Below are 127429 nucleotides of genomic sequence, written 5' to 3'. Positions count from 1 at the left end.
TTTTGGGGGGACAAAACCATGCAGGGGGTGATCCTGGGTGAAGCAGAGCAGTTTTCCAGGTTATAATTTGGGGTCTCCCCACTTCTGGAGGGGGTGCCAGGGCAGAGGCGCTGCTTGCTGCTTGCTGCAGCCCCCCAGGACAGGCACTGTGCCCCGAGCTGAGCGCAAGGCTGTGCTCGCAGCCGCCGCCAGCGCTTGAAGAATATAGGTGGTTAATGCCTTCAGCATGTATGAAATATCCCATATGCTGGGAAACAAAAGGGGCTCTGTGCTATTAAAGTTTCATTTCCCCCCTCCCCTCCTCCCTCCCCTCTCCCCCCGTTCTCCCTGCCCTGCGCGCGCTGCTGGAGCAGAGCAGCCGAGGAGAGCCGGGCGCTGCCGGCCCCAGCTCCGGCCGGGACCCTGCTCCGGGCACGGCGGGGCAGCCGGGACGTGACCTCCTCCGGGCTCAGCCGGAGCACATGGACGGCAGCCAGCTTTACTTCCCCAGGGGAGAAAAGGGGAAGCGAAAGAGGTGAGCGTGGCGAGTGAGAGCATCCCTGGGCTCACCAGAGGTGCCCTGGGCTCCCTGGCCATCCCAGCGGGATGCTGGCTGGGCATGGCTCTCGGTGACCTTGGGGACAGAGCGGTGTCACAGGAGAGGAACACACGAACCTCCAGGATGGAGAGGGCTCCCGGCAGAGTGGAGGGTGGAAGTGGGCTTCCCTGGAGTGCTTTCCTCACGATGGGTGCCTCCTGGCTCCTCTGTCCTGCCTAGAGTGATGTGCCCCACTGCCAGCACCCAGCCCGTGCTTGGCCGGGTGAACTGGGCACTGGAAGGGGGAGCAGCCCTTTCCCCAGGACTCTCTGGAGCTGTTGGGGAAAGGATGAGCTGTGGAGGGGAGAAAGGAGGTGGGGGAGGAAGAAGAGGGAGGGGAACAACAGCCAGGGGACTTGAGGGCAGCAAAACCATCCCTGTGCCCTGGGGGGACCTTGGAACCTCACTGCTGTCCCAGCCCTTCCTTGTGGTCAGACTCCCAGGGTTTCATGGGGTTTGGCTTCAGCAGCTCCAAGGGCAGCTGGGCACAGGTCCCCCGGGCTCCTGAAGGGGTTAAGAGAGGAGAGGAAAAGCAGAGAAAGAAAAACAGAGTGTTGGGAGAGAGCAGCTCGGTCAGGGGCTGTTTGCACTGGCTTGGATGTGTCCTCGACATGTTTATTCCTACTGCACAAGCGGTTCTGCCAGAAGGGAGCCAGACTGCTGAGCACACACACACACACAGCCCCAGCCCAAAATGCTTGGAGACCCCTCTGAGTAGCGAGGTGGTGGTGCTGCCCTGGCCTCAGGGACCCCCAGAGCCCCCATAAGCAGCAGGGCTGCTCTCCTTCCTTGCCTGGACTGCCCGGGCTCTCAGCCTTGGGGGAGCTAGATGGGAAAGGACCTCATGTCCCAAGGACACCAGCCCTGCTGTGCTGCTGGGGCCAGGCCTGGGAATGGGCATGTGCTGGGGTTTGGCTGCTTTCCTGGTCTGGAAAGAAAACACTCCCTTCCCCGGGGTGCTCTTTGTTTCCCATGGACAGGCCGAGCACTGCCCGTGGGGCTCAGAGGGGCCCTGTACTTGTGTGCACTCTGTCACTGTGCTGTTAAAATGTCCTTTATCCTGGTCCTGGCAGTTCCCAGGCTGAGTGCACCCATCTCTGCTCTCAGTTCCCATCTTACCTCCCCGGGATCACAGCTGGGGGCTGAGACACTGGCCAGGGCTGCAGGTTTGAGAGGTAGCAGGGAGCTGCTCCCTGTTTCTTAGCAGCACAGTTCTGTTCTTCAGGGAGCCTTAGGGCTTCAGGGGTGCCTGGAGCTGATGGTGGGGGGGCTCACAGTGGGGAGGACAGAGCTGCTGGGCTCAGCAAACCTTGGCTGAGCTGTCAGGTCTGCTATTGACCTTGGATCTCTGCACTGGCAGGTCACATCCCCTGATCCTGACAGCCTCAGGTCACAGCCCCTCGTTTGTCTGTTCAGGAGGACCTGAGCAGGGTTGTGACAATGTCAAACACGGCTGTGAAACCCAGCAGTGGCTGTGCCAGCCCCCAGGATTCCCTGGGAAGTTCTGCAGCCTGGTTTGGAGCCTGGGGAGATGAGATGCTCTAACTCAGTTGTCCCAGCTCAGGCAGCCCTGAATGCTCAGAGGTTGTTTAAACTGGATTTTCAAGCCCCGGTGGGGTTTTCTGCTTAGCTGCTGTCTTGTGCTTTATGTCTGCTGAGGCTGAGCTCCCTGGGGCCACTGAGGCTGCAGGATGAGCCGTAACTCCACTGCCAGAAAGTTCATCCCACTTATCTCAGGGCTGTGGGATGAGTTCCAACCCCATTGCAGGGTGAACCCCCACCCCACTGCAGAGGCTGCCCTGTCCTCCCCACCCAACACGGGTTTTGGCACAACCCTCAACAGGCATTTGATAACCAGGGGTGACCCCATCCCCATAGTGCTCACCTCCAGGAGCAGGGTTTTGTTCAGTGAAGTTCCTTCATTCCTCTCCCAGGAAATGTGAATTGATATTGCCTGGGAAATGCGTGAAGGCGCCGCTGTGCCAGCCCGCCCTCCCCTCCCTCCCTCTGGCAGCTGCTGCTGGAGCTCTGAGGGGAAATTTGGGTGTGGGACCTGCTGTGCCAGAGAGCTGGTGGCTGCAGAGCCGGGATGTTCCTGCAGGATGGGTGAGGAAGGTGAGCTGCCCCGGGCAGACAGGGAGGTGTGGAGCCAAAAGCTGCCGGAACCTGGCTTGCCAATCCAGTTCACCTTGCAGCCATGGTGGTGCCAGTCCTGGGGACAGCTGTGCCACACTGACCAGAGCTCGATTCTTCAGTTCATCTTCTCTCTTGGACCTCTCTGGTTTTTACATTTCATTTGAGCTTTGAAAAGGCTGAGCTGCAGTTTCATCCCTGGCTTCCTGTAGTGATCTGCTGAGGCTCCAGCTGATCACCCTCTGTCCCACAGCAGTTCCTGAGGATGGCCACCCCCCTGGTGACACCTTGAGCTAGCATCACCTTGGGCTGAGCTGGCAAACCTGGTACTTTGCTCCCCAGAACTACACTGAGAAGAAGGGCTTGAGGCAGCTGTGAGAGCCAGGCTGGGGTTGTCCTCATTCCCTGGAATGCAGCAGCTGGAGCTGGGGTCAGGGTTCAAGCTGAGCAACAGGCAGGACAGGCTGGGACCTGCCCTGCGTGGGGCTGTCATGCAGTCAGGACATGGGCAGCTCCCAGGATTGTCTGGTTGGGACCCCCAGGTCAGATGGGCCCCTTAGGGGTGGCAGGAAGGGGAAGATTCACTGCTGAACCCAGCCAGGAGGGCAGAGCAGGATCGGTGCTGTTTGGCTGGAGTGCACAGACTGATGTTCAATGGATGCAAACCCTGTGGAGCAGCAGGGTTTCTTGGAGACTGGGCTGAGCAGTGGGAGGAGGGGAGTGGGTGTGCTGAGCACCAAAACATGACCAAAACCCCTATGGAATGGGGCTGGCAGAGTGGGGCAAACGCCCTCTGAGGCTGGGCTGGGATGGTTGTGCTGGGGTACAAATATATTTCATCCTGAGTGCAGCCCAGCCTGCACCGTGCTGCCCTCCAAGGGGCCAGCATCCCCTTTCTGCTCCCCATCCTGCTCCCCTGCCCTCCCCAGGGCCCGGCAGCCTCTTCTCCAGGGAGCTGCCCAGGAAGAGCTCCACTCCTCCCTGACCCGGAGGTACGAGCCCAGGGCCGGAGGAGCCGTGCAGCAGCTCAGAGGGATGCGATCTGCCCACATCCAGCCTTTCCTTCCAGCGTGGGGTGGAGAGGGAGGGGACATGGTCCAGCTGGCCGGGATGCCACTGTCATCCTCCTCCTCCATTGCCTCGCTCAGCGCTGACTCACGCCCGCTCCCCCGGTGCCCGCAGCCCCCGTGCCCATCCCCAGCATTCCTCTGCTGCCTCTCCCCAGCAGCTGCGGGCACGGGATGCGGGCACAGGGCACCCACTGCGGGACCGGCACACCATGTCCCCTCCGGCGGGCTGGGGTGCTGTGGATCGCAGGGGTTGTACGGGGACAGGAATTCAGGAATGTTGTTTTTTCCATCCCGGTTTCCGTCAGGTAGTAAATCAGCGCTGGAAGAGGCTTTTGTTTTCCCCAGCACGCTGCCGGCTGCTGTGCCTTCCTGCCCTGGGCCGGGACGAAGCCATCCCTGCCCACACTCCCAGGTCTTGCTCCTCAGGGGGCAGGCATCCCTCGTCCTGCCGAGGGAGGCAATCCCATCCAGGCACTTTCCCTGTGCCCCTTCCCTGAGCACTGGACTCTGCCAGGGAAGGCTTCCCTCCCTCCCTCCCTCCCTCCACCGTGCACAGCCCAGCTGTGTCCCTCCTGCTGCCATCCCCTTCTGGCTGTAAGCAGGCTGGCTCTGCCATGGAAGGATATTGGGGTGGCCCCGGTGACACCTGCAGGGTTCAGCAGTGGTGTCCTTGTGCAAGGGAGATCACCCCACAGGCAGCTCGGCTGTGCCTTCCCCCAGCACACAACTCAGCCGTCCTGGCCAGGTATCCAGAGAGCCGGGAGGGATATTGGATTGCAGCAGACGGGAGCGTCGCTGTGCACAGGGCAGCCAAACGCTGCTGGTGACACCCGAGGTGTCTCCGGTGTCAGCTGTGAGGGCAGAGCTCCCTTACAGAGCCACAGCGATGGGGGCTGCCCTGGGGGGATGCAGCCACCCCTCTCCTGAGGGAAAGGGCCACGGGAGGAAGGTGCCACGTGGAGAAGGAAGGTGCCCAGCTCCCCTGAGGGGACATTCAGCTGCTGGCACAGGGGAGGTGTAAAGCTCCCCAGATGTATACATTGCAGCTGGGCTATTTTGGAAAGGGACTGCGTCGATCTTGTGACTGGAGCTGGGGTCTGCAAGTCTGCGCAGCAGGGTCCTGCCTGAGTGACAGCGACCCGCTGCCTGACCCGGGGAAACCCGAGAGCCCCGCGGTGCTGGGGACGGCTTTCACACCCCTTCCCGGCTCGTTTCATGGTGATGAAAACCCAGCATGGGGCAGAGATGTGGCTGAGAACAACACGGGAAAGCGGGGACAGAGCCAAAGTCTGGGTGTGAATCTGCCCCCCCACTTCATGGCACTCCCTTGGCTGGGTCACTCACGGTCCCCAGGGCTGTCCTGGAGGTTCTCCCCGTTTTTTACAGCTGTGCCACCTCCTGCCCCTGCGCTGTGTCTGGGACAGAGCAGCCCAGGCACTGCAGACCCCCAGCCGAGTGCGGGAGCAGATGGAGACAAAGACTTTCAGCAGACCCCGTCTCCCCCGGGCTCAGCAGCCTGAATGCCAGCAACGCCTGCCAAAAATATTTGTGTGGGACGTGGAAAGTTAACTTTAGTTTTCCTTTTTTCAATAGCTGGGGGGGGAGGGTGACAGGGTGTGAGAAAGGCAGGTGGGGGGGCTGTGCATCACTCGCCAGCGAGTGGGCAGGAAGAGAAGTCGAGCAAAAGATCTCCTTGCTGCCAGATTTCAACACTTTGTGAATTGAAGGATTTTTTGTTGTTGTTGTTGTTGTTATTATTCCCTCCCCAGCACCATTTTGCAGCTTCTCATAAGGACTTGTTGCCATCAGGAAGCTTGTGGAGCCTCTCAGATGGACACAGTGAGCAGCTGCTTCTTGGGACTCTGAGCTGGGCACTGAGGCCCAGTTTGGGTGGCCTCTGGAGCATCACCCCTGAAATGCTGTCTGAAATGACCCCCATCCCTATTTACAGCCTTTGTTTGCAGGTGGGGGCTATCTCAGCCTGGCTTTGTGGCTATGGCTGCTGTTGCTGCTTGCTATTGCCAGCACAGTGCTGCACCCGACGCATTTATACACATCCTACCTGGCTGGTATTCCAACAGACAGGATCAGCCCACAGCTTCTGCTAGAGATCCATGGTACTCATAAATATTCCCCTCCTGTGCTGATGTAGAGCCCAGGAGCTGTGTCCTGGGGGAAGGAGGCTGCTCTCCATAGCTCTGCCACCTTTCCCCCACCTCTGTGCCAGGCCCAGACTGGCCCCCATCAGGGCAGCAGAGGCCTGACCCAGTATTTCAGTGCTGTGGGCAGCCCTGTCCCAGCAGAGTGTCCTCCGGGAACACCAGTGCCCAGGTCTCAGCAGGAAGGGTTTGCCTGGGGAGAACCAGGGCTGTGGGTGTCACTCCCAGGAGATGCCTGTGCTTTGAGAGCACTCCTGCACGGAAGGGGGTGGCTCTGGAAGATGCTTTCAGGGACTACCAGCTCCCCCAGCAAATCATCAAGGCAGCTCTGGTGTTGGATGGACATGATTGTGCTGCCCCAGAAACCTGCTCCCTTGTGATAGGGTGAGGAAATGGGAGTGGGGAGGTGCAGATCCACCCTGAGAGGTTCTCTGCCCACCCACGCTGGGCTGGGGCTATTTTGGGCCTCAAAAATTTTCTCTTTGTCCTCATTTGAGATAAACTGGCTCTCTCCAGCTCCAGCAACTTGTCATGTTTCTAAGGAAAGATGTGGGTGGCTTCCTGCAACTATTGATCCCCCAAATTACATAAAGAGGAGGGTGAAATTTCTTTTTCAGAAAGAAACATTGACATTTTCTCCTCAGGTTCTCTTTGCAAATCTGTGCTGAATAATTGCAGCAGAGAGAGGCAGGAGGAAGGATTTCAAGAAGGGCAGAAGATTTCCTTTGGGCGTTCTCCAAAAAATGCAGCCTTGTGTTTGGGAAATGCCCGAGCACCTGCTTTCTAATCTGCCTTCTTTTCCAAAATAACCTTGCTAAGGACAGGAAAAGTTTTGCAGAGATGTTGTGTGAGCCTTGAGGAAGCTGCAGGGTGTATTCCTGCCAGAGCTTAACCTGCAATATTGACCTGGTACTTTTCCTTATTTCGCTGAGAAACCTCGCAATAACTCAGGGAGGGGTTTGGGATGAGCAGGAACCCCTTTTCCTCCCCAGCTGGCTGTTAGCTGGGGAAATCCATCCTGGCCCACGTGCCCTGGGTGCTGTGGATCTCCCAGGAGGTGCTTCCCCAGGACCAGCCTTGCTGTGAGCAGGGCTGGCTGATGCTGTGTGAGAGGACTCACAGGAATTTCCATACTCTGTAACCCATATCCTGTTCTGGGAGAGACGACATCCCCCTCTCCCAGCTGATAACTTGTCTGTGTTGGTGTGTGGCTTCGTCATCCAGCAGGATTTGTGCCTGGCAGGAGGGAATTGGGTCTGTCTGCGCCTGTCCTGACACTGCATGAGTCACTCAATGGTTAAACACAGTTTAGCTGCATGCTGGAAATTTTCCTTTTTTGTTCCTGATAACCCTGAGCAACATCCTCAGGGGTTTGGTTCTTGGCTGAACACTCCCAGCTCCAGAGCAGTGGTGCCCCAGTGCTGAGCACTGACAGGGGTGACACAGCCTCATCCGGGCTGACAAAGCGAGGGGAGCCAGGCACAGGCTGCTGTCCCCAGGGTGAGGATGGATGGATGAATTTCCAAAATCCCAAATTGCATCTCAGGGAGTCCTTCCTCATGGGAAGTGGTCCTGGAGCTGGAGTTGGGTTGGGGTTGCTGGGAGGTGATCTGTAACCACAGGAAATCACTGAAAGCACAAGAATCCTCAGCATTCCTCCTTCCCTTTACACAGGTCTTTGGATGCTGGTCCTCTGCCTGGAGAAGAGAAATTCCTGCAAAATCCTCCTTGCTGGCCTGCCTCCCCTGGACACATCCCTCCATCCAGGTCTCCAAAACCTGCCTGCTCCAGTGGCATCGTGCCAGATCTTCCTGCAGGAGTAGTAAAGCTGAGCTCCTGCCTGGCATGTGGCTGCCCTTCCTCATGCTGCCCATGCTCTGAGGGAGGATCCATCCAGCCCCTGGCCATGCAGAGCTGTTTGGCAAGCCTGTGGAGTGCCAGTGAAGGAAATCAGTGAAGAAAGATGCTGAGGACAAGGCTCCAACAGTTCTGCCTCCACCCCCAGCCCAGCTGCCCCATGCCTGGCAAGGCTGAGCAGCCCCCCTGTGTCTGTGGGACAGCCAAGGGGGACACTGAGGGGGACAGTGGCTGTTGGCAGGAGAGGGGTAGCAGAGTGGGGCAGAGCTGCCACCAGCTCTGGGATGCTCCAGCCTCCCAGCCAGGTGAGCAGGAGGCACGGACAGGACTGCTGGGAGGGAAATCAAGTGGGAGCTGCCAGAGGGACCTCAGGGGGCTCAATGGGGATGCACCACAACCCCCACTGAATGACAGCAGCCTGGCCTTGGCACAGGAGCCTGCAGCCCCCTCCAAGTGCCCTGGCTCTGCCCCAGAGCTGCCCCCCACAGCAGACAATCCCAGCCAGGAGTGGAAAGTGGTGAAGATCCAACGGGTCCTCATCAACCCTGACTTTGAGCCAAGGAAAACAGGTAAGAGAAACGCCCTTTGGCCACTGTCCCCTCTGGAAAGGCACTACTGTGCTCCTGGTGAGAACACCCAGCTCTTCCCAGGGCAGGACTTTCCCTGGGTTAGAGGTCCCAGGCTTCCAGCAGAGCTTCTGGGACTAATTTAGGTTGAGATGATCTCTCTGGCCTTAAAAATAAGGAGGAATCTGTGGCTTTTCTCGGGAGGGGGGTGGGAAGGCAGTAGGCGGGTTCCCACTTGTCTCCAGGAACTCAACCCATCCCTCAGTGGGGCATGACCAGGATAGAGTTCCCAGCCCTCACCCTGGCTATGGGGCTTGGTGTGATCCTGCCCAAGAGTGATCAGGACCAGCTCCTGTGGCACTGTCTGGGACAGGGACACCTCTCCTCCATCGATTTGGGATGGCCAAGTGGTCCTCAAATGACTTTGGGACATTTTTGTCAGCCCTGGTTTAAAAACTAAGCGCTTTATATCGGGCTGGTTGGTTCCTACAATGCTCTCTGCCATCGCCTCACTTCACTGCCCCTTGCCACAGCTATTCCTCCCCCCATGACTGTCCCTTCAGCCACAGTGGCACACCTACAGGCTCATACCTAGGGTTCCTGGGGCTCCTGCCATGCCTGGAATGCCCCACCTCCCTGTGGGAGATGCTCCTCTTACAGACATTGGACCCATTTAAAAACTCCTCTTCTTCCCTCCTTTCTATTTTGCTCCTGCCCAGCTGTTATCTCAGCTGCCACACAGTGTCAGGGCAGGTGTGTCCCTGTCCCATGGGATGCTGCTGCTCAGCTCAGAGCCTGGCTCTCCCAAGGCAGCCCCCAGGACTGGGTGGGGTGAGGTGGGACCAACTGGGGATGCTTGACACAAACCCAGTGTCCAGAACCCACTCCCTGCCTTTTTGCAGTGTCAGGCATCCTCCAAACCAGCGGCTCCTGGATGGGACACAGGCTGGGAAGCTCAGCCAAGCCCTTTGGCCCACAGCTGCCCCAGAAGCATCGTGTTTCAGGGCTCAGCACACAAACCAGATGGACCCAAATAGTCTTCCCATTTCTCACTGCTCCGGGATGGCAGATCTGTGGTGGGGAAAGGTCAGGCCTGACTCTGTCCAGGCTCAGCATTTTCCTAATCCGTGCCGCCATCCAGCGCTTTTGCTGCCATCCTGGAATTTTAAAGTAACTCAACAGGTTTGTTGGAAAGAGTTTGTCTGTCCTGTTTCCTCCCCCTCCAAGTGAGATCACCACCAGCCAGTGCCTGCAGGACCCGTCAGACTTTCCAGAGCCTGTGGGCAGGATGTCACAGAGGGTCCTGGGAGCAGGGACCTTGCCTAAAGCCTGCAGGTTTGGGGGAGAGAGCTTTGGATCAGTGCAGGTGAGAGGAAAGGGCAGGTGCCCTCACAAGTGTTACTAGGGCTGTTCCTGCAGCAGGCTGTTTGCAGGAGCATCCCTGGGAGATGTCAGGCTTGCTCCTCTTCTTTTTAGCTGCCATGGGGTACAGGACCTCTCAGGTCTTCCAGCTCCTTCAGGAGAAGAGGGCACATCCATCCACAGCCAGAGTGGTGCAGGGCTGGCCCTGGGAGCCCGGAGCCAAACGGGTGCCCCACCTTGAGCTGTGTGGACCCACCCAGGCGGGTCCCAGGTGCCCCTTTGGTCCCCATCCAGCAGCCCAGGGCCAGGCTGGCTGCTCTCAAATATCCAGCAGGGCAGCCCGGGCTGGCTGGCACCTCTCAGGGCAGGCTGAGGAGTGCAGGAGCCCCGGGAAGAGGCAGAGGCTGGGAGATGCAGGAGGCAGGACTGGTTTCTCTGTCTGGTGTGCAAATAAACGGAAGGTTTCACTCCCTGGGGGCTGCAGAGCCAGCGCCAGGCTCCCTCAAAAACCAGGAAAACACAAAAAAGCACAGAGGGGCAGGAAGAAAGGAAATTAGAAAGGCAAAAAATCGAGCCAAGAGCTCATCCTGAGGTGTGGACAGGCATGAGAAGGGGGTGAGGCCGGTCTCACCCGTAGTTAGGGAGCTCTGCAGCCCTAGAGGGGTGGTGGAGGCGGGAGGTGATGCTGGCTCCCCAGGGATCGTCTGTGGTTCCCTTGTGACTGAGAGAGACCAGCCCTGGCAGAGGGGGTTGAGGGCTGTTCCCAGGAGGTCCCCAGGGCAGTGACACCGGTGCTGGATTTTTGTCTCTGGATTTTTGCCTCCCTCGAAGTGCTTCAAAACTTTACCACTGAGGAAACCTGCAGGAAGGGGAAGCTCTACACCCCCAGCAGCGTCTGAAACGTAAGGCGCTGCGGGGGGCAGGAGGAAAAAGGGTGAGGGTCTGGGTAAGGAGGTGTCCCGGGATGGGTAAGAGGATGCTCAGGACTGTTAAGGGGAATGCGCAGGGCTGGGAGAGAGGGATGCCCCAGGACGGGATAAGGGGATGCCCCGGAGTGGGAAGGGGATGCGGGTAGCTGGGTAAGGGGATGCCCCGGGCTGGGAAAGGGGATGCCCCGGGCTAGGTAAGGGGATGCCCCGGGGGCTGGGTAAGGGGATGCCCAGGCTTCTCCGCTCCCTCAGCGGGTTCAGGGCAGACCCAGCCGGGAAGAGAAGCAGCACATCAGGAACATCGGGGGCGATGGGGCGGCTGCCAGAGTGGCCGGGCGGGGGGACCCGTCCCGTCCGGTCGGTCGGTCTGTCGGGGCGGGCAGGGGCAGGGGCAGCGCCGGCGGGACCCGCCACCCCCCCGGACCGGCCCCCGCCCGCCGCCCCCCCGGGCCCTCTCCGAGGGCGGAGCTGCCGCAACTTTCCTGCCCGCCGCCTCCTCCCCGGTGCAGTCGGGCTGCGCGGGGAGGCGGCACCGGCACCCGGCACCGCGGGTACGGTCGGGCTGGAGGGGTAGGGGGGCAGGGACCGGGGGGCTCCGGGCGGGGGCCGGGGGCGCCACTGCAGAAGGGACGGGCAAGGACGCTGTGTGGACAGAGGGAGTGCAGCGGGTCTGTCGGGGTCTGGGGGTGTCCGGGTTGCCGGGGGGTGGCAGTGCGCAGGGGGTGCTTCGGGGTCCGGGCTGCACGGGGGGGGGACGGGAGTGCATGCCCAGATGTCCTGTGGGTGCGATGGTGGGCGAAGGGTGGGCGATGGGGCGGGCGCACGTAGCCGGGGCTCAGCGGGGTTTGTCCCCAGGAATGAGCGGGGCAGGTGTCTCTTCCCTCCGCCGGCCCCCGGGTGTCCGATGTGGGTGTGGGAGGCACGGCGAGGACACACGGTGGGGACGTGGAGGGACCTGGGGGTCCTCCTCGGGGCTCGCAGGGTCGCACCTCACAGATTCGCAGAACTTCTTCCCAGGCGATGTCCCCTGTCCCCTGCGTCAGGGACGTGACCTCCCCTGGCCATGCCACCCATGCTGGAGACACGAGGTCTGGCCCTCGGCTTGGCAGCCAGCAGGATGGATCCTTTACGGATTGTGCAAGGGACAGGCAAAGGCCCCGTTTCGTTCCGCCGCCCTCCCCGCTCTGCCCACCCCGCAGGGACACTCCGAGCCATTTGACCTTCTCTGGCCGGGCCGGCGCCGCTGGCTCGGGGCACCGGCCCGGCAGGGCTGACCCCGGGACCTTGCAGCCCGGGATGGGTCGCAGCGAGTTCCAGCAGCTTTGGGCACAATGAGGCTGGGACGCACTTCCCAGGCAGGATGGATGGAGTCCCCATGGTACCCGGCCGCAGGACGGGCTGGTTCTGCTGCCCTTGGGGTGGATGGATGGCAGGGCTGTCTGGGGGAGGTCTGCCCAGATCCAGCTGCTTTTTCAAAGATAAAGGCTTAATTTTAGCCAGCTGGGGAAGGTGCTGCCTCCACCTGTGTGGTGACAACAGCTTCTTCTTGTCTAATGTGGACACATGTAGGGCTAGGGCTGCTCACTGCATCCCTCAGGAACTGGGCATGGGCAGGGCAGACAGCCCCCAGTCAAACTTAACCCTCACCACCCCCTTCTCCTACCCCTGCGTGGGAATTGGGTGCCCCAGGACTTGCTGCTTGGAGGCTATGGGGCCATTTCAGCAGGATTTGGGTGCTGAGTGCCAGCCACGGCTGGGGAGGCAAACAGCTCCAAATCCAGCAAAGCCCCTGCAAACAGAGCACAGGCAAAACTTGCAAGCACAACGAATTTTCTCGCTGTGCCACTTTTTGTCACTGGCAAAGGTGCCTGTGTGGAGAGGCCCAGCAAAGAGCGTCAGCCAGGCAGGAGAGGTTGATCCAACCACAGCACCCACCACTTGAGCTGAATCTTTTGGGGCTGCAGGGCCAGCATGGATAAGAACTTCATGGAGGTTTTGTATCTGGGGCATAGGAGGGCTGGAAGCTGGGAATGAGGCAGAAAATTGTCATCTTTCTATCCATATGTTTGAATCATATCCATTTCTAGCTAGCTCAGCTGCCTGTCTGTGCTACCCTCTGTGTTTTGCTAGCTGCAGATTATTTGGGATATCTGGGAGCTGGAGGGGAATGGGTGCACAGACTTAAATGTGTGTGAGCTGGTACGCATTGCAAAAAATCCTGCACAGCTGTAGCTGGGGCAAGGGGCCAGCTTGCTGCTCTGCCAAAAAACCTGCTTACATTTCCTCAGTGGCCAAAGTCCTCAATGTTTGGGAGAAAACACTGAATCTCCTCTCCCCAGCGTTGCCTGGCTGTGGATGGGCACTGGGGTTCATGTCAGGTGGCACAGAGCGTGTCCCTCTGGAAATGGGGTTTGTCTTGGTCTTACTCTTGGTTTTGCCAGTGGGATTTTACCAGCAAGAGGCACCGTTTGGGTTGACCACAGAAGTCCAAGAAATGTTTGGAAACGGGGAAAAGTGCCTGCTGGTTATGGATGGTGGGTGCTGTGTCAGGGGTGGTCTGGTAGGACACCCTGAGCATGGCCAAGCTGGGCTGCAGCACCAGGATGGCTGAGCATCCAGACTTGGAGCAGGCCAGGGACAGAGCCCAAACTGAAGACTTTGGAGTCACCTGCCAGCTCTGACTCTGAGATTTCACATGGCCTGTGGCACCCTGCAGGTCCTATTAAGGCTTGGGTACCTCTTGTCTTCTGCATACAAGGACTTCTCACCTGGCACAGCTTCCAAGTCACTTTTTCCTTCCTGTGACATCCCAGCCATGTCAGGACCATCCACTTTCACTGAATTTGTCAGCTGAGTGAAACTGCAATATAAGGCCAAATCTTCATCCTATTTCAGCTCTTGGAGTCCATCTTAGGGCAGGAGGGGTCACAAGCCATGTCTGAAACATCCTTCACCTCCACTTGGGGTCAGATGGTGATTCCAGCCTTTCCTGGCTGGACTTCAGACATTCTGCTTTAGCACCCTTCAGGGGAATCCATCCTTTGCATGGAAAGCTGAGATGGAAGGAATTTTTTCCCCCATCTGTCCAGGAAGTGAGAGTAACAGAAATGCCTTTCATCACCTTCGTCATCCTCTCTCTCTGGAGGAGAGAGCACTGCACATGCTGTGGGAAGGATGACTGACAGCTCAGAGAGAAGCTGTTAAGCCCTGCACTTGGGGGATGTTCAGGAAGTCACCCCTGGAGCAACGGAAAACCTACAGAGCAAGTGCCTATATAAATATATAGATAGAGATCTGTAGGCTTCTGTGGCCAGAGCTGGAGTGTGTTAAACCAGAATAGCACCTGGAACTGCCTATGTGTGCCAGGACTCCGGCAGTTCCATCGGGCACAGGATTCACAGGGAGCACCTCCTGCAGCATCCCTGGGTCACAGAGAGAACCAGGGTTGGCCCAGCAAGGGCACATGGCAGTGGAGAGGGCTGGTGGGGCTTGTTGGCTTGGAAAAAGATGTGACATTTGGAAAGGGGAGATGTTTCCTTCCCGAGGGACAGTGGGACAGTGTCATGGCAAGCCAGTGTATGGGAGGGAGGGAGGAAGGGAGGGAGGGAGGGAGGAAGGGAAGGAGGGAGGGAGGGAGGGAGGGAAGGAGGGAGGGAGGGAGGGAGGGAGGGAGGAAGGAAGGAAGGAAGGAAGGAAGGAAGGAAGGAAGGAAGGAAGGAAGGAAGGAAGGAAGGAAGGAAGGAAGGAAGGAAGGAAGGAAGGAAGGAAGGAAGGAAGGAAGGAAGGAAGGAAGGAAGGAAGGAAGGAAGGAAGGAAGGAAGGAAGGAAGGAAGGAAGGAAGGAAGGAGCTAGCTGTCACCTGTTGGAATTTGTTCTGGGCTCAGGGTAAGGAGTGGAAACCAGTTTCCACTGCCCTTGGACACATGTAATCTTTTTACTTTCACCTCCTTCCTGCACAGCTTTGGCTGCCTTCAGCCCCACACCCTTTTTCCTTCTCCTCCCCAGCACCTGGACATTCTCAGTGCATTCAGCTCCCTCCTGTCTGCCTGGGGCTGGGGAAAAGGATCAACCAGAGCCCCCCTGGGGCTGCAAGCTGGCAGGAGATGGCAGGGAAGGATGAAAGAATGTTACCTGTGGCTGGGAGGGGAGTGTGTGGTGTAGAAACTGCCCCAGGTGACAGAATCCCTCCAGACACCATGGCACATGGGTAAAGGCTCTAGCACTGGGTGAATAACCTCATCCCATGGCTCAGGCTGCAGCAATTTCCTCTGGACTGCCAGAGGCTTCTTTGTCTGTGTCATAAAAATCGGATGTGGAGAGCAATTCTTACCCTCAGCATCCCAAGCAGTATCCTGAGGGATCAATTTCCAGTGGGCCCAGGTGGAACAGCCCAGGAATGGCAGGTGCTGGGTGGGCAGGGGCAGAGGGGCTGCTGAAAGACTGGAGGGGATGGGTATGGAGGGAAATGGATTGCAGGTCGGGGATTTTAGGTGGAGGAGTCCACCCTGCAGCACACCCTGGCCCAGAGCAATGCCGTGGCTGTGGCAGCAGCAAGGGATGGAGACACCCGGGGCAAAATTCCAGCGGGCAAATCCCGGTATTGGTCCCAGCTACGTGGGAGCGTATCTGGAGGCTAGTCCAAGCGGGAACGGGCTGGCCAAGAGCTGAGTCATCCCTCCAGCACTGAGGAGATCCCCCAGGGCCCCTCGTTTGCCGTTAAAAGGCAGTAGCAAGAGCAAGAGGCTGCGAAATGGCTCCGCCGAGAGCTCGGTTTCTTAGGCAGCCCCGGCCTCCGAGGAAGAGGGGATGCTCCGCTCGGAGCATGAAACCCGCAGACATCTGGAGCCTGTGGCTTCTTTCTCAACGGCTCCTTGGCCGTGTTTCTCCTCCGTTTCGGAGATAAAGGCGCCGAAGGTGACCCCGCGGAGCGGGAGCCGCGGTGCTGGCCGCCCTCCAGCCAGCCCGGCCGGAGGAAGCAGCGGCCCCGCTCTGTGCCGCCGCCAAAGCAAATAGAAATGGGGCGGAAAACAATGCTGGGCGCGAACGGGGGGACTCGGGCCGCCGGCGTCGCCGCTGCTGACGGGCTCCTCGTCTGCAGGAGAGTTTTCACTGGCATCTCTGCCCCCTGCCCAGACAAAACCCTCCTGTTGGGCAGCCTGAAGACATCATGCAGGGAGTCCTGCACACTTGAGCTGTGTGCAAGGACTTGCTGGGTGCTGAGGGAGGCAGGAGGGATGAAGGGTGAGGAACAAGAGTTGCCCAGCTTCCAGCAGCCCTCCTGCTAACCGTGGGCTTGCTGGAAGGATTTGGTTTAGTCATCCATCCCTTTCCCTTGCTGGTAGGCTGAGCCACTGCTGAAAATATCCTGGAAGACTCCCAAGCAGCACAGAAGGCAAGAAAATGAGGAACACATGAAGGAAGGGAAGACAGGAAGGGATGGGATGGGAAGGAAAGAAGAGCAAGGCTGGGAGCAGGCTGCCTTAGTCACCCACCTCCCTGCTGGGGCCAGAGCCAGAGCAGAGACACCATCAGAGCCATGCTGGCAGTGCCCTTGGAGAGGGGCTGCACCCTTGCTGGGTGCGGGGCTGATGCCGATGGTCGGCGCTGGTGTCTGGGCCTAACAGTGGCCTCGACAGGGTGGGGGACACTGCACTTCCCACGGGTGCTTTCGAGGGGGCAAGCTCATAGGAAATGGCTCACCCTGAGAAAATGCATTCCCGGCAGCTCCACATCCTTTCGGTCTTAGGGAAGGGCTGGTGCCCTGACCTTTGTCCGGCACAGGAGAAGCCCAGCGGCACTGGGCTGCGAGCTGCGGGGCTCGGGCCAGGCTTTTAGCACATTACTTTTAGCGCTTAGTGTTGAGTCCCGAGGCGCGAGGGTGGCTCCTCGCTGTGTCCGTGTCTGTGTCCAGATGGGCAGGATCTGCACAGCTTCTGTCGGCTGCTGCCATCTCGTGTTGCTCCACAAGAGTCCCCCACCAGAGCTGCCCACCGGGGTCGGGGTGGGCTGGCATCTCCCTAGGGTTTATGTCCTGCCTGCTCGGGGCTGAGCATGCCGGGATTCGGGGCGAGGCGCTGGGGGACACCTGCTGCCACTTCCCCGCCACTGCCTCTTTGAGCCGGGGCCGAAGCCATGTGAGCTGCAACCGGAGACCCGCTCCGAGAAATTCCTTTCCCATGTGGTCAGCGTGGTGGGTGCGCAGAACCCAGCTGAAATACAGGGTGGGGTGGTGGAAAGGTCCTGAGTGTCACTAGGTGTCCCCTGGGCTTTCCCATCTGTCCCAGCATCTTTGTGATGGTCCCCGTTGTCCCCAGACCGTGTATCCCAGCCCCGGTGCATTTCTCCTGCCTTCTCCCACCTGCCAGGGAAGCAGTCGGGATGCCGGGGGATACCTGGAGGAAGGGCTGCCGGTCCTGAGGGGGAGAACTGCCACCCCACATTCCCTCTGAGGGTTCTAATGCCCCTCTCCTCTCTGCCCAGGTCTCTCCCGCAGCGCCAGCCTCTCAGAGAAGGAGCTGAAGGAGGCGAAGGCGCGGAGCCAGAGGATCGCGGCTCAGCTCACCACGGCGCCCGGCCCCAGCTCCAAGGGCGTCCTTCTGTTCCACCGGCGCAGGCAGCGCGTTGACGGGCTCACGGGGGCCGGGCATGGCGGGGGGCTGCCGCTGAGCCCCGCGCAGCCCCAGCCTCGCCAAGGTGCCATGGAGCATACCCAGGGGCAGGGGATGAAGCCGGAGCCTGGCCAGCCTGGCAACCCAAGAGAAGGGGTGCTGGCAAACGCCTCTCCGTGCCAGGAGCTTCCTGCTGAAGCCCAGCAGGTCCCACTCAGCGTTTACCTGAAGGAGAACATGGCATCGGCCGCCACCAACTGCGTGCAGGAGCAGGCGGCCAGCGGGACGGAGAGAAGCGTGGAGGCGCTCGGAAATGCAGCAGCCCCTGCGGGGCCCAACACAGCGGCTTTTGTCCTGCCACAGAGCTCCGAGGAGGGGAAGAACGTCAAAGTGCCCGGTGAGGTGCCCGGTGAGGTGCCTAGCGAGGTGCCCAGTGCGCCAGAGGGGACAGCCACAGGGATGGCACCCCCAGGCGGGCAGCAGCAGAATGGGACACAGGGCCGGCAGTACTACGAGGTCCATCTCACCCTGGCCAAGCCCAAGCCAGTGAAGAACCGGACAGCCAGACCCTTCGGCACCCAGGCATCCCCCGCCAGTGCCCAGCCGGCCAAGGAACCCCCTGCCCCCGAGCTGCCCCCACCACCAACCTATGCAGAGACCCTCAGCAGCCCCCCACCCCTCACCCGTGTCCGCTCCCCCCCTGCCTACTCGGCCCTGTACCCCAGCCAGGAGCAGAAGGTGCTGCCAGATCCCCTCCTGGGCTGCGGGGTGAGCGGACCAAACCCCTTGCCCAAAACAGGGATCCTGGAGGAGTCGGCTGCGCGCAGAGCCAGCAGAAAGTCCATGTTCACCTTCTTGGAGAAGCCGAAGCTGAGCCCCAACCCCGACCTGCTGGACCTGGTTCAGAGTGCAGACAGCAGGAAGAAGCAGAAGGAGCAGGGGGAGCCCAGCACCGAGGATGAGCCCTTCGCCCTCGGGGCTGAAGCTGCGAACTTTGTCCCCAACAGCACAGCCAGGGCTATGCAGCACCTCCCACCAGCTGAGGATGCTCCAGCGTGGTCTTCCTGCCTCAAGTCTCCCACCATCCAGCCCAAGAAGAAGCCACAGCCCAGCCACATCCTCACTGAAGCAAGAGGGAAGGGGGCTGAGCTCTTTGCCCGCCGACAATCCAGGATGGAGAAGTTCATCATTGAGGCCCCCTCCCAGCCCGAGCTGCTGCGGTCCCCATCACCCACCATGTCCCTGCCTCCCTCCTGGAAGTATGACAACAATGCTTACCTGTCACCCATGGTCTCCAGACGCCCCTCCAAGAGTCCCTGCAGGCCCTCCAAAACCCCTCCTGCATCGCTGTATGGCAGCAACCTCATGGAGAACGAAGTGTCCCAGAAGGAGCTGGAGATCTCCAGGCACCAGCCTTACCAGCTCCAGTCTTCTCTCTTCATCCTCTCCCCATCCAAGGGGCCAGCAAGGTCCATGCCCCAGGAGGTGCCTCCACCCAGACCCTCTCTTCCCGACTCCTACCCCTATCCCCAGCAAGCCGCCTGCCCGACATCTCCGTTGCCTCCTTCCCCGGTTTGGCATCCCCCCGTGGTGCCCAGCGCCGGCCAGACCAGTGCCAGCCCCTTCCCCAGTGCTGCCGGGGCTCTGCCCCTGACTCACGAGAGCCGAGCCAGCCCTGCAGCCCCGGCCGAGGCGCTGCTGGCCTCACCCTGCCGCCTGCTGCCGCCCCGGGCAAAGGCAGGATTCCAGGCACCCCGGCCCTCCTACTCCACCAGGAATGCCGGCATCGAGCCGCAGGTGTGGAAACCTTCCTTTTACTACAAGTAGTGGTGGCAGAGAGAAAAATACAGCGGTGCTAGGCTGAGTCCTCCCTAACTAACTGCTCATGGGAGAGCCAAAAGCCGAACCAGCCACAAAAAAAGTTGGGGGGAAGAAAAGAAAATAGAAAAAAACAAGTGGTTGTGAGGCTGCAGTGCTGGGACAGTGGGTGATAGGCGCTGCTGAGCCCTCGGTGCAAGAGGAGCTGAGGAGTCAGGGGGAGGCAGCAGGAACTGGGCACAGAGGTACAGGATTCCCAAAGAGTCAGCAGGAGCCTGCCTGTCCCACAGAGCTGCTCTTGTTCTTTTCACCTGGAAACTGTTATGGAGCATCACACCTCTGGCTCCCTCCTTTCCTCATCTCTGGCTTTTCCAGCTCTCAGAGGTCTGCCTGCTCCTCCACATCCCTTTTGTCCTGGGCTCTTCTCAGCTTCCTACCAAAGCAAACCTGGAGGGGACACCCTGCCTTTCTGCCTCACTGTGCCTGCTGCTGGGTCTTCTGTTGCTCCTTCAGGATGTGTCCTCATTTGCTTCCTCACTGTGGAGGAAGAACTGCATCCCTCGGGGAATGGCAGAGCCCTGTCCCCACCTGGGCTCTGTGTGGCGGGGCTGCAAGCAAGGGATGTGCTGGGATGAGGAGGGTGCTGAGGGCAGGGCTGCTGGGTGATGCTCAGCCCAAGGCTTGTCATCCAGCTGTGCCTCTGCCCATGCCCTCTCGCCACTTTCCCCCTGGTGCCAAGTTGCCTTTTGACTGTGCTTTACTTCTCCTGCATTTTTCTTTTTCCCCTCTTTCCGAATACACTCTCTGCGCTGTCACACCTGGCTCTTCTCTTTCCTGCCGCCTGGGGAGCAGTGCTGGGTGATGGATCCTGGGGCAGTGCAAGGGGGGCTCCGAGCATCCCCCAGAGGGAGACTTGAGGAAGCCACAGGTAATGAGAGGTCCTGGGACATATTCTGGGCAAGGATGATTAACGGCAGGCTCAGCCTGCCCCCCCTCCTAGGTGGGCGAGGGGGTGCAGGGTCAAATGTGTTTTGGGGACCCCCTGGAGGGGTGAAATGCACGAAGAGACATCCTCAGCTCCTGTGGGGCTGTGCCAGCATGAATCTTCCCTCGGCACCCTCCTGCCGCTGTACCCCTGCTCTGTGCCTGCGTCCCCCCGAGTGGGGGTCACTAACCCGCTCTCTGTCCCTCTCCAGGACAGGCGCTCGTCCCTCCCTGCATCGCCCACCTGGACGCCCCGGCTGGCGCGGCTCCCGGGCAGCCTGGACGGCTGGGCCAGCCCGGCCTCGGTGCCCGAGCTGGATGAGGGACCCCCCACGTCCCCTCCGTGGAGCGAGAGGTCCCTGTCCCCGCTGCGGCAGGACGCGGACCCCCGCGCCAGCCGGCAGATGCAAGCGCGGCTCGCCAGGAACATCATCAACGCTGCCCGCAGGAAGAGCTCCTCTCCCAAAGCCGTGGGGCTGGAGAGCTCCCGGCCCTTCACCCCCATCCCCGCCGGCCCCCCCAGCCTGCCCCAGTCGCCCCGGCTGGGGCCAAGAGCGCCGACACTGCAGGCTGCCGGCAGCGCGCTGGGGAGCCTGGGCAGCCCCTCGCCCACCCACAAAAGCCCCCTGCGATCGCCCCGGGCGGGCAGCCCCCAGTCCTGCGCCTCCCCCGGGATGCCCCGAGCCTCCTGGGCAGAGGGTCGCCGGCTCCTGCTGCCATCCAGCGCGTCTCCCTGCCCCGTGCCCAGGCTGTCCCCCGTCCCCAAGAGCCCCCTGCCATCCCCCGTGGTGGGTGGGCGGTTCCCAGCCAAGCGCTGCACCTCCCGGTCCCCGACGGACTCGGACGTCTCCCTCGACTCCGAAGACTCGGGGACCAAGAGCCCGGGAATCCACAGCTTCAACCTCTGTCCCCGAGGCTGGACCAGCAGCCTGCGGCTGAAGACGGGGGCTCTGCCCTCAGGCGCTCCCTGCACCTCCTAGACAAGCCAGCCCCCGCCAAAAACCCCTCTCCCTGCACCCGTCAGCCCGGGTGATGCCACCGGGAACACATCAACCCCCAGGGCTGAGGTCCCCAAAAACCAGTATCCCTTCGGAGCTGTTACGACCCCTCTGTGTGCCAGAGGGGTCAGGTGCCTCCCGCCCGCCCGCCGTCCCATGGCCCCGCTCTATTTTTACCACGCTAACATTTCGGGGCAGGACTGCGTGATCAGCAGGGAGAGTGGAGGAGCCGCCCCCCCGGCCCGTCCCTCGGCACTCCCTGCCTGCCAGCCAGCCCCGTCCCGCACAGCCAGCATGGGATGGGCTTGGTGGTGCCCCGTGAGGCCTTGTCCCCAGCTCCCAGGTGTTATCCCGGGGCGTCACTGCAGCTCTGCTTCCCTGGGGGGACACATCTGCTGCGGGTGGGCTGCATCGATTGGATGCCATGACCAGGCTCTCCCAGCCTCTAGATTTGGGTGGTGTCAATTAAAACCAGATTTTGGAGAGGAAAATTTAATTTTTAGTTCCAGCCCCCCAGTTCTTCACTGCCTTTTTTTTTTTTTTAACTTTTGACCCTTTCTCAAAGAAATTCTCCCAAATCCTTCCTTCCCTAGAGACCAAAAAGAGCCAAAGTTATTTATTGCCATGTTAAGGGGGCTGTTTACAGGTGACCTCCTGCCGTGCCCAGACCAAGAGGGACAGCCCCACCTTGTACTCGTCACTGTCCCCATACCAAAGTTCACCACATCCCCCTCCCCACTCCTTTGGATGGAGGCACACACAGGAACCAACAAGTGCTGTGACAGCCAGGGCAGGCGGGGAACTGTAGGAGCTGAAGGAAATGGTAGAAGTTGCAGAGGGTTTGAAGGAGGTGTTGGCACAGAAGGTGATTCTGAGAATGTGTCTCCACACCTTGGGGCCAGCCCTGGACAGGAGGTTGTGTTTGGGCTGCCAGGGCTCTAGCAAATTCCTGTTCACAGAGACCATCACCCTTCCCTTTCCCCAGGACACACTGCTGAAGCCAGCCCATCCCTGATCCCTGGAGCACCTCCACACTGCAGGCTGCCCCTCCTGGAGCACAGCCCCCCATTCCCAGGACACATCTCCCACCCTGGCTCCAGCAGCCACCACAGCCTGCCTTCACCACACCGCTGTATACCCAGTTCTGAAATAAACCACCGTTATTCCACCCAGGCTGGCTCTGATCTGTCCCCCAGGTGGCCTGGGCACACATGGCACATGGCCACCTCCTGCTGCTGCTACATGTCCCCAGAGGTCAGCCCTGCTCCATGCCAGGTGACAGCGTCTGCATCCGTGTGGGTCAGCCCTGCTTCACGCTGGGTTGTGGCGTCCCGGTCCCCAAGGGTCAGAGCCCTGCTCCGTGCCAGGATTATGGCATCCTCATCCCTGTGAGTCAGACCTGTTCCACACTGGGGTGATGGCATCCCAGTCCCCAAGGGTCACAGCCCTGCTCCGCCCCCTTTCTCAGCCAGAAATAACTTCTGTCCCGTGGTTGGACCTTGGCATCTGGGCTGGAGCCCAGCACGGGTTGGGGCGAGAAGCAGGAGCCCAAGGGTGCCGTGAAGGGCCAGCAGAGGCCACCGAGTGCTGGTGGCTGCAGCTTGGCTTCAGCCTCATCCCCAGCACAGCAGGAGAAGCATCTTCAGTGCCCCAGTAGCATCTGGGGTATCCCCTGGCCAGGTAGGGAAGGTGAGGTCCCACATGGGGGTCAGCAGGTGGGTGGGTGCTCGGGGTTTGGGGATGTCCTTGGAAAAGGGGACAGCACCACTGTGGGGGCCTGGGCAGTCTCCCTGGAGTGGGGCAGAGGGAAGGATGGGGTGCAGATCCCTGGGTCATTGTGTGGATGGTCAGAGCTGAGCTCAGAGCTGACAGGGAGCTATGTGCCAGGCACCCTGGCCCCATGGGAACCCCAGCATTGCAGGGCCCTCAGGGGAAGCTGCCCTGCCTCAGCCTGAGCTGAGGGGTGCCAGGTGCACCAAACAGGGTGGAACAGCTCTTAGGGAGCCGAGTGTCCCAGCAGCACAGGTGGGCTCTGCTGCAGGTGGGCAGCTCAGGGGGCTCAGACTGGAGCTGGTTTCCAGCCACCTCTCCACATTGGAGCAACCCAGCCGAGTGGTGCCATGACCCTTCTTGCTGCTGGCTGGGCTCACCAGCTCCCTGCAGGTTCAGGGCTGCAGCTCCTGCACCTTGGGAGCCAGCAGCTGAAAATAGCTCTGCTAAGGCGGAGGTGCTGGGGGGGCAGTAGCTCGGGGCCCCTGCTTGGCCAGCACCTGCTGCTCCCAAGGCACTTAGGGCACAAGGACAACAGCTCACTGTGGGCAAAGACAGGGGCAAGGACAGTTTCTGCCCTAAAGAAAGGCAAGGAGGAAGCAGGACAGGCAGGGGCTGAAGGGCAGCATGATTTAAACATTCCTTATATCTGTTGAAGGGGACAGAGAGTGGTGCAAGGAGATGCTTGGGGATGATGCTGATCAGGAGAGATGCTCAGCTGAATCCTAGCAACTCTCTGGGCCATGCCTGGGGCTGACATCTTCCCATGTTTGGTGTCACTCCTGGAGTGCTTTTCTCTTCCAGCCAGAGAGGATCCATCCCCCTCTCACAGAGCTGCCCCAGGAGCACAGCAGCAAGTGATGGCCATCATGAGACCGGGCCCTGAAGATGGTAAGGGGGTGCAGGTGTGCCACTAGCCCCAGGACCGTGCTGCTTTCCCTGCCTAGGGGCCAGATCCAGCTCTGGTTGAGGCCACTTGCCCTGTTTTTGCTGGAACAGGGCAAAATCCCATGCACAGGGTGGGAGAGTTTGCTTGAACCTCTGGAGCTCCCTGGCATTCCTCACACTGAGGAAACGCCAGTCCCTGGCATGGGCAAATGTCCCAGCCACAGAACAGAGACCCCAACGAGGGGATGCATGGTCTGTGCTGCCTTGGGGGTCCCTAACCCTGCAGCAGCCTCAGCTATAGCTGTGCTCTCCCAGCCTCCTCAGAGCCCCAGCTGGACCTGGGGAAGAAGATGAGCACAACACACGACCTGATGATCGAGGAGCTCTCCCTGCCGAACAACCGTGGCTCCCGGCTCTTCCAGCAGCGCCAGAAACGGGTGCAGCGCTTTGTCTTTGAGCATCCCAGTGGCTCCAGGCAGGTGGGTCTGAGGACAGCCCTTCCCTGGCTCTTACAGCCTTTCCAGGGAAGGAATTCCTGATTCCTGGCAGGGTCAGTGGTCTCTCTGCAGAGCAGCCATGGTTGGCTGACTGCTATGCAGAGGTGGAGGGGGAGGAGAGATGTCCTGGTGGGCTGGGCAGGGAGATGGGCAAACATGGGGTTCAATATCCACCAAAGAGGAGGGGGATGGTGCTGGTCTCCCTCTGCACCCACTCACTGTCTCCTGCAGCTCTCAGGGCAAGGGGCAGGCAGCTCCCACACTGGGAGAGGTGGTCCAGAAGGAACAGTGAATGAACAGATGGTGAGTAGATGGAGAAAGCTCTGAGGCGCTTTCAACCACCCTGAGTCCCAAATGGGGCATGGGGAGCTCCCCCTGTGCCTGTTAACTCTCCCCTGTACAGACAGGTGAGAATGTTGGGGGTCAGGAGAATTATCACTCCGAGCTCCACGTAGCAGCATCACCCCAAGGTGGCCCCCCAGAAGTACCCAAAAAGTCAGAGAAGGTCTTGCACATGAGCAAAGTCCTGAACCCCAGTGCCCTGGCCCCAGGTAAGTCAATGCTTCGTGCACCTGAACCCAACTCTGCTGTGATCTCAGCAATATGGGCTGGAGGCAGTGAGCTGCTGCTTGCTCAGGGGTCTGCCCAACCCTCCCCCAGAGATTTTATAAGTACAAATATGTATGTATAATACATACACATTTGTTATAGATACTCATTCCTGCCCCAGTAACAGGCTGTGGCCATGCAGAGGCCGGGCTGTTCCCAGACCCCTGCCTCAGCCTGGCTGTGGCCCCGGCAGCCCACACTGTCTCTCCCCTGCACAGGGTACTCCAGCCCCCTCAAAGAAATCCCTCATGAGAAGTTCAATGCCACTGCCATCCCCAAGGGCTACCGGTCCCCGTGGCAGGAGCTCTTTGGTGACAGGGACAACGCTGTGTCTAGCAAGAACCCGCCACCCATGAGACCCCCTGCGTGGGACTTCAGGAGCTTCAACAGGTAACAGGGGCAGGCACCACCAGACACACCAGCCCTTGGCCAAGCCCTTCAGTCTCGAGGAGCACCCACCATCCTGCCAGGGAAATGCAACCATTCATGCCCTCTTTATACCTCAGAGGGGCACAGCAAGGGCTCAGGATGCTCTTTTCATACTCAGGAGCTTCTTTGTGGGTCCCTGCAAAGGTTCCTGCCTCCAGCAGCTCTCCTCCAGATCTCCTCTCAGCTCCACTACTGGGCTTGCACAGCCTTATGCAGCTTGATCTCACTGGGTAATCTCAGGGATTTCATCCCTGAGAGGGATGAGGAGGACCAATTCTTACAAACATGGCCCTGGAGTAGGAATCACTCCTGTTCCCAGCTGGGCTCAGCTCTGGGCTGGGTGGAGGAATGACACAGTGCCAAGCCTCTTTCCTAATTTCCTTAAGGTATTCAAGCAGCTGCTGGAAGCAGTGGGGGTATAAGGGTAATCTTTCCACAGAGTGCTAAGAGGTCACCAGATTCCTTCCAAACACCTGCTTGAGCCCAAAGCCTCCAGGCCAGAGGGTTTCTGGTGGCTCAGCCTGGCAAGCTCCCTCCCCTGTGGCTGCTTCTGATGGGGCACAGCTGGTGCCCCCTCACACCTCCAAATTACACTGGGGATCCTGGAGCAAAGGCTGCCAAGACAGATCTCCTTTCTGGACAGGTGTTTAGTGGGGATCCAGGAGATGGAGATCTGCTGGTAGCAAAGCACCAGCAGCCCATGACAGAATGAGGAGAACTGAAGTTTTAAGCTCAACATCATCCTAAGGAATCAGCACAAAGAGTCCTGTCTGTCCTCCTTCCTGAAAGCCTCTGTCATGAGGATGGAATTACATTGGCTTTGGTGGCCTGGCCAAAGTCACCTTCCAGTAGGCAAGTTCCCACTGGAGTTTCCCCCTGGGACCCAGCACTGCTCCCCAGCAGCTCCCCTGCACCCGCCCTAGGGCTGGATTTGAGGCATGCTGCGGTTTCAGAACTTGGCAGAACTTGGCTGTGGGGGATCACAGCTCCTCCTTGTGGGAAAAGCCATCCTAAAGGGCAGAGATGAGTCTGGCCACCACGGTCCCTTTGCTGCTCTCCTCCCCCTCAGCCCTGGGGCTTTGCCATGTGGCTCTCCTTGAGGAGTTAGAGCCAAGGAGGTGCTGCAGGGGGAGAACAAGGAGCTGCTGCAGACACTCGGCTCTTTTCTTTCAACATTTAGCCATGTTTCTGCCAGAGGATTTATTTATGGACAGGGACTGAAGCAAGGGCATGTTTCTGAATAATACTCTACCCTGTACCATTTCTCCCCTCTCACACACTGCCTTTCTATTTTAAGTCTTCAACTGTAATTTAATACAGATGGATGCTAATTTAACTCCAAGCCTCTTGCCACCTCCTCTAATTCTTCAGTGAGGCAGAAAGATTCAGAAAGCCAATCTGCTTTTAACTGGGCTTTTCACAATCTTCCAAGCTTTTAAATCACTTCTCAGCTCAAATACCAAGCCACAGAAAAAACAAACTTTTTGGAACAAGCTGGCTATCGAAAAGCCAGTGGTCTTGCCTAAGGCTAGCTGAATCCCAGCACAGCTCTCATGGGTCACAGAGTGAGGGCAAGCCCATCATCTCCACAACAACTGTGTTAAAGCAGGCTTATTTATCCTCAATTTTGAATATTCAGACTGTGATGCAAAATACCTGGGCCACCTTGCTAAGGTGTGCTGCCTTAAGAGAGAATGAAAACCAAGCTTTGACAAAGACTCTCTTCTCCCAAAAGAAAGTTCCTAGAACAAACTTGTCTCATTTGCCTTTCCCCTCTTATTGCAAAACAGTGCCACGTTATTCATGTTCTAGCTGTGCTTCCCAAAGCAAACATTCCCGGTTTTGCCTGATAGCTCAGCCCCCATGTGCTGCTCCAAAACCAACATTCTTGGCTTTTTGGGGGCTGGCACACTCTTCCCCAGTCCCTTTCCACATTTCTCCAGAAAGAGATGACAGCTCTTACCCCCACACTGCTCCTCCTGTTAGTCATTGTTCAGGAGGAGCCGTCCCAAAAGGCGGGATGGAGCCAGGGCCAAGAGAGCTGCATGTGCTGGTGTGATCCTGAGCAGTGCTGTCAGCCCCAGCCCTCTGCAGGACACAGGAGCTGCAGATGAGGCACTCTCAAGACCAGGGTTTTGTTACTGTCACTGGTCTCTGAGTCTAAGCCCTTCTATGTGCAGAACACTTGCACCAACACCCAAGCATCAAACCCCACTCTTCAGGCTTCCCAAAGCTTGAGTTGAGGTGGGCTCTGTACCAGAGAACCACCCCGATGGGCTGGCAGGGCTCTAACAGTGTCCTGGGGAGGAAGAGGAGAGTTGTCATTTCTAACAGGCATTGCTACATTGTGCTGGCATCACATGGTTTTTTCTAACACCTTCACAACATGGCCAACCTTTCCTTGTGACTAAACACGCTTCTCCTTGTGCTGCAGGACTCCAGCCCCGTTTGACAGGGCGCTGGTTGGTGAGCTGTTCTCTTTGCCCACCGTAGAGCTGGATAACCTGAGTGTGCTGGAGGTGATTTCCCACAGGCCCAACTTCAACAGGGTGGCCCAAGGCTGGGTGCGGATCCTGCCGGAGAGCGAAGAGCTGTAGGACGTGCACTCCTTTCCCCACGGCCACAGATGGTTCTCTCACTGGGCTTGGACACGCTCGCACGGGATGGGAGGGGAGGGAGGGCAGGAATCCTTCATGGAAGCTCAGCTGGTGGGTTTGGGTCATCATCTTTGAGTGGGGTTTGAATGAGCTCAAGTGTGGGACTATTCTGAGTTCCCCTTGCAGTTAGTGCCAAGCCAACCAGCCAAATCCTCGCTGTTAATCCAGCAGATCCCTGCAAGCTCCCGTACAAAACATCCTGTACAGCCTGTCCTCTTTCCTGCCTCATGGAAAACAGCAGCACCACCAGCTGCAACACACCAAAGCTGCCTCACTGCATCCTCACTGGCACATGAGACCTGCTCGGACAGCTGGTGCTTTTGCAGAGAAATTCCATCTTCAGGACAACTCTGCATCTGTCATTCCAGTCAGGACGCAGACAGGAGGCAATAATGGAAGAGCAGTATCAAAACAAGTTACTTGAGGCATTGGCATGTTTAAAGCAGCTACCCTGAGCTTGGCTGGACAACAAAAACAAATGGAGTTGGAATCTACCTGCTTACCAACACAGCACAGTCACGGCAGATGGGAGAGGAATGCTGGGAGTTGGAAACTTGTGCTGTTTTCCAGAAGCTACTGGCTAGCACTTGGCAACTATTTCCCCCCTCATACTGCTCTTTGCATGTCTTGCTTGAACATCTAATCTAGCTCTTGGAGTGACTTATGACAGATTTGCTTCATGTAGTTGGTCAATGATCAGGCCCGACCTGGACCTGCTGCCCTGCAGAACCACACCAGCGTGAGGACGCTGCCAGGGTGTTCTGGTAACTTCAACACCAGTGGGAAGGAAAAGCAGCACGGCTGTGCCTCCAGAGCAAGCACAGGCTTCCCTGGGAACGTGAAAATCAGCAACGAGGATCCAACTGCACCAACATTTCCAGCAGTGACACACAGTGGAACGTGCAGCTAACAACAGCCTACAATCACCAGAATACCTGGGGAACCCCATTCACAAAAACCTCTGACTCAACACAGGCTTCCTTCAATTGCTTTTGTCAGGTTCTTAATGTTACCCTTTCTTATACTCTCAAAAGCACCAGGATAAAAGTTCTTTTTTCCACCACTGTGGTTAAATGGGGCAAGTAAACGTTGTGGTAAAAATGCAGTTAGTAGCTGCCTCATTTGTGAAGTTCGTAATGCTGTGCAGAGCAAACCCCACACAGGGATTCTGCTGCCACAACATATCATTCAGGTGGGAAGCTTTCATTACTCTGTTTCCCACAGAAGCAGGAGGGGGCAAGCAAACGGAAAGAAAAATGGTTTGTTCCTTAGAAACAATAAATCTATGATGCTTAACTGCTGCCCTGCTCCAATTCCATTTCTCTCCTCTTTGTCCAGCATCTGCAGAACCTAGGCACCCTGGGTAACTGGCTGGAAATAATAAATAAATTGGGATGATGTGAAGCCTCCTGCATGCCAAATCTGTTACAGCACTCACAGGTCCTGGCCACAGACACTCTGGACCAGAGCAGTGACAAATGCCACAGCCCTCTCCCATCCACCAGCATGTCCAACACCACCCTAGGTGAGCTCTCCCCTGACAAAAACAGAATTACCCACACCCAAAGCCCAGCTCTTTCCCCAGAGAAAGCCAGCCTATGGTGCCACAAGTGCTACACCTCCTCTGCTTTGCTTTCTTGTCTTTTTTTAATCAAGAAGTCAGGAAAAAGGAGGAAGGAAAATTCTGTAGAGTGGTAAGGCCAAGCCATGGGTTTGGCAGGTCTGATGAACTCGTTTTTCAACTCATATTCAGTCCTGGTTTAATACCTCATTAGAATAATACATCATTAGTTACCTGACAGAAAAAAGTCTCTGGTTACATTTTAACAGTCCATAACATTCTAACTGAGGATATCAAAAGGGCTTGAAAAGGGTTTGGTTTTGTTTTTTCAGAAGTTTATTTCAAAAGTGTGCCAACGGGATACACAGATAGCACTGTAATTCTGGTACCCCAGACCCACAGACCCCTGACAGCCCTTCTGTCTGTCCCCCACCCACCCCCCACACTAATAGAAAGACCTGGGACATATCAAGAACCCGATTATAAGTGGAGACACGGAGCTGAGCTTGCCCTGTGGCTGCAAGCAGGGAAATAAGGCATCTCTAGCTCACCCACAGCTCAACATATGGTGCTACCATGGTAACTAGAAAATAACATTTACTTCAAGGATGAGGGTGGCAGGACGTACTAGGGGCTGCTGTGCTTTCCTGCGTGGGCACCCATCCTCTGGGGATCCTGGGAAGGGTAGTGGATGGGGCCTGGGGCTCTCATGAAGGGAGGTGGGGGCCCCATGGCGTGGAACATGTGTGGTCCAAAACCTGCAGAAACAAAAGTTGGCAACTTCAGGCAAAGCAACAGAAAACCTGATGTGTGTGTACTGCTGCTTCAAAGTACTGATATCACAGCTGGCTGACAGCCGTGACCCACAAATGTGCACATCTCCCATCTCCCTAAACTCCTGCCCCTCTTTTCAGTACAACTAGGGCCAGTCCCTACCCAACACGCATCCTTACAAATAAAAGCTGGTGGGGGGACTGGGCAGGTGTCTGTAATACCCATCTAAACGTTTTCTTCTTAATCACAGAGCAGAGCAAATACATCTGTGAGAGTCCAAAATTCCATTTTGGGACAAAATGGGACAAAAAAAAAAAAAAAAAAAGGAACTCTGGATAGACATATAGAGAGCCAAGGACATGTCAGCATTCAACCATCTGCAAAATTACCCTTTGAAGTTCAGGTTAATGTGGCATTTACACAGCCAGCAAAAGCACTGAGTAGGTCTCAGTACCAGTAACAGTGATCTCCAACGTGCCTGGGAATTTGCAAGCAAATACCAACCACAACAGGCAGCTCAGTTTAATTAAACTGTGCTGACAGCTCAGTTTAGCTCATCCGTTTACACTGTGTGATCAGGGATGAGGAAAATCAGCTCAGGGCATGCATCAGTACTGCAGCATGGCCTGGCAAGGAGAAAGAGACTGTCTAACACTCAATTTCACAGCCCCACTTGAGGGGGAAACACAGGTACCTGGAGGCGGCGGTGGAGCGATGCCAGGAGGAGGTGGCAAGGCAATGTTCACCACGGCTGAAGGGCCACTTGGAGGTAGATTGAAGTAATTTGCAGAAGCCTCCTCTTCTGCAGCTGGAGGAGGGGGCAGGGCTGCAGAAAAAGCACGTATGGTTATGGAAAATCTCTCAGGCAAGACAAGCAGACGTGTCTGCCTTCAGAGATGAAGCACAACCCACGCTTTCACAAGGGCAAACAGTTGCTACTACTGCATGTATGAACTGGAGTGAAAAGCTGAACTGCCCTGAAACCCTAGTCACCAACTTCCTTCATCTGAAACCAGCTTTGCTTTGTCCATCATACAACACTCACTGGACTAAGAAAACATCAAAAGTGGGTTGTGAGTATCTGTGAGCTAAGTAAGTTGAATTCAGCTTTAACTTTTCACTCATCACATAAAGAGCTCTCTTTTCATCAAGGATCTGTTCCTAGACAAAGCTCACCTCCCATCCAGCTGGATCTGCTGCAAACCTACTGTAACTGCTCTGGGCTCACCACAGCCTCTACCATCACCTGTAAATGCTTCTGGAAGTTTAACAGCAGTCTCGCTCATGAAAGTGGGTCAACATTAAGTGTTTCAGAGATGATTAAAACTCCATTACCTCCAGGAAGTCCTGGAACTGGCTCCAGCTTTATCCCCGATTCTGTAGTGCCTTCCTTGTCCTTTTCTTTTCCTCTTGCTGCCTGGGACCTGAAAAACAAACAAAAGTTTGAGAACAAAGATGAGAAAAGCAGGATAAGGAGATATTTACACCACAGTGGCTTCACATTATCTATTCCAGATCCGTTTCTTCAGGCCAAAGATGAAAAACTCACAGAACATCAGACAGATGGTACCAAGTTTGCAAACAGAGTTTACAGGAGATGGACTAGGAGCAAAGCCACCAAAGCTCATCCATAATCCTCAACCAAGAAATCCCCTATGCTACTTGTGTCATAACCAACCCAGATCCCATTGTAAAAAATAAACCAAAATGCAAGAGGACCCCAACTATTTACCAAACAAGTATCAACTTCTGCATAACACCCAATCCTGCTGATCAAGACTGTAAACTGAGAGAAGAACTTGCAAATCCTCTGGGCTTTGTGCCCCCACAATTACCTTCCCCATTTGACATTGAGCCTGCGGCCGTTGACGATGAGTTTGTTGAAGGATTTCTCAGCAGCCACCTCTGCAGCCTGTCTGGTGGCAAACTGGATGAAAGCACATTGCTGCCTCTGTACCACTGTGATCGTCCGGATCTCCCCAAACTGGTAAAAGTGATTTCTGTATGGGACAAAAAAAATTATCATGATACCCCACTCCTCCCAGTCACAGGGAATAGGGCAGGCGAAATAGGCATGCTCAGAAATTTTCTCTTCTCCATTTCCAGTTCAAACTAATCATTAGAAATCAATAATCAATCAGTTAATCCTAATTAGCCTCCGTGCTATTATGGAGCAATTAAAGCCCTGCAGCAGCTTCTCTCAGTAACTAGCTAGAGGATACAGAACCTCCTTGTAAAAAGGGTTACACAGTATCCCCAATGGCACAAAGGGATGACTCATCTTTAAAGACATAAACTTTAATCAAAGCATTTGAAATGTGCCTGCTTGTTCTCCAACAAGCTGGCACTCCTCTGCATTTGCCCACCAACCAGTTTCCCATTAAAAAACCCCAAATTCCAGATTTATTTTTGTTCCTCACTTGAAGAGCCATTATCAAAGTGTCAAACAAAAAGGCAAGGGTAATGCAAATTCACCAACACACCTGAGATCTGATTCAGTGATGGTATCTCCAAGCCCTCCAACATACAGTGTAGTAATAGTCTTGTCTTCAGGAGGATCTAGACGAGGCATGGTTGATGCTCGTTTCAGAAGTTTGTCAGCCACAGGATCATTAATTCCATAGTAACGATCTTTGATGTTCTGGTCAGCCAGAGGATCATCTGGATCTGTAGGTTTCTCATGCCTAAGGTTCAGCAAACAAAGCATTTTATAACATCAGGGATGACTGAATGGATTAAAATTACTGTAGCTGTCAGTTTCCCTTCTCAAAATCTCAGGTCAATTATATCCTTAACCCTGTCCACATAAACATGCCAAAATGGAACAAAGCCCTGAAGACTTCAACTGCAGCCAGGACTGCGTCAAGTTCTGAATGAATGGTGCTTCTGACAGCTCAACACTCAGCACTACCAAACACAAGAGCTGGGTTTGAAACAGCCTCTTGTTCAAATACAAAGATCTCTGCTTGAGGGGACTGACGCCACAAAGGGGAAAAATTGACTACACAAGAGAAGAGCTGCAGTCACTGCTTTGGCAAAGGACACAGCCAACTTCTCACAAACCAACTTGCCACCACAAGAGATTCATTTGCTGGCACTGAATGCAAGTGTTGCCCTAACCCAAATCACTGTAGTGTCTCCTGCCAACCACAACATCTCCAAGGGAAGCTGCATCTGACCGTGCTATCCAAGCTGTGTCTGTACCTGTAGGGACACTCCTCTCCTCTCTTGCACTCTCCTTTTACCCAGAAGGAACAGATGTGAGGACGGTTGCGTTTGTAGTATGGAGTGGTTCGGGCCAGCTTCAGCAGCATGTCACTGGTAGAAGTAGCTTTTCCTAGTGCACCAACTGGTCTGGTGCCATCAGAATTGGCTATCTAAAAGCAGGCAGAACACAAATAGTTATGTGTATATCAGCACTGAACACTAATGCACAGAATCAGAGTAAGCAAGTGGTTTTAAGAGAAGCTAGGTCATTGTTGCCCTTTCCTCCCCACACGCAGGCACCCAAAAAGCATGATCATGGCTGGCTACACTTACCTCTCGCTCCATGTTCTGGGTATAGTATTCTTTGTTGACATCAGATTTAGGCATTTCATCCTTAAGAGAGAGTCCTGCATCCCGGACTTGGATAGGCAAACCTAAAATGAAACAAAAAAACCCCAACCAATACATCTGAAGAATAAGCTGAAAGAGCAGAAACAGTGATTTCTGTAACTTGCAGTGATCAGAGGTAAATCTGCTGCTCAGGGAAACCACTCTGCCCTTGAATCTCTGAATAGACAACACCTGCTGTTCTCAAAGACTGTCCAGTGACAATAACATGCACACATTTAAAGTGATTTCACCAGCTCCCATTTCAGAGGGCAGCTCCCTGTCCTGGATGAGGTTTTTGGGTACACACCATATTCCAGGTCGAGCAGGCAGGTCTGACAGACGTTCTTCAGCTTGCTGCAGGTCTGGCACACTTCTGTCTTCTTGAAGCGCATCCGCACCCCAGGGCACCAGCGGAACACCGTGAAGGGCCTGGCACAAATCTGGGACACAAAGGTGGCACTTGGTTCACCCTGCACAGAGCTATTGTTCTGCTTCTGGCATGTAAACAAACTCCAAACTCATCTAGCCTCTCCAAACCATAAATACAACTTCTTTGTCCTAAACCTAAGACTCAGAGCACAGGAATATTTGTTTCCATTTGGAGTTTTACTTTGACGGGAAGAAATTTTAGGGAAGTTGGGTTTTTTCTGTTGTTGTTGTTTTTCTTTTTATTTATTGCGATCACCCAAGTGCCGATCTACTCAAAGATATGTAAATTCTCTTTGATTCCAGGTGATGTCAGTGTGGAGCTTCTAGAGATGAATTACAACGATGGGTACACCAGGCACCTGCACAGCAGCAGCCTGGAAGAGATTATGAGAGCTTTGGTGCAGAAGAGTAATGCTCCCTCTTATCTCATGGAATGATGCATTTGCCTCCTCTCCAGGTACACCTTGAACACACAATACAATCTCAGTATGTGCAGACTCCAAATTATACCTTTTTTCTACCTCAGATGAAAACTGATAAAAGGGCAAAAACCTCCTTTAATTTCCCTCAGTCCAGACAACACTGAGTATTTCTTGCTCTTGGAAATAATTGTGGCTTATTTCTTGGACAGCCAACACAAATCACCAAATAGCACGAATAACATTCACAGTAAAACCCAAACTCCAGGTATTTTGCACTTCTCTGTAAAAACAACAAACTCACCCAAGAAAACATGGATAATTTAAAATGCTGCAATAACTTCACATATAGTACAACAGTATTTACAAAACCTCATTCTGATAAACATGAAGTCTTGTTTAGATAAACTCAGGATTTACTCAATAATTTTACTATTTTAGAACCAACTGACTGTCTAACAAGCACAGTAGACTGACCTAAAAATTTATGTAGTTGCATAAACATTTTAAGTTAACCCAAATAAGTACTCTTCTGAAGCTGACAGGTTTTTAATCATTAAAATGGATTGCTCCTAGATCTGCACCAATTTTGACAATCTTTCTTCAAAACACACAAACATACCTTGCATTCTTTCCCATATTTTTCTTTGGTCTGAAATATTAAAAAAAAAAAAAAGAAAAGAAACATATCATTGATATAATAACACAGTAGGTTTTTTCATTTAGACTCACTCATCCCTATATATTTGCTTTACACCTTGGAAAGTCAACAGGACAAAAAATATAAATCCAAATACTTTTAATACACTTTTGGTTTAGAAACTTTCATTAAAAACAGAGTACTTTAAATCCCACCTCCTGTACTGATGAAAGGTGAGAATGAAAAGAAACATTATCAGCTCTTTTTAAGGAAAGATGATGTTACATTAAATAACCCATGGCAACAAACAGGTTTTGAAATATCCCCTATAGTAGCATAAGGGTTATGTTTTATAAGAACAACCCAATCTCTCTCAGAAAATTTGTGGAACATGAATGTGAAGGAGATAAAGTCAATGTAGGTCATGGGCAACCAGGCCAGGCAGAGAAAAGTAACACAAATGGACTGAGTCACCCTGCACAGAGCAAAAACAAACAGGAATTTAAACTACTTTCATAAGTCACCTTTAACTTAATTTTAGAGGTGCATGTTTGTCACATTATAGAAATTGCACTAATTAGAATTTGAGCAGCTCACAGCTCTCCATGGTGGAGCTTGCCAATACTTAAATTTCATTTTCTATAATTTCCTGCACTCCAGCCACTGGACTGGATCATCTTCCCTCCTTTGTAATTGATTTGTTCTTCATTCACACCCCTAACGGTGATATTACACACCAACAACAGCTGGAACCAAATCCTGTTGTGCAGAACCAGCTGTTCAGGAATGTGTGCTCATTTCAGCACCTCCTCCTGTACTCACCCTATTTCAGTCCCCAAACCCACAATTCTAGGGCCACCACAGAGAGAGGGAAGGACTGCAGGGCCCAACAGGCACGTACCATCCGAATGTAGGGATTTTCTCCAAGACATGTCTGGCACAGGATAGGGAAGTCCTGAATCGAGCAAGAAAATCAGGAATTTCTAACAAGCTCTACCATCACAACAGCATTCAAGTCACACTCTGAAAAATGATCTAGTTTAACTCAACAGATGATTAAATTATGCAAATGGACCAGGAGAGCTGCAAGCCACGACCCAGGCCCAAATTACTATAGAATCATATATGATTCCATTACTATAGAATGATCCATTACTATAGAATCATAATCTGGTCGCTATTGTAGCTTGGAGTAAAACATAGAATAACCAAGTAGATATCGTATTCTTGAGATCTGAACCTGTCAGTGCCCGGACTGCAGCAGGCGACACCGCCCCCGTCATCCTTCAGCAGCGATTGTCTGCACTGGGCCCACTCGGGAGAGACTTCAGCTGGAAGGGAGGCGGCCAGGGGCACACGGGGGGCCCAGCTCAGCCCCGCAGCTGCTCCAGCCCCTGCACGGCGGCGCGGGGGAAGGAGCGGCGGGGTAGCTCGCTCCCTTTGCGCCGCAAGGAGAGCCGGAGAACCGCGGCACGGCCCTCCCGGGCGGCTCAGCCGCAGGTGGCGGGTCTCCAGGGAAAGCGGCGGGTCCCCAGGGAAAGCGGCGGGTCCCCAGGGCAGGTCCCAGCCCCGGAGCCGCCTCTCCGCACTCCGCTCGCCTCGCGGCCTGGCCGCCCCACGCGCTCCCGCGGCGGAGCAGGGCCCCGCCGGCCCAGACCCGCTCCTCCCGGCTGCCCGGCCCCTCGCGACCGTCCCGCTCACCGCATCCTCCCAGTTCTGCCGATTGTACGTGTTGGAGCCCAGCGATGTGGACATGGCGGCCCCGCTCCGCTGCCGGCAGGCGGCGGCCGGAAATGACGCCACTTCCACCAGCGCCGTGACGGAAAAGGCGGGCTGCGGAAGCGGTGACGTCACAGCCGCAGGGGGCGCTCCAGGCACAGCTCGACGGGCGAGACCACGGGCAAGGAGAGAGGGGGAGCACGGGGACAAGACCATTGGGAAAAGACGGGGGAGCTCCGCCTTTTGTGCTGTTTAAATAACGATTGTTTTGGAATAAGAGCCAGCGCAAAGAATCCGAGAGCCACGTGTGGTTTATTGAAGGTCACTACACGACGTCAAGCATAAGGCAACAGGCGCCTGTCGGGGAGCAGGGAGAGAGGCAGGGACACGGCAATACCTTTCCTACGGCCTACGGCACCTGCAGGGAGGGGAGAGCAGCCCGCCGAGCTCAGAGCGCCACAGCCCAATGCACCTTTTGTTTGTAGTGACAAGGGCGAAGGTCACGTTGCCTGCAGCAAACCCAGCCCCAGGCACAGCTCCAGGCTTGGGTCCTGGGAGGTCTTTCCGTGGTGGTGTGGAAGTGCAGCAGCTGGTTTGGCTACTGAACAGGAGAAGTTGTGGCCAGAGGTGAAGTGCTTTGTTATCCAAACAGGGAAAGCCACAGCAGGCACTAGCACTACACATTAATTACTAACTACAAGTCTCAAACTCATGCTGTACATCTGTGTGTCACCTACACAGAGCTGTAAACGTGATGCCTTGCTGCTTTGAGACTTGCTGCGGGACCAGGGCTGTGAGCCGTGAGCCCCGCAGCACACCACAGCAGGTTCCTTGAGCTAAGGGAGATGTTTTGGGGTGCTGCACCACCCCCCAGGGAGCAGGCAGCCTCATCCTGCCCCTCCATGCAGAGGACTGGCAGAGCCATGGCACAAGCATCATGACACAGCCATGGCTGGCTGGTGTTCAAGCCTTTCCCAGCATAGCAGCATGTCAAAGCCCCTCAGAAATGTTTAACAAAGGTCAACGTCTGAAGTGGAAATGCTCTGCAGGAAGAGCCATCTCACCTGCCTGCACCAGCCATGCACTTCTCAGTAATTCAGTCTCCTGGATACATAGCTCTTAATAACCCATTTTAGCTTGGACTGCAGCCAAATTTACCCTGGGTAAATGACCTTCTGGTACAGTGTGTGTCATTTACATATGAGTTTCCGCCTTTACACCTCCCTCCCACCCGCCCTAACTGGAAAAACAAAGATTACGAACCCAAATCACCACTTCAGCTTTATAATTACCAGAACTAATCTTAACTCTCCAGGTTTCATACCCTCATTGCTACAATCCCTAGCAACACAACATTTACTGAGCTGAGGTCTGCCAGGGAGCCTCTCTGGAGCATTCCGGCCTCTGCAGAGCATTCTTGCCTCAATCAAGAGCTGCAACAGAACCTGAATTCCCAGCTTGCAGCACATCCTGCTGCCACATCCAGCTGAGATACAGCAGGCTTGGTTGCCAGTCAGATCCATGAACACTACAGTACACTATGTTTAAAGGCAAACTGATCAACTCCTTTGTGAAAAAACACCTGCCACCTCGGCTAAGCAAGCTACATATGCCAGAGGGGTAGGGCTCTATGGCCCAACCCACACAGTTGAGGTATCCTACGAGGGAGCAGAAAACCAAATGAAAAGATCATGCTGCTGGCAGTAACTTGCCAGAATGCAGAAGGCAGGGACACTCCTTAAAATGTTTGTTTGGGAAGGACATTGCTCCGTGTGAAAGAGAAGTTGTTCATTATTGGGTATGTAACATCAGGTTTGTGGGCTGACATGGAGAAAAAAACAGTATGGGTTCTTTTCTGCTGATAAATCCAAATTCAACCCCCATCTGTTGATAAAGCCCAATTCAGTGCAAACCTGGAGGGAGATCTTTCTCTGTGCTCTAAGACGTGCTGCAAGTTACTCTAGCCTGTGGCAGTGAGGGGAAGTGGAGTGGTGGTTAGTGGGCACTACGACAAGGGGAGAGAGAACAAACCAGCCCAAACCACGGCAGCTCAGCCCCCTCCTGGCGGCTGGCCGGGCCCGTGGCACACCCACACATCACAGAGGAGCTCTGGCAGAACCTTTCAGCAGGTGCTTTCTCAGGGTGCCAGTCCATCCAGCCGTCGGGAGCAAGCGCTGGGAGCCGCTAGGGGAGCATGGGGCCGAGGCTGAGCTCCACGTGATGGGTGAGCCAGATCACCTCCGAGGGGTGGTCACCTTCCTCGTTGGGCCTGATGGGAGCAGTGAGGTTTTTGAACTCATGCTTCATCTTGAAACTCACTGTCACCTCGCCCTCTTCTTTCTGTGGGGTGACCTTGATGAAAACTCCCACCTTATTGGCTTTTCTAAAGGCAATAATGCTGCAAGGCAGAACACACAGGAACACACAGGAACATTGGGTCAGCCATTGTTCCACTTGGAACAATGCTCTCAGAGGAACACAAACCACACTGAAGACAGACAGGAGGAGAGGGAGTTACTCAAAGAGCCAAGTTTTTAAGGGAGAGGATCCCCATAGGACACTCACTCAGGGTCATCCTGGAAGTCTTGAGGCTCTGCCAGTTCATCATATTCTGCTGCAGCATCTTTGCCAGCCAGAATAAGCTCCTTGGGAGGAACTGCCACCTGAAACAGAGCAGGGAGTGAAAGAAGCCATTCAGCACTGATCACCAGCTACACTGCAAGCAGGAGAGGGCTCTCCTATTCTGAAGTCTGCTTTGCTGTGGTTTAACAAAAAAGTGACTCATCCTCAGCTTTTCTCTGCTCCAGGACCACCTGATTACCACCCTGCCAGTGAAATAATAAATTCCTCCCTTGGGTTTTCAATATCAAGAACAGCCAAAATTTCAAAATACTTAAAGAGCGGCTGTTTATACTGCTGACAGTCATTTATGCTCCAAGGAGGGAAACGCAGCACAGTTAGCAGGGGTTGAAGTACATACGGAAAGTGTGCCCTGTGAAAGGACAAATGGGAGTGGTAAACCCTGGAAGAGGCTTGGGCTTACCCAGCAGGAGGGTACAATCAATACCTTGGCAGTGCTGTTGATGTTATCAGGGTCTCCCTCCTCACACTCCAGCAATGTGACATGTGTGACGTTCTCCACAGGATTAGTCAGAGTCAGAAGGACTTGGCTCTCCTGGGGAGATTCAGGAATCACAGTTCAAGAAGCAATTGTGCTAAAATTCATTGTTACTGTAAGCACCTCCATCTTCTCTGACTCATCAACACTTCCAAAAATTGCATCACATCCTCTCAATGGATGGGCAGCGACCATCCCCCATCCATAAGAAAGGCACCAATGCCATGCAAAACTCTTAATGTAAGAAATATGTATTTTGGGAGTCTAGCTGAGATATCAATTCCACACCTTTTATTCTTCAGACATTGGCAAGTGATGATGTCACACTGCACAGCAATCTACTGCTGCAGTGACAAGTACATGCAGTGTTACTCTGGCCACTCCCTTAAACCCTGCACCCTGTAAACGGAATGAGAGGAGCTCTCAGGGAACAATCATCACAGCATGTCATCTTCCAAAAAGATCCCACATCCACAGCTCCTGGCTATGTCTCAGCCTAAGACACTTCTGGAAAAGCTACTGACCTTCATGTAGCGCAGGTTGGGAATAGACATGATTCTCACTTCAGGGATGTAGTTACTACAAAATAACAGAGCAAATGACTGTGAGGGACAGTGTTACTGTCTGTAAAGCTATTAGAGCTTTCCTAAAAGGAAAAATGAAGTGTCCTTTTACTGTATAACCCTACCCCTACAAAACCCTGCTACAGTCTGGAGCTGGCGCAGCATGCAGTGTTTTTGTGAAACTGCTGAAATCTTTAGTAGATCAGCAAGCAAACCTATTACAGATAAGCTAAATATATTTTAAAAGGTGATTACACCATCCTAAGGGATGACACAATCCCACAAAGGTCAAAGGAAATTAAAATAGAAGGCATTAACTAAGCATGAACAGGGAGTTCTTGTCCCCAGTCCCCATTTCTTACTTACACAGCAACCAGCTGGATCTTGAATTTGATAGAGGTTGGATTGAATTCTGGTTTGCTCAGGTTATGTTCACATTTCTAGACAGAAAGGTATTTAAGTCAGCACCGAAGACTGTGCAGTCACACACTGACGAATCAGAGCCACAAGTGCTGTGTTATCAGCCATGACATTACAGCCTCCAGCACAGCACATAAAAACTATCTGGGGTGCATGTAACCATCAATGTGTTCAGCTATTGATACCCCAAAATGTCATATCCAGCACAACCTCGGAAACACAAGACTTGGAACTAGTCTTGAAAACACCTGGACACTGACTGCAGCACAAACAACTGCCCTCTGATCCATGCTCCAGAATCCATTAAAAAAAATGAAGCAGCTAGAAGTCCTGATCTCCTCATAGGCTACTCTTCAAATACAGGATCAGGCTAACATTACTAATTTCTGAGAAAATACTCTGCATTTGTTCAACATCCTGCATCTTAAATACTTACAATAATATTGCTCTATTACTTGAGGAACTAGATAAATAAATATCCTCATATGACTGTAGTGTAGTAAGGGCCATGCAGAAAGCCAACAGCAGAACTTGTTTTTAACCCTTGCATGTCTTTACTTCACAGATCTCTGCTCTGCTTCTGTGAAATACCCTCTCCATGCTTTCACTCTAGTGACTTCAGTATTCTGCACTGCCTCTCCCTAATATTTTGTTTGTTGACTTTTGTCCTTAGTAAGAGCATTTTTTTTTTTATTTCAACTGCACTGGCAATATTCTTTGATTCCTTGGCTAGGCAGGGCACTAGCACAAACCACCTTTGTATCTTTATGCATCTCTGACAGTGTTGTCTCCCTTTCACAACTGTCACCAAACCAGAGACATGACAGCCTCCCTCATCCCCTTAGTGCTGCTACCACTAACTTGGCTGAGAACTTTCAACAACCAGAAGCATTTGAGCCATTTCTTTTCAAAGAGAAACACACAGCCCATTTCCCAGCACCCAAGTGCTGAGAGCCTGGAAAGGGCATGTAGGAGTGTGCTCTTTGTTGAAGGAGTGACAAAACTATCCTTTGTCTCCTTAGAAAGGAGAGAAGCTCAGAAGTTTCTCTCTTCAATTAGTTGAAAAAGCCACCTCATCGGCCTAGGAGACTTCACCTCAAACTTAAGGATAGCTAATTAGACAGAAGCCAAAAAGTCCCGCCTGGGCAACTGACTAGAAAAAGAAGTAAACAAAAAAAACTAATCGCCTTTGTAAAGTGTTTCACCAAGAGCAAAGACCTCCTGCACCTAGCTCACTTTTTCTGTTTGTTATTTTGCCTTTTACTAAACCTTTTTGTTTCCAACACTGCAACAGAAGCCATCCTGCTGATTTTTATGCCTCCAAGGGTAGCAGAGCTACCTTGGGTGTGTTATAGGCCTTTGAGAGCTTATGAGACCTGGCTTGAGGAGGCTAATAGAATAGTGCTCTGGATTGAATTGCCTACCCGGCAGCGCAGCGAGCGTTTGATCAGCAGGTGCTTGTGACGTGGGTAGAGCTGGGAGGCGCAGATGGGCTGGAAGTCAGGCTGCAGCAGGCGCTGGCGCAGAGTCGTCACTGGGACCACAACAGAAAGCAAGACAAAGAAATGTCTCAGGAACTGAAACTTGAGCTGGATTCAACATATGTACCTTGCACTGTGTGGAGACCTGTCACCATCCCTAAGACACTTAATTTCATCTGCACCCCATAATTCAGAAGGCACTGGCAACTATCACATTTCTAGAAATAAATAGAAAGGCAAAAGCTGAATAGAGGGCTGCCCTGACTGGGCACAGTAACATCAGAGCAACATCACTGCTAGCCCAGGAGAAACAAGAGACCCACATCTTCTTTCACAGCTGAGCTGGGATGGAAACAAGAGCTTTCTAACTATCTAGAACACAGTTCTTTCCCTCACCACAGAAATGAGTTTCACATCTTTGTTACCCTCACAGCAGGGTGCTGCATGAGTACAATACACAGCTTCTCAGCAAGGAGTTTGCATAACTCAGACTCACACGCAGAATTAGAGAAAACAGCTCCCAAAGCAAGAAACACCCAGCAGCCAAAACCTCCCATGAGTATCTCTCAAAATGCAGGCTCCTCACTGCACCAGTGCCTAAGAGGCAAGTGAGCCACCTGGCAGCCTTTCCCTCACTGTGAGGAACCAGGAAAGCTGTCAATTTCACCAGCATCAAACTCTCAATGCCAACAGCGTGATGAGAAAAGGAGACCAAGACCAAGAAGATCCACCCCTTTCCACAAACCTTTCATGAATTAATTGATACTGGCAGACTTTGTAGGCCTGCAGAACTACCAACATCATCCATTCCACTTGGAGCTACCTCAGTGAAAGCTCACACCACTCCTGTACCTGCTGGTTTATCCTGCTCACACCTAGTCTTACTGATCAATTTACAGTATTTATGGATTAAATTTATGAGTCAGCTAAAGAACTGGCAAGCGTACACAGGCTGTTCCAAGCTGATGTCAAAGCAATGAACAATTGTTACTCAACAGCCCACTTCTGGTTCCAGATCCCCAGCAGCTGCTATTTCCTTATTTCCTGCTATTATTTGAAAAAGGACATCAGCTTTTTTCTCCATCCAAAAGTTGATGCCTCACACACACAGAAATTAAGGCCAGCAAGAAAATGAAATACCCCTTCAGGCCTTCTGGCTCTGAGCTTTCCACGTACAACATGAAGCTGAGGCTGCATTCAAAGTCACCATGTAAAAAGTCAAGTATATCCCAGTATTTCAATCCCAGCATAAAAATGACCAGGAACTTGGGTCATGAGGAACACCACAAGCTTGTAGGCAACGCCCATGTTACAAAATACAAGGCCAAAAATTGACAGAATACTAAGGTTTTACCTTCTGTCAGATTGATTGGCCTTGTGTAGTAATCTTCAGGAAGAGGCTCCACTTCTTCCACTGCATCAGCTGGCTCGATCTTGATCTCCTTCTGATCTTCTCCTTCTTTCAGGCTAAAGCAAAATAAGGGGCAACTCAGTCATGAAATAGGGAATGTGTGCTCTGACAGCAACTGCATTATAGCACAGAAGGCAGTGAGAGCTGAGACTGCACAACAATAATTGCAACAAGGGTGTGAGCAGTCCCTTGTTCCTCTTGGGAGAAAGCAGACCATCTGGAGCTGCTGCAGAGATGTCTGAGGATCTGACACCTCTCCAGTGCTCAAAAGGAGAAATCTCCTCTCACTGCTATCTGCTAATTGTCTATCATTTTTCTAGAGCTGCTTTACTCCTCTCTTGCCTACACCTCCAATACTTCCCCCAAAGGTAACCCCAACCCTGAGACTCACGAGAGTCCAGCGAGGGCACTGATGGGAGCTCCGGGCCTCTGGCGCTGGAGCCTCGTTCCAAGGCCATATTTGTCCTACAAGGAAAAAAGGAACTGTCACCCTCAGGTCTGCCTCTGATGGGACACAAAAACCTGCTGCAAACTCATCCTTTGAGCTGCATGACAAGCATGGGGGTATAAGCAAAGGAAAGCAAAAAGGAAAAGGTATTAAACGCTTCCTAAGATACATTTTTCTGCTTAAACTGTTAGCAAGGAGAAAAGGATTCCCACTGCACTGCAGATGGGGAAAGACAGATGTGTGTGGCTACTGCTAATAAAGCTTTTAGCTCCTTCCACAAATCACCAGCCTGCCCTACTGACACATCTTCCCTGGATATTCTCTTCAGAGCAACTCCATGTCAAGTAGTGTAGAATGAGAGCTCAGCTGCCAAAAAAAGTGGGTTGATGTGGTTATGCATCCATCTGAAAGGCTCTGGAGCACTACGTGAAGCAGCTGAAAGCTCCTACAAGCCTCATTACCTACAAGTCTCTCTCACCAGCAATAGCTGAGCTACTACTCAGCTTTCTACAGCTGAGCTGTACCCAGGGTGCTTGAGGGCAGACATCTTCCTTCTGGGCAGGGCTGAAAACTAGAATTCTCACCAAATGAGAAATGTCAGCATCAGCCTACTCTGCAGATTTTCCAAGGATGAGATGATTAATGTTAGAGCCACTTGCCTTGGCCAAACAGACAGCTGTGTTTCAGCCAAGTTTGGTGAAAGACTGCTTTTCAAGTGTACATTACTTACTCAAAGACAGTATCCTGTTTCTAAACTAAGAGAAAATATTTTTTGTAAGAAATGTTACCCTCTGAAGAGTTAGGCTTCACCTGTGTTTGTTCTAGGCACACTGAAGCCAGAGGCCCTGAGGCATGGTGTATGATCTGTTACTCCCCTTCAGTTGGTACCATGAGAGCTTTAACACCAGCAGAAACTGTGAAAAGACTTACCACTACGTGTATAGTGTGTTGCTGTGGAGAGCCCCCAAAATAGCAGCAGGTAGCAACGGAGACAAAAAATGCAGCCATAAGACACAAGCAAGAGCACAGAGCAAGCAAAATTCATTGAAGTAGCAAGCATATGCAGTCACCCAGCAGAACAAAGTGAGCATTTCCCTGCCAGGTACAATAAACAAGTCATTCAAGCCACAACCAAGTCTTAAGGTTAACTTCAGTAGAGATTTCATGCAGAGTAGTGTCAGACAATGCTCATCTATCTGTCACTAAGCTGTGGGATGAATTGTCCTGAGAAATGGCTGCCACTGGCAAGGTGGCTGCAGCTGCACTGCACTTAAATGCTGGAGAACATACTCCTAGGCATGCAAGTATAAACCTCCTGGCATTGCCTGGGAGGACTATCAGAGAGAGCAGCAATGTAATACACAGTAATGAGTGTAAAGGTATTCATCCCTAAAGAAAGCCTCATTTTCTTCATGTTGTCCTCAATTAGCCAAAGCTGGGCAGCCCTATTGTGCTACCAACTGTCTAATTTTCCAGGCTGAGGCAGTTGTGGATCCCTTTTCCTGCTCTGAGAGGACGGCAGCAGCAGCTCACCGAGAAGGCCAGTGGAACGTAGTTGCGGCGTCGCACCAGCTTCTTCCTGTCCCGCTCAATCTTCTCCTTCTGAGCCAGCTGCTGGTAGTACTCAACCAGTTTGTTAATCTGGAGGGAGGAACAGGGAGCACTGTCACCTCAGCTGCAGCATTTCCTTGTGAATTAGCTGGGGTTCCTGCTGCTTGTTTCACTCTGTTCCTAGTACCAGCTGTATTGTGCAAGCCTGTGTACCTTAATGTGTCTTAACCCACACTGTAGGTGACAAAATGACCCTTCCTTGGGAATGATGTGTGTTGGAGGGCAGTGTCCAATTCTCACTTTGCAATTCAGCAACTGAGACTTTGTTCATGAATTTGTTATGACTGCATAGAGTAATGCCATGAGGCCAACTCTGAGCAATTTGGACTGGCAGAGCAAACAGCATCTTTAGTATCTTTTCCCCCCTCCCCGAGGCTGGTCACATTTAGACTGGAGCCCTAATGGACAAAAGGGAAGGGTGTTAAAGGTGCAGTTGTGTTTTCCAGATCCTAGACACACTTTTGATTGGAAAACAGCTTTTTTTCCACATACATACGCAGCACATTCACCTTAACAGCACCACTAGATAGGTTGGTTTCAACTGAGCTTCTTCTCAAAAGGAGATTTTATACTGTGATATCCTCAGGGGAGCCTCTAAGAGGCCTTCCCTCCATTCAAGGTGCAGATTAGGAACTGGAACTGGTATCTGAAGGATTACATAGATGCAGAGAAAGTGATTGAGGGCCTGACACTCTAACAGTTCTTTGTGGCTGATGCATTTCAGCCCAAGCACAGCTTTCCCACTCACTCACCCTCTGTGTGTGAGGATTCTCCGGCTCCTGCCAGCCACCACTCGCTGCACAAGAGAAGAGAAAAAGCAAAGTCCACAGGAAGTTTCCAGACGCCACACAGAAATCACACCCAACACTCAACTATCTTGGTGTTATTTATAAAATATGACATTCCCTATTTTTGCTACACCTACCATTGCAATTGTTTAAGTTCATGTCTACAAATACACCTCTCAAAGAGTTGCACAGGCAGGTTTGGAATGAAGGAGCTCTGACAGCTTTTTTATTGTGTTTTTAAACAAATGTTGCTTGAGAGATACTCAGGACAGCACCCAGGAGTCACTTCAGCAGCAGGTACATGTGTTTATATGAGTGTCTCTTATAACTGGCTACTGCTGTCTCTGCATCCTCAGCTCCATTTTCAGTCACATCAACACTGAAAGTCAGAAGATCTGCCTGGCCTACTCAACCCCACCTGATAGATATTTTCTGTACATCTCACGTAGTAAAAAAATAGACGAAAGCTTTGTTCTAGTGCTCTTGGAGAAGAGCCAAGTTCAAACACTGACTAGCAACTCTGGAATAAGTCTAAGTGAACAAAAGTGATGGAAAATAAATTAGGTGTTTATGCTGTCAGACTGAGCAGCTTCAAAGCCTGTGAAAGCACACAAACAAGATCTCAGCAGTGGGGAGGGTGCACTGACTAAAACAGTTTGACAGTTTTCTCACTAGTCAGGTAACACAGGCATGAAAGTGGGTCACACATTCCACTAACTCAGCCCAGCTCCTCAGAGGAGTCTTCAGCAACAAAGAGTTTTCCTGTGAATTTCCAACCACAACTCCAATCCCCACCAGATATCAAGTCTATAGCATAGTCTGGAACTAACTGGATTATCTGTTACCTTCAAAACACAGACTGGGCTCATGTTGTAACTCAGTTTTGTGTCTTTGTTCCAGATTGCAAGGCAAGATGTATTTTATTACCATCTGTATGGCAGTTGTCTTTTATCAAGTGGGCAGTTTTCCTTATCTCTCTCTGAGATCTCTCCTCCCTTGGGAAGGGACATCTGCTGATAATAGGCTATTGGAAGTCACAGCACGGCTGATAAGAACTACAGCATCCCATTGGGAGATGTGAGCCCAGAGGGAGGAGCCAAGCATTGCTACCCAGATATAATCTGGAGATTCTGGAATACCAGCACAGCTTCTCCACTGGATTTCCCAGAGGAACAGCAGCTGCCTCTTCTTCCACTGGACCTTCAGAAGGAATACACCCTTTTCTACAGGACCCTCTACTTCAACAGAACCACACTTGACACTCCAGGAGGACTGCAGCCACATTTCCAATTGGACTGCTACCAACACCCTGACCTACAGGGTGTCAGGTTGAGTTCTGACTCTGTCAGTGTTGTTCTAGTTTACTGCATTGTTTATTTTATCCTTTTATTTTCTTCCCTATTAAAAACCTGTTATTTCCTCTTCCCATATTTTTTTGTCTGAGAGTCCCTTAATTTAAAATTTATGCAATTCGGAGCGATGGGGAGGGTTTGCATACTCCACTTCAGGGGAGACTCCTGCCTTCCTATCTTTCCAAACCAAGACAGCCTTTGAACTGCCCCTTACCAACAGACTTGTCAGCCATGCCAACATCCCGGGAAGTCCAGCGGCAGAAGCCGCAGGCCAGGTAATAGGCTTTCTTCATGGTGGTCTTGGCCGGGTCGTCGGGCAGCGGCGCAGGGATGCTCGTGGCCCGTGTGGAAAGGGTGTGCATGCAGCATGGGCAGTCAAAGCAGTTGGCACACCTGCAAACAACAAGGCAGGGCTCTGAGAAGGGTGCCAGGCTGAGAGAAATGCTCCCAACAACCACATCAGCACTAAAGCAACAGATCATTAACTCCTAGGCAACAGCGCTAGGGACAACAGGCTGTCACAGGAACTTGGGGGATTCAGAGTCAGCATGAGAGCAGCAGCAGTGAGAAACACATTGTGATACTAAAAATCCTCTGTATTATGAGCCCAGGTCATAAAAATACCCCCAAAAGTCATGAACAGCCCATGATACATCATGGAAAGACACTTATTCCCCAAAACAGACTCAAACACAACAAACAGCCATGTAATTTTTGAAGAGTTTCAGACAAACATGGGAAGGGATTGTTTTAGATAGAGAGCCTTGATTTAAAAAAAAAAAAAAAAAAAAAAAAAGGCGACTTTACCTGTTCTTTTTCAGCTTGGCTTCAGCTGAAGGCATGTTTTCCAGGCAGCTGGGGCAGTAGTGAGAGTCAACCTGAAGAAGACACAGCCACATCACGCACATTATCTGGCACACCTTTGTCCAAAAAGCCCCAAAGTGCCACATGATCCAACAAGGATTTGTGTCTTGCAACAGCAGGGTGAAGCCAGGGAAGGCTTGAGATGTTCTTTGGTATGCAAAACCTTAGCCCATCTCAGCCAGATTTTGATCTTTAATAACATAAATAATAAGGTTTCTTAAATCAGAATGGATTAAACTATTCCGCCTTGTAAATGAGAAAAGATCAGCTGGGTGTTGACTTTTAGCAATAACCAGCATCTCATTTTTCAGCTTGAACAAAAGGTGTAACATTTCATTTTCCATTTCGACCTAAATTTATTGTGTCCTCGCAGTTACACTGGTCAGATACATGCATACTTCAGAAGATGCTTTGTATCTCTCTGCTGTCACAGTGAATTTTGTCAATTAAAACAACAGCAGCAAGACTGGGGCCCCCTTCCTGAAGAGGAATTCAAACTGATTATTAAGCATGGCCACGCACAATGACTGCACTTCTCACACCACAGTGAATTCATGACGGATACAGCCAGGTCACAAATCCGCTCTTCAGAGGCCTTAACATTTCATTAAAGCTGCCTTTTCTGAGATCTGGGCTGCACAGTCATTCCTTCAAGGCTTCCCAAATCTATCACAATTTCTTAATTCAACGAGGCTTACACAAAACAAGTCTCGGCGATTTTAATACGAGAATTTACGAAGCCAAACCCCCCCTCCACAGCAAAAATCGACATGGGGTGTGGGTCTGGGGGTCCCGGCCGCTCCTCAGCCGGGCCCGATGGGCATGGGTGTGGCGGGAGGCAGGGTCTTGACCCAAGAGTTGGGTTCCGGAGAGGGTGAGGGGTCCCCGCGGCCCCGGTCGGGCCCCACTGAGGTGTGGGGGGTCCCCGCTCCCCCGGCCGGGGCAGTTTAGGGGGGCTCGTCCCCCATGAGGGGAACCGCCCCTGTGCGCTCGCCCCAGCCAATCACAGCCCGAGCTCCGCGGACGGACAGGCGCGCAAAGCGAATCAGCGCGCAACCGCGCCCCTTCCTTCACTCGCGGCCAATCCGTGCGCCTCGTGCAGCGCTGCGCCCACCTGCCAGCCGCGCCAACAACCAATAGCAAAGCAGAGAGCGAGTGAGTGGCAGGAATGTGACCCAATCGCTCCGCGCAGAGAGAGCACCGTCCCACCCAGTCCCGCCCGGTGCGCGGGTGAGGCGCGGCCGGTCCGCCGTTACCTCGTGCGAGACGCACTCCAGCGAGCGGAGCTCGCTGCAGTAGCGGCAGAAGTACAGCTGAGGCAGCGGCGCCCGCAGCTCCTTCTCGCCGCGCACCAGGTACAGCACCCGCTCCGATTGCAGCAGCGACGCCATCTTGGGAGAGGGCGGGCTCCGCCGCGCCGCCGCCTGACGTCACCACGCCGGTCTGGCCACGTGATCCCCCGCGGGCTATCAATGGGGCGTGGTCAGCAAGGGGGCGTGGCCGGCCCCTCAGTGCCACCGAGTTCCCCCGGGGCCACCCGTGCCTTGGGCTGGGACACCTTCCTGGGTCCCGGGGCTGCCGGGCCCCTCCAACCCGGCCTTGGACACTGCCGGGGGTGGTGCAGCCGCAGCTGGTCTGTGCCAGTTCTCCCCACCCTCACAGAGAAGGATTTCCCCCCAATATCCCATCTGTCCCTGCCCCTTTCAGTGGGAAGCAGTTCCATCTTATTCTGTCACTCCGAGCCCTTGTCCCCAGTCCCTCTCCAGCTCTCCTGAAGCTCGTTAGGCACTGGAAGGGGCTCTGAGATCTCCCGGAGCCTAGCCTTCTCCAGTTTTCCCAGCCTGGCTCTCGAGCAGAGCGGCTCAGCCCTCAGAACATCTCCAGGGCCTCCTCTGGAGTCACCCTGGCAGCTCCGTGTCCTTCTCACCCTGGGGCCTAGAGCTGGACACAGCTCAGGTGGCTCTCACCAGAGCAGAGCAGAGAGGGTGATCTTTTCACACCCCAAAGGTGGTTTCTCTTCATTCTCACATCCACTAAGACAGGATCCTGACAAGAATGAACATTCCCATGCCGCTGGATCAGCAGGAAAACACGAGGCCTGTGGATGCTCTGCTGTGTGCTCAATGGGCAGAGCTGGCATCAACCCTATCCAGTGTGCTGCTGGATAGCCCAAAGAAGCCAGAGCCAGCCTGGCCTGTGGCATGAACCCCCCACCCTCAGCCCGGGATCCATCCCCACACAGTGCCCACAGTCAGTCCCTGCCCTCTGCCCCAAGCAGCTCCACAGGAAGTTGTCCATGAGAATCTGCCGCTGCTCAGATAAAAACCCCACGGTTTTTATCCTCCTGCAGCAGCTGGAGGGGCAGGGAGGAGGCTGCCTGTGCACTGCTCCCCGCAGAGCTGCATGTCCAGGAGTGCTGGGAGCACAGAGGTGTCTTTGGAGTGTGAAAAGTGCACATTATATCGCTCTATGCAGATATTTACTATATGTATTTTGTTGTATTGATTAGTTGTGCTGTATTAACATTTTAATAGCATGATAAATGTAGTTTTGTAGTTAAAAGGTCACTTTTGTACTTAAAATAGAAACTGTGTAAGTGGGATACTTTTTTAAGAAAGGAATGAGGTACTCGCACCAGATAGCAGCCACAGGACACTGAAATCTTTCAGAGAAAAAGAATTTATTGTTCTCTTATAAGAAGAAACTGACTTCTTCCTGCCTCGCTCAGGATCAAAGACGTCATTAGGATTAGGAGGAAGAAGATGACCATGACCAGACTGAATCCTTTGTTTGAATGGAATTTATGCATCATGTATGGGATGTATGAATATTCAGCGGGCCATTGCTTTTAAGGATTAATCCTTTGTTAACGGGTGTCCTTTTTCAGGCCTGTGCTGCCCAGAAAAAAGTACCCGGACGTCGGTAACTTTGTTTCTGTTGTCTCATATTGTCCTAATTCAAATTGTCAAAATTATTATTATTCTTAATTGTATTACTATTTTTATAACCATTTTATTACTATTAAACTTTTAAAATTTTAAAAGCAAGTGATTGGCGTTTTTCACAGGAGCTCGTTGTAGGTCTTCCCACCACCAGAAACCCAACAGGTTTCCCTGGGAAAAGGCAGAAGTGAAAGGTGCAGTGTGTGGCTCCCAGAGTGACAGACACTGAGCTCGTGTCCCAGAAGGAAAGTCGGGCCATCCCATCTTGCTTTTACCATTCAGCATCACCAGTGGAGTGGAATATTCCACTGGGCAGCAGAAACAGCCTTCCCAGCCGGCGGGCTGAGCTCTGTCCCCTCTCTGCCCGTGTCTCTATAAATCACCCTGCCCGAGCCCCTGGGGACTGCGCCGCGGGCGGCTATGGAGGCTCTGGGCGCTCTCGCCCTGGGCCTCGGGGGCAAGCGGGTGCCTGTGAGCCCTGCTGAGGCAGGAGGGGGACGGGGTAGGGAGGACCCTTTGTTAAGGACTATAAAGTGAAATGTCCCCGTGGTCCCTCCCTGAGACCTTCGGGTTCGGCTCCAGAGGTACTCCCCCAGTGGAACCCCATTGTGGGTGGGATGAGGTGGAGCGTGTTCTTATTTTATCCTGGTGTAGAAAAAACGTCCTGCCTTGCTTTGCCTTTCCTTCCTCTCTTCCTTCCTTCCTTCCTTCCCCTTCCTCCTATCCCCTTCCCCATCTCCTCCTCCTCTGCCGTCCCCCGCGGGCCGGGCCGGGCCGGGCGGGGCCAGGCGGAGTCTCTCTCGCCCGGCGGGAGTCTTTCTCTCCCGGCGGGATCTGCCGCTGCCACCGCTGCTCGCAGGAGCTGCAGCCGAAGCCGCCTTCGGAGTGGAAGCCGGAGCCTGGCAGCGCCGCAGGTACCGGAATGCGGGCAGGTAGGACGGGAAGGGCACGGGCAGGGCACGGGCAGGGTACGGGCAGCTGCCGCCTCTCCCGCACGGGATCGTGTCCCCACCCCCGAGGTGCCGGGGCAGGACGGGGGCACAGCCGCGGTCCCCGGGGAGGGGGGGGTGGGGATCACCACTCCCCAGCCCTTCGGTCCCCTTCAGCTAGTGGATAACTCCGTGACTCAGCACTAGGTGCGGGTGGGGGGGACACACACGAGGCTCCCCAGAAACAAGGGGGCTCCCGGCTGACCCGACCCCACCGTGTCCCCACGTGATTATAGACCGGTGAGCGACCAGCGGGACACCCGGTTGGGGCTTCCCTTCATCGGTTCTTGTAACAAACAGTAGCAATTAATAGCAAAGTTTTTCCCTGGGCTTTTATCCAGTGCCTTTAAAGCGTGCTGTAAATCCTGCGGGTAATTGAAGGAGCTTTTACCAAAGGCTCGCGAAGGATCCCAAGGTGAAAGCTGGACCTGGCCACAGGGGTGTCCCTGGAGAGAGCAGCAGGGGACTGGGGGGTACTTTGGCTAGGGAAGGGACGGACGGGGCTTCCCCAGCACCCCTCTGCCTTTTCGTTGCAGGATGGACCTCCCTCACGTCACAAGTCCCACCGACCTCCCCAAGCACATCCTGGATATCTGGGTCATCGTGTTGATCATCCTGGCCACCATCCTCATCATGACAGCGCTGCTGCTGTGCCCAGCCACGGCCATCATCATCTACCGAGTCCGGACACACCCCACACGCAACGGCATCGTGTGAGCCACGGGCACAGGGGCATGGCCAGCTTGCTGGGCTGGGGGCTACAGCTGTGGGACCCTGTGCCAGGCACCTTCATGGGGCACCCTGAGAGCTGGAGCCTGGCCAGGATCTGGGGTGGGCCAGCACCCAGACCTGCTCCTGTATCTGGCTCTTGCTGGGTACCCACTGCTCATCTTGCCCACTGAGCTCATGGGGACTGTGGGGAAAATGCCAGTGTGGGCAGCAGTGGGGAGAGGTGTGACTTTGAGGACACACCCAGCTGGAAATATCTCACTCCATGAGAGAGGCAGGCTCATCTCGCCTTCACTGGTGACACTGTCTCCTCCCAGGCAAGCAGCAAGGAGTGGAAATGCCTGACAAAGTTATTTCTTCTTTGGAGTTCCAGTTGTCAAGGTGGCTGGGAAAAAAAAGAGTCAAAGCAAGATGGATGTGGCTTCTGGTTGTGCATTTAGTGCTTGGCTAAAAACATCAGTGACAGAGCAGACGTGCAGCTGCCACCAGCTTCTCCTCTACCCGTTATCTGCAGAAATGGTAGGAAAATCCTGCAGGACTCTTAGTTTCTCTGGGTCTTGTGGGGCAGAGGAGTGTGTGCAGTTCCTGCCAGACCTCCTGTCTGCACGCTGGCTGCACTCCCCACTCCTTATAGTGAGAACTCCCACTGTTTGCCCAGCACACCAGCCCTGCTGGGGAGTCTATGCATGCCTCACCTGTGCAGGCAAAGTGGGAGGAGCAGGTTTGTGCCCAGCCAGTGGCAAGGGATCATGTAAGCTCTTGTATTGCCCTTTGTTATGAAATAAATGGACTTTATCCTTCATGTGAGTGTGTTGTGCAGCTCTGTCCACACTGCAGGTGGTGTCTGGCTCTGCAGGATCTGGGATACTTTGCAGCCTCTCCAGAAACCCTCCCTGCTCTGACCTCGTGCCCTGCCGTGCCTCAAGGTCCCTGGGGTTCTCCCCAGCCTTGGAGCCCAGCAGGAAGCTCACTGCCAGCCCAGCCCCATGCTCCAGGAGGGCAAACCTCAGTCTGGACCCCGTGGGTGGGAAGGATCCCTCAGGACTTTCTGACAGTGGTTGTGACTGTTTTTATCCTACTCGGGTGACCGGCACCACTTCCCTCACAGCAGCCTCGTGCCGGGTCAGTGTGGCAGGAACCCTGGGGCTGAAACAGCATCTTGGTGACTCACAGCAAGGAAGGTCACAAAATGAACAGCATGAATCAGGAACGATGTGGGGAAACACTGCAGTGATGCTGGTGGGAATTGTTTATATCCGATTTTCTGTGCTGAAGAGAGCAACCAGCCCTGCAGTGTTGGAAGCCCTGTGTGGCTTGATCCACAACATCCTGATTTGGGTTTGTATTGGGTGGTGGGGCCAGAGGGGCAGGAGGTTCCCAGGGAAACAGGACCTTGGGCAAACACCTCCCACCTTGAGGAGGGAGCCTAGCACAGGGATACAGACCCTGGGGAGCAGAAGAGCCTGCACTGCAGCCACTGGCTGTGTTTGTGGTGGGAGGGAGCAGACACTTATTCCTTGCCCAGCCAAAAACATATTTCTGTTTTGAGCTGTCAACCGTCTCTTCCCCTCTCGAGTTGCAGAGTTTGAGGCAAATAACCAGAGTTATTTTCCTGTTTTTCTTCCTCTCTCCCTCTCTTGCTGGCACGGTGCAGCAGCAGCTGGAGGACATTACAGATGTGCAGGGTGGGAACAGCCCTGGCTCTGCTCTCCCCCGTGCTCCACCCCAGCATTACTTCCCTGGGGACAATGTAGGGATGGCCAGCAGCACCAGGAATTAGAGCTGAGCAGCTTTGCTATGAGAGGAATAGGGGAGAAACCACAAACTTTGGGGTGGTTTGGGAAGGAAGCCTGGTTTGGAGCAAGACACAAGGAAAAGCACGGAACACCTCCCCCCATCCATGCAACCATACATGATTGCTGTTCCCACCTCTGCCTTCCCCTTGTCAAGAGTAGCAGAGGGAAGTGAGAGATTTCCTTTCTTGGTGTGCATTTTCTGGGAAGTTTCAAACCCGTGGCAAACATTTCCACGAAAGGCCTTGGAAAGATGGGTTTGCTCATAACAACAACAAACATGGAGCTAAATGGCAGCAGAGGTAAAGCAGGGAAAAGTCACAATATTTTTTAAAGCATTAAGATGGCGGAGAATTAATTTAAACTGGATTTCCAGCACTGTCAAGTCAGAAATTCCTCCTCCAGGATGGAGCGAGATAACCTAATCCCCCTGTGGCACTGGCTTCAGTGCCTGGACAGTGCTGGAGCTTGGATGTAGTGTTTGCATGGAGTTTTGCCAAGGAAAAATGCCTTTCTGTTGAGAAGCGGGTCCTGCTCCGGTGACACTGTAGCAGGCAGGGTGATATGGGCACTGAAGTGATTCAGCATCCACTGGGATGCTTCCCTGGACGTGCTGGCATGTGCCAGGAGCTGGCTGCTGGCCCATGGGGGCTGCTGCTGTGGGAGGCAGATAGGGCAGTTCCAGAAGGGAGAAGGGGATGCAGGATGCTGGTTGCAGGCGAAGGGGGAAAATGGGCCAGGGGCATTTCTACAGGGAGCAGATCTCCTGGAAAAGGAAGGGATGGCAATGCTGGAGAGGACAGAGCACATATCCTGGGGGCTGTGGGGGTACTCGGGGAGGGGCCCCCACTCCAAAGGGTGCTGGGCATCATGCCCAGCAGGGAGGCTGCTGCTGAGCCAGGGCAGTGTGTGGGAGCACACAGGCTGGGGCAGAGAAGCGAGGGCTGGGTGAGCTGTGAGCTGGCAGCCTAGGGAAGCCTGGTGCTCAAAGAGCTGGGGCCTCTCTCCTGGCAGAGCCTGCTCCGCTTTTGCTTCCCGTTGCACACTTAGAACAAAGGTTCAGAAGTTGCCCTGGGATTGATGCCAGGCCAGGCTGCCAGAGGGAAGCTGCACTGCTGCTAGCCAGAGCAATGCTGCCTGCTGCTGCCCAAGCTCCCTACCACTGTCCTGCCACGCTGCTGGCACCATCCCTGTCCCTCTGCATGAAAATACCTTTGGGTCAGCTCTGCGATAACCCCAGGCAGCACTAGATGGTCCCCACCACTGCTTTCACATTCCCTGTGCTCAGCTGGGGCCCTGCAGCCTGGCACAAGGTCTCTGCAGCCCCGGCACGTGGCTCAGGGGACACCAGGGAGGCTGGTGGCAGCGACAGCATGGGGGCCGGGGAGCTGGAAGCACCTGGCCTCCCGCCCCGGACTCCTGCCAAACATCTGCAGCAGGCGGGAACTGGCTCCTGCCCAGCTCTGGTGGAAAACAACCGAGCAGGCCGGTTCGTGCAAGGGTCAGCCTGCCCTGCACGGCTGCTTTTTGGGGTGGGGGACCTCTGTCCTGCAGCATGCAGCCTTCAGCATGACGTGGAACAGGGTATTGGGAACACTGGGTGACATGCCTGGGATGCCAGGGAAGATCAGCGGCAGAGAGGGGGTCCATCACGTTGGGGACACTGAGTGACATGCCTGGGATGCCAGGGAAGATCAGTGGCAGAGAGGGAATCCATTGGTTATGTCTCCTTAACTCCTTTCCCATTCCCAACCTCCACCAAGGCTGATTTGGCATTGGGACCCAAGGAGGCGGGACTTGGATAAACAAGTCCCTTATTTTTATTTTGGTTTTAGGAAAAACGAGTTCAGGAATGACTCAGACTTTCACTGCTCATGGCAGGGATCAGGGACACGTGGAAGGGACACAACCACACTGTGCCACACACCACTATAACTAGATGTGGATGGCTGTTCCTGTGGTGGGAAATGTGGGGCAGGGAGCTCAGTCCTGAGCAGCTCTCCAGGCCTGTCCCAGCTCTGTTGCAGGAGGTGGCTCAAGCCCTGGTCAGGATCAGAAGTGTGAGCTTGGGGAGCACAGCACTGAGCACACACTGGTTCTTGTTGGCTGCAGGATGCAGAATGTGCAGGCCAGGAGCTGCAGCCCCATGGCCTCAAACTTCCCTAGAGCCTGGGAAGTAGGTGGGGAGGATCAAACCCTGGTTTTGGCAAGGAGCCACCTTGCTTCACTCACAGCCATATCTGTGAGAGTCACCCAGAGCACCCCTGTGGCTGGCCTGGCTCTTGGCATGTTGTGATGGGCCCTGTGCAGTGCCAGGCAGTGGCTGAGCACCCTGAGGGTTTGCCTGGACCTGGGGGAGCACCCCACACTGCTTGGGGTCCAGGCAGGGCAGAGCTAAGCCATTCCCCCAGTAGCAGTGCAGGTTTAAAGCTTTGGGAAATGCTGCCAGTGACAGAGAAACCCACAGCTCCCCTGCTCTGTGGCTTCTCTGTGTGCCTGGGAGATGGACCCAACCCCCAGCCCTCCCACGCCAGCTGAGGCTGCAGTTGGAGCCTCACAACACCAGCCTTTCCCAGGACATGGTGTTCGTTCTGGTGAAGAACATGGACTGGGAGATTGCTCCCAGCTTCCTCTTAACCCATGGCCTCATTCCCCTTCCTTGGTGGCATCTCCAGCAGCTGGCTCAGTGACAGCATCGAGGCAGGGGTGACCCTGCTTTCTAGTAAATCCAAACCTCCTGCTGGCACTCATGGTCCCCCCATGGCTCACCGCCTGCCACCCCATACTGTCCTCCACTCCAGGCCAGCCTCACCTCAAAACCCCAGGGTAAATGTTCACATTCCTTGGCTAAGCAAACAGGACCCTGGAAACTCCTGCCCCTGGGGACGCCCAGCTGTGCCCTGCCCTTGACCCCAGCAGGATAAACGTGCAGCCACAGCCCTTGGCAGGAAGGATCCTCCTCCGGAGCTGCCTCTAGCAGCACCTTCCTTTGTCGGGCACATAGGAGAGAAGCGGGATCAGCCTTCCCCAGTCCAGCCCGAGCAGCCATTGGGGGGCACCCAGTGAACCCCTGCCCGGCCTCCCCAGGCTGCTGCTGGGGGGCTTTGGTTCGTGGTCCTCGGGTGCCAGCACCCCACCTGGGGGGAAATGTCACCCTGGCTGGGCGGCCTGAGCAGGATGGAGCACCTCTCCCCACCCCCCATCATCTCCTTCCCCCGATATCTCTCCCCCCACCTTGCGGGTTTAATCCCGGCTCGGGTAACACGTTGCATAAACCCTCGGCACATGCCGCTGCCCCGTGTCCCCCTGGATGCCCCGGGTCCCCGCCAGGCCGTGGTGCCACCCCCGGGCGGTGTCTGTCCATGTGTCCGTGTGTCCGTCCCAGAGCCCACACGGTTAACGCGGGCCCGGCCCGGCCCCCCCCCGGCCATTGGCTCCCCCCTCGCAGCCCGCAGCTATTTCTCGGCCGCCGGACTCCGAGGTGACAGCAGGCGACAGCGGCGCTTGTCCCGGCCGCTCGCCCTGGGCTGTCGGGGGGTGCTGGCACCCCGCACCCCGCACCCAGCTATGGGGGGCTGCTCCCGCAGCAGCTGGATTTTGCCCCTTTTCTTGGCTGGGCTCGTCCAGCTGGGGCGAAGTGAGGAGAAGGAGAAGGTAAGAGGAGGGGGACACCGCCACGGGGCGGTCAGGGGGGTTTAGGGTGTGTGTGTCATCCTGGGGACGCGCCTGTTCCCCGGGCTCTCTGCAGGACTCCCCGCGGCACGGGTGGGGCACGGCGGCCCCGTGAGCCACCCCTCCTTCCCCCTGCAATCCCGGTGCCTGGATCACAGGGAGACTTTCTGAGTTGGTTCTTGCCAAGGGCCAAGAATTGCTGACCTGGAGTTGGGGACAAAGGGGGACAGAGCCATGTGTCCCCCAGGTGACCTCAGCGGGGCAGAGCATAGGGGCTTTTTTCCCTGCAATGCCCGGGTGGGCTCTCCCATGTCGGGAAGGTGTGGGACCACGGTGTCCCCACAGCCAAGCAGGCAGGGGCACTGTCACCTCCCCCAGCCAGGCTCCACACTTTGCGACAGGGACCCCACAGTCCCATGGAGCCTTCATTCCTCGAGTGCAACCGCTGTGATTTCACCTCTTACCAGCTCCCAAAATAGCCCCTCGGTGGCACTTGGCTGAGCCTGGGTGCCCTGGCAGGGACAGGAGGTGGGCTCCTCTGGGTTAACCCCTGTGGTCCCGGATGCAGAGGCTGCTCCAGCGCGACCCTTCCCGGCCCGTTCACCCTCCCACCGGCACCCCCTGCCCTCCCCGTGTCCCCCAGTGGCGGTGGGTCCTGCTCACTTGCCCACAGCCTCAGGATTCTGGTGCTGGCCTCCTCCCCCGTGCTCCGGCTGTTTTGCAGCCACTCGCCTTCCTGCTGGGTAAACATTCCCCCAGCTGCAGCCAGACCCCCGCGCATCCGCACGCCCCAGCCAGCCTGTCCCACCACCGCCACATTGGCACGCCGCAGCGTGGCTGCTGCCAGCGACATTCCGGGCAGGGGACACAACGCTGGCAGCTATCCCCGCAGCAGGGCTGGCCCCATTGCCCTGCTGGCCGTGGGGATGGGGAGCGGCGTGGCCGGCAGCCCCCAGTCCGCTCCCACGGGATGCTCCTCGCCCCACAGGTGGACTGCTACCACTCGGTGAACGACACCATCTACAACTACGGGGCCCTGACCATCGATGGGGACGAGTACATCCCCTTCGAGAGGTACAAGGGGAAGACAGTGCTCTTCGTCAACGTAGCCACATACTGAGGCCTGACACTGCAGTATGTTGGTAAGGCTCCTGCAGGGCACGGGCACCCCGGGGTCAGGGCAGGGCCCCACGGTCCATTCTACTTTGGGGAGCTGGGGAAAGGGTTAATGCTTGGTCCCCAGGGCCTGGCCTGTCTGGAATGGTCGCAGATGGTAAGTGCAGGTGAGGGGGTGTGCCCAGCCCTCTCCTAACCCCCTTCTGGCTCTCCTTGCATGCAGAACTGAATGCACTACAAGATGAGCTGAGAAACCAGGGGCTCGTGGTCCTCGGTTTCCCCTCAAACCAGTTTGGGAAGCAGGAACCTGGCCAGAACTCAGAGATCCTCCCTGCACTTAAGTGAGTACTGTGCTGGGGGCTGTAGGACACCTCACTCACTTGGCTTTGCTGGGGTCCCAGCCAGGCACTGGGAGCATAGGCTGCAGCTGCTGCTAGCTCTGGACCCAAACAAAGGGTTTAGGGTCCTGTCACCACCCCTGTGCAAGCACCCAGAGCTGTCCATTGCACAACATCCTGTTCCTCGCCTTGTAGGTACGTCCGGCCAGGAGGTGGCTTTGTTCCCAACTTCCAGCTGTTCCAGAAAGGGGATGTGAATGGGGCCAAGGAGCAGAAGATCTTCACCTTCCTGAAGGTGGGTGCTATGGCAATGGGAGATGAGGGGGACAGACCCAGTTTGCTTTTTGGAGGGGCAAGGCAGTGATGCATTGGCTCCCCATTGCAGAATGCCTGTCCTCCAGTGGCGGAGGACTTTGGGAACCCCAACCGGCTCTTCTGGGAGCCTCTGCGAAACCATGACATCAAGTGGAACTTCGAGAAGTTCCTGGTGAGCCCCGAGGGCGTGCCCATCATGCGCTGGTACCATCGCACCAACATCGCTGTCGTGAAGAAAAACATCATGACCTACCTGAGGCGGCAGCAGCAGCAGGAGAACCATGATGAACAGCAGGACCAGTAGAGCCTCGGGCTGCTGGCATCAGGGCCAGCATCCCCCCGGCTGCTTCCCATTCCATTCCCTCCCCAGACGTTCCCCAGCAGCAGGAATTCCCTGTTCCCTCCACTGCTCCTGTCTCTGGCACCCTGCAGTAAGGATTGCTGGGCTGAGGATCTCATGGCAGAGACCTCAGTGATGGCAGTAAATATTTCCTATATCTCTGTGTCCCACCTCTACCCCTGGTGGTGACACCCTCTGGCCTCCAGCCTGCCCCCTCCTCTCCACCATCCCGGGCAGTGGGAGGATGCAGAGGCTGGCTGTCCCTGGAGGAGACCACATCTCCATGAAGGCTTGGCCCGAAAGCCCCCTGCTGGGGCGGGCCCGGCCTGAGCGTGCCGAGCACGAAGCAGCTCTTCAGTGCATTCAGGCTGCCCGTGGTCCTGGCACACAGACGTGCTGCTCTCCTGGTTGGGGGTGGCTGGCCCCTCACCAACCCACCATAGAAACACTAAATAAAGGCTCTGCAAATGTGCAGCCCCACGTGTTGGCCAGGGGTAGGGGAGATAGAGTGGGGGGCACAGTGGCCAGCCTGGGGGTAGCAGTGTCTGACTGGTGAAACTCAATTTTTTTCACAGTAATTGCAGACATGGACTTATTATCACAGCCCAGCATTTGGGGACAGTATGGAGAGTGAGTGCAGAGCACAAGTGGGCAAAACGGGCAGGAGGAAGGACCAGGGACAACCCCCAGTGAGGAGCATACTGGAATCCTGTGCCTCCTGCTGTCACACCTGTGACAGCCACACTTACAGAAACTGGGTTGTGTTTGTTTTTTCCTCTCCAGACCTATTTTGTGGAGCAAGATTTGCTGTTTGCAATGTCAAAGACTGTCCCCAAGGCCACTGCTGCATGGAAAGGCAGAGGGGGCAGCAGGGGCTTCTCTGCCCTAGCAGAGGTGGGGGGCAGAAAAGGAGAGGGTGAGGGGCTGAGCTCAGCACACAGAGGGGGGTGGGGGCAAGCACTTGGGGCAACAGATCCTGGGGTGCCCAAGCAAGGGTTGGGAGCCCCTTGCACTCAGTTTGTCTCCAAGCACATGGGGACCAACAGCCCTGGTATCCCTCCCTCTCCCCCTCCCCACGCAGAGACTGCCCAGGACAAAACCAGAGAGACTCAGCCACACTTCAGTCCTTAAATAAATATGAAGACACCAACCACCCTCAGGCCGGGCCACGGCTGCGGCCAGCACCTGCCTGCTAGTGTGGGGTCTCCCACCACCGGGAGAGTCCCCGCTGTTACCCACTCCTCCAGGGGCTCTGCACTGGAGCAGCTCCTGGGAAACACTGGCTCCTCTTCCCTGAAGACCTGGCTCGGGTCTACGGCGCTGCCAGGCCAGGCCTGGCTCCTCGTGGGGAAGGGGAAGGCTGCAGGGGACTGACCCCATGCTGGCTGTCACCACGATGGCACCTTCAGTCCCTCCTTCATGATATCCTTGGGGGAAGGCGCTGCTGAGCCCCCCACGTGCAGCACGTGTCCTTGCACAGGCATTGGCGGCCGGAGGAAGCTCCTGGACACACACACACGGGCACACACACACACCCTACTGCTCTTCCACTGGTGTTGGAGCGTGGCCGGTCCTTGGCATTAGGGCAATCCGGGACCTGCCTGTTCTGAGACACAAGAGAAGGGTGGCACAGGGTAAGCACAGTTCTTCATTCTCACAGAAGCCCCACAGGAGAGATGCCAGCTGTGGCATGGTTGTTATCCCTGAGCACCAACTGCCTTAAGTCCATGAGCTGTTTGGGCTCAGCCTGACTTTAGGTGCTGTGGGGATGCTGGCAGGGATGCAGCAGGGACCAACCCAATGGCAAAATCATCCCCTCAGCTGATGAGAGGTGGGGGCAAAGGGAAAACAGCCACTGCCTGGAAAGTTGTGCCCCCATCCCTCCCCCATGTGTTTAGCCAAGTGCCCCAAGTCTCAGGGTGAAGGATGGGCACCCCTGTCAGGGAGGGTCTGAGCCTTACCCAAGTCCTTGGGGACTGGTTTCACCCCGGCCACTGGTTGGGCGTTCTGGCTGCGAGCCATGGCACAGGGCGGGCGCCAGGGGTACTCAGGCTGCGGGAGGAGATGGAACAGAGACAGGGAATTACCTGCCATGTGAATCATGAGGCAGCACTCTGACAGACTGACAGTGTGTGAAGAGGAAAAGGAGGGGGAGGAAAGGGGCTGAGCAGCCACATGCCATCAGCACACATGTGCTCAGCTCCCTGCTCTGGGACTCAGTGGCCCTGGAGGGCAGGGAGCCCCAGACCCACCCGCACGTCACCCTCTGCCCCCGCTCCTGCTGGCACAAGTGGAGTCTCACCGGGGGAAAATGGTGGAAGTTCTGTCCTTGCGTGTGCTCGCCCGGCATGGCTGGCGGGTATCGGATCTGCTGCCACTCCTCGTAGCCGTGGTACATGGGGGGAGCCATGGGGGGACTGTACTGGTACTGGTACATGGGGCAAGCTGGGCCCAGCGGCCCTGGCCCTGGCTCGGCGTGCAGCCTCTCTCCAGAAGCCTGCAAGGAGCCAGGACAGATGCTGGGGAGATCCCAAGGGCAGCCCACCACCACCCATCACCTGCAGCCCCCAGCCCCTCAACCCAAGGAGGGTTTCCCCACATCCCTACCTGTTTGTGCTGTTTCAGCAGCTTCTTCAGCTTCTCCTTCTCCTCCTTCTCCCTCTGGCAATCATCTTTGGAGGCTCGCAGCTGGGAGGAAGAGGGGTTAGTGCAGAGCCCACCCTGCCACTCCCCGTCTTCATGAGTTAGGGTTGCTGAGGGAATGTCTGCATCAGTCTCCCCCCATCAGACCCCCAGGAGAGGTGCAGAAAAAGGAGATGAATGAAAGAAGATTCTCTGACAGTGACAAACAGAAGAAAAAAACCCTGTGGCCTTCCTGTCCTTCAGCCCCTACTCTTAGGTATGTACAGGGACTGTGACACTGGGGGCAAGCATTTCTGAGACACATGGGGTTGACACGGGGCTCCCAGAGTGCTGCTAGTGGCACCCAGCACTGCTCACCTGGTTGTTGGAGAGGACCAACTGCTTCTGCAGCTTTTCCAGCTGCTGCTTCAGCTCTTCCTTCTCCTCATTCATCCTCTCCCTGTCACTCCGTTCCCTCTGGAAGTCTTCCTCAAAAATTTTCACCTGGCAGGAAGGAAGAATGTGGGTGCACCTGGCTGAGGGCAGACACCTCCCCTAAGCAACCCCATCACTGTGCTGCCATCCTTGGCTCCACCAGCCATGCCAAGCTCCAAGCATGTGGCCCATGGCTGTAGTCCTTCCAGATGAATGCCTGGAGGATGCTGAGTTCGGTCCCCAACCCCCACCATCCCAGCACTGACACCTGCCCAGCTGCTGCTGGCACACAGGGCTCTTTGCTGTGGAAATTCAGCACACGTATCTCCTTGCCTGTCCCCAGTGGCTCCGTGTCCTGCCCTACCTGCTGCTTGAGTAGCTCATTCTGGGTCAGCAGCTCCTGCTGTGGCAGCTTCCCTGCTGGCTCCATGGCAAAGATGGGTGGTGGAGAGGCTTGGACATTAAGGGCCTCTTCTAGTGCCTAGAGAGAAAGAGAGGGGAGCAGAGTCAAAGCAAGTTCAGTGCCCGGATGTCACTGGAGGACCCTGGGCATGTGCCCAGCATGGGAAGTGATTATAACTGGGCACAGGCAAGAGGGACAACCGACCCTTCTTGAACCTCCCTTCCTCAGAGCCCTAAGGGATGTGGTGGGCCTGACACAAGTCTCTGCCTGAGCAAGAGTGGGTTATCAGGGTCAGTTTTGGATTTGAGAGAGGTGGAGAGACTGGAGAACATTACAGACATTTTACAGTGAGGGGTTGTGCCCTGGCCCCCACCTTGTTCAGCCTCTGAATCTCCTTTTCCTGGTATTCCCGCTGCCTGGTGACCGGAGCCAGCTGCTCCTGCAGGAACCGCATCCTCTGCTGCAGGTCCCTCACCTCCATGGCCAGCCTCTCCTTCTCTGCCTGCAGGACCCAGGGTGGGGGGAGATCAGCCAGGGCAGGGCAACAGGGCTGGCAGCTCCCTGTCACCCTTCCCAAGGTACTCACCTCCTCTGTTTCTATCCGGGACTTGGCCAGGAGCAGCTTGCGGTCAAAATCCCGTTGCTTTTGCTCCCGCTCCGACTCCAGCTCAGTCACTGCCCTGCGGGCCTCAGCCAGCTCCTGGTGTAGGTCTGTGACCTGCCAGGAGGGAATGGGGATGTTGGCCTGGAAGGACTCACACTGGGGGAAAGGAGGCCCAGGCAGCCTCCAAACCTCCCTACACTGTTTCCTCTGAGTCCCCACAGCCAGCACCCAGCATGAATGTCCCCCCCAAGCACCCAGCCCTGAGCACCCAGCCCTACCTTCTGCTCGTACTTCTGCTTCATGGAGCGGAAATGCTGATCCCATTGTTTATTCACCTCCAGCAGCTGCAGGGAGAGAGAGATGGCTGAACAGGAGCCCAAATCCTGCTACGAACCAGCTGTGGTGGTCCCCAGCAGACTCCTGTCATGAAAGCACTTTGGGGACCAGCTGGATGGAGATCCCAGCTCCAGCAGTGCTTCCCTGCAGCTCTGAAGTCCTGCCCCAGTCTCTCAGTGCCACCCCAGCCCTGTGCCCACTCTGCCCACTCCCCGCCTCCTTAGTGGTGCCTCCCTCCCAGCCTGGTCCTCACCTCCCTGCGCTGGTGCTCCAGGATCTTCACCTTCTTTTCCTTGGCCTCCAGCTCTTCTCTGCCCGGCGCCTTCTCCACCATGGCCCCGCTCTGCTGGACGCGCACGGGGGGGACCCTCAGGGCTTTTGTGGAGGCTGCGCCCAAGGCCGGCTAAACTCGAGCCAGTTCCCCTCCCACTGCCTCCCCCATCCCCTTGAGACCCTGAGAAGTCCTGCTGGTCACACTGGGACAAACTGGGGGCTCGATTAAAATGAGGCCATCTTTGCTGATGTGTCAGCGGGCTCCCTGCCTCGTTCCCAGCCCTCTCCAAGGAGATGCTGCCTCCTCACCTGCTGCTGCTCGGCGGCTTCCCTCTTCCCACTGTCCTGGCTGCTCAGTGTTACCATCCTCCGGAGCTCCTGGTTCTCACACCTGTAGGCAGGAAGAGATGGATCAGCAGGAAGAAGTTTTCAGGGCTTCCGGGTCCCTATCCACAGAGCCCATCCTCACCTGAGCTTCTCCAGAGCCTGGTTTCTCTGCTCCAGGTCATGCTCCAGCTTGGTGCGCAGCTCCTTGTTCTCACTGTGCAGCGTCTCACACAACGTCTGGAGAGTGAACACTGGCAGTGTGAGGACCATGGCCAGCCCTGGGCCACCCACACCTCCCACCAAGCCACGCTAAGGACATGGGTGTCCACCTCAGGGTGGGTAGGGGGGTTTTGGTGGGAAAAAACACCAGGGGGAAAAAAACCTCCATGAAGTGCCAGGCCAGCCTTGCTCACCTGCAGGAACGACGTTCTCTGCTCATTCTTGTGCACCTTGGAGGCCAAGCGCTTGAGTTCGGAGGCCATGTAGCCCATGCGCACAAAGACCTGGTCCTTGCTGGCCTCCTTGGCACAGCCACTCAGCGTGTTCTCCAGCTGCTGCAGCTGGGGAAGCAGGTTGGCATCCTCGTTCGGTGGCTGCTCCAAGTCCTGGGAACAGGGAGAGGATCAAGTGTGGTCAGAGCAGTTAAAGGAGCATTGTAAAGTTCCTCTTAGGGCAGATCAACTTCACGTCCCATCCAAGGCTGTGGTGGGGAGCAGGGCCAGCACCAAGACACTCTGCAGCACCTCTCAGTATGCAGAAAAACTGTGTCAGCTTTGTAAAGGTCTGATTCCCAGCTGCTGGATATGGCACACCGAGTCCCCAGTGGAGGAGGACATGGCAGCAGCTCATGGATTCCCTGTGCCCCTTGGCAGTCTGAGCAGAACTCATTCTCAAACCGCTGACAGCAATGGAGGCACCTCCATCCTTGGTCTCCTCCACCTGAGCTCTTCCCATCTGCACCAAGACTAAAAATCACAGCTCCTGAGACTGTCTTCTCTACTTCCACCCTGGTCTGTTGCTGGAAGGGGTGGTGGTCTTACCCCAACTCCCATGTTCTTCTTCCACCAGTCCTACTTCTGTGCTCCCTGCTGCTGTGGCATGCCAGACACCAGGAACCTGAGCCCTTTGGCAGGTAACAGCCAAGTGGGTGACGCACCGGATTTAAACAGCGGCTGGGAAAGCCCAGGTCACACCCACCAGTGTCAGGGTGTACCATGCCCATGGGGAGTGTCCCCAGGAGGTTTATGCTCCTCTGGTGTGGTTGGTTAACTCCTCCATAGCCTAGGAGGTGCCGCTGGCACAGCAGCTGGCATTGCTGGGAGGAGCTGGGGTTGTGCTGGCACACCTATGCCTGCTCCACTCCCAGCTCCGCTGACTCACCTGCTGCCTGTGAGAATGCCCCAGATTGCACCACAGGGCAGTCCAGTGTGTCCCCAGCACCCTGACCCCGGAGTTTACAGCCCCAAACCTGCTGTGGGAGGGTGTTTGTGGGGCACAGCCAGCTCCTCCCACCCATGCCTGATGACAAGGGAAGCAGTGAGGACACAAGCTGGGAGAATCCAGCTGTGAGCACATGATTTGGACTTGGCTCAGGCACCAGCAGCTGGTGGCCAAGCAGATCCCATTCCATTCTCCAACACCTCACAGCTGCACCCCAGAAGCATCCAGTAAGACCCAACCCCTCCAAGAGTCTCTCTGGGCAATTGACAGCATGTCCTCTTAGTGATGCCAGCTGATGTTCATTCCCCTTGGGCTCCCCATCCTTTCTCCCCTCCATTCCAGCACACAAAAAAAAACCAGAGCAGGACAGGATGGGGCAATGACAGGAGAGCATTCAGGTGGCAGCAAATGGAGCACACAGAGCTTTGGCTAGGGCAGACCCTGTCAGCAATGACAGGGCTTGGAGGCCTGGTCCTCCCACCCAGGGTAGGCACCAGCAGAACATCACTGACAGCTACCTGGGTTGTCACAGCTCTTCTTGTCACTGTCATGCGGCATCTGCAGACACTGGCGTCCCCATCTGGCTGGGGCTGCTTCACTGGCCCCTCACCCAGGCCCACCCAGGCCAGCTGTGTTTGGGGGAGGACCCTTGCCCAGTTTACCCTTCCTCTGTGCTTTGCCCAAGGGCTTCCCTGACATAGGTCAGCCAGCCCTGCTGGTGCCTGCCTGGGCACAGAGCTAAAGCCCTGCAAATCCTCAAAGCCCTGACACTGGCTCAACTCCCCACCTGCCAACACCAAATCCTGCAGGCAGCAGGGCCACTCACTGCTCTCCTGCCCTTCTGGGGAAGCCCCTGGGCTTCGATAGCAACAATCTCAAACTCTGAGGAGGATCCCTGCAAGGGGAGGCAGCCAGGTCAGAGCTCCCCAGGGAATGGCAGCTGAAGATGCCATCACACAAAGAGAGGGACCACCAGCAGTACAGCAGGGGAGCTGACCCCTCCTTTCAGGTTCATCCCTGTCTCTAGAGGCTAAAGGCTTCCTCCTTTTGCTTTAATTAGACGGACAATGCCTCCCTCTCCAGCCATGCCAGCACCAGCTTCCACACTCAGCAGACTCACAGTGGGAGGTGATTTCTGTGCTTCCACGTCCGGCTGGGCACTGCCCGGGGCTGCCCGTGCAAAGGTGGGATCAGGGCCGACGACTGCGGAGAGGGGAGAGGATGCAGCCATGAGCCTTTTGGAGAGCAGGGCATCCCTCCACCCAGCACAGGGATGCAGACAGCAGACCCCTGCAAGGTCAGGCTGATGCATGATTTCTACCCCAGCTATGGGGATGGGACAGAAACCTCCTTTTAGCAGGGAGGATGGCAGTGGTGTGATACACTGCAGAGATGACATGGCTGCAGGAGACCTTCATTAAAGTCTCTTGCACAGCCTTTCCCTTCCCCCAAGCTCAGGATTCTGAGCCATCAGGTTATTCCTCCCCCATGAGCCTCCCATCTCCTACCTCCAGTTTCCACCAAGTCCTCCAAGGAAGATGATCCAATCAGCATTTTATTGTCCTTCACAAGGTCCTCTGCCTTCTGCCGCAGCTTGGATGCCTCAACCTGGGACTCCTCCAGAAGCTCTCCTGTTGTGGGCAACAGAAGAATGCTCAGCCTCCTTCCCCCAGGTCCTGTCCTGCAGCAGCCCCATCCACCAGCACCAAAAACCCCATCTGGCTGAAGCAGTACCCAGAATAGTCCATCTGGAAACAACTATTCTGGGATAAATCCAATGGCAAAGCTGGATCAGCGGCTCACTGGTTTCAGAGATCCTCATGCTGACACACAGAGGAATGGTTACAGGAGGCAGAAGGCACCACTGTGGCTGTCCTCTGCTTCCAAGAAGAGACAAATTTAAGCCTGGGTGGTGGACTTACAGGTCCAACCTCCCCTCTTTGGGGTCTGCCATGAATAATGCAATCCTCCCCTGGTGGGGGGGGGGGGGGGGGGGGGGGTGCTGCTGTCACACCAGTGAGTCCCTGTCCCAGGTAAGGGCATGGTGACACAACGGGAATCACGAGGCAGGTGGAAATTTGGCAGCAGAAGCAGGACTCAAAGGAGGAAGCTGGCTCACGAGACAGAAAGCAAAACTGGGGGTGGGAGCGGGGGAAGGCTGACAAGGAGAAGAAAGAGGGTGGCACAACTCAGCCGGAACATTTCAACACTGGCATGTTCCTGCTGCTGCAGGGAGCACTCAACATCAGGTTCCTTGAGAAACACCTGGGAAAAGCCCCTGGCCCAACAGGGTTTGCAGGAGGCGGGGAATTTCATCAAAAGCAGAACTGGTCCCAGCACCCATGAACTCCAGGGAGATGTCCTTGCTTCAGCACTTGTCTTTTCTTTCCAGCCATTTATTCCACCACAAAACACCCCAGAAGCTCAGCAAAATTCTTGCTCCCTCTGCACTGCCATGTGAATAAGCTCAGACGCCCTTCTCAACCCTCCAGGACAGGGAGAGCTTTGCTGCTGCCCCAATGCCAAGACCCCCAGCTTCTATAAGCACCCTTCCTCAAGCAACCCCTGGCTTTGTGGGCACAGGCTGGGCTGCCCCAAAGACAAATCTCATCACCCTGGCAGGCAGCAGTTACCGATAGACTTGATCCCTTGCATCTTCTCCTTCAGGCGGGCGTTCTCCTCCACCAGCCGCTCCAAGGCCGTGGATCCATTCTCCTCTGAGCCCCCACCGGGGTCATAGATATGATAGGGTCCTCTCCCTTCCATGCCCGCTGTTCAGTCGCCTGCCTCCCAGCCAGGCATCCCTGCAAGGCAATGGAGCACGGTGTCACCTTTCTCTAGCTCCAGATAGTGGCACAGTCCCCTGGTCCCAACCATAAGGGGGTCTAGGGTGCCGTGCTGGTGCCTCACTGCTCTCCAGCCAGCAACAAGTGACCCAGGTGAAGGCACTTCCCCCTCCAGCCCTGCTTGGGGAGAATGTGCGGGGTGACTCACAGCCATGAGAACTGTCACACGAGGAGGCATCACCAGCAGCCCCACTTGGGGCTGGCTCTCACCCATGCAGGGCACTGCAGTCACAGAGAAGGTTGCAACCCCTGGTTGCTGCATGCCAGGAGAGGTGGAGATGCAGCTCAGGAGCATTCACCCACACCAGAGCAAACCTGGGTACTGTCACCAGGGCATCCTGCTCAACACATCATATTTCTGGGGTGCATGAAGGCTTCTCAGGGGACTGCCTGGGAACAGGCAGTTTCTGCAACTCCAAAAGCCTTAACCAGCAGCTGGGGGGAGGTTTGGGCAGTATAGGGGGATGAGCCCCAGGAGCCAGGCAGTGACCTGCTCTGTCCTCCTGCTCAGCCAGAAAAACTGGCTGCCAGCAGCATGGCTTCCTGAATTGGGCACAGGAAATATCCGGGCATGTGCCGGGCTGGGAGCAAAGCCCAAGGAGACAAAACACCCACAAGCAAGATGCTAACTGCTTTTCCAATCCCTTGCACTTGTGGGTGGCCTAAGGCCTCCCCCTTACTGAAGTCTGGCCTGGGGACAGCTGGGCAGGATCCTGGCTCCAGGCCTCACCCATCTCCTGGGGGGATAAAGCAGCAGCTGTGAATCACAGCACAACTAATCAGAACTATCCCCCCTGATGCCAGCTTGTTAGGACAGAGCAGCAGCTGAGAAGGTCCTGGTGCCAGCTGAAGCTGGGATGCTGCCTGGGGGCACAATAGGAGCACCCCAAAGGTGCTCAGCATCCCAGCTGAGACAGCTGGTGAGCAGGAGAGGGCTGAGAGGAGGCATTTAGAAAGGGGAAGGGGGTAGTCTGTACCCGAAACTGTCTCAACCTCAGACTAATGCTCATGCTGTGAGTGATCCAGGCTGATCCCCAGTTTGGATGACCTGCCTGCCAGGGAGCGGCAGGGACTTTCCAGATGACAACTGTCACCTGGCAGTACCCACAACTGGAACAGCAATTAATGCCTGCCTCAGAGACTGGGAATTAGGCCTGGCCTCAGCAGCACTCTGCTTCTGGGAGATGCATTGGTGCCCCTAATCATCCTCCTGCTCTGTGGGTGCTGCCAAGCCCTCCATTGTCTCTGGCCCCTTTATGGGGAGCCAGTGACCCCATCCCAAGCAGCTGGAAGTGCTACTGGGAGCTGCCCAGCTGTGGTGGTGGGGGGTCAGCTGAGGAGAAGCTATTCCCGAAGCCCAGAGCAGCTGACAGGAAGCTGTGGAAGAGCCAGGGCCATTTCTGAGCTGTGTCTCCCAGTGATGTCAGCACTGTCACAGCCTTAAACAGAGGGCAGGTTTGGATTAGGTATTAGAGAGATTCTTTACTGTGAGGGGTGAGGCACCAGAACAGGCTTCCCAGAGCAGCCGTGAATGCCCCATCTCTAGAAGGGATCAAGGCCAGGGTTGGATGGGCCCAGCACGTAGCCCAATGGGACCCTTGTGGCTGGGAAATGCCAACAGCTGTGCCCACGCTACCTGTCTGGCCAGCCTGGCAGAGGATGGGGATGGTGTCACAGGCTGGCTGGAGACCCAAGCCTGCTTCTCACTGCTGTCCAGTCACCACATGCTGCTCCAGACCTGGGGCTCTGAGAGGAGCTGGGTACCAAACCCACCCTGCAGTGACCACCTTGTGGGGCACCTGCATCCTGCACCGGGATGAGCCCAGATGTGTGTCAGGGAAGGTAGGAAGAGGAGGAAGAAGAGGGAAGACCTGCCCCCTCCTGCAGTACCATCTCTCCATGTGGCTTGGAAGCAGCCTGAAATACCAGTCCTCATTCTCTTAATGCCAGACCCCAAACCTGGAGGTTTTCTGCCTTGTCCCATAGCACGTGGGAGGTACCTGTCCCCTGTGCAACCCTGCAGGAATCCCTCAGAGCCCAGCTCCACTGACCACCCTGCCAAACAGCAGAGCTCACTCACAGTGATCCCATATTCTCCCAGCTGGATGGAGCCACTGCAAGCCTCTGATATTCCCTGTCCTCAAGAGTCTATCAAGAGCTTTTCTTCTCAAGGTCTGTACCCTACCAGGGAGATTGTAGCAAAGGGACCACAGGAGCTGCTTTCAAACAACAGCTGCGGAGAGGAACTGGACTATCTCCAGCTGACCGAAGCACAGACCAGCCACAAATTCACAGCAAACAATAGATAGCAAGAGGGAGGGGTTTCCACAGCATTCCAGGCCATCACTGAGGACAGGGTGGGTCTTCCTGGAGTGAAGGCACAGTCCAATTTCTGCAAGGCACCACTGAAACAGAGAGGTCACCCTGGGGACCAGAGACCAAGTCACCGATCTCAGTCTTGGCTTGTTGTGTTTTTTTTTTTTCTTTTAAGAGTTCTGACAGGTGAGATTTACAGTGAAAAATCTCATTTCAAAACAAACAAGAGTGGAGGAGAGAGGAGACCATACACCAGCACCTAGCGGTGGTTAGATACACAAAGAAAACACAACTACCGCAAACTCCAGCAGAAACCACCAAACCACCAGAAAACCCTTCCCTCTTTGCCAGTCAACAGTTCCTAAGGTGATGTGACAATATTTCACAGCCCTGGGGCCTGAGGGCCAGGCTTAGTCTGTGGCTGCCCGGCTGCAGCTCACTGGCCCCATGCCCAGCCATTGTCAGAGACTGCCAGAAAGGCACCTGTGAGTGCTGCTGGTTCCATGTGGGACACCAAGACTTTTAGGTAGTAAATTTTTATGCCAACTCAGCAAAAGTAGAGAATGAGAGTATGAGTGGGCAGAGGAAACTCATGGGCAAAGATGAAAACAGAGTGGTGTTTAAATAGCTGTGCTGTGGCTTGGGAGTGAGCTGGAGCTGTCACTGCTGTCACCCAGAACAACATGCACCACTGCCACTGCCATCACTGCACCAGCCATGCAGAAGTGGCAGAAAGATGTGATTCCTACTTTGAAATTACTGAACACTGAAGATACCAAGGCTTAGGATGTGAAGCCTGTGCAGGAGGGGGCTGGCACTGCTGGGGGTTTGCTTTGGGCAGTAACCCCAGGGTGGGGAGCAGCCTTCCAGAGCTGCAGGCTTGGCAGCCCTTCAATTCCCATCCTGTGATGGGAACCCCCTAAGGAGAAGGGGTTTTTCCTTACTCCAGTGCAGAACATTCACAGGAAGCCTCCTCCGCATCAGGATCACAGGAGGTGAAAGCAAATCCCTGCAGGCTGCCAGCATAATTTTCCCATGACTGAGGCTCCTGGGTCCCTAGCGTGCCTCCTCAGAGGGAAAGCAAAAGCCACTTAGATACCATGGAATGATTTTTTTTTTGTTTGTTTCTTTCTTTGTTTCATCATTTTACTGGAAAAGACGGTAGCCCCAAGACTGGTTTTCTTCTACGCAGGGCTCCAGCAGCTTCCCAGACAAGGGAAAACCATTCCTAAACTGCTGGACTGCTCTCATTTGCAGGAAAGAAAAAGTAGAGTTTGCTTTAGGAGGCAGCAATAATGAGACTTTTTGGCACTGCAGTCCACTAGGCTGGGAGAAATAAAAGAGGAAAGCATGCATTGCAAGGCTCAGGTCTCAAAGGGAAAGGTCTGAACCTCCACTTGCAGTGTGTTCCTTTCCAGCCAGTTTAGCCACAAAGAGAGGGTGGGAAAGGCAAGAGCCCTACCCAAAATGCAGCAGGTATTAAAGATGTCCCCCAGCCAGAAATCTCATTCTTGCCTCAAAAACCCACCTTCATGAAACAACCTGCTTCTGATGAGGCTGCTCACAAAGAAAATAAAGCATTTCCCTGGGTCTGCGAGGTTTACAAACACAGCTGACCACACACAGCTGCAGATCTCCTCGGGATGGGCTCAAGCTTCAATGCAGGCAGGACATGCAGCCAGGCATGGTGGTGGCGCTCTCCTGGCAGCACAGGGGGGGATTTATGCAAGACCCTGTCTTCTGCTGCAAAGACATCTGGCTCATCCTGCCTGCTCCACTTCTCCCTGCAGAGCTCAGCAGCATCATGGCTGCTTGTCACAGCATTCCAAAGCAGAACAAGGCACAGCCACCCCTTTCCTTGTAGCCTTTTCCCTGCTTCCAAACTACTCCTGTCCAGCTTGGTGTGCTCCAGCCAGCAACAACCAAGCCAACAGGTGACAGCAGATAGTGACACCACAAAGCTACACCAGGGAAGTGCCACCCAAAGTGCAAGAACTGCTGCTTTAAAACAAAATCTGCAATGCCACAAGAGTAGATGGTTCGGTTTCCTCCACCCACAAGAGTTTTGTACCAGCTGCTGGCAAGCAACAACCCACAGCCCTGTGCTAAATAGGTCTGCCTGGCGTAGGTCGGGCTGAAAGGGCGTCGTGGGATTTCTTGCAGAACCAGGAATGATGCCAAAGGCAGCAAAAAGCCTCTCCTGTTTTCTTCTTGCTTACTTCACCTCACCACAGAAACAGCTCTCAAGGACGTGCCTGGTTGGAGCCTTCCTGTCTCCAGAATTCACCCCAGTGCCCAAAGTCCAGTCTCCGGAATGCTTCAGCTGACAGTGCTCTCCATGAAATGTGCACTCCAAAAGAGCTTGCTGCAGCAGAACAGCTCCCATTCCCCCAGATGGTGGGAATAACCCACCCAAGTGATGGGAATAACCTGCTCAAGGGAAAAGGCTGTGTTTGACTTCATGATACAGGGGGCAACCTGTGTGCCAGGGACACAGGAACAGGACAGACAGGTCTCTGAGAGGATGCAGATCCCCACGAGTCCCATCTGGAGCGTCTCTCACCCAAAAGCAGCAGTGACAGGCAGCATCTTTTCTGGTTTTTTTTCTCTCTGCCCTCCATGAGGGTCTTAGCATGGAACTGAGGGAGTGCAAAGGGGGAGACAAGCAGTGCCTCCCTCCCAACAGAGAAGGATGCTGCCATCCCTACTCCAGCTGCTCGAACCTCTGGATCAGCATCCAATGTGGACACATACAGCTGGACCAGAGGGAAAAAGTCAAAGGGAAGGGGAAACTGCACGGACAGGAGGGTCCTTGAGGCCACGGCTGCCGTAGCCCCCCCGGAGGGGACCCACGAAGCGACCCTGCCCGGGGGGGATCGCAAACCCGGGGCAGTCGCGAGGCAGATGCGTGGGTCCGGGGAAACGCCGGGGTTGTGCAAGGCGGGGCGAGGGAGGAGCGGGGCCGGCACGGCAGCGCTGCAGGGCCGCCCCGGGGCACCAGCACCGCCCGGGGGTCCGGGGGACCCCCACCCGCACCCGCCGAGCCTCCGCCTCTCTCCCGAGCACCTCCGGCAACACGGTTACCCCGCCTGTCCCCCGCGGGGGGGGGGGGGGGGGGGGCGGCAGCCCCCGCCCTGCCCGGCAGAGGGGAAACTGAGGCACGGCACGATTACCGCGACAGCCCGCGACACCGGGCGGCTACGGGACAAACCCCCGGGGGACGGCGCGGCCCCGGCCCCCTCCGGGTTCTCACCCCGACCACCCGAGCGGCCCGAGAACCGGCCAGATACGGGCAAGGCGCAGCCCCGATGCCGGCAGTTCCCTCCGGGCCGGGCCCCTTGGCTGGGGCGGCGCGATCCCGGTGCCCGTAAGACCCCGCTGCCCCGTGCAGGGCTCCTGTCCGCGAGGGCGGCAGGGCCCCGCAGCGCTCCGAGCTCACCTGCCGTGCTCCCCACGGCGGGGCCGCCGCCCGGATGGCGATCGGGGTCGGGATCGGGGTCGGGGGTCTCGGTCCGGGTCCCTCCGCTCCGCCACCGGCACCAGCGCTGGTTCCTCCCCCGGGAAATTCCCAGCCTGACGGACAGGCGGCGCAGCCAATGGGCGCGCGGCGGGGGCTATAAAGGGGAGGGCGGGGAGGTGGCGGGGATGGTTACCGTCATGGCGGAGCCTTGTTCTCTGTGGGGTCCCTAAGGTTGCATGGGGGTCCCGCCCGGCTTAGTGGGACTTTGAGGGGCGGCGTCAGCCGGCCTGCGCCTTCTTCCTGCAGGAGGTTGCGCTGTGTAGGGGAGCGGCGAGGCCGAGCCCTGCAGCAGCTCCCCCGGCTTGTGCAGACACAAAATGGCGGGGCCGGGGGGGCTCCTCGTGTACCCCTTCCGTGGCTCAGGGGAGGCTGCGCTGAAGCGCTCTGGTGGTCTCGGCCTCGGGAAGGAGGAGCGTGGTGCTGCCGGCTGGCCGAGGCTGACGTTCCTTTGGGCACAGAGAATTCCCCACCGGGCCTCCAAGTTAATGTTAAATGAGGGAATTCCACCCTCTAAGCAGAGCGTGTATTCCAGGGATCCGTTTGCTGTGTGCTGCTGCTGCTGTAGTTGTGCCGTGGTGAAGCACCGAAATCAGCCGACGGAGCACCAAGCACAGGGAACATCTGGGTTCACTCTGCTGTTCAGGACTCAGCTCAACAGCTCAATCTGCTCAACACCTGATTTTCTTTCTTCTGTTGGTTTTGCCACAAGGAAAGGTGGTGGGTTCTTATTAAATATATGTGTAAATAAAAGCAACAAACCAGGAGTGAAGAAATAAGAAGATGTAAGAAGCTGTGCTGCTCTTTGCCTGTACTCCAGACGTGTCCTCCTTAGGTGACCTGGTGCTGGGTTCATCAAGGTCCTTCACGGGAGATTGAGCTGTTTCCAGCTGCCCCAGTTCCTGGCTTCTTACTCAGCTGTATTCACACAGCTCCACCACTTCTTGGGAATTTGATGTTTTGAGTTGTAAAAATTAGAACCCCAGAAATTCCTTTTCCTGATTGCCCTTCACTGGCAGCAGAATGTCAGCCTGGCAGCCTGGCTGGGTTAGGAGAGCTCAGCCCTGATGGGACCCTGATGTGCTCTTTGTGCTCGTGTCTGAAGTCTCAGCTGGGGATGAAAGACCAGGACCCCACACATGCCCAGCATCTTCCCTTTTGTTCCCTGAAAGTCTTGTTTTACCCCAATGAGAGGCCCAGTACTGTTCTGTAAACCCTCAGAAAACCTATCTTCAAAGTTAAATGCAGTCCCACAGAACCAGAAAACACCTTGTCTATAAATTAATGCCTCAACCTGCATGAAATAACAAAACCATGCTTATTTCTTCTAGGAGCAAAAGGGGTGGCTTGGTTTTGCAGCACTCCATAAGCTGCCTGCCTTCCCCTCACTCCATCACGGGAAATCTCACACGGAAAAAATCATCGTGCTACTCACCAGGCTGGGTCCTGGAGGGGCTGGGGGAGGGAGAGCCCTTCAGAGCAGGAGCTCTGTGCCTGCGATCCCCAAATGCAGGAAGGCTGGCCCAGCTGAGCTTACTTTTAGGCATGGAGAAGGGGAATTCCCCATGATGGAGGTCCCAGACAGCCTCTGTGTGGTTTTGATAGGAAGCCAGGCACCACTTAAAGGGCTCTCCTGTGCTGTTCCTCCCAGGGCCCTTCATGTCAGGTATTAGTCAGCAAAAAAGGTGGGGGGGAGCTGTCGTAGAGGCTGTGATTCACTTTTGGACAACTGGAGAGCCTCGTTACATCATTTTCCTTGCCTGATTTCTGGGCAGCTTCACTGGGATTGCAAATGTGCTTTTCCTCAGAGAAACTGCTGCATCTGGCAAGAGGCATTGTTGTTCCACGTGTATTTCCATCTCATCCTTGTCCCTATCTGGAGTCAGAATCAGATGTATCTTCCTGGGGGAGCAGGGTAGAGTGGGGTCTGTTGATGGAGGTGCACAGGTGATGGTTTTCCTGGATTGCAGAGAATCCCTGGAAACCATTCACCAGGAGAACTGGCGGTCAGAACCAAGGCTGGAGCCAGCTGGTGCTGGAATAAACACCAAAGCTTTAAATGTTTCTATTTTATAGAGGCTGATAACAGCTCCCCAGCTCCTTGCCAGCAGGTAGAGTTGTACCTGGTAGGGTATTTGGTCTACACTTGCCAGGTGTGAACTGCAAGGCCTGAAGAGGGCTCAGCTTTAGTCCGGTTTGGGTGGCAGGAGAGTGAGTGTTGGTCAGGAGGGTGAGGAGCTGTGGGTCTGGGGTCTGCCTGCACCTGGGAACCTGTGGATGTCACAGCCTGACTCAGTGTCTCTCCACCTCTCTAGCCAGCTGCTCTTCGTGTTTTTACCTGAGGTTGCCAGCTCAGGCTGGCCCAAACGGCAACATGAATTTCACTATGAAAATGAAAGGCTTTTGGTCCTGCTGGTCCTTCCTCATTCCCTTGGTCCCACCATGCTCCCAGGGGAGAAGACTCCCCTGATGGCAGCTGTGGTTTATGAGCACGCCTGTGTGGCTGTGAGGGAGTGTTCACAGCTGACATGTTGACACACTAGGGGTTTTTTATGGTACAGAGACTTGGGTTCAGTACCTTCAGTTGCAGCTTACTGATGTGAACATGGCCTGATTGCTGCTGTGCTGTGGGAAACGGGCTGAGAAGGAGCACAGGCTGCAGATGGGGGTGGTGGAACTCCCCTGTTCTCAGGTCCTGCTTGTCTCAGATCAGGTCTGGCTTCCTTCAAGTTGATCCCACTCTGGAGTGAGGAGGGTGGATCCAGTGATGTGAATTCAAAGTGGCATTGGCCACACAGCTCTTACTGCCCAAAAAATCCACCTGCCCTCTGCTGCTAGGCAAACAGAGCTCACTTGAACCCTGATGGGGCCAGCCAGGACCTGGCTGTCATGGATGGCTGTGCCTGGAGCTGGTCCTGGAGCAAGGCAGGATCAGAAGAGGTGGGGGATGCAGCTGGTTTGGCCCAGCATTCCAGGGCTCAGCTCTGCATGGGGACAGGTGATGGATCCCTCTCAGATAAGCAGCTGGGAGCTGCTGTTTGTGCAGTGCTGGTGGGATGTGTCCTGGTGCTCCAGCAGCGAAAGGAAGCAGGAGGCCGACAATGACGCTGTGAGAGTGGGGAGGAAGCTCTGGCTGCAGGAGGGGATTTCCAGAACATTGTGATCTGCTGCTTATGCAAAGCAGAAACTCAAATTAACCTGGCAGGCTGGGAGGGCTCTGGGGTGGAGGTCAAGGGAGAGGCAGGGGAGGGAGCCTGGGATAGTTGGCTGCTGGGAAGGCAGAAGGGAGTGTGGAAGGGATCAAGATAGGAGAGAAGGGATGTATTGGGGAACATTCCTGCTACACCAAGCCTCTGAAGTACCTTGCCTTCATGGGGGGCTGTATCACACCCTGGCTTTCCAGGGATGCTGCGCTTCTTTACCCTCTCACTGAATGAGGGCTCCCTTCTTCCTCTGCCTCTGGCATGTGAAGCCAGACTCAGTGTCACCCATTTCGCAGGGAATCACCATCTCCTGCCATCCTCTCCTTCTTCCACAGTCAGCAGGGATGGGTTGTGGTGGGACCTGGTGCAGTCCCATAGTGGGGCCAAAAATTGTGGGAACCAGGTGTGGGATTGCTCAGAGGATTTCCTTGCATGACTTAAGCTTTGAATAATTTGGAATCTCATTGTACAAAACCAGCAATAGGCACAGAGGGGATTTTCCCCTCTTCCTCTCTCCCTAGGCTGTGTCTCATCCAGTTGCAATGCCTGAGAACAGGGCAGTCATCATGTCCTGTAGGGCTGCTCCAGAGATATGGGAGCAGTCCTGGAGAGCTCAGCTGCTTCCCCAGTCCCAGCTTGCCACCTCCCAAGGCCAAAGGCTGGGTTTCTCCCTTCAGAGGAAGGGGAGGATGGCAGGTGGGATGGAAGTGGCTCGCATTGTTTTGAGATTTAGGCCAGCATCCCATCTGCCTCTGTGACTCCTCTTCTCCAGGGGCTGGCAGCAAAGAGGATCTTCAGTGGCTGACTCAGAGCAGAGGTCCGGCCCTCTCTGTGCAGCAAACATGGCCTCGTGGGGTTTTCTGGATGTTGCAACCTGTGAAATCTGCCCTTGGCTTTGCCTGGAAGTGAGCCCTTGCCCCCGACATTGCTGGTCAATGTACAAAGTGTAAATCCCAGGCTCTTCCCTGCAGTAGCCCTGAAAGCTAAAGTGTGGATGGCCCGCACAGACCTGCCTCCAGCCCTTACTCTGCTCACAGCCTTGCTGATTTTCCCCCCTTCCTTTCTTAGCCTCCTTGAAATGCTCACCTCCTTGTTGATCTCAGAGGTTAGACATGAGATTTGTCACCAACTGCCCTTGGGTTGGGTGGGTTGGAGCCAGCGCAGGGAGCAGAGGTGTTCATGGACAGTGGTGCTATGAAGTGTATTTGCTCTGAAGACTGGGGTGCTACAGAGATAGGGATGAAGCTGCTTTATGAGTGAGTCCCAGAGGCCATGCTAGTGCTTTCCAAGATCCCATCACCCTCCTGGCATTGCCTTAGGATAGATAGCTCAGCTGAGCTCAGGCCAGTTTGTAGTTCTTTGTAGGGCAGACCCAACCCCAGCATGGGGCAGGTGCTGAAATAACCTGTCTCAAATGGGGTATTGACTATGCCGAGTATTTGCAGCAATTAAAATACCACCAGCTGTTTTCTGCTCCAGCTGAAACAGCAGGTGCTGCAGGAGATGGATTATTATGGCACGGGGGCAAGACAAAGGATTTTTGGCTGCAGGACTTTTCCAGAAGAGGGAGTTGCTCAAGGAGGAAACTCCATCTCACTCTTCCTTCCTGTGCCCAAACATTTTGTGACTCTGTTATCTTGTCTGCATTGTAGGAGCAGCTTGCAGCAGGCACCAGGGAAATTCCTGGCCTTGGGAGCAGTGTGCTCTGGTCAGGCAGTCCTCCTGGTGGTGGCATCACCCTGAGCTGGACTGGAGACTGGCCCTGAGGGGCTGACTTTTGGACCTGTGCCACTCTGGGACATCCAGGCTGTGGGTGGTGAATGGCTCTGGCCATTGGCTTACAGCAATTGTGGTACAGTCAGAAAATTCACTGCAGTGTTTACACCTGGAACATCCCCCCTGTACAAACCCCTCGAGTGTGTTTTGGCAACAAGAATGAAGCAGATGATAGCTTATGTGTCATGGCCCTGTGCTAACACTGAGCAGGGTTTCCCCCTGCTCTGGAGGAACAGGGCTCCACTGCCCCAAATCCGGCTCTCCCGGGGTGATGGGCTGTCACCCACAACTCACAACCTCCTTGGGCCTTCCTCACTCCTGAGCCCTGTTCCCAGCTGCAGGGAGGTGGCCAGCTCTGCTCCCTGCAGTCTCTGTGCCACCCTCATCTCCAGAAGGCTCTGCTGCAAAGCTCGGAGCTGCAGTGCAAAGCCGCAGGAAGAGACAGGCAGATGAAGGTTGGGGTTACATCCTCCCTTCAAAACAACTTCTGCAGCTGCTCAGTCTTTGCAGCAGGTTCCTGGCCAAGCAGGTGACCTGTAGGCTGCTGCAGGTGTGGGGTATGTTGAGCCCCCCCAGATGCTGTCTGGACAGGGATGCCCAATCCTACTTACACACAGAGACTAGACATAGGAACCCAAATCTCTATGGGGAGTATGGGGAGGGTGAAAAAGCTTCAACCAGACAGTTTTCCAGCGAGAAAGGTTATTTTATTACAAGGGGATGTTTTACAGGAAGGCATCAAGGGAGTTTTTAGTGGGATAATACCCAGCTGAGTTGTTTCAGCTTCCCTGGTTTGTCTCTACATGTTGCTGCTTCTTGACCTCAGCTGGTTTTGAAGTGTTGTAATAATATTGTGTTATTATTCCTAACACTGCTTTGATATTTTGAAGGTGAAGCTTTCCTCACCCAGCTGTTCTGAGGAAGACTAGAGTATTCACAACTTTTTGTTCTGACTTGGAAACAATTGAAAGTGCTGGAATTTCCCGCTTTTGGAAATTCCAGTTCTTTCCTCCCGAGTGTTGGGGGAAGTGCAAACAAACTGTTTGGGGGTGTAGCCTCTATGGCATGTGCCTTTCTGCTGCTTCTTCAGCAGCTTGAAAGCACAGGAAACCGTGTGTGAGGACGGGTGGATGCCATCAAGTCTGATTTGTATCTCTGGTTTATGAAAGCATTATCCACACAACGGCATGAACCCTGCCGGGGATTTTCAGAGGCATGAAGTGAAGCCCTTGGTGAAGTCCCTGCACTGCTGCCAGCCCCACATGCATTTTCAGCCCCTTTCTCAGCAGAAGTGTTGCTCAGAGAGGTTTTGTGGTGTCTTCAGGGCCCTCCCTGGAGCTGGGGCTGGGCTCTTACCCGAGTTTGCCTACAGGAGCAAGGAGACACCAAGGCTTCCCAGTCCCACCCAAACCTGCCCCAGAAAGTCAACTGCTCTCGCCCCAGGGTCAGCAACAGTGAGGTTTTATTTATCAGATTTAAAATCGTCTTTTCCATCTGGGTAAATTCTTTGGTTTAGTGGCATGTTTGGGTATGAATTATTTTGCTTCAAGACAGACAATCTCCCTACCCAGACCCCTCTGCTCCCCTCCCCGAGACTCCCCTGCTTGCAATGTGGTGCTGCTTTCCAGCGCAAAGTGAGTTGTTCTCTGGAGGGGACTGAGTGTCCCCCGAAGCCCCCAAAGCTGCGGTGACATCAAGGCAGTGGCTGTGTGTTGGCTTAGACTCAAAGGGCCCCAGCTGCCACCTAGTCCTCCCCACCACACAGGGCCAGCAGAGCCTTGCGGTAGTCGCCAGAGGTGTCCTTCTGCAAGAGGGAGAGCTGTGTCAGAGAACCAGCCCTGGCAAAGTCTGGTTCAAGGTGCTGGGCACAGGGAAGGCAGAGCTCCATGTCCTGGACACCCTGAAGGCATCCCTGCAGCAGTGAAAGATGCTAGCACATCCTCTCTACAGCCAGAACAGCCAACTCTGGGGCTGCTGGGGTCAGGTTCCCCTGCCCAGGTGATGCTCAGTCCTTGTGCTGCTCATGGCTCAGGTCCCCTCGGGGCTCAGCCAGACAAGGTGATGTGCCAGGAAGGATGTCCCTGTCCCCTCACCTCAATCATGTGGTGCAGTGATTTGTCAAACAGGTCTATGAACTCGCCCCGGATGTTGAACAGGTCAATCTCGCTCCGAGAAATCATGATCCGAGTCAGGGTCCTCTCATCTGTGCCAGCACCCTGCAAGAGAGAGCTTGAACAAAAAGCTCTGCAGGGATTGGGGCTCACAGATGCTCCTGGCATCTCCAGCACAGTCCAAGCTGTGGCCCACAGGAAGGCCACAAAAATGAGTCTGGAACACCACTCCTGTGAGGAAAGGCTGAGGGAACTGAGGTTGTTCAGCCTGAAGATGAGAATGCTCTGGAGAGACCTTACTGCAATATTTTAATACTTAAAAGGGGCTTTAGAAAGATGGGGACAAACTTTTTAGCAGGGAATCCAGTGATAGGAAAAGGGGTGATGGTTTTAAGTTAAAAGAGAAGATTCAGACTAGTTACAAGGAAGAAATTTTTTACAGTGAGGGTGGTGAAACTGGCACAAGTTGCCCAGAAATGTGGTGGATCTCCCCTCTATGGAAGCATTCATAGCCACGCTGGATGGGGCCTTAAACAGTCTTGAAGACATCCCTGCTTATTGCAGGGAATTGGACTAGATGAAACCTTTAAAGGTCCCTTCCAACCCTAACTGTTTTGTGATCTCTCCTTGGACATATGCTGGACTTGCTGCCAGCAAGACATCAGCCTGACACATCTCCTGATAGCCCCAGATGTTGCCTTGAGCTCAGCTCTCCCCACTCCCCTAGGGACAGCCAGAGGGCAAACCCCATCCCTTCTATGGGGTTAAAGCACAGTCCCAAAGGAGCCCAACTCAGCCCTCTCCCACAGCCCAGCCCCAGGAGGGTCTGTCCTCACCTTCATGGACTTGTAGAGCTTGTCAGCAAAGAAAGCTGGCTTGTTCTTCACACTCCGAACTGTGACACACAGAGGGGACAGAAAGAGGGTTCATGGCACCCAGAGGACACATCACAGCAAGGAGCTATGGCACCACTGTCTCAGCCACAAGCCCTCCTTGGTACAAGGGTGCAAGCCTGGCCCTCTCTAGGGACCCCATAAGTGCCCCAACCCCATGCCCCAGTGGGAGTCTCCATGGTCTGACATGGAGATTCCCAGCAGGAATGTGCTGCCCCGCTGGCTTGGCAGTGACAGCTGCAGGGGCTGCCTGCCCTGGGGAGCCCTGTGCAGAGGGGGCACTGACCGATGGCCACGAAGGCATCCCTCACGTCTCCTGACATCCGCTTCTTGATGGCGTGCTCCACGTCGTGGTTGGTCATCTTGATGAACTCCTGGAACACTGGGCATGGGGGAGAGGAAGGGGTCACTGCTGAGCTGCTCCACCCCAGCCCTGGGCACCCCGGAGACTGGAGCCTCAGCTCTGGAGACTTCTGGACCAGGTGAGACCAGAGCAAGCTTAGGTGACTTCAACAAGCCAGCTCAAATGCTAGGCCATACCATCTCTTCCCACTGCCTCATCCCCACCACAGCCGGGGAGAAAGGGCTCAACCTCAGCCTTGAGGGGACCCCCATCTCCCACCCAGCCCAAATCCAAGCACTGGTGTTGCAGCTGATGGAGAAATGTGATCCTACCTCTGCGGAGGTGGGGGTAGCTGCGGGTGCAGAGGATGCTGAGGAATCGGGTCTCCAGGGAGTCGCTGGAGTCATTGCTGGACACATCAGCAAGTTTCTGGGAGAGAACAAAGAGTGAAGAGGGAGACATAGCAGAGAGGGACATAGGTGTCAAAAAGCTCTTCCTGGGACAGCCAGTCCTGACTGAAAACCCTTTTTTAAAGAGATTATGCGTAGGAGAATAGCTGGGAACTTTTCCCCCTAAAAAAGGCATTTCCTCTGCATGGATGTGAAGCTGCACACTCACAGATTATCTCTAAGAAAAGATGTTTTCTGGTTTTTATGGAAAAACCTCTGCAATGCTCATGGTGAAGACTTTTTTTGTGCTTTTTGGAGGATGTTTCAGGTGTGACCAACACTACCTAAAAAGGAAATTCAGGGCTGCCAGATATAGAAGCCACCCTGGGCCACAGCAGTGCAGCCCATGAATGAACGACTGCCATTCCTCTGTGGGCATTAGTGGGAGGCTGTGCTCATCTCATCCCTTAGGCTATTGCAGGAGAAAGTCACCCCTTCCCCAATGCCCACTTTTCGGGAGCCAGGGAAGCCAGCCCTGAGTCCCACATTGCCTGGAACACAGATCCCACATGCAGGCAGCAGGCGGGCTTGGTCCCCCAGGGCAGGGCAGGTGGTTTTCTCCCTCTCCTGCCCCACACTGCAGGGAAGTGTCCTGCCCTCATTGCAGGTCCCATCTGTCCCCTTGTCCCCTATTCTCCTGCAAGAGTCACAAGCCAGTGAGCACAGCCCATGGGGTCAGAAAGACCTGGCTTGTGGGGCTGCAATTCCCAGCCCCAGCCCTGCACCCCAGGACTGCAGCATCCCTTCAAACGTGCAGAAGGGTGAGGAGCAAAAAGGCAGGCACTCACCAGGGTCTCAGCAACAACCTGGTGGAGAGAGAGAGACAGGAAGACAACAGGGTCAGAAGGTGCTGCTCAGTCTTTATCATTCCCTGACAAAGCAAGGGAAGTCTAGCAAAATCCCTTAATACTACCTGTCCCCACGTCCCCTGCTTCCCCATAAGCAGGACCTGTGTCCTCCAGTTTGGCCTCTACACCAGTACCTTGGGAGGGTGGTCTTTGGCCAAACAAAGTGAATCCCCCCCAGCCCTGGAGCTTGGGTGCCAGCCTGCTGCTCCTCTTGGAGCATCCTCGCCTGGGTTTAGGCTGGCTCCCACCAGCCCACCTCTGCCAGTGGGACAAGGGGAAGGGCAGCTTTGCTGACAAAACACAGCATGGTGCCAGGTCAGGTGCCACCTGGCTGGCTTGTCCCTGTGCATGTCATCCTTGGCTCTCTCTGTGCAGCAGGGTGAGGTGAGCAGCAGCACATGCAGCAGGGGTGTAGGCACTGAACGGGCAGTGATGCCTTAGGATTTTAGCTTTTGTATTTTTCATATATTTGTAATCCTGCAATGCCTTAGTGTATAACTCTAAACTCCATATAGAGTTAAACTCCATTAGCTACTGCTTTCCCATTTTAGTAAGACAAAACAATTCCTCTCTAGGCCTGGGAATCAAGGACACCTTATTGTCTCAGGCCCCAAGAAATGTAAACAAAAGGGAGCTGACGGGGAGCAAACTTGGGGTAAATGACTTCATTACCGGAAGCTGTAATTGGAATATTAACCCCTAATATGCAAATGGAGCAAACTTATAAAAGTATAAAAACCTGTGACCTGTCATCCATTTTTCGGTGTAGCCCATGGGGGGCTGCGTGTGCCCTAAATGTACCTGAAGGCCTTTCAATAAATATAACTGCTTTTTATTCCCTTAATTTTGTCTAGCCGCTTGTTTTTAGGCAGTCCCGAAAAGGCAGGAGCAGAAGTACAGGCAGAGAGGGTGGCAGGGTGCAGGCAGTTCGTGGGCAGAGGTACAGGCAGAGAGGGTGGCAGGGTGCAGGCAGTTCCTGGGCAGAGGTACAGGCAGAGAGGGTGGCAGAGTGCAGGCACTGCATGGACAGGCACACAGGCAGCACAGCATCCACTCCCTCTGCTGGTGGCAGCCCTGCTGGGAATGCTGTGCTGCTCTCCCGTGCATTGGAACATCCAGTGCTGGCACAGCATAGCCAAACAAGATCTCGGGTTGGACCCTGCACAGATCTTCCCAGCCTCTTATAGAAAAGATGCAGCCCTGAGGAGCAAGGGGTCAGGGGACACAGCCCGTGGCTCACAGGTCTCCTGGGACCAGGAGCTCAGCCAGCGAATGGCCCCCACACATCCCTGCACTACTTCTGGCTGCTTTGCCTTCCCCCTCCAGTTGTGTCTCACCACACCAGGAGCGCTGTGGAGCACCCCAGTGTGTCAGGGCTGCCCCCTGCACAACACACAGAGGTGGGTGGCTCCTGCAGACCAGCCCAAAGCTGCATTTGAAGTTCAAGAGCCAAATTTCAGCATCAGTGTGTGTTACTGAACCTCAGAATGGCAGCTCTGCACAAGAAAGGCTGCAGCCTACAGGTGAGGAACTCCCTGGGGCTGCTCTCTCCGTGCACAGAGCAGCAGAGCTTCAGTAATCAGGCATTTGAGCTTTACTTCCAAGGGTGTCATTTCACCTGGCACCTCCCCCTGCAGTTTATAGACACCCTGGCCCAGCAGCATTTGCTTCCCTGAGAATGTAAATTCCAGACCAGGGCATGCAACATCCTCTCCTTTTTTTTAAAGCAAAGCCCATGAGAGCACTGCCAATATGGGTCTTACCTTGGCATCTTCATGTGCCTGTGTGAGGTTCTCTGGTCCTTCATCACGGTTGCCCTGTGGTTGGATAAAAAATCATGGAACTGGAGAGGGGACATCTCCTGGGAGAGCTCCAAGTGAGGGGGTGGCAGACAGAGTCCAGCAGCACTGCCCAGCCAGGCAGGGATGCTGTGTCTGCTCCAGCCACTGTCCTTCCAGACCCCCAGCACTGCCTGTGGCAGGGAGAGGAAAAGTCCCAGTGAGAGCTGCCCTTACCAGAGCCAGGGAGACGAGAATCCTCTTGAAATGCCCTGATGTATCAGAGCTCAGGTCATCTTCCAGGTTCTTGTGGTAGGCTGTGGAGAAGAGATGGCTAAGCCCTGCAGCTCAGATTCCCACCCACCAGTGCCTGTTGTCCCTGTGATCCCCATGGGAGGCATGGCTAAGCAGATGCTGAATTGAAACCCAGGGAAGAGGGGATCACCCCAGCAGCTCTAATGCCCTGAGCATAAGCACAGCCTCTTATCCAGGTACTCTGGAGGAAACAGGATCATTGTGAAAGAGCTCTCAGGGAAGGAGACATTGATGGCAGAGCTGGGGCGTGTCACCATGAGATGGAGAGAGGCGAGGAACAGCGCTCTGCTGGAGGCCCTAACAGACCTTCACAGCACCAAGCCATGGACCCAACCCAGAGACAAAACTTTGCCTGGGCTCTGGAAGGGCCTTGCACAGTGTGCTCAGTGCCCAGAACCTGGGTGCTCCCCCTGTCCCTCCTGTGCCCTACCTTCCTGATAGGCCTCGTTGATAGCCCTGATCTCCTGGTTGTTCCGTGTGGCCATGATTTCAATGAGTACGCTCTCATCTGTGCCGGCTCCCTGGAAGAGAGAGCCATGGTGGGTGCTGCAGGTGCCAATACCAAATGGGGACAGGATGGCACTGCCCTGCAGTGCCAGGCAAGGAGGGGTCCAGGCCAACCATGTGGCAAAAGTCTACGTCCAGCAAATGGCCCCAAGGGCTGGTAGGAATCAACATGGAAGTGTGCAAGTATGCTGCTAGTGGGGTCCCAGCTAGTGTGACTGGTGGATAGCAGTGCATGTCACTGGTTTGCCACTACCTCGGCTGTCCAGTGGCCACCAGCTGGATGAGCATGCTGGGCTGCAAAGAGGCATGCAATCTTGAGTGCAAGCCAGGTCTTTGTCCTGGTGCTTTCTGATCTTTTCTTCTCCACAGGAGAGAGACTCTGGGGCACGTGAAGCTGTGGGCATTGATAGCCCTGGGCCACCAGCAGTGTGACAATTACCTCCACAGCCTTCCTCAGCTGCTTGGCATCATACTGTGCCGGCGTCAGCATCAGCCCGAGGATCAGCTTGGCCAAGCTGCCAGACAGCTCAGACTTCAGGTCTGCCATCAGGTCCTGCAAAAGCATTTGAAGCTTCAGTCCCCACCTGCTTCTGCAGGAACAGACCAGTTAAGGCAACATGAGAGAAGAAAAGGGGACGAGAGCTTAGGGATTGGAGACATCTGGGAAAACCCTTGGGGCAGTTTAAAGTCACATATTCGGGTGGCTCTGGGGAGATTCTGCCTCTGGAGTTCTCTGTGAAGAGCTGAGGATGGGGCAAGCGAAGGGGAAGGGACACCCTCGCTTGGGCTGGTGGGGCACCCAGAGTGGGAGGCTGCTGTGACAACTGTTTCTCTTGGGGGAGTCATGCCAGGGAATGTGGGTGTGCCCCAGCTGCCCACTGCTCCTTGGGCAGGATTCCTTTCAGTGAGGGGCTGATCTCCATGTGGGAGGGGGCAGGATGTGGGCAGGAGGAAGCAGGGTGGGATGGAGACTGCAGTACCCTGCCATAATGAGCCTTGTAAGCCTTTAGGATCTGTTGCCTCTGGGCGTTGCTCCTCTTGGTCACCACCTCTATGATGGCCCCTTCGTCCGTGCCTGCAAGGACAGCAGTGCCACACTCTGTCACCATGTCACCCCTGATCGTGGGCACATCGCCACCCCCACAAACTGGGTAGGCAAGGAAGGGAGAACTCCCACAGCTCTGTCTCTATTCCCCCTGGGGATTCCATGTAGCCCTGTGTGGGCCAGGGTAGATTTTGTGCCCCAGGAGCTGCTGAGGAGCAGCAGGAAGGGCCTAAAGTCACGGTCCCCACTTACCCAGGCCCTTCATCGCCTTCCTCAGCACCTGTGCATCCCCATCATCATTAAAGTCTCCTGCAGGCTGCACGGTTCCTCGCAGCTGTGGGTGCAGAGAGGGGGTCATGGTCACCCTCAAGATGAGAGGGAGGGAGGAAGGGATGAAGGGATGGAGAGAGGGAGGGATGGAAAGATGGAGAGAAGGAGAGATGGAGAAGAGGGAAGGTGCCACCCAGCAAGCTGAGGCCAAAGCAGGTTCTGTGTTAGTGCAAGCACCTGTGGATCAGTGAGGATCTCCCCACCACTGTCACCCCTTCCATTAAGGGGCAAACCATAGCCAGAGCAGCAGAGAGCAGGAAGAGGACAGCAATAGACAATCCCTGGAGCCTCAGTGTCCTGCCCAGTGTTACATCTGCCTGCCCTAGCCTGGCCACGTCACTGAGAGACAGGAGTCTCTGAAAGAGTGCCCATTCCTGCCCTACAGTTCTATCCTCCTGTGTCCTTATGATCCAAACACATCTCCATCCTCACAGTGTTCATGTAGGGCTCAGGGTGTATTTTCTGCACATCCCAAAGCACCATTTTGTGGGAGTTTCAGCTGCATGCATGTTGCTGCTCCCCATATTGCAGCCATGCCCTGGCCAGCTCTGGGCTCCTTCAGGGGGCAGGAGTTCTTTGGTGGGCACTGGAGCCAGGGCTGCATGTGATGCATTGCAGAGACATGCAGGACCCACTGCCCCAAGGGAGGAAAGCCTCAGAGAGAGGAGGAGGTTAGTAGAGCCCGTGGGGGGCAGCCAGCCCTGTCATGGTTACATCCGGCCAGCCTCGTACCCCAAAACCAGAGAATGGCATCGAGAGAAGCTGGGGAGCAAGAGTCAGAGCAGAGGTGTGGGGCTGGCTGTGCCCCATGGCAGAGAGGAGCAGCCAGGGGTCCCAAGCTGGCAGGCAGCACAGAGGGTGTGCAGGGGGGTGGGGGTGCTGACCTCTACTTTGACCGCACTAAGCTCCCACATCCGATAGGCCACCTGCGCCGCCTCGGGGAAGAACTCACCTGCAGCACTGCAACGGAGGGCAAGGACAGGGAACAGTGAGCCATGGGGGCCCTGCACCTGCCAGCAGTGCCCCCTCACCCTGTCTTGCTCCTCCACGAGGAGTGTTTTGTATCCACTGGGCACAGGGGCAGGAACCAGGTGCTTGCTGTGGGGCTGGATGGGTGGGAATGGGAGGAAATGTGTGGTGAATCCCAACCTCCCCCACCAGAGCATCCTCCCTCCAGCGGTTTGGCCCTGCCCAGCAGGGCTCCCATGTGCCAAGAAGGGACCATGACAGTGTGGCTGGCCATGCAGAGGGACCACAGGGCCCTCTGTACTGAACCACAGTCCCTGTGAGTGTTGCTGGTCCAGGTGCTCCACCAGGCTCTGACCCAGATGTTGTACCCAGCACCAAGGGAACAAAGAGGGACAAAGGGGGGTGACAGGTGGTCTTACTCATCATCCCCTCCACACAGCTTCAGCAGAGCCTTCTTGTACTCTCCAGACGTGTCCTCCTGGAAAAACAAATGGAGACAGAGGACCATGCAGTAGGTAAAAACAAGGTACTGCCTTGGGATGGGCTCATGGAGAGGGGTCTCCCTGAACCCAGCATAGCCCTCCCAGGGGCGCTGGCATCACGAGGGAGGCAGCACCAGCAGCTGCTTGGAGGGTGAGCAGGGACCCCCAGCACTTACCTTTATCATGTTGTAGAGAGATTTCTCATACTTGGTCCTGAACACCTCCCGGATGTCCAGCATGTCGATCTCGCTGCGCGACACCATGATGCGGATCAGCGTGTTGTCTCTCGTGCCCAGACCCTGCAATGCACCAACCCCACATCAAGCCTGGGATGGCTGAGCAACTCTGCTCAGCTCATCACATGTTGGACCCTCTATATGATTTCTACCCAGCCCTGGCTCTGAAAGACTAACTCCTTTGGAGGGAAGAGCAGAGACCCCAGGTCACCTAAGTCCTGCCTTCGTGGACCTGTGTCACCCTGCACTCCAGCAGCACCCCGTGACAAGGGGACACCTCCTTTGGCCAGATCCCTGCAATGCTGAGGGGACCCTGTAGATAAGGGGAAATACACTCACCTTCATGGCTTTGTAGAGCCTTTCAGCAAAATACTCTGCTTTGCTTCTGATGCATTTCACTGTGGGGAAATTGAGGTGTGGTGAGGGAGCTAGCATCCAGCTTCACCAGTGGCCCCAGTGCCCCCAACCTCTGAGCATCCACACCCCATGGGAACCACATCCGGCATCCCCACCCATCCTGAAGGAGCCTCCCTGAGCTCCCTGATACCGGGTACAGCCACAGCCCTGACCCTGCTGGCCCCGGTGCTGAGCCCTCCCAGCCCAGGAAGCGCAGTGATGTGTTTTTGCAGAATCCCCATGTGGGGCTGACTTACCCACGGCCAACATCAGCTTCTCAAAGTCACCAGAGAGCTCCCCCCGGATGCTCCTCTCAATGGGCTTCCCAGCAATCTTCAGATATTCATCAAAGACTGTGGGATGAGAGCAAGGAGATGCCTGGAGAAGCTGCCAAGGTACCTTCAGGCCCACCCTGACCTTGCAGGGGATGCTCACCCAGGCGGAGATGCTGCCTGCTCCTCCGGCCAAGGATGTAGATGAACTGGGCCTCATCTGTGCCCCATTTCAGCTCGCCAGCTTCCAGCAGGTCCTAGTGGGATGGGGAAGGTGGCACAGCCTGACTCAGGGTGCTCCTCTGGCAGCCACCCACCTTTTGCACCATAAATCCAGATGTCCCAGTGCCACCAGCCCCATTCCTGCCCAGATGCCACCTATCACAGTGACCCACCAAGGCTCACCTTGGCATCCTGCTCCACCAAGTCCTCGCTCACCACATCGTCCTCTTCCCTGGCACCCTGTGGGAGAGAGATGGGCTCAGCCCTGCAGGGCACAGGCACCCACCATCTACAGATGCTGGACAGATGGACATACCTGAAGCAGAACAACGAGCATCTTCTTGAAGTGTCCTGATGTGTCTCCAACAATGTCAGCTTCCAGGTCTCTCTCATAGGCTGGTGGAAGAGGAAGGCAAGAGGTCAGGCCTGAAGACCTGGATCCCTTCACTTCTGCCTTTTTTGTGGCCCAAGAGGACACAGGGCAGCCCCTGCCCTTTCTCAGCCCTCACCATCTTTGTAGGCAGCCACCAGGTCATGGATCTCCTGGTTGGTGCGGGAGGCGAGGATCTCAATGAGGCACTTCTCATCTGTGCCGATGCCCTGCAGGCAGAGACACGGCCCCATGAGCCTGGGGCTGGCTGGGGTGCCTTCAGAGGGGCCCTGGGCAGCGTGCCCACCCCTGGGAGGGTGCCCACCCCTTCCTTACCGAGATGGCATCTTTGATCTCTTTGGCATCTCCATAAGCTGGGGGCCGCATCAGGCTCACGATCAGCCGCTCAAACTTCCCTGTCAGCTCGTACTTCAGGTCTGCAATGAGGTCCTGGTGGAAGGGGAGAAAGGGGCTGGGGGATCCTTTGCTCCACAGCATCTCTGAGTGGGTCCAGGGAGTAGTGGGTCCCTGCAGGGGCTGGGTGGTGGCAGCCCTGGCCACTTGTGTTTGCAGTGGGGCCACGGGCCAGGCAGTGTTCCTGCCTTTACCTTCCCATAGAGGGACTTGTAGGCTTGGCAGATCTCCACCCGCTGCTTGTTGCTTCTGGATGTGATGAGGTCAAGGATGGCCTCCTTGTCACTGCCTGTGGGGAGAGCCAGGAGTCACCACAGCCAGCCTGCTGTGCCCAGAGCTGCTCTGGAGTTGGGGCTGGGAGGACAAGCAGAGCCAAGCTGGCTCCAGGGAGGAGAGGAAACCAGGAGAGTCAGTCAGCTGAGAGGGGAAGTGATGCAGGACACCCAGCCATGCAAGGGTCAACCAGGGAATAAGGGACACCAAAGAAGAAGGGACACCAAGGGTAGCCCTGGGACAGTCTGGAGGAGCATCCATACCAAATCCCTTCATGGCATTGTACAAGGCCTCTGCATCCTGGTTAGCATCAAAGCCCTGGAAATCCTTCACTGAGCCCCTGTAGACCTATGGGAAAGGAGGAGAGAAGGTACAAGAGGAAGGAGCAGCACCAGTGGGATGGGGGAAGGAGAAATTGAAGCCGAGTAGGACTGAGGTCAGATCCGTTGGCTCAGGTTGCCCAAGGCAAAGCTCAAGCTCAGACATAAACAGCTGTTTTCCTCTGCAGTTGTTTCCTTTCCTCTTTGCTCTCCCTACAGAAAGAATTAATTTTCCATTGCCTGTTGCAAGCAAGGAACCACTGGATGCTGAGGATGAGACAAAATTACAGGCACAAATGGGCTGTTAAGTGGAAAACACTGAGAAGCACCAGAGCTGCCAACAGCATGTCCTGCTCCAGTATGCACTCCCATGGGGCCCAGGCTGATCCAAGGGGCTGGAGAAGAGACCCTGGGTATTGGGAAAAACTTTCCTGAGAGCCTGAGGAATTCTGGGGGGTTGATATGATCCTCTTCTATCTGCTCTTCTGCAACTTCCAGACTGCCCAGGAATGACAGAGACCTCAGGAAAAAAAGAGGGACTGAAACTCCCCTTCCCAGGTCAGCTTTGTTCAGGGGAATTCACCACATGGGAGCCTGGAGCCGGAGCCTGAATGAGATCAGCACCACCGTGGAAGCAGAGGTGAAACCATCCTGGCCTCACATAAGGAACTGGGATACATCCCCACCAGAGGCATAGAGTGGGAAGAACTGAGCAGCAGCATTTCTTTATTAGTCCTGCTGAGAAAGAGAAGGGCTGGGAGCTGAGCTGGGGCTGTCAGCTGTGTCAGCACTCTGGGAAACTGAGCATCTTCCCTTGGCTCTGCTTGTACGACGTGCCAGCTGGGTATGTGCACCTCCCTAGGCTTATCTGCTCAGGATCTGCTGCATGGCATCTTTAAAATCTCAGGAGCTGTACAAGGGCCCAGGCCTGCTGCCAGCATGGACATCTAAAGCCAAGACATCCAATGAAGATGAGCATCAATGTCCCTGACCCAGGAAGTGCCTCCAGGAATGAGCCCAAGGAGATGGACTCAGGGCAGCTCCACACCCACCACTGTCCTGGGTCCCATCCAATGTCACAGCACAACAGCTCTGCTGCACATCCTCCCCAGCACCTTCAGAAACAAACCAGACTCTCTCCTCCTGTTTTCCAGAGAGAAGCTGGGCACATCCCACAGGCCCTCTTGGGAGGAGCTGCTGGCATTGGTGTCCCCTGTGGCAGGGACCAAGAGGAGATGCAGCCCTTCCAGGGAACCAGGCAGTCACAGGACAGATCGTATTGCAGGTGATTCATCAGGAGAGCTGGATTTAGCCCCACTTCCCAGCAGCTCCCAGACCCTCCTGGCTTGGCACAAGTTGCTCCCACACACATGCCTTACAGGGATGGAAATAAATTGCAAGGCAAAGGAGGTGCCTGGAGGCAGCAGGAGTGGACAAGGGTGGCTGGAGGGTATTGGGAAGTCAAGATGTTGGCTTTGGTTAAATGGAGAGGAAGAACAGGGCTGTGTTCTTGCCTGCTGAGCCATTGAAGCATGAGCTGCCTGCCTTGCTGGGGCAAGGGAAACTGAGGCAGGAGCTCAGTGCTCTGCATCACCCCACACTCCCTGCATTCTCTGTGGGAATGAGCCCCAGGCAAGTGTGGGAACATCAGGATGGAAACAGCATCCTTCCCGCTGCATACTCTTCATACCCCCATCCCACTTTCCATGCTGTTTCAGCTGCCAGGGGCCTCCTGCCTCCCCTCCTCCAGCCTCTGAGTCATCCTGGCCTGTCCGGGACCTCCCAGCTAAAAATAAGCCACACTGGGGCCAGGAGGGTGGAAGAAAAATTCCCAGCGTGGCTTCGCTCTCTTCCACCCCATGGCTGCTTGGGGTCCTGGACTACTGCAGGAAAATGCTCACCTGCACTGTGCCTCAGTTTCCCCACCCAGAGCAACCACTGCCTTAGCTGGGCAGGAAGCTTTGGGTAGTAAGGTTAGAGAAAATAATTGCTGTATTTCCATTCTCCAGGGAATGGAAAGCAGAGCCTGGCCCCAGCAGAGCAGAAAGGAGGCTTTGGGCTGGGACTCCTCCCCTGCCAGCAGGCAGGCTGCACTGAGCCAGCCACGCCTGCCCACCGATGCAGGGACTTCCACCCACACTGAGATGTTTTCCTGGCTGCAGGGGCGCACCTGCTCACCCAGCTGCCACACAGCACCAGCCCCAGTCTGGAGTGGGAAGTGATCCAGGCTGGGGAGAGGGGAAAGGCCCAAACAGGGCTGCATGCCTTGCAGCATGCACAGGCAGGAGTTTTCTCCATCAAATGCCCAAATCCCCAGTGCAACATCTCTTCTCCACCCCTTCCCACGGCCCTGCTTCTCTTCCTCATCCCACTGTGGTCCCAAAAGGATTTTTGCCCCTTGCTGTCCCTGCTCCCCAGCCCAGCACTTCCCCCATCTGCATCACATCCAGACAGCACTGGCTGGAGAGGCAGGAATGCAAACAGGCTCTGGGCAGCACGGTGTCCATGCATGTCACCACATCCTTGCTGCTGCTGGTGACACTGCCCCAGCTCTGGGGTCTGCCCTGGGCCCAGCCCTGCCATGTGGAGGTCACCCTTACCTTTCCTTGGGGTGCCATGATTCAAAGCTGGAAATCACTGGAGCGAGGGCAAGGAGTAGCTGTGGAAGGGAACAGAAAGGTCAATGTGAGCCAAGGCCCCTCTCTGCAGGTTGTGTGAGTTAAGGGAAGGTTTGCTCCCTCCTGGGGATGGTGCCCATGGGAGTGCACTGCCAGGTGCTGCAGGATGGATCAGGGAGAGGGGCTTTGCTGGCTTTGCACAGCCACCCTGTGGTTACTGAGCCTTTGGTATCTGGCACTGAGGGGACCCCACAGGCCAGGGGCAGCACAGAGCCTGCACAGTTTCCTGTCAGTAACAAGAGACACCAGAGGGGAAAAACGTGCTGAATATGTGGAAACAGGCCAAGCATCCTCTGCAGGGCTGGGCCTTCTCACTGCACCCCTCAATGTCCCTTCTGCTCCCCTGCAGCCCCAAGCCCTGGGGCCATCCCAGCTGCAGCAGCTGCGGGGGACATTTCCTTGTCTCATGGTGCTGGGCAGCCCCCACAATGTCCCCAGAGCTGTTATCTGAGTTTCTGTGCAGCGATCAAGGCCACCACCAGTCCCACACATCCTTGGAGACCAGGAAACACAGCTGGGTTTCCAGGGTAACTTGCAGGTTGTTTTCTAACACCAGCACCATTTATAACTGCAACCCACTGCAGTGTGGGCTCTCCCCACCCTCCCAGAGAAAGTCCCCCAACAGCGCCATTTGCTCTGAAAGAAGCTGGTAGAGGGAGAAAAACAGCTGGAAAATGGAGCCCGGCCATGAATGAACCACTGAGCGTCAGCTGAGGCACGGCCCCGCCTGGCTCCTTCACCCTCCCTCTGAGACACGTTGCAGAAAAATTCAGAGCAGAGCAGAGCAGGGCCACCCCGGGGGATTTCTGACCCCAGAGGAGTTCGGTTTCATGCCATGGAGCGGGCAGGAGAAATCACATGAACTTCCCTGGCTTGGCTGCACATCCCTGCAGAAGCTCCCATGCAAGGGGAGACCCAGCCCCGCAACCATCTGTGCAGCTGGGTCCCCCTGCTTGGGTACAGAAAGCTTTTAAAAGCACCCACAGGCATCATGGTTTAGGGGAGAGAGTTTTGCAGAAATGCAGAGCTGCTTTCACCTCTCCTTCCCCCTCCAGCTGGGGAAGCTGTGAGCCTCGCCCCTTCCCGTGGCTGCTGGCCGGGGACAGCCCCCACATGCCCCACACGCAGTGGGGCCACACTGCGGCCGGATGCTGGGTGGGTGCCAAGAGATCCCACCCCCAGCACAAGGAGCCAGGTAATGCCCCTTTGGAGCCTGTGCACGAACCTGTGTACCCTCCTGGGCGTGGGGAAATCCCAGCATGGCACAGCCCTGCTCTCTCACTCCATGCATGTGGCAGCGGGGCTGAAAACCCCAAGTGATCTCGGCAGCGGTGGGGAATCGCCGACCACACCCAGTCCCCGACCTGTCCTTGTAGTGCCCCGTCCCTGTCCCCCGCTGCTGCTGCCACCTCCGCGGATCCCGGGAGAGCAGCCCCGGGAAAATCCCCGCACAAACACACCCTGTCCGTAGGGCAGCAGTGGCCCAGCACGGGGATACACCTGCCCCCCACCCAACAACGAAGAAATGTGGGATATGGGGATCCCGTGAGAAATCCTAAGTGATGTGCACAGCCTTTCTGGAAGCCTGTGTTTCGCCAGCCGTGCACCCCTCCAGGCTCTCCAAAGCCCCCCCAGAGCTGTGAGCTCAGGGCTGCACCCCAAGAGCCCGACTGGCTTGGGGGGCTCCCCCAGCACAGAGGCCACAACACCCAGTGCCCCGCCACCCGCTGTCCTGAAGCAAAGGGAGCCTCCCCGGGTTAAAAAAATTACCGGACCATCCTCCTGACAGGGCTTCCCCAAAATGCCCTGCCCCACCCCACTGCCAAAAAGCCTCCCAGGCCCTCAGGAGCTCCGAGCCTCTGGGCTGTCGTGGGCTGCGTTTACCTGTGAAAAACTTGGTGGGTACCAAAGCGGGGGGATCCCCAGCCTGGATCCCGGCTGGAATGAGGGATGGGCTTTTCCGCAGGCGCCGCAGCACCTAAGCTCTGACTAAGGCGCATCCCGGCCGGGACACACCCAGCGGGGCCCGCAGCCCCGCCAGCGCCCACCTCAAAAAGCAACACCGGCAGCTCAGCCCCCGGGGGCTCGTCAAGAAGGAAAGATTTTTCATATAAATAAAAAAACCCAGGGACTCCCCCTGCAGCCACCCCTTGGAGGGAGCCTCCGCTTGCGCAGCTCACCGCCCAGCGCAGCCAGGGCTTTCCACGACTTTCCTCCCCCCAGGCCATTGCGGAAAAAAGTGCCCAGCTCCGTCGGGCACCCCGCCCAGCACCCCAGTGCCTGCACCCCGCCGTGCCCCGGCCCGCAGCGGGCACTGACCGGCAGCGCGGAGCCTCCCGGGTGCGCTCGCAGGAGCCGCGGCCGCGCTCGGGCTGTTCGTGTGGCCGAGTTCTCGTCCTTGGCGAGCAGCTGTTTCCTCACGGCGAGACGTCACCGCCCCCGAGTCCCCGCCTGCCACGGCCACATCCCACCCCCGGTGCCGTGCCAGACCTCAGCCCGCGGCACCAATGTCACCCGCAAAATCACCCGCGGTGCGGCGGCACCCGCTGTCACCCGCAAAATCTACCCTGCCCTGCCCTGCTGTGGAGAAGGGGGTCTCCTGGCACAAGAACCCCACTGGTGTGTGCAGGGGCACTGTGCCAGCAGCGGTGGCTCCGTGCCACACGCACACTGCCAGGCAATACCGGTGATTGCATTTCAGCGGCGGAAATGTCACCCCTCCTGTCCCCCCAGCTGTGGTTTCCTGGTGAACGCCAGGAGCAGGGTACCCCACTGCCTCCCGGTCCTGCTGCCAGCCAGCCACCTCCTCCCGCACCAAATCACCCAAATCACCCCAAATCACCCCTTCCTTGCGCATGGCTGGGAAATGTCCGTCCCTGACTCTGCAGGAGTCTGAGGAGGGAAGAACGGCCTGACCTTGGTCCCCCAGGACCTGCTTAAGGAGGGAGGTGCTGACCAAGGCTCTGCAATGAGCACCCACGGGGCAGGACCCGAGCTGGAATGATGACCTGGGATTGTCCCCAGTCTTCTCTTCCCGTGCTGCAGACACGGACGAGATGCAGGCTGAGTCTCTCCAGGATGCTCCTGGCAGGCTGTATCGATGCCTGCACTGCCCTGAGGCCGCTTCCTTCCCCGCCTCACCAACGTTTAACTTTCTTTGCCACCACCCAGCCAGCGCAGAGACTGTGGCAGGGCTGGAGGAGCCGCTGAGGCTTCCCAGGAGCCACGGGCAGTGGTGTCTGACACCAGCCAGAGCAGAAAACCCCAAGGGATTCCTGGAGATGCTGAAGGCTGCTGGTGTGTAACCTTTCAGGCATCCCAGCCCTGGTGGTACCCACTGGCCTGAGCATCTCTCTGGGGCTGCAAGGCAGCTGAGCTGCTCAGCTCTGCCTGTCCAGGGCAGCACAGACTCCAGGATGGCTGGCACGCAGCCACAGGGCTGTGCTCCCCTGGAGGAGCCTGGCAGGGTGAGACCCTCACAGCCTCCCAGTACTGGCTGCTCCTTCCTGTCCTGTTTTTCCCTCAGAGCAATGTTCCCTTGGGCTGGCACTGGTATCTGGAGACCTCGCTCATGTGAGATGGCGTGGGTGACAAGCACAGCTTTGTTCAGGCTGTGCTGCAGTGTGGGACAACAGCCCTGCTCTCCCTGCCCCAGAGGTGCTCACAGTGCCCAGCAGCTCACAGGGTCTCTGGATATGCAGCTGCCCCATAGAGCCAGGACAAGGCAGCCTTGTGGTTAGAGTGTACATCTATGCTTTAGATGCTCTGGATCCTTCCTTGCTTTACTCCTGCATGGCTCCTGCTCCCTTCCTCTGCTCCTTGCAAGCTAAAAGCCGGAGGATGGGCTGAGCCACAGCCTGAGAGTTTTTGGTTTCAAGATACTGTAAGCAGACTCAGCCTGAGTGCTATCTATAATACAATCAAAGTTAGCTCTTCACACCAAGACACCTCAGAACCCAGACTTGGTCCTCTTCTCCCAGGATGCTGATGACAAAGCAGGTCACCCCATCACTTCCCCCATGGCCTCTCCTGGCCAGGAGCAGCCGTGCAGAGCAGCTGTGCTGATGCCCAAGGACACTCATGTGCCCCAGGGACCCTCACCTGGGACCTCCATCCACTCAGCCCTGTGCCCTCATTTAAGCCCAGCCCTGGACTTACCCCTGCCCCTGCTTGCACTCCTCTGCTCAGCCCCTGTGAGCTGCACCCCAGGAATGCCCTGATACCAGGGAAGTGCAAGCAGCCTCAGGATTTTGCTTTGGGGAGTTTCAGCTGGACATGCTGCTGCAAACATCCCAGGGAGCTGGGTCTGTGCTCCTCTGCCTTGCTGCTGCAGTCCATTTCACTTCCCTCTGTGTTCCCCAGGGGCACCTGGAGTCAGTCATAGCTGTAGATGCACACATCCCTAAACCCCAACCCAGCCTTGTTACTGCTCCTCTCTGCCTGAATTCCCTCCTAAACCAGCTCCACAGACTGAGATGTGGGTCCTGGTGCAAGGAGCAGGGACAGAGGGAAAGAGTTCCCCTTTTCACCTGCCCAGGGAGCTTGGAAAAGTGAATTAAACTCCCTCAATAATGCCTCTGAGCCTATTAGCATTGCAGGCTGTGTGTGTATGATTTGGAAGGCGTTGTGGGAAAAATATTTCTGCATAGATTTCCCATTGTGCAGCCCGGAGCGGTGCTCAGCGGGGGGAGGGCCAGCGTGCTCCCGAAAGGGATTTAAGGGGAGAGTGTGAGGGGGGCATGCCTGGTGCTCGTTGTCCTCAGCAGCTCGCCGCTGGAGCAAAGGATGGCTGGGGTGAGTCATTTGTTTGCAGGAGAAAGGAAAATCGCCGGGGCGAGGTGTCCTGGGCGGGACTGGGTGGGAGCTGCTGGGGGGCGGCAGGGTGGCTCCTCCTCACCCCCAGGGCACAGCAGTTGTCCTGGGAATTGGAGCTCCCTGTTCCACCAGCAACACCTCATCCTGCGGGTCTGGGTGCCAGGCAGGGCTGTCCCTGTCCCCTCCAGTTCCACGCTGCAGCCGGGATCCTGTGTCCCCTGTGCCACAGGGATGTGCCACTGCCCAGGGTTTCCAGCCATGGAAGTAGCAGATTTTGGCATTTGGAGTGTGTGGCACGGCTTTTGCTTTGCTGTGGGGTAACCTGGAGGTCCTGGCAGCACCATGGGATGTTCTCCAGTCCTGGAGCTCCTGGGAAAGGATGTGCAGGATGGGGGAAGGCACACGAATCCCAGGCATGCCATACCAAGCACACCTTCCCCCAAGCACAGATGTAAGGGTTTCTGCCAGGCTGACATCCCCGTTGGTGCCCCCAGAAACCAAAGCATTGCTGCACAGGCTGATGGCCCAGGGGATCCAGTCTCCCCCTGAGCTGTGCCATTGACCCACAGTTACAGGTGGGTGGGAGCATCTCCAGCTGAGCAGGTGGGTCCTTCCTGGTGCACTTCAAGGCAATTTCCAGGAGCAGACAATCTCCCATCCTTCCTTCTCTGGCATGGGTTCTGTATTTCAAATAGTTTCAGTGGCAAAGCTGGGATAATCCTGACTGTATGTCCCTTCTGAGTGCTGGAGCAACAGGACTTTCTGAACTGGCAGGGGATCAAACACACATCCTTGTCCCCTCTCACAAATTGGACAGAGCCAAACAAACCCCAGCCATGTATAGCTCCACTTGTCATTGGGGATGAGAGAGCAGCACAGCTGCTTGAGCCCCATCTTGCTCCAAAATGGGCTGTTTTACTGGCAGACACAGAGAGCAGGCAGCACCCAGCAAGTCCAGGAGCACTGTGGATGGTGGGAGCTGCAAGCCAGCCACCACAGGGGCTGGGCTTGTGTCCCATTAGGGTGGTCAGTGCCGTGGGGCAGCAGTGTCCTCACGCCTGCTGCTTTCCTGTCCTGCAGGTGCCATGCTGGGGCCAGCTACGCTCTGTTCCCCAGCTGCTCTCCCGCAGGAAGGCAGTCCCAGCCAGTCCGGAGGGCTCCAGCCTGCGCCGCTGCCTCTCCACCGCGGATCTGGCTGCCCTGGGAGTGGGCAGCACGCTGGGGGCTGGTGTCTATGTCCTGGCAGGGGAGGTGGCCAAGACCAGCTCTGGCCCGAGCATCGTCCTCTCTTTCCTGATTGCAGCCGTGGTGTCTGCCCTGGCTGGGCTGTGCTATGCCAAGTTGGGGGCCCGCGTGCCCCTGGCTGGTTCTGCCTACCTCTACAGCTACGTGACAGTGGGCGAGCTCTGTGCCTTCCTGGCTGGCTGGAACCTGCTGCTGTCCTATGTCATCGGTATAAGGCCCTCTTGATCCTTCCCACCATGTGTTGGTGGCTTTGCTGGGTGTCCTTTGAGACCTCACAGGACCACCAGAACACAGACATCACCTCTCCCCAGGTACTGCCAGCGTTGCCCGGGCCTGGAGCGCTACCTTTGACCAGCTCCTTGGCAAGAAGATGGGGAGGTTTTTGGGTGCTCACGCAGCCATGAGCTCTGTGGGGCTGGCAGAGCATCCAGATGCCTTCGCTGCTTGCCTGGTGGTCCTGCTGGCAGGTAGGATGCCTCCCCGTGTGCCCCCCTCCATCAGGTAGGATGAGCTCCTCACCCTACTGTGGGTTCTTCAGGATGGGGCTGACCCCTCTGAGGCTTTGCCATTTCCCTGAGCAAAGAATGGAGAATAGAAAGGGAATCTGAGGAAATCTGCAAGTTGTCCTGAATTTACCACTGCCCCCTTTTCCACCCTCCCCAGGAATGTCTACCCTGGTGTCATCCAGGGATCTCATCCAGTTTTGATTTTTCATTTTCCAGCACTTCTTTCCTTTGGAGTGAAGGAGTCCACCATGGTCAACAAAGCTTTCACAGCTCTCAACATGCTTGTCCTGCTCTTTGTCACAGTAAGTGGCTTCATCAAAGGACACGTGAGCAACTGGAAGCTCAGGGAGGATGACCTGCCACAGACAGCTGCCCAGGAGGCTGGGTATGAGGGGCTTCACTCTCCCTGTGCTGCCTTCAGAGTGGGGTGGGGAGTCAGACCCCCAGTGCTTTATGCCAGGAGACACCACTTTCTCTATTTCTCTGTTGGCAATGTGTCAAAGAGACAAAGTCCTAAGCCCTGCTGGGTTGATGCTGTGGGTTGAGCGGGTTGGATGGACTGTTCAGCTTGACCCCATCCTGGGACCCCATTCCACTGATTCCCTGCACTGCCTGACTCTTCTTTCTCCCCAGGAACCAGTCCATGTCTGGCAACATGACCAGTGCCTTTGGGGTGGGAGGATTCATGCCCTATGGTTTCACTGGCACCTTGGCTGGAGCCTCTACCTGTTTCTATGCCTTTGTTGGATTTGACTGCATTGCTACCACAGGTAAGTGAGGTGGGGGTGCTGCTGGTGGGACCCTCCCTGCAGGCTGGGGGGCTGTGGCAGTGACTGTCCCCACAGTCCTGGGAACTGGTGTGAGGCTGGGAAATGGGCACATTCTCAGCTCTGTGCTGCAGCCACTCTCTCCTGCCCTTTCTAAGAGTCCCTGTGGAATGTCTGGGCTAATCCTGGGGCTGAGACATTCTCTGCCCCAGTATCCCTGGGGCCCAGAACATCTAGTGGTCCTTGCTAGAAGGTCTCTGTGTCCTCTCTTGGGGGGATATAGGATCTGCTCTCCAGCCTGAGCTGGGCTCTTAGCATGCCATGCACGTTAAATGAGCCTCCGTTCCTACAGCTGAGCTTGTCCTCCCCAGGGGAAGAAGTGAGGGACCCGCAGAGATCCATCCCCATGGGCATCATTCTCTCCCTTCTCATCTGCTTCCTGGCCTACTTCGGGGTGTCTGCTGCCCTCACCCTGATGATGCCCTACTACCTTCTGGACACCACGAGCCCACTGCCAGTGGCTTTTGAGTACATTGGCTGGAGCAGTGCAAAGTATGCCGTGGCTGTGGGGTCACTGTGTGCCCTTTCCACCAGGTGAGGGGCATCCTCTGATGGCATTTCTGTGGTTCAGAGCTGGTACTGGAGCTGAACCCATCCAGGAGATATCCCCAACCCCTTCCTCCTGAAGGGGTTGGGGATATCTTTCCTGCTTGGCCAAAATCCCTTCCACACAAACCCTGGTGTTCCCACCCTGGCCCTTCCTGATCACGGAGAGCAGCCAAGCCTGTTGGCATGCCACTGAAGGAAGTGGCCAGGTGGCACTATGTCCACAAGAGTGGGCTGGAGTGTTCTGGCATGCACAAGTAACTGCAGGCTTCTCTTCCCTGACACCATCCCTCATCTGATGGTGAGGAAGGTGATGATTTGTTAGATGGTCTTGAGAAGGTTATGGGCCATACAGATCAATGGGATCTCCCTTGGAGGGGCAAAAGGCAGGATGGGACCTGCTGGATTCCTCCTCTCTTCTCCCCCATCTCCTTCCTGTCTCATGCAGCCTTCTGGGCTCCATGTTCCCCATGCCAAGGATCCTGTATGCAATGGCTCGAGACGGGCTCCTCTTCCAACCTCTGGCCAAAGTCAGTCACCGTCAGTGCCCGGTGGTGGCAACTCTGGTGTCTGGAGGAGTGGCAGGTGGGTGAGTGCTTGGGTTACCCTTAACTGTGAGCAGGCCTTGGTGGGTGTCCTCCTTCCCTCTAGCTTGACTGCAGCTGTTTTTGAGCCATGTCTCTTCACCCAGAGACAGATCTCCTCATGGTGGGTGAGGACCATTTGGCCTTGATGGTGTCCCATACTGTGGTTCAGTCTCTCTGCACTGCCAGGCAGGAGGTGACAGGGTGCTTTGTACTAGTGACCAAAGCACCACCAGTCCACTGAGGTTCTGTTGCAGTGGGTGTCAGGAGAGTATGACTGAGGTGGGCACAGCAGCACTTCCAGCTCTGCTCAGAGGCTGAAAGGGCTTCTCTTCCCCACAGCTCTCCTGGCCCTTCTCTTCAACCTGAAAGCCCTGGTTGACACCATGTCCATTGGCACACTGCTGGCCTACTCCATGGTGGCTGGCTGTGTGCTGCTGCTCAGGTGAGACTGCTGGGGACAGGGCTCACCCACCTTCTGATGTGGACCATGCCTGGGACAAGGCAGGTGCAGGTTTATGTGCATTGACATCCAGTGTCTGCTCCTCAGGTATCGGCCTGAGCCCAGCCCTCGGGACACTCCTGTGGGGAAGGTCCCAGCTGTGCAGCCATGGTGGAACCACCTGGTCCAGCCACCCCCCCATCCCACCCCTCGCTCCTCTGCTCTGGTGGTCTGGGCTCTGACAGCTGCAGGTGTGTCTGGGAGTGATGGATGGGCTCTAAGGGAGCTGGCCTGGGGGGACCCATGGGGGACATCCCTGCTGTAGCAAGGGCTGGCCTGGTGGAAACCACCCAGCAGCAGATGCAGGGGCTGCCTGGCTCCTTCCTGCCCTCACCCCACTGCCACACAGCTGGCTGCCCCAGCAGGACCTCAGGAAACCTCCCAGACTGGAGAGAAAAGCTAAACCCACCATGAGAAGCCACCCAGCCATGTCCCCTGGTTGTCATTTGTCCCCCCATGGCAGCCTGGCAGAGGGATGGGCCAGCTCAGGGAAGCTGCCCTGACACTGTGGTCCCTCTGCAGCCACCCTGGCCTGTGCCCTGAGCTGGGTGAGCACTGCTGGGCTGCCCTGCCTGTGGGCTGGGGGTGCCTGGTGCATCACAGCTCTGGCCCTGCCTCTCCTGGGGATCCTGGCAGCAGCTCTTCTCATCTGGAGGCAGCCTCAGAGCCAGGACAAAGCTTCCTTCATGGTGAGCACCCAGCCCAACCCTCGAGATGTACCCAGGAAGAAGGGCCTGGGGCAGAGAGAGCAGGCAAGTGCTGCAGCCCTGCGGGGAAAGGGGGCCATTTGGGGGTGCTCCTTCAGCTGTAGGTCAGGCACATCTTTGCTGCATCCACATTAATAAGGTACTGCTGGAAGCAGCATGTATCTCATGGGGTTTTTCATAGGGACCATGAGGGTTCTTCCCCCCATGACCTGAGGGCTGAAGGGGCATCTCCCAGCTGAGCCCAGTGCCTGCTGAGGAACCAGAGCTGCTCTTCAGTAAAAAGATACCTGGCCTTAACACCTTGGTTTACTTTTATGGGTGCTTTGCTGCCTCTCACCTCAAATCCTGCAGTACCTCCTGCCCCAGTGCAGGACCTGTCAACCAAAACACCCTCCACAAGCATCCCTCTCCAGCACAGGCTGCAGTCCCAGCTTGGATCTCTAAGCTTCACAGCCAGGCTGGGCTTCCCCTTGCCTGTGGACAACCAGCCAAAGCAGCAAAGAGCTGAATTTAGCTGTGGAATTTTTACCCTTGTGCTACCTGCAGGTTCCCTGCCTGCCCTTCCTGCCTCTCCTCAGCATTTCCTTCAACGCTGTGCTGCTGGCCCGGCTCAGCGCGGCCCCCTGGCTGCGGTACCTGCTCTGGATGGCTGCGGGTAAGCACGGCCACTCCCGAGGCCCCAGAGCTGGCACCAGCCCCTCTGGGTGGAGTGCTGGTGGTTTGAGAGCCCGTGGCACTAATGTTGCTCTGAGCAATGGTGGGGAGGGAGGAGATGCTGACCTTTGATGTCCAGCAGTGGTAGGAGCACCGTGTCCTCTGATATGTGGCCCAAAGGAAGGGGACAGCATTTGGTGGCTGGGAGGGGAAGGAAGAGAAGCAGTCCATACGCACCCTATTCTGCCCTTTCCCAGGTCTCCTCATTTACTTTGGCTATGGGATCTGGCACAGCACTGAGAGCCACTGGCCTGAAGGGACAGGTCCCTGGGAGCTGCCCCAAAGCAGAGCCAGGGAAGTGGCCCTGGAGCCCTGTGGGACTGCCCTGTGTCTATCTGCTCCAGGGCAATAAAAGGGGATGGCTACATCCTGAGTGCCTGGCTCCCCCCATCCTGTGCCCAGGGGGCAAGGAAGCCCCTTGGGCAGTGGGTCCTGTCCCACAGAGGGGGCCAGCCCTGCCAGAGCTGCAGGAGCTGCTTCCTCAAGTCTGGTGAACCTCCCTGAGTAACCCAAATCCTCACAGCGAGCCCCTGCAGACAGAGTTCTCTTTGGAGAGGATAAAGCACACAAGTGGTTTTGCTGCTGTTACTGGGCTGTGTTTTTGGTTTTTCCTTTGAAACCTTTCCCTGCAGCCCCCCACAGGCCCCTTGCCCTTGCCCACCCTGCTCCTTCAGCTGCTCACAATGAGGTGGAGAGGTTTCTTGTGCTGCCCTGACCCTCCATTTCACCTGGACACCCAGCCTGAGCTGTTATCATCCCCCCCATGACTGCCAAGGTACTGCCTGGTCCAGACTTTCCCCCCTTCATAGTGTGCAAGTCCTTTTCTGCACTCATTTATTCCTCCTCCTCAGTTCCCAGTGTCCCCTTTCCCAGAGTAGGGCACATTCTTCCAAGTCCCACGCAGGATCTGCCTTTGGGGCTCTGGGACATGGTACCAGGTGTCCAGAGCAGGATCCCAGAGCCCACCAGCCTGATATCCCTTTGTCCAGAAATCCTGATCCCTTCAGCCATAACTAGGCAGGATTTGCTGGGCTCTCCCCTGCTTTGGTGCTACAGCACCTGGGGGAGGCACAGATGATGTGTGGAGCAGAGGGTGCCCTGGTGGGACATGGTTCTGACACAACAGGCTCCCCCATTTCCCCCTCTGGCCACCCCATGGAGGTTTGTGGGTCAGAGCTGGGCCCCACATCCACGTTGCCTTCCTGGCTGCCCGTTCAGCTGCTGTATTTCTGATTAGGGTCAGCACAAAGGACGGAAATGGCTGATGCAATGGCCCTGATGCTGGGAGGGTCCGGGTCTGCCCTGAGCTGGGAGCCCATTGAAATGAAGGAAAAGGAGCAGGAAAATGGGGATCAGCCTAAAGGGCCTCATCTGGACCTTCCTTGTTGAGTCTTTGTGGTGCCAGCTCCCACCCTTCCCCTTCTTCCCACTGTATGGGGTGTGGAGCACACAGCCCCCACTCTGGGACCCTCCTGCACCAGTCCCCCAAACCACTGACGTGGGGGATTCCTGAGGCTGCTGCTTCTTACAGATCTGTAATCCTTACAGCCAGCAGCACATTGGCTGGTGCACACACACACCACACACACCCATACACACCCAAACACACCCACACACCCACACCCACCCAAACACACATACAGCTCTGGCTAAACAGCCCTGGGGTGGGGACAGGCCTGTGACAGCCCCAGAGCAGTGACTCCCACCACACTCGTGCACCCAAGGGAAAGTGCTTGTGTGCATCCAGCCCTGAGCCACAGCCATGCTGGCAGCATCTTCCCTGCTGGGGATCCCCTGCCTCAAGCAGAGGGATGTGACCTGCCAAAGCAGGTCCAACCTCTGTTCAGCTTTTGGGGCAGAAGATGGGACTGGTGGGGCTGCTGATGTGCAGCAGGGACAAGTAGGGCTTGGGATCTTTGTGGCAGTGAGCTGGGACATGCCTGAGCTGCAGGAGCAGTACCTGGGAGACATTTGCTGAAGGTGGAGGAGGTGATGGGAATAGGAGGGCATGGATGGGAACCCTGCCTGGTGAGGTTAACACCATGTCCCCGGTGCCCTCCTCATCCTCCAGATGCTTTTCCTAGTGGCCTCCTCATCGTCCTCATGCCCTGGGGCAGCACCGGTGCTGTTTATACTCAGAGCCAAGTGCTGGGTCAGATCTGGCCCAAAGCTGACCTGTGTCCTGGCTGACCCCGTTCACCCCAAGACATCCCCTCACCAGAGGAAGGGGTGCAGGAAATGTGTGGGTGGGAGGCCAGGGTCCCTCTGCAGCCCCACACGGGCTGGGAAAATGCAGGAATAGATATCCCGTGAAATGCTCCATCACTGTGGTCCATGAGGCGCCCCGAGGGCTCGGCCAGCCGGGAGCCCTGCCCCGACTGGGGGGCACTGGTGAGAGCAGTCCTGGGCTCGCAGGGCAGCCCCGGCAGTCCCCGGTGCCGTCGGTGCTACGTGGCGATGAGGGGCACCTCTCCGGGAGCCATGGGGAGGGGGGCGCCGTCCCCGGCGTTGAGCACTCGGTACAGCAGCTCCTCCTTCTCCCGGCGAGCCTGATCCAGCAGCTGCGCCTCCTTCTCCAGCGCCCCGCGGGCCGCCTGGAGCTCCTCGGAGAGCTGCCTGCGGGCAGAGGGCACAGGCTGAGGGCACGGGCTGAGGGCACAGGCTGCCGGGGCCTCCGGGCAGAGAGCCCGCAAAGCACCCGGCGACACCGCGGGCTGCGATGTGCTCCCGCACTGCCACCTGTCCCCCCCACCGGAGATGTCACCTGTGCACCGGGTGGGTGGGACCTACCTCGCCATGACCAAGTGGTTCTGGGTGCGAACTTGCAAGTCCTCATTCTCCTGCTGGAGAGTTTTCACTTTCTCCTCCAGCAGAAGGTTCCTCTCCTCCTGGAAGGGGGCATGAGGGTGAGGAGAGAGATGGAAAGCACTGCTGAGCCCCCTGCCACCCCATTTTGGGTGAAATGCTGGCCTGGTGGCATTGCTCCCCCATCCCCTCCCCATGCCAGGAGAGGAAACGGGCTCCATCCACCTTTGCTCCAGCTGCAGTTTCTGGGCAGAATTTAGGCGGGTAGAGGAGCTGAAAAGAGGAAAGCCCACCTGTGACCCCCCCTTTCAACCCACCACAGTCTCCAGGTGCAGCAGCTTCTTGTCCAGGCCGTGGATGTGCTCGTTCTTCATCTCGATGACGAAGTGCAGGCTCTCCAGCTCCTGCTCCCAGAAGGGGCTGGGGCTCCCGTGCTCCTGCAGAGCCATCACTTGTGTCCAAGGGACCTCAACACCTCCCCAGGACAGGCTTTGCTCCCCCCTTCCGCTGTCCTGTGCTCTCCTCTGGTTCCAGCCCCCCTGCCAGGGTCCATCAGGGAAGCCCCTTGGCTCTGGGTCAGCACCCCATAGCAGGTCCCCTCCCTGACACCCTCCCTGCACCTGGATGTGCTTCTTGTAGTCTGTTCTCAAGAGTGACTCCTCCACCCGCTTCATCCTGTCCTGGAAGGATTTCAGCTGGGAATTCAGTGCCTGAATTTTCTCCTAGGAGAACCAGGGGAAAAGCAGAATGAGAGGTGTCTGGGATTTCTTTCTGAGCCAGGGGATTGCTGGGCTGTGGTACCCAAATAACACCAGGGCTGGAGGAGCTGGTGCAGTCCCCAAGCACACCAGGGACTGAGGTGGCCACTGAAGAACGTGGGGCACCAGCAGATGGTCCTCAAGCCCTCCCAAGCTGCCCTCCTCAAGGATTTCTCTGCTGGTACCTGTAAGGCTGCCTCAGACCTGTGGTGGGACTCTGTCAGCAGCAGCTTCTCCTGCTCATGTGCTCCCTGGAGCTCTGTGGAGGAACATGAGCTTAGTGCCACCAGTATGGGGACATTGGGGCAGCTGGCCCCACCTGAGGCCCATAGAGGTGGAGAGCAGAGAACAGAATCCCCATGACCCCAAAGGGACACGGCAGTAGTGGGGAGAGGGCAGGAGAGCTGCAGGGAACCCCACTGCCCTGGCACACACCTTGCAGGGTTTCTGTGTGCTCTCTCCTAAGGGCATCAAGCTGTTCCTTCAGCTCCAGCTCTTTTCTCTTTTCCACCTGGGAAGCAATTGGATGAGATATCTCAGTGTAAGGGATGCAGAGCTTCATTGCTTTGGGCTTCCTTACCCTTTCTTAGACACGTCCTTCTCCCAAAAATGGGAGAGCCCAGCATGTGCCAGGGAAGACCAGGCTGGTGACATGCTCCATGCCCGGCTGCTGCCTCCAGCAGCACCAGCTCTTCCAGCTCACCTGGATCTCGATGTCCTGGGAGATGCTGGCAGTGCCTGCCTGGCCAGCATCCTGCTCCTCCTCCTCCTCCTGGCCTTGGAGGAATCTTGCACTGTCCACCCACTCCTCTGGCCGTGCTGCCTTCTCCCCGTGCTTGGGAAGCAGGCAGGCATTGGCTGCAAGACAAACACAGCTGAAGCAGCACTGGCTGCCTCCCCCTGGCTGGGCTGCCTTCACATCCTGGGCAGCTGAACCTGCCAGTGCTGTGGGCTGGGTTCAGCACTGCACTCTTCCCACTGGAGAAACACCCCCCTCTCTGTCTCACTGGTCCAAATTAGCACTAATTGGGATGGTGCTGGCTCAGAGAGGATACAGAGCTTGCCCGGTCTCCTATTCTGGGGATGACCCGTCTGACTGAGAGGAGGGGATGCCATTGTCTCTGGGATGCCCTGTTTGCCCTCCTGCACCAGCACGCACCTACATCATCCCCATCCTCCCTGGTGCCATGTTGGGGCCTGACCAGTGCTTCCTTAATATCACTTTGAGAAAGCAAAGCAGGGGGAAAACACATTTTTTTCTCACCATTCTGTGTCTTCAAGGGTGGGAGCTCCTGGGAAGCTGATCCCCTCTGCTGCTGGGCTTTTAGCTGTCTCTGGCAGAGAGAGAGGGGGCTGGAGCAGGGGCAGGTGGCTGCAGGCAGAGAACACCCTGCACTGAGCCCCCATCAGCTCTGCTAAAACACAGGTCCTCAGGGAGCAGCAGCCCCTCCCCAGCCCCCTGCCCTCTCCCAGCACTGGGCACCCATGTGTGTGCATGTACTGCCCATCAGGCAGCCTCAAGCTCATGCCAATTCCCTGCATCCCAGACAGATCACCATGTGGCGTTCAGCTGGAAAACCTGGGGGATGCCACCCCCACCGACATGCTGCTGGGGCAAAATGGGCTCCAGCAGCAGAACTTTTGGTGGGGGAGAGCAGGCAGCCCTTGGCAGGGGTCCAGCTTTGGCACTCCCTTCTCACCCTCCTCCTGTCCTGGGATGCTCAGCTCAGTCTGGTCCCTGGCACCTTGCAGCCCCCAAACACACGCCTCTGCCAGGGCCTTAGACAGATGGGCTTTGATACAGCTGGAGCAGGAGTGAGAAATGAAAAATAACCATAAATCAGAGGCGATACAGCCCCTGTGCAGGGCTGGCAGCAGGAGGGAGCAGGCGGCCAAGCAATGACCTCAGGAGTGCAGGAATGTGCTGCACAGCCCCGCACTCCTGCATACTCCTGCTGCTGCCACAGGGCTGAGATAACCCAGAGCCAGGAGCTGCCTCAAGCAACACAGCTCCGTGGGATGCCTTCCAGCCCTGCATGGGTTTAATTTAGTCACTTGGAGGGGAGAAGAGGAAAAAAAAAAAGGAGTGGATATATTTTTATCAGTTGCTGAAAGATAGAAGCAGAGCTTGCAGGCTCTCACAGCTCGGCTTCGTCAGCACAGGGCAAATCTGGTCTGATGCCCGTCACTGAGATGTGCTTCTGGATATTGCATAGGTGCACGAGGGGTGAGAAAATTCACCTGGAGACACGGTGCTTCTCTTCAGCCCCCGGCAGAGCTGTCCCTCAAAATCCCGATCCCTAAGGAGAGCAGCCCTGTTGCCCGCTGGGCCGGCTGCTCCCCGGCTCGGCCCCGCACAGCGGCGCGGCCAAATCCAGCCCGGATTAGGGAGCCTGGCTTGGGAAAAAGCAAGGGAAAGCAAACAGCCGTCCCTGTCTCCGCCTCCCCTGCAGCCCCCCTTCTGGAGCTGGAGGGAGGCGCAGTTCCAGAGAGCAGGAGAGCTCCAAGCCTCTGGGAAGCCAAGGCTTTGTCTTCCCTTCTATGGCATGAGCAGCCGTGGCATTGTACGTGGCCCAAGCGAGGGGGCGAGGAGGCACCCGGCAGTCAGAGTTCACAAGGCTTGTTCTCCTTGTCCATGCAGCGCACCCCGAAAGCGTGGGGTGCCCTGGGATGCTGCTGAATCCTGGCACACCTGACTGTAAAGTGTCCCCAGGAATCCCCACCTGTCCCCTGACACACCTCATTGCCAGCCTGCATCTCCCTGGTATTTACCGTACCCGTGTCCTGTGATGGATTTTGAAGTCAGGGGATGGGGACAAGGGGAGAGATGAATGAGACAGTCGAGGCTCTGCCATCCTGAGGGCATCATAGGAGTCCCAAAAAGCCTCCTCCCCTAGCCCCACACCCTGTATCCTCCCCTTTTTTTCACTGCAACAAAGCAAAGGCTGTGTAGAAGGACCCTCCTGACACAGGGGGGTGACACACACCTCAAAGGTTTTGGATGATCAGAGCTGAGAACAGGATGCTGTTATTACCTCCAGGAGGGACCCCAAACCCCCCAAACCACCTCTGCTGCATTTGTCCTGCTCACTGGCGTAAGTGATGCCTAAGGACAGAGACCCCAGGGCTGGTCACCTCCATAGCACAGGCAATGTCCCCAGGAAATCTTCACCTCTCCCCCACACCCCAAAGCCAGCAGGATGGGACCTCAGAGCCCCTCAGCCTCTAAAGGAAGATGATTTGAGACACCAGCACTGAACTCAGAAATAGGTGAAGTGAGCAACAGGTTCACCAGCATCAACAGACAAATCTAAGTACTTGCCCTGAGGCTATGAGTGAGGCACCTTCCTACCTCTAGGAGCAATTAAAATAGCATCTAGAGCTTATTTTAGTCATAAGCACTCAATTGTCCTTTGGAATAAAAGCTCTACCTCTGGGGTGAATAGCAAAATTTGTCTGAAAGCTCTGAAATATGGAGGGACTTTCCGCTGTCATTTCCAGAGAAGCTTTGGTGGCACCCAAACCTCTGGTATCGCCTGGCGCATTTTGGAGAGCTGGAAAATCATTCTGGAATCCACAGTGTGTGCAAGGAGCAGGTCGGGAATTGCTCCAGCTGGAACAGCTTTGGCCAGGAGAAGCAGCAGCCTGATACATCCTGCAGGTGGGGGCCATCCTGTAAGTTCTTGGAAACCTCTGCCAAAAATACCTTCCAGCTATGAAAAACCAAAAGTATCTGTATCCTTAGAACTAAATATTTCTAATAGTCTGGAGCAGAACTGTTTATGGATGGATTAATAGGGATTTCCAGCAGGACCTGAGTCATCTCCAAGGGTTCTGGGGTGGGGAATACCAGTGCAGAGCAGCTGGCACAGTGTGGGCAGCCGAGGTGGCTGCAGCCTCTGCTTCAGCTCTTAGTGTGAGGTGGGGTTTTGGACTGTATTTTTCTTCCTCTTTTCCTGTTTTACAAGTACATTAAGCAATTCAACCATGCAACCTTGCAAAGGAAATCACAAAGAGGCAGGAAATGAGTATTTAAATCCTGACTCTGCTCCTGGGGAGGAGGCTTTGCTTTGTGGCTGTGGAGAAGTGGGCCAGGATTTGGTCCATGAGTGTAATACCTCCCTGGACCTGCAGCAGATGCTCAGTGCTGCCAGAGCAATGCTGGCACTGGTCCATGGGACCTGTCTTTAACCCTGCCGCTGTGTTTCCTCCAGTGATGGTGATGGTTGTGTTAGGAGGTGATTATCACCTCTCCTGCAGTCAGATCTGTGCCGCAGACCATAGGCAAACACTTCACACTGTTGACAGCCCCGAGCTTTGCATTCTGACCCTTCCCTGACTCCTGGTGCTACGTACAGTTCCCTAGCACTTCAAAATAAATTCACTCCAGCCCTGGAAAGCAGCCAAGCTTCAGCCCTGACTTTTGAAAAGGCAGCTTGGCCTCTCTCACACCAGGAGCGTGACCAAAGCGCGAGTGGTGACCGTGAGTGGCCAAGCACGGGTGGATGGAGCTGAAGGGGAAGGAAACCCCAGGGGCAGCACCCACAGCTCAGGGCTGGGTTCTCTCTGTGCCTCTCTTATCGCCCTGCTGCCCGCAGACTGGTGCCAGCGAAGGATGAGGCTGCCAAGGCACCTCCCCCAGGGCACACAGTGGCTCCTGGTATGTCATCCACCCACCAGACCCAGCCCAGCACCAGTTCCTCAAGGTCACCTCAAACCTGGGACTGGCTTCAAAAACCTCTGCAGCCCCCAGCCCCATTAGAGTCCCCAGCCCCACAACCTGCACACGGCTTCTGGCTGGTTGTCCCTGGGTTTTGAAGTCTCCCCTATCTCCAAGCAACCTCAAGGGACCAATTCTGCAAGTCTACCTATCAGCAGTGGGAGGTGAAGGTCTTCCATCCTGCCTTTTGGCACTCTGGACATGAGAACATGGGCAGGAGTGGCCCCATGCCTGCCCTTATGCCTTTTAGCCATAACGGGGATTTTAGGTGCTTCTTTCAGAATGACTTTCAGTCACAGCAGCAGGGCTGTTTATGGGTAATGACTGTTGGTGACACAGGGCTGAGCAGAGGAGCTCAAGGGCGGGCAAGTGCAGGAAGGGAGACGTCTGTAGGCAAATGACAGATTTCCGTCTTTCGGTAAATGTGGGGCTCTCAGCACCTGGGGCCTTGGGGCTGTTGTTTCTCCCTGTCCTATTCCTGTTCTTGAGAGCTCTCAAAGTCACAAACCAGCCCAGAAATATCTGATCTTATGACATAGCAAAGAGTGGGATATTTTCCATGATGTGGAGAAGTGACCAAGCCTGCAAGTGCTGTAAATAAAGGCACTTGTTGGCTGCAGGGCTGCGTGAGCCCCGTGCCTGCTCTCCCTGCACATCCTGTAGTGGGTTCTGTGGCCCCAAGGGGACTCTCACAGCTGGATCTGAAAAGGGCCACCAGTGCCAGGGGCACAGCAGCACCACGAGGTGTTTCTGCCTTCCCTCCTTCCCCTGCCACCCTCCAGCAATCACAACACCCAGTAGCAGTAAGCACAGCACATCCAACAGCAAAAACATCTCCCGAGGTCAGTGGTGAGGCACTGGGGCAGCATGAGCACATCAAATAATAACAATTATAATGATAATAACAATCAGCAGATAATTTCAGACCTTGCTGAAGAGCTCTTCAGTACAGAGTAACGTGCTGAGATCTGAGGGGACTCAGAGTGTTCCCCTACAGGAGCGATGCCTTCAGCACAAGGGGACACAGCCTTTGGGACGAGGGAGGATGCTGTGGGAAGCTGGCAGAGGTCTAGCTGGGGGAACCCATCCCTGTCATCTATGGGACCAGCATTTCCATCAGGCATCATCATCCCAGATGCTGCACCCCCTTAACTATAGAATTCCAGTGATGGCGGGGTGAGCCTGGACGGGTGCAGGAGAGTGCAGGAGGATGCAGGAGGGCGGATGGCTGCCAGTTTCATTGTCCCTGCTGCCACCTCCCCCACCACAAAGCCGGTGAGGTCCCTCGCAGCCGGGGATAGCCACACCGCCCGGCACCACCGCTCCCCGGGACAGTGAGGAACCCACTCCGGGTGCCCCCAGCAGCCCTCGTCCCCAGCAGTTCAAGCGGGACTCCCCGAAAACATCAGCCCCACGCGAACCCCAACTCCATCTTACCCCGACAACGTGTGCACTCGGTCCCACGAGAGCCCGACCCCACGGAGACCCGACCCCACGCGAACCCCGACTCCGAGAGAAGCCCAGCCCAAGCCCAGCCCAAAAGCCCCCGCAGCCGCTACCTCGGCACCGACGGGGCAGCAGCGCAGGGCGCTGCCGATGCAGCCCATGGAGCCCCAGCGGGACCGCTCAGCCGCGGGGCGCGGGGCGCGGCATCCCCCGGCGAGCGGCACCGGTCAGGGACGGGACGGGACGGGATGAGCCGCCCCAGCTGGCAGGCAGAAAAAAGTAATAATAATAAAAAAAAAGTAATAAAACCGTCCGGCAGCTGCTGACAGGCAGCGCCGGGAGAGGGTGCTCTGCACCCCCGAGCCGCGGGCAGGGCCCCCGGCCGCAGCCTGCCCGCCCCCGGGGCTGGCCCTGGGCCCCCTCCACCCCGGGGTGTCCCCGCCCTGGGCCGGGGTGCTTCGGGAATGCTCGGTCCCACGGGCCCCCTGCACTGAGGATGCTCCGTTGTGGGTGTGGGGTAAGGAGAGCCGGACCCCTGCACTGGAGTTGTCCTCTCCTGGGAGGGGAAAAGGGGAACAGGAGCCCTGCACCAGGGCTAGGGTAGGAGCAGGACCAGCTGCTCAGGGTGTGCTGAACCCACCCCAGCCCCCTTAGGAGTAGGGATGAGAGTGAGAAAGCAGAATCCCTCTGGCTTTTGCCATTACCCCATTAAATTTCAGCTTGTGTGGCGGTACTTGTGAAAAAGTGGTGGGTTTGGGGTGTTATTCTTGGCAGGAGCTCTGCTTGGGGGGTCGTTGTGCTGGCTGGAAGGGGCTTTAGGTGTCTTCCATATTGTCTGAGGGACTGCATCCTGTCAACTCTTCCCTTGAGCATCCCAAACATCCCAAATGCTGGGCCTGGAGCCAGGGTGCCCTTTTCCAGCAGGAAATCCTCACTTTGGAAGTGAGTCCTGAACACGTAGGGAAACACATGGATTTGAAAGTGTCCCATCTAAAAAATAATGTGAGGAAAAGTAGGTTTTTCCAATTGTTTTGATTTTGACGATATTTTTAAAATGCTTTTTTAAAATTATATTTTTATACATTCCTGAATGACCACACATTTTGACCTGAAAACCCACTGGTGCTACCCAGAACTACTGAAATTGGAGTGTTTGAACCTGGTCACAAGGCTGTGCCTGTATGGAAACATTGCAAGTTTTTTGTCAACAAGTTTCTATTCTGACATTTTCCAAATATCCCCTGGGAGAAGTCCAAGCGGCCTGCGGCTCTGGGGATGCCAACACCTTGGCATTTTGCCTGGGCGGCGAGGGAATAGAGGTGCCTGGTCGTCCTGTCACGTTCAATTTGGAGGTGTTTTTCTTGCCCTGGTAACCCTGGCACAGGAGGAAATTGTGAAATACCACTTGGATGGGGAGGGTGGGGAAGGTGAGGGGCAGGCCTACGCTGCCCCAAGTCTCCAGGGGACTGGTGGGACCAGTTGCCTGTGTTCTCTTGGGTGGGTGCTGTGTATTCACCTGAGTGAAATTTTGTGAGTCACAGAAGCTTCTGGCATCTGCTCCCACTGCTCAGAAACCACCAAGAGCTCTCAGTTCTTATCTCTTCCAGCACTTCAGAGTGGGGCAAGTCTCCTTCCCTGCATGAGAGTACTTATTTGGGCTGAGTAGATCCTTTGTGGGATAAAAGTGCAAGGTGCTGGTCTCCACCTCTCCAGGGTTAATTAAAAATCCTGGTCCAGACTTCAGAGACTGAAGGCCTACACGGGCAAGCACAAAGCACATGCAGATTTCCAGGCTGTATTTGCATCGCTGGGGCCGTGGCTGGAAAGAGAAGCAACTGTGTGGGCAGCTGGTGGGGAGTCTGTCCAGCTGCCATCACGTCTTGCTGGTGCACAAAGGTCCAGTAGTTTGCACATGTGCTTGTGGAAATTTCAGCTTTTAACTGTGGTGTGCTGAGGGGGTGCTTGGGGACGCACCTGTGCCACAAAGTGGGACTCCAGGTAGGATTTCTCTTGACAACTGTGGAGAAAAAACTGTTTGGTCACATCAGGCTAAGGCATTGAGCCAGCAGAGCTCAGCTTGGGGATGGGCCTGTGCAGCAAGGCCAGCTCCAGCACCCCCATCCCCAGCCTCTGCTGCAGGCTCTGCTGTGACAGCCCTGTGCTTCTAGAGATCGCTGCCTTTTGGAGACACAGCTGCCCAGACCATGTTACATCATTCCTTCAGCCTGTGGGTGCACTTGTGAGACTGCCTGCCAAAAGCCCCGCCTGTGATACCCCGAACCTTTCTTACTCTAGCTTGATTTTAGCAATTCCTCAGTTTCTCCAGTCTTTCCTGTGGAAACTGCATGGGATGTGCCAGCCAGACTGGTCTTTCATCTCAGCTCTGCTTTATTCTCCTCTGCCCCAATACACTGAAAACTTGCTCCCTTTTCAGGGCAGCACTTCAACGGCCAGAAACTGCTCTGTTCAGCTGCTTTTGAGCAAAGCAGAGGCTTCATAGGAGTAACCAGAGCACTCCAGGGATCTGGGGAGCACAAGGGCCTGGAGGCTGCATGAGGCAGCCTGGAGAAAAAGGGGACTGTGGGAGTGAGGGAATCTCTAGCCAGGCAAAGACAGGAAAGCAGAGGTGGTGTAGTGCCCCCACCTGAGGCAGCTTCAGCTTGTTTTGAAGTTTGCTCTAATGTCTTTTTTTGGTGTTATCTTGATCTCTCCCCAGGAATGACAGCAGCTGGAGACATCTTCAGGGCTTTGTCTGGAAAAGTGAGACTAGGAGGCTTTATCACATGCTCGGCTGAATTGCCGTAAATGGGATAACAGCTGGAAAGTCGAGTTAATTTGTACCAATGGTCATTTAAAGTCTTTGGCAAAGCTGATGGATAAGAAAAGCATTTGTGCAAACTGTTTAAGTGTCTCTTGTGGCTCTCTCTCTGGTTCCAGGTGGTAAGGACTGGGCACAACAGGATGGGTACAAGGCAGTGTCAGTGCCAGCCTGCCATGGTCTGTTTGCAGAGTGGTTCTGTGAGTGCAGATGGGGTCATTATTATTTTTTTTTTCTTGTTTGTACATCTTATTTTAAGAAGTCTGGTCTGGAAAAATAAAAAAAAAGAGAGGTGGAGGATATTTTGCTGGAAGGTTTTTGGGTGATGAGCTGGCATGTGGTGATGCCTGATCGGTCCTGGTAGAGCTGCAGCCCAAGCAGTAAACAGAGAGTGGTCATGGTTACACTCTGCTCATCATTTGCAATCTGCTTGCTTTTGTAAATGAGAGGTAATGAAGTTCTGGCTGCTTTTCTTCAATGCAAATCTGAGGTGTTTAGCCAGGTCTGACTTGCACTCAATTTTGCATGGGTGAGATAGCTGAAAAAAACGATTTGAATCTGAGAAGTTCTCACATGTGTTGGAGCCCAAAAAAGTCACAGGCTCTTTTAGTGGGTATTTAGGTCACATATGATTCTGCCTTGAGGTAGTGAAACGATTTCAAGTCATTCCTGTCCCTGCCTGTGCTTTTCCAAGCAAAAAGATGTGGGTTAACCTGTTCTCGAAGTCTTTTATTCTCTTTTCCCCCCCATGGCAAAATGAAGTGGGAAAGGATGGGAATAGGGAAGTGAAACCTTCACTCACAATGGCTGTGAGAAGCAGAAAAGCATGCGATGCCAGGGGCTCGAGGTGAGGGGCTCTGCTCCCCTCCCAGCCCCAAACACAATGCTCCTTCTGTGCCCGTGACTCTCCCCATGTATCCCTATCCTTATCCCTGTCCTCCGGCTGCTCCAGGGCCTCAAAGTGAAAGCTAATCCCAGGGGATAACTTTCCGCTCCGTTCCCGGCTGGGAGGAACGGGCTATTTATTCCTCACCCTTAAGCCTCGGCAGTGGATCAGCGGCGCAGTTGTCGCTGCCGGCTCGGGGTGGGCAGCAGCATCCACCGCGTCCCCTGCCTGCTCCCACGCCCTGCCTGCACGTTGCCGCCCGGCCTCGCTGCTAAATAAGGACGAAAGGCTAAAAATAGAGCTGAGACGGGGGTTTGGACAAGCCAGGCAACCCTTCCCAGGGCTGGGAGCAATATGGGGAGGCCAAGCAGTGTCCGTGTGCAAGGGAGAGCAGAGCTGACTGTGGGGAAGGGTTTCACAAGTGGCTCCTGACTGTGCTGGGGCAGTGGGGAAGGTGTGAGACCTGCCACACTTGTTCATGTGTGCTCAGCTGGCTCAGTCCGCTCTGCAGGATAAAAGCATCTGTCCACCAAAATATATGGGGAAATCCATGCTATAATGCCACTCCTGATGGAGGGGTACCCGTGTGACCATTCCAGCATGATGGAGGTGCCTAGGGCAGCTCTGTCTGGAAAACGATCCGCAAACAGGGGGTAGGAATGGAAGAGGGGATGATAAATCCAGCATTTTACATAGATGGTTGGTAGGGTTACTGTGGCAAACTGCCCAGTCAGGGGCTACCCAATGCCAGTGTCCCCTCCCCCCTCCTCATACACATCGGGTTTGAGGGTCTCAAATATCTGAAATATCTCAAATATCTCTGCTCTTCAGCTGCCACCTGCACTGTGCCGAGCGCGGGGGGAGCGTGGGGGTCCCGGGTACTGACCAGAGGGTACCGACGCTCGCACAGCCGGGGCACCCCCGAGTGGGATGTGAGGAGAGCCGCAGCCCTGGGTGGAGAGTGAGTGGTGGGGAGATGGTCCTGCCTCCCCCATCGCAGCGGGGTGTTGTGTGTGCCCCGGGGTGGTGGGTCCAGCTCCCGCCCCCCTGCTCCAAGTGCCGGCTCTGGGAGCTTGGGAAAGCGGCGCTTCCCGTCCCAGCATCCCTGCGAGTCCAGTCCTGCGCTTAGCAGCGAAACCGGGGAAGGGAAGGAAAAAAAAAAAAAGAAAGCAAGAGGGGAAGGGAAAATGTGAGCGTCCTCGGGGGAGGGAGGGGAATCGGGCGGTGGGCCGGGCTCCGAGAGAGGGCTCGTCCCCTCTTCTCGGGGCTTCATAGATCGGCCGCTGCCAGCCCGGTCCCGCCGAGGTCCCTGCCCTCTGCTCGCCTCCCCACCGCTCGGAGTGGCTCCCCGGACGCATCCCGGACTGTTCCCGGCACATTCCCGGAGGATGCTGTGCGCGGGGCTGGCGCTGGCTCTGTGCGCGCTGCAGCTCGTCCCGGCCGCGCTCGCCGGGCCGCAGCCGCAGCTGCTGGTGGAGCGCAGCGGGGCCCGGCGGCTCAGCAAGGTGAGCGGGGACCCCGCAGCTCGCACCCCGCAGCTCTCGGGCTGCCGGGGGGACTCGGGGGGCGGAGAGGGGGAAGACTCCGTCATCCCGCTGGGATTGCAGGAGACCAGGAGCTTTTCCTACCCCGTCAGGGTGGAAGATCGCTGGTGGGAGCATGTTTGTGGTTGGGCAAGGGAGTGGGGTCCATGGACTCCTGGAGTCCCGCAGCCCCCCGTGCTGGGGAGCACTGCTGGAGGTTGGCGGTAGCTCGGAGCAGGAAGGATCCAGTGTTTACAAACACTTCTCAACGCAGAAACCCAGCGGCCTCGTCCTTCGGCTGATCGTATCCCGGCTCTCATTTTGCTGCTCCATGAGTCTTTTCCAGCCCAGGTTCTTCTTCCCTATTCCCACGGAGTTCTGGGGCGGGCTCATTACCACGCGCTGATTAAGACACAGCCGATTACCACGTGTAACTCTCACGCGGTGTTAAGGGAAATATCGCAATTTATTTTCCAGGAGTCCTGCGCTTGCCCGAGAGAAGGGGGAACTGGTTGGGAAGGCTGCAGGGGGCTCGGCGGGCAGCATTCTGCAGCCACACACTGATGCTCAGCTCGCTGGAACCTCTTTGCCTCTAGACTCTCGGGCTGGGGGCTCCCAGTTCTTGCTCAGTGTAGGGGGTGCAGCCTACCCTTGTCCCGGCTTGTCCTGAGCCCTGTGTCCTGCCCTGGGCTGCTCCCGGCGGGCGAGCGGGATGTGGGATGGGCTGCTCGGCTGCGTGGGCTGCGCTGTGCCCGCTGGGGCTGCCGTGTGGCACCAGGCAATACAGCCTCCACCGGTTCTGCGGCTGCGAGCAGGCAGGGAGAGCCCCACGTCATGCTGTGGGGACACGGGATGCTCCGGCCAAACCTGCTCGGGAGGGAGCTGGGGCTGGTCTCTGCCATTTGCCTCTGGCAGGCTTAGAGGTGGCTGTTGCAGACAAGTGCTGCTAGCCTTCCACCTTTGAATCGGAGTGTCTTTACTGGTGGTTGCTGGAGAGATTGGTGTGACTTGTAGGAAACAGGGGAGATGTCCTAGCATGACTCTTAACTCAGACAGGACACATAAGTAATGTCCCTCATTCAGGTGACCTCTCCTTACATGTGGATATTCATTATCCCATAGGGCAGTGCTTCTTCCCTGGCTCATTTTTTCTCTGGATCAGGATTTGTACTCATTTGTAGCTCAGGACCAGGCCCCTGGGGTGTATCAGGCAGAGGATGAGCCCAGACACTCATCTGGTGCCCGAGTGTGATTCCTGCTCCTATGTGGAACTAGGTGGCTGGAGGTGGTGGATGAGGGCTCACAAAGCTGGTCCTGGATGAGGTGGGAGGCTGTGCCAACCCCACAGCCCCTCCAGGGGTGCCCCTAGACCCTTGCCCAGCATCTCACTGGACAGTGCAGACACCACCTGGTCCCAGCTTGCTTTGACCCGTCCTCACATACCTTGCTTGGTGCTGTTGGCATGAAGGATGCACCTCAGGTGTTGGGAGGCAGAGCTGAGGCAAGTTTGGAAATTGCAGCCTGGTAATCCTCTTTGGGTGTAAAGTACATGCAGAGGCACACAGACAGAGGGTTCTGCAATGTCGTCAGTCTTGGAGAGCTGGGAGTTCAAGAACTGGCACTTGAAGGGGCTGAAGGTCATTTCTGTTTGTGAGCAGATGTTTGGCAGGGGTCAGAGGTGCAACTCTGGATAAACCTCCTGCAAACACAAGGCAGGGCTTGCCCTGCCTCTAACTCCTCCTGTCCCTCGGTGCTGCAGGTTGGTGGTTTTGCCTGGGAGAACTGTGGTGACAAGAGGGACCCCGTGGTGCTGCAGAGTCTCTCTGTGGCACCCGACCCCATCAGCATCCCGGGGAGCCTGCGTGTCAGCGCAGCTGTCAAGAGTGGCAAGACCATGGGCTCCCCTCTGAAGGTAAGTGCCAGATGTGCCTCTGTGTGGTGAGGGAGGGCAGAGCTTCCTCAAACCACTGACAGCTGGGAAATACCTGTCATGGGTACAGGAATGAGCAGCCCTTGGGGAGGGAGGTGCAGAGAGGTGCAGGGCTGAGCACACTGGGCTCTGTAAGCCAGAACAGGGCAGTGGGCATGGGGAGACCTGTGGTGGGAGCAGACAGTTCAGTAGGAGCCTCCCAGCCTTGTCCCTAGGACAGAAACCACCTGAGTCGTTTCATGTCCTGGGGATGTATTGGCTCCAGGAGGGAAGTGAAATCCAAGTGCTGTGGTTGTTTCTGGAGGTCACTTCTGCACTTGTTTTTCAGCAGCCAACCCAGCTGCTCCCTCCAAGGACATGCCACAGCACTGCTCTGGGAGCCTTGGGCCATGCCAGCTGCCCTGCAATACTTTTTGGGAAGTTTTTTGGAATGAGACAGAACATGTCTCTTGTCCAGTGTGCATGGGCTGTCTTGAGCAATGCTATGGTGCCTGTTTGGGCCTGGGACTGTGGGGTGAGTGCTGGGGGAGTGAGGAGCCAGAGCTGCAGGATGGGAGCACCCTGGGAGTTTTGGGACAGGCAGAAGAGAGGGAAGCAGGTGGGGATGTGAGGTGTTGGCTGGTGTTAGCTTAAGGGGTCAAGCTGAGGTTGGAGGAACAGAAGCGGCAGGTTGAGAGGAACTGAAAGCCAGGGGGGGAGACAGGAGGGGGGTTTGGTGACCTCATGGACATCCCAAAGATTGCATGATCAGGAGCTGAGGGAGTTGGCTGGTGAGGAGCTGTGGGTGCCCCTGCTGGTTGTGCTGGTGCTGAACACCTTCCCTCCAGGCAGCACTGGTGGTAGAGAAGGCACTGGGTGACCTCTGGATCCAGCTGCCCTGCATTGACCAGCTGGGCAGCTGCACCTACAACGATGTCTGCAGCATTCTGGATGAGCTCATCCCACCTGGCACGCCCTGCCCGGAGCCCCTGCTGACCTATGGCATCCCCTGCCACTGCCCCTTCAAAGCGGTACGGCCGCGCCCCACACTGACGCTGGCACTGCCAGTGGCTACCACTGTGCCCTCTGGTGCTGGGCTGGCCTTTTGGTTGACCTCTTGCCTGTCTGTCCCCTCTCTCCATAGGGCTCCTACTCTCTGCCAGCCAGCGATTTTGATGTGCCCGATGTGGAACTCCCTTCCTGGATGACCAACGGCAACTACCGGGTCCGGGTGGTGGTCAGCAATGGCGGGGAGGAGCTCAGCTGTGTCAAACTGGCCTTCTCCCTGCACTCCCACTGAGGGGTGGGACACCGTCCCTCATATCCCCTCCAGCTTGGTTCCCTGTCCCATCCCATCCTGTCCCAACCCATCCCTGTGAGATCCATCCCTCCTGCTGTCAGGAGGAGGCAGCCCCTGTCCCCCTCCAGTGCCTCCTCCCCTGCTACACCCAGAGAGGCCCCTTTGGCTGTTCTGCTGTCCCCAAACCCATCACCAGGGTTCTCCTGCCTGGACAGGGTGGCCTTGGAGCCTAACTCCAGCATGACCTGGGGTTGTTATTTTCTTTTTTTTTTTTTTTTTAATTTCTTTTTTTGGTTTTTTTTTTCTCTTTTCTTAATCCTATTAGGGCAATTTTAGACAAAAACATTCCAGGGAAAAGCAGTATTTCTTGGAGCAGTCTGTGGGGATGAGGGAGTGTTTGGGAATGCTGTGGGGATGAGGGAGTGTTTGGGAATGCTGGGGCAGGCTAGAGGGATGCAGCACTAGTTGCAGAGGGTGTCCCTGCTTCCCACCATCTCTGGCCAGAGCATGGGGCTGTTTTGCAGAAGTGTCCCCAAGGTGGCTGCAGGAGACCTGTCCCCACACAGCAGCTTTGAACCTGCTGTTGCTGCATCCCTGTCCTGCATGGGGAACCAGCTTGGTGGCACAAGGCCCCTGTGAATGCACCTCCCCATGTCCCTCCTGTGGCAAACAGGAACACATGAGGATGGAAACCACCCAAGCCCCACATAGACATTCCCGCTTAGGGGGGACCAAGAGGCTGGTGACACTCCCAGCAGCAGAAGAGGTTGCTGGTTGATGGCTGTGCTCACTCCAGAGGGGTACACAAGGCTGTGATGCGCTGTGCAGCACAGCCTGGCTAAGGACCAGTCACATTCATCTCATTTTTCCTCTGGGAGTGAGCTGAGGCAGGATGCTGCACTGGGACTTTCCTTCCCCTGTGCTGGCAGAGGCACCCAAGCACAGCAGCATCCTGAACATGGGATAACTGGGAGATGACCATGAAGACCACCAGCCTAGATCCTATTTGGGGGTGTCCTGGCTGTGGGTGGGGACTGTCGTGCACAGGCAGTTTTCTTCTTGCTGCAGCTTTGGGCAGGGTGTGAGCCTGTCATCACTCCCCCGTGCCAGGTGCCACCAGCCACCCACATCCCTTGCTGTCCCTGCCTGCTTGTGTTTTGTAGCCCCTTGATAGGGTTGGTCTTCTACAAGCACTTTATACGCCTTAACTGCTGTGGGTGTTCCTCCACCACGCAGATGTGCTCCCACTGCCTTTCTGTGCCCTCCACTCGCTTTGTTTCACCCTGTGGCTTTGCCTGGAGAAGCACTAACCCTCTGCCCCTGCTCCCTTCAGTACCAGGGCAGCAACCTCCTTTTGGGCAGGTTCTGCAGGTTCTTAATAAATCTTTTTACCAGGACATGGAGCTGGGGCCTCTTGTTGCTGGGCGTGACCTGGAGGTGACATTTATTTCGCTGGGAAGAGTGTGGATGTGGGTATGAGCTGGGGAAGTGGAGGTGGTGTGGTGGGGGCAGCAGTGGAGGATGCTGTGGCCAGTGGAGCTGAGCAGCCCCGAGGCCAGTTCCTGTGTGAGGAGCAGGGACCTGCAAGTGCTGCTTTGTGATGTGGGGACACAGGGACACAGCCATGGCCCAGGGGGCCACAGCTCATGCTGGGGGGCTTTGAGGGTGTCACTCATCCAGGTGACCTTCTATAACCCTGACACCTGCATGGCTTTGTAGGCCTTGTCCCAAGGCAAGGGGGATCACAGAAGCACAGAATCAATGAGCTTGAAGAAGATCTCTGAGATCATGACCTCACTCTGTGAGTCCAACCCGTGACTGAGCACCAACCTGTCCCCTTCACCATGGTGCTGAGTGCCATGTCCTGTCTTTCCTTAAACACCTGCAGGGATGGTGACTCCACCATCTCCCTGGGCAGTCTAATCACTCTCTGTGAAGAAAGCCTTCCTAACGTCCAACCTAAACATTCCCTGGCACAGCTCAGCACCTTGTCCTCTTGTCATGTCGCTGGTTGCCTTGGAGCAGAGCCCGACACCACACGGCTTCACCCTCCCTTCAGGGAGTTGTTGAGCGTGATGAAGCCACCCCCGAGCCTCCTCCAGGCCGAACAAGCTCAGTTCCCTCACAGT

At 55.8% G+C, this 127429-nt stretch overlaps 11 protein-coding genes across 21 annotated transcripts; 6 read left to right on the top strand and 5 right to left on the bottom strand.

Annotated features, from left to right (window-relative positions):
• Positions 1-7669: 7669 nt before the first annotated feature.
• Positions 7670-22229, top strand: SYNPO (synaptopodin). 2 transcript variants are annotated; one of them, XM_059860354.1, is made up of 4 exons: positions 7670-8365; positions 17134-19058; positions 19932-20007; positions 20276-20513. In XM_059860354.1, exons 1-4 carry the CDS (start codon positions 7903-7905, stop codon positions 20383-20385), a joined length of 2574 nt encoding a protein of 857 aa, XP_059716337.1. In that variant the 5' UTR covers positions 7670-7902; the 3' UTR covers positions 20386-20513. The 2 variants fall into 2 exon arrangements, with proteins under 2 accessions (XP_059716337.1, XP_059716336.1); XM_059860353.1 differs by lacking the exon at positions 19932-20007 and having other exon boundaries at positions 7671-8365; positions 20276-22229.
• Positions 22230-22371: 142 nt separating this feature from the next.
• MYOZ3 (myozenin 3) lies at positions 22372-29212 on the top strand. Of its 4 annotated transcripts, none has more exons than XM_059860359.1 (7): positions 22372-22741; positions 23640-23722; positions 24035-24198; positions 24448-24519; positions 24620-24767; positions 25044-25215; positions 27689-29212. In XM_059860359.1, the coding sequence occupies exons 2-7, from the start codon at positions 23692-23694 to the stop codon at positions 27849-27851; spliced, it is 750 nt and encodes a 249-aa protein (XP_059716342.1). In that variant the 5' UTR covers positions 22372-22741; positions 23640-23691; the 3' UTR covers positions 27852-29212. The 4 variants fall into 4 exon arrangements, with proteins under 4 accessions (XP_059716342.1, XP_059716340.1, XP_059716343.1 ...); XM_059860357.1 differs by having other exon boundaries at positions 23636-23722; XM_059860360.1 differs by having other exon boundaries at positions 22372-22750.
• A 573-nt stretch (positions 29213-29785) lies between these two features.
• Positions 29786-37166, bottom strand: RBM22 (RNA binding motif protein 22). The gene is made up of 11 exons (XM_059860355.1): positions 37033-37166; positions 36233-36286; positions 35314-35343; positions 34151-34283; positions 33787-33887; positions 33451-33623; positions 32730-32930; positions 32082-32246; positions 31582-31670; positions 30941-31072; positions 29786-30230 (listed from the first exon to the last, which is right to left on the bottom strand). Exons 1-11 carry the CDS (start codon positions 37084-37086, stop codon positions 30100-30102), a joined length of 1263 nt encoding a protein of 420 aa, XP_059716338.1. The 5' UTR covers positions 37087-37166; the 3' UTR covers positions 29786-30099.
• Positions 37167-37343: 177 nt separating this feature from the next.
• Positions 37344-50550, bottom strand: DCTN4 (dynactin subunit 4). The gene is made up of 13 exons (XM_059860356.1): positions 50363-50550; positions 49050-49120; positions 48457-48635; positions 46855-46898; positions 46025-46132; positions 44435-44508; positions 43987-44099; positions 42576-42685; positions 41098-41171; positions 40693-40747; positions 40118-40225; positions 39616-39713; positions 37344-39448 (listed from the first exon to the last, which is right to left on the bottom strand). Exons 1-13 carry the CDS (start codon positions 50495-50497, stop codon positions 39235-39237), a joined length of 1383 nt encoding a protein of 460 aa, XP_059716339.1. The 5' UTR covers positions 50498-50550; the 3' UTR covers positions 37344-39234.
• A 2121-nt stretch (positions 50551-52671) lies between these two features.
• Positions 52672-54568, top strand: SMIM3 (small integral membrane protein 3). Of its 2 annotated transcripts, none has more exons than XM_059860564.1 (2): positions 52672-52962; positions 53574-54568. In XM_059860564.1, the coding sequence occupies exon 2, from the start codon at positions 53575-53577 to the stop codon at positions 53752-53754; it is 180 nt and encodes a 59-aa protein (XP_059716547.1). In that variant the 5' UTR covers positions 52672-52962; position 53574; the 3' UTR covers positions 53755-54568. The 2 variants fall into 2 exon arrangements, with proteins under 2 accessions (XP_059716547.1, XP_059716546.1); XM_059860563.1 differs by having other exon boundaries at positions 52697-52980.
• A 4261-nt stretch (positions 54569-58829) lies between these two features.
• GPX3 (glutathione peroxidase 3) lies at positions 58830-61814 on the top strand. Its single transcript, XM_059860560.1, has 5 exons — positions 58830-59213; positions 60220-60373; positions 60571-60688; positions 60881-60980; positions 61071-61814. The coding sequence occupies exons 1-5, from the start codon at positions 58845-58847 to the stop codon at positions 61302-61304; spliced, it is 975 nt and encodes a 324-aa protein (XP_059716543.1). The 5' UTR covers positions 58830-58844; the 3' UTR covers positions 61305-61814.
• Positions 61815-62454: 640 nt separating this feature from the next.
• On the bottom strand, positions 62455-78034 carry TNIP1 (TNFAIP3 interacting protein 1). Of its 5 annotated transcripts, none has more exons than XM_059860556.1 (17): positions 77895-78034; positions 70414-70584; positions 69289-69411; positions 68901-68983; positions 66754-66945; positions 66483-66577; positions 66323-66404; positions 65994-66086; positions 65683-65748; positions 65387-65518; positions 65174-65302; positions 64762-64878; positions 64341-64466; positions 63948-64028; positions 63643-63837; positions 63302-63392; positions 62455-62941 (listed from the first exon to the last, which is right to left on the bottom strand). In XM_059860556.1, the coding sequence occupies exons 2-17, from the start codon at positions 70544-70546 to the stop codon at positions 62877-62879; spliced, it is 1803 nt and encodes a 600-aa protein (XP_059716539.1). In that variant the 5' UTR covers positions 70547-70584; positions 77895-78034; the 3' UTR covers positions 62455-62876. The 5 variants fall into 5 exon arrangements, with proteins under 5 accessions (XP_059716539.1, XP_059716541.1, XP_059716538.1 ...); XM_059860558.1 differs by lacking the exon at positions 77895-78034 and adding an exon at positions 76382-76539 and having other exon boundaries at positions 62455-62946; XM_059860555.1 differs by lacking the exon at positions 77895-78034 and adding an exon at positions 76382-76539.
• Positions 78035-82883: 4849 nt separating this feature from the next.
• On the bottom strand, positions 82884-99165 carry ANXA6 (annexin A6). Of its 2 annotated transcripts, XM_059859940.1 has the most exons (26): positions 99009-99165; positions 96612-96670; positions 93955-94039; positions 93613-93707; positions 93341-93454; positions 93144-93234; positions 92951-93030; positions 92818-92874; positions 92576-92669; positions 92398-92493; positions 92084-92142; positions 91685-91807; positions 91446-91504; positions 90942-91017; positions 89980-90061; positions 89663-89757; positions 89122-89235; positions 88606-88696; positions 88098-88177; positions 87846-87899; positions 86023-86040; positions 85118-85214; positions 84729-84824; positions 84386-84444; positions 83532-83654; positions 82884-83242 (listed from the first exon to the last, which is right to left on the bottom strand). In XM_059859940.1, exons 2-26 carry the CDS (start codon positions 96627-96629, stop codon positions 83183-83185), a joined length of 2016 nt encoding a protein of 671 aa, XP_059715923.1. In that variant the 5' UTR covers positions 96630-96670; positions 99009-99165; the 3' UTR covers positions 82884-83182. The 2 variants fall into 2 exon arrangements, with proteins under 2 accessions (XP_059715923.1, XP_059715924.1); XM_059859941.1 differs by lacking the exon at positions 86023-86040.
• Positions 97591-108013, top strand: LOC132334450 (cationic amino acid transporter 2-like). Its single transcript, XM_059860522.1, has 14 exons — positions 97591-97646; positions 98913-99220; positions 102430-102957; positions 103061-103216; positions 103472-103640; positions 103889-104025; positions 104394-104616; positions 105077-105213; positions 105555-105657; positions 105763-105905; positions 106237-106403; positions 106968-107076; positions 107648-107727; positions 107987-108013. Exons 1-14 carry the CDS (start codon positions 97591-97593, stop codon positions 108011-108013), a joined length of 2343 nt encoding a protein of 780 aa, XP_059716505.1.
• On the bottom strand, positions 107956-117243 carry CCDC69 (coiled-coil domain containing 69). Its single transcript, XM_059860176.1, has 9 exons — positions 116978-117243; positions 111963-112032; positions 111402-111556; positions 111134-111209; positions 110884-110957; positions 110561-110662; positions 110258-110377; positions 109926-110023; positions 107956-109751 (listed from the first exon to the last, which is right to left on the bottom strand). The coding sequence occupies exons 1-9, from the start codon at positions 117023-117025 to the stop codon at positions 109583-109585; spliced, it is 912 nt and encodes a 303-aa protein (XP_059716159.1). The 5' UTR covers positions 117026-117243; the 3' UTR covers positions 107956-109582.
• A 4548-nt stretch (positions 117244-121791) lies between these two features.
• On the top strand, positions 121792-126697 carry GM2A (ganglioside GM2 activator). The gene is made up of 4 exons (XM_059860041.1): positions 121792-122073; positions 123851-124003; positions 124849-125031; positions 125145-126697. The coding sequence occupies exons 1-4, from the start codon at positions 121957-121959 to the stop codon at positions 125298-125300; spliced, it is 609 nt and encodes a 202-aa protein (XP_059716024.1). The 5' UTR covers positions 121792-121956; the 3' UTR covers positions 125301-126697.
• The last annotated feature ends 732 nt before the right edge of the window (positions 126698-127429 follow it).

This window comes from Haemorhous mexicanus, chromosome 15, assembly GCF_027477595.1.
Source record: "Haemorhous mexicanus isolate bHaeMex1 chromosome 15, bHaeMex1.pri, whole genome shotgun sequence".
Lineage (NCBI taxonomy): Eukaryota > Metazoa > Chordata > Aves > Passeriformes > Fringillidae > Haemorhous > Haemorhous mexicanus.
Note: the sequence above shows the minus strand (reverse complement) of the source record. Positions and strands in the feature narration are given on the sequence as shown.

Excerpts from the sequence above, each read along its gene's own strand:
- SYNPO (XM_059860353.1), top strand. The coding sequence starts at position 7,903 with ATGCTGAGGACAAGGCTCCAACAGTTCTGCCTCCACCCCCAGCCCAGC. Across the intron at positions 8,366-17,133 it reads CTTTGAGCCAAGGAAAACAG|GTCTCTCCCGCAGCGCCAGC; the intron begins GTAAGAGAAACG and ends CTCTCTGCCCAG. Across the intron at positions 19,059-20,275 it reads ATGCCGGCATCGAGCCGCAG|GACAGGCGCTCGTCCCTCCC; the intron begins GTGTGGAAACCT and ends GTCCCTCTCCAG.
- MYOZ3 (XM_059860359.1), top strand. The coding sequence starts at position 23,692 with ATGGCCATCATGAGACCGGGCCCTGAAGATG. Across the intron at positions 24,768-25,043 it reads CCCCAGTGCCCTGGCCCCAG|GGTACTCCAGCCCCCTCAAA; the intron begins GTAAGTCAATGC and ends TCCCCTGCACAG. Across the intron at positions 25,216-27,688 it reads GACTTCAGGAGCTTCAACAG|GACTCCAGCCCCGTTTGACA; the intron begins GTAACAGGGGCA and ends CTTGTGCTGCAG.
- RBM22 (XM_059860355.1), bottom strand. The coding sequence starts at position 37,086 with ATGTCCACATCGCTGGGCTCCAACACGTACAATCGGCAGAACTGGGAG. Across the intron at positions 36,287-37,032 it reads GGCAGAACTGGGAGGATGCG|GACTTCCCTATCCTGTGCCA; the intron begins GTGAGCGGGACG and ends TGCTCGATTCAG. Across the intron at positions 33,888-34,150 it reads CCTGCTCGACCTGGAATATG|GTTTGCCTATCCAAGTCCGG; the intron begins GTGTGTACCCAA and ends GTTTCATTTTAG.
- DCTN4 (XM_059860356.1), bottom strand. The coding sequence starts at position 50,497 with ATGGCGTCGCTGCTGCAATCGGAGCGGGTGCTGTACCTGGTGCGCGGC. Across the intron at positions 44,509-46,024 it reads ACGTTCCACTGGCCTTCTCG|GACAAATATGGCCTTGGAAC; the intron begins GTGAGCTGCTGC and ends TTTTCCTTGTAG. Across the intron at positions 39,714-40,117 it reads ACATCAACAGCACTGCCAAG|GTGGCAGTTCCTCCCAAGGA; the intron begins GTATTGATTGTA and ends GCTCTGTTTCAG.
- SMIM3 (XM_059860564.1), top strand. The coding sequence starts at position 53,575 with ATGGACCTCCCTCACGTCACAAGTCCCACCGACCTCCCCAAGCACATC.
- TNIP1 (XM_059860556.1), bottom strand. The coding sequence starts at position 70,546 with ATGGAAGGGAGAGGACCCTATCATATCTATGACCCCGGTGGGGGCTCA. Across the intron at positions 69,412-70,413 it reads GCAAGGGATCAAGTCTATCG|GAGAGCTTCTGGAGGAGTCC; the intron begins GTAACTGCTGCC and ends TGCCCACAACAG. Across the intron at positions 64,879-65,173 it reads AGATTCAGAGGCTGAACAAG|GCACTAGAAGAGGCCCTTAA; the intron begins GTGGGGGCCAGG and ends CTTTCTCTCTAG.
- ANXA6 (XM_059859940.1), bottom strand. Across the intron at positions 88,178-88,605 it reads CAACGAGGCCTATCAGGAAG|CCTACCACAAGAACCTGGAA; the intron begins GTAGGGCACAGG and ends TCTTCTCCACAG. Across the intron at positions 84,825-85,117 it reads CTACCCCCACCTCCGCAGAG|TGTTCCAGGAGTTCATCAAG; the intron begins GTAGGATCACAT and ends CCCCATGCCCAG.
- LOC132334450 (XM_059860522.1), top strand. The coding sequence starts at position 97,591 with ATGCAAGGGGAGACCCAGCCCCGCAACCATCTGTGCAGCTGGGTCCCC. Across the intron at positions 105,214-105,554 it reads GGTGTCTGGAGGAGTGGCAG|CTCTCCTGGCCCTTCTCTTC; the intron begins GTGGGTGAGTGC and ends TCTTCCCCACAG. Across the intron at positions 107,728-107,986 it reads GGTTTTGCTGCTGTTACTGG|TTCCCAGTGTCCCCTTTCCC; the intron begins GCTGTGTTTTTG and ends CCTCCTCCTCAG.
- CCDC69 (XM_059860176.1), bottom strand. The coding sequence starts at position 117,025 with ATGGGCTGCATCGGCAGCGCCCTGCGCTGCTGCCCCGTCGGTGCCGAG. Across the intron at positions 111,210-111,401 it reads CCCAGGACATCGAGATCCAG|GTGGAAAAGAGAAAAGAGCT; the intron begins GTGAGCTGGAAG and ends ATTGCTTCCCAG. Across the intron at positions 109,752-109,925 it reads AACCACTTGGTCATGGCGAG|GCAGCTCTCCGAGGAGCTCC; the intron begins GTAGGTCCCACC and ends CTCTGCCCGCAG.
- GM2A (XM_059860041.1), top strand. The coding sequence starts at position 121,957 with ATGCTGTGCGCGGGGCTGGCGCTGGCTCTGTGCGCGCTGCAGCTCGTC. Across the intron at positions 122,074-123,850 it reads GGGCCCGGCGGCTCAGCAAG|GTTGGTGGTTTTGCCTGGGA; the intron begins GTGAGCGGGGAC and ends TCGGTGCTGCAG. Across the intron at positions 124,004-124,848 it reads CCATGGGCTCCCCTCTGAAG|GCAGCACTGGTGGTAGAGAA; the intron begins GTAAGTGCCAGA and ends CCTTCCCTCCAG.